Source organism: Artemia franciscana, chromosome 7 (genome assembly GCF_032884065.1).
Source record: "Artemia franciscana chromosome 7, ASM3288406v1, whole genome shotgun sequence".
Lineage (NCBI taxonomy): Eukaryota > Metazoa > Arthropoda > Branchiopoda > Anostraca > Artemiidae > Artemia > Artemia franciscana.
The window spans coordinates 57,376,429-57,520,607 of NC_088869.1; the positions used below are offsets into that span (position 1 = coordinate 57,376,429).

The following is a 144,179-nucleotide window of genomic DNA, read 5'->3' on the forward strand; positions in this document are numbered from 1 at the left end:
GTGCACTAAAATATAATCGAAAACTGTTTTAAGCCTTATTTAAAACTAATTTTTATATCTTACTGGTTTTTAACTATTTTTTGGACTTGAAAACATAGTCTAGATAATGTAATAAATTACCTTTTGGGACACCATTAAGGGCTCAAAATAGATTTTGCCGAAGAAGTTGTGATTTAATTTGAAAAGAGCATAAAAAGAGTATCAAGTGATGCAGTTCTTTTTTGCTAGATTATATGAATATGTATAGATTTACCAGGTTTTTTTTTAGCAGGGGAAGCTCTTTTTTTAAAACCAGGGGTGTTTTTTTTTAGAAGGGGAAGCTCTTTTTTAACCAGGGGTGTTTTTTAGCAGGGGAAGCTCTTTTTTTATTTAGTGCCATATTGAGAGTACATTAATCAACTATGATCCGTAGTTTTAAACATATTTACATACTTGAAATAGAAAACGTCTCTGTGAAAGTTTTCAAAGCCTTTTTTGTTCTTCGACAAATATACGGGACAAATTTACGTAGAGATGTGACAAGGAGTCGAAATGTAGCGTAAAGCGCGAGGCGTTGAGAAGGGGACAGTCCCTTTCAAGTACGGAATAATTTCTGTTCATTTTAAGTTTTATTGTTGCTCCTTACTTTTGGTTAGAAAAAAAACTTGTGTTTTTTCGTTTAATAACATTTTGAATCGACATTTTCGATTTTCGATTTGAATCGGCTTTAACATAACGACAAATCTGCAAATGGTCTTCCACAATACCTGCTATCATTTAAGGGCTTTATCTTTAAGACTGATAAATAAAAAAACAAGTTTTTTTTAACAGAAAGTAAGGAGTGACATTTAAACTTAAAACGAACAGAAATTAATTCGAATGAGAAAGAGGCTGCATCCTCATCAACACCTCACTCTTTACGCTAAAGTTTTTTACAGTTTTAAAAAGTAGAGTTAAGAGATTAGACTCTGTCCGTTTTAAGTTCTAATGTCGCTCCTTACTTTCCGTTAAAAAAACTTGTTTTTTTTATATTTCATTTCTGGACGATTTTGAATCAATACATGTTTGATTTTGGCTCTTCGCAGATGAATAATTAAAACGAAATTTGCACATTTATATTTTTTTTTTGGCTAAATGGCTTTCTCATAGATTTCGAAATCATGATCGAAAGATTTTGAGAAAAAAAGGAGCGGGGGAGGAGGCCTAGCCGCCCTCCAATTTTTTGGTTACTTAGAAAGGCAACAAGAACTTTTGATTTTTCACAAATGTTTTTATTATTAAAAGATATACATACTTATAAATTAGCTTACGTAACGAACTTATGTATTCTCATGTTTTATTATGTATATGAGGTGGTTCACCCCCTCGTCAGTACCTCGCTCTTTACACTAAAGCTTAAATTGTGTCCCAATTTCTTAAGAATGACCTCTGAATCACAAAAGCCGCAGAATAAATAGTTGAAATTACTAAAAATACTTTAGCGTAAAGAGCGACGTATTATGAGGAGGTGAGCCCATCATATGCGTAATAATTTCTGTTCGTTTAAAGTTTTAATTCTACTCCTTACTTTCAGTTGAAAAAACATGTTCATATTTCTTTTTTCATTATTTTTTTTAATAATGCTAGAAAATCCTGCGCTCCCTTCATGGAAATTTTCTTCCCCCCATGATAAATTCCTCCAAGGAATTTCCCCCAGACTTTCCTCTCTTCTCATCCCCCCCATAACCAAAAAATACCCCTGAAAACGTCTGTACACTTCCAAATAACCATTACTATATGTAAGCACTGGTCAAAGTTTGTAACTTATAGCCCCTCCCACGGGGACTGTGGGGGAGTAAGTCGTCCCCAAAGACATAGTTAGAGAATTTGTCGACAACGCTGAATAAAATGGCTATCTCAGAATTTTGGTTCGGTTACTTTGGGAATAGTTAGCGTGGGAGGGGGCCTAGGTGCCCTCCAATTTTTTTGGTCAATTAAAAAGGGCACTAGAACTTTTCATTTCCGTTAGAATAAGTCCTCTTGCAAGATTCTAGGACCACGGGTCGATACGATCACCCCTGGAAAAAAAAAAAAAAATAAACGCGCATCCGTGATTTGCCTTCTGGCAAAAAATAAAAAAATTCCACAATTTCGTAGATAGGAGCTTGAAACTTCAGCATTAGGGTTCTCTGATACGCTAAATCTGATTCCATGATTCTGATACGCTTTTCCTTAAGATCCTATGACTTTTAGGGGTTGTTTTCCACTATTTTCTAAAATAAGGCAAATTTTCTGAGGCTCGTAACTTTTGCTGGGTAAGACTAAACTTGATGAAAATTATATATTTAAAATCAGCATTAAAATGCGATTCTTTTGATGTAGCTATTGGTATCAAAATTTCATTTGTTAGAGTTTTGGTTACTATTGAGCCGGGTCGCATCTTAATATAGTTCGTTACCACGAACTGTTTGATAAAAACAATAAAAATAAAAAACTCTCCAAAAAAGCGATGAATTGTCTGTAATCTACTCCGTTAATGTGTTTAGTTTTTATTTTTACATCACTTTCAAGTAAGTAATGAAATAACTTGTCAATGACATTGACAATCACAAAATTGACAATCTGATCTTTGCAAAATCACAAATAATTGGGGAAATATTAGGGATCTTTATCTGATATGACTTTCCATATCAGAGTCATATAATAACAAAGTCATATAATAATTCAAACTTTAAAGACTACAAATTTAGATAATAATCACACAAAAAGCTTATTAGGTACTGATATAGATGAATTAATAAATCCTAAAACGAGAAAAAATTTAAAATCAATGCTCAAGTGAAACTTGAAACGAACAAAAACTAAAACAAACAAACAAGAGTTTGGCTGCTGCCCTTCCCCCTCCCCTAACCATAAGCTTTCTAGATCATATTACATAATTTGTGCGCAAAAAGGTGAATGATATTTACGTTTAAACTTAGCTTTCTAAAGTTGTTTCTTTTTTTAGAGATTCACCAATTCCATTATTTTCAGCTGCCGGCTTCTTTGGGTTAATTAAATAAAAAAACAAGTTTTTTTTAAATGAAAGTAAGGAACAACATTAAAACTTAAAACGAACAGAAATTACTCCGTATATGAAAGGGGCTTTTTCTCCTCAACGCCCCGCTCTTTACTCTAAAGTTTGACTTTCTCTTAACTCTATTTTTAAAACAGTAAGAAACTTTAGCGTAAAGAGCTGGGCGTTGAGGAGGAAAAGCCCCTCTCATATAAGGAGTAATTTCTGTTCGTTTTAAGTTTTAATGTTGCTCCTTACTTTCATTTAAAAAAAAACTTTTTTTTTTATTTAATTACTGGACGTTTTTGAATTAAAACATGTTTTGATCTTGGCTCTCCGCACATAAATAATTAAAACGCAATTTGCATATTAATTAATTCCAATTAATCGGAAGATTTTGAGAAAAAATGAGCGAGGGAGGAGGCCTAGTTGCCCTCCAATTTTTTGATTACTTAAAAAAGCAACTAGAAATTTTAATTTTTTACAAACGTTTTCATTGATAAAAAATATACATAACTTACGAATTAACTTACGTAACGAGCTTCTATATTCGTATGCTTTTATTGCATATATGATGGGGCTCAATCCTCGTCGATACCTCGCCCTTTACATTAAAGCTTAAATTTTGTCCCAATTCCTTATGAATGACCTCTGAATCACAGAGGCCGTAGAATAAATAGTTGAAATTACTAAAAATACTTTAGCGTAAAGAGTGAGGTATAGCGAGGAGGTAATCCCCTCATATGCGAAATAATTTTTGTTCGTTTTATGTTTTAATGCTGCTCCTCACTTTCAGTAGAAAAAACTTTTCATATTGTTTTTCATTGTTTTTTCCAATAATACTCGAAAATCCTGCGCCCCTTTCATTGAAATTCTCTTCCCCCGTGAGAAATTTCTCCATGGAAATATCCTCCCACGCACCCCCCCTCAGCTCTCCCCCCTAAACCAAAAAAAATCCCCCTGAAAACGTCTGTACACTTCCCAGTACCCATTACTATATGTAAACACAGGCTGAAGTTTGTAACTTGCAGCCCCTCCCACGGAGACTGCGGGGGAGTAAATCATCCCTAAAGACATAGTTATTAGGTTTTTCGACTATGGTAAATAAAATGGCTATCTCAGAATTTTGATCCGGCCTAAGGGCCCTCCAATTTTTTTGGTCACTTAAAAATGGCACTAGAACTTTTAATTTCCGTTAGAATGAGCCCTCTCACGTCATTCTAGGACCATTGAGTCGATACGATTATGGGGGAAAAAAGCAAAAAAACAAACAAAAAAAAAACATACGCAACAGATACGCATCCGTGATCTGTCTTCTGGCAAAAAATGCGATATTCCACATTTTCGTAGATAGGAGCTTGAAACTTCTACAATACGGTTCTCTGATACGCTGAATCTGATGGTGGTGATTTTCTTTAAGATTCTATAACTTTTGTGGGGTGTTTCCGTCTATTTTCTAAAATGAGGCAAATTTGCTCAGGCTCGTAACTTTTGATGGGTATAACTGATCTTGATGAAACTTATATATTTAAAATCAGCATTAAAGTGGGATTCTTTTGATGTAACTATTGGTATGAAAATTCCATTTTTTAGAGTTTCGGTTACTATTGAGCCGGGTCGCTCCTTACTACAGTTCGTTACACGAACTGTTTGATGTCTTGTAATTTGGGTTATAGATTAGTAGTTAAAAGTTTCCTCTTTTTTGCTTATACTTCTGTTTTTCCATTTTTCCCTTCCAGCTGAAACAGTTTGCTTCCGGGCGGCTTTCAATGGTTTGCCAAGAGGTGTACCAAACTGAGGCTTGGTTTCAACTATTAGGCAGATCATGCTGGCTTCACAAAAAGGAGAACCAGCTACATGCATTTTTATACACCTTTACAAACACAATTGTTTTGTTCAATAATATTGTTCTTTTAAATCAAGATTTTTTGCTTCAAAAATAAATTAATTGTATTTTTTATTTATTGCTTTTGATTAATTATTTTAGAATTAGTTTTATAAAGATTAGGATTCAGAGTTTGATCCAGATTGATTGAACACTTAGATCTCAGGAATTTCAAAAATAAGATTCGTTTTACTGTGGGCCCATGCGTTCTCTAGTCCAATGGTTTTAAGTAACATAAAATTTTGTCAAGGACTACATGTTTTTCTTCGGAGGTAGAAAACCATAGTTACAACCACACACAATATTATGCAAGCGAATAACATTGCTGCAATTACTTATGGAAATGAGTTATTAGCTGGTTTATGGATCATTTTGAAGGACTTTGTCCAATCAGGACACATCAAAGGCCCTGGAAAGTAACATTCTTCCAGACTTATACTATCCTGGTGCTTTAAGAATCCTAGATGAAAGTGCTACCAAAATGAATGAATTTATAGAGGTCGTACGAGTTGAGGGGGTGCAAGAATAGGTTTGGAAATTAATGTTAAGAAAGCTAAATCTTTAGTATATTTTAAATATTTTAGCAGCGACGCCATAGGCAATTTACCGAGGACCATAGTCGCTACTCTTTTCTTCCTTTAATTATTAAAGATGACGAAGAAGTTTAACGGTGACCTACTTAGGGCAAGACACAGGAGCAAGTTGCATAATAGGGAAAGTTTTCTAAGAGATACAGGTGTCTTTTACGTAATTGGGAGGGTTTTCTAAACGATGTTTGTGTTAATTACTTAAAATCTTCCAGGGGCCTAAATCAGGATCTCTTAGCTTGTTATGTATTAGGGTTTGTTTAGTTACACACATACTAAATAATAGAGAGTGTTTGTTTCTTAAAAACCTGCGAGGGCCAAGAAAAAACCATCTGGGGTCCCACCAAACTAGGATTTCTTTGGTTGTTAAGTAATAGGGTTTGTATGTCACTTTACAGAGAGAGTTTTCTTAAAAACCTGAGAAGGGCCAGGAAAAACCTTCAAGTCCCGCTAGTGGGGAACCTTAAAGACGCCGAATCCTAGTGAGCAATTCCACAAGCAAAAAACAAGCGAAGAAATTCTGATTTTGGTGGGCCCCTGAAGGTTTTTAAGTAATTAACACATGTGTCGTTTAGAAAGCACTCCTAATTACATAACAGATACCTGCATCTCTTAGAAAACATTCCCTATTACGTAATATGCACCTGAGTCTTTCCCTTTGGGGGTCGTCGTGAAACTTCCTCATCATCTTTAATCATTAAATTAAGAAAAGAGTAGCGACCATGGGCCCATTTAAATGCCTATGGCGTCACCGCTTATTTTAATTAAATATTTTAAGTATTTTGAATTTTGGTTAGCCTACGTTAGCTTAGGCTAGGTATTTAATATACCTAACCTGGGCGGCCTGCTTTCCATAAATATTTGTCGTAATTTACATAATTTTGTTAATAAAGTATCAGATTTTCATCATATTCTGGTATATTTCATTAGGATTAACATCACTTTTTGAGTGGGGTCGGTATAATACATAAGTAGCGCTGAATCTACTGTAGTGATTTTTATTCTGATAACTTGCCTATTTTGAGGTGTTTCCTTCCTTTATCGAAAATCAGACAAATTTTCCCAGGCTCGTAGATTTTTATAGGTAACAACAAGGTTATTGAATTTCAAGTCTTCGGAATTAGGATGAAAAGCCGATTTTTTTACGAGTTAATTCTCATGTTTTTTCTTTTTTTTAAAGTTTCGGTTGGTATTGGCCCGAGTTACTATTCGCTGCCACTAACTGCTTTATCCAAACTTTCGTAAAATTAAAAAGACCATTATATTTTCACCTGTCTTCACAACCTTTTCAATCTAATATTAATCTAAAGAAAAATCAATTTTTACACAGATGAAAAAACCTGAATTGCAGATACCGAATGATACTAAAATTGATTCTTGGCATTTACCCCCACTCCCCGAAAAAATATCCCCCAGAAAATACCTCCCCGCGGAAAATACCCTCTGGAAAATACCCCCCCCCCAAAAAAAAATACATTCTGTTTGAAATAAAATTATTCTCAAAATTTATTCCCCCAGGCAACCCCCCCTCGGCAAAAAGCTCATTCGCGAAAAATTACCTATATTTCCTGATAACAAAATACTATCTGTAAGCAATGGACCTATTATAAAACTTAAAAAGCCACTTAAAACTTCTACAATGGGATTCTCTGATTGTTTTTTTTTTTTTTAGTATGAGAGGGAGGGAAATACGACAAAGGGTGCAGATTAATTCCAAGACATCGGAACTCTCATTGAACCATCAGGCAAATAAAAAGGGAGAGAAAAGAAGGGAGGGGGAGGTAGAAATTGATATACATATTACACACACACATATATATATATATATATATATATATATATATATATATATATATATATATATATATATATATATATATATATATATATATATATATATATATATATATATATATATATATATATATATATATATATATATATATATATATATATATACCTTAGGACCTTAACCAGAATTTTTATTGGGGGTGGGGGGGGGGGTAGAAAAGAAACTTTAAAAACGCATCAAAAATATGAAATTGATGTCTACTTTCTTATAATTTCTGGGAACATTTCTGGTCTGGGCTGCTGTTGTGAAAGTAAAGGGTAACATTCAACCCCAAAATGAACAGAATTTGTTTCGTATTTGAGGGGTACTGTCCCTTTCTCATCCACACCTCCATCTTATGGTCGCAGAAACTTCGGAAGGTGCTCATTAGATCGGAAATTAAGACTTGAAGTCCTGTTTTATAAGTCAGAATTGGTTGGAGACCAACCAGCCACAGGGGGAGGGGAGTATTTTTCTGGGAGGTATTTGTCAAGGGAGAATTTTCCGTTTAAGGGAGGGGGGGATAAACGCCGGCCACAAACAAATTTGTCGTCTTACATTGAATGCCGCATAGCATTACTTCTTCAAGTATATCAGTCTCATCAAAATTCATTTAAATTAGGCGGTAGTATTGTCATAGCAACGAATTCGTACTACTTCCTGCATACCTTTAAATATTACACAGTGACTTTCCATTATTTATCTAACGTGACAGAGGAAAGAAGGCAAAATGAACTGATAACAAATTCAGTTTTCCTGTATCCAATTGAGTGAAACAATGAACAATTTGAAAAGGATTCTGAAAACCTTCTTCTCTGGATATATTATTGGTTTTATTGTCTGCATTGTGATTTTCTCATATTCTTTTGAGAATTTAGAAAAAGAAGAGCTTTTAAAAGAATACAACGACAAATTGGGCGAAATAAATCTAAAGAAAATTTTACTGTTTAATCCCTTTTTCTCTGATCGGTATTATGAATTCGGTCATGGCAGCATGCCATTTAAAAAGCATAATTGTAAGATTAGCAATTGCTTTTTAACTGATGATCACCATTTGTTCAAGTGGGAAGAGTACGATGCAGTGATATTCCACTGGCCTAAGTTACGCGGTGATCCATCCGTATGGAGCAACAAAATAACAAAGGAACGACAGGAACATCAACGATATGTGTTCTTCTCCTTAGAATCGCCACCTAACTACAGAAACGATTATAGCCATTTTAAGAACTTTTTTAACTGGACAATGTCATATAGAGAGGACTCTGACGTTTATACACGACATGGCGCGGTGCAGCCTGTGAATTCCAGTTCTAAAACTTCACCTATAAATTTTGTGAAGAAAACAAAATTAATATCATGGTTTGTTTCACGTTGCCGGTCTGTCTCAAAGAGAGAGAAATATGTCAAAAAACTTCAAAAGTACATTTCTGTTGATATATATGGCTACTGTGGCCCATTCAAATGTGGCAGATTTGGTCTCAGACTTAAGCATATGAACTGTGATGAAATCTTAAGAGGTTATAAATTTTATCTATCGCTTGAAAATTCAATATGTAAAGATTATGTGACAGAAAAGTTTTATACGGCCTTACAACATGATACAGTGCCAATAGTGATTGGAGATAGTGAATTTTATAAGCGGAATGCCCCAGCAGGGTCATATATTGATGCTCAGGATTATGACCCAGAAAGCCTTGCTAATTATATTTACTACTTGAACTCGAACGAAACCGCATATCAAGAGTTTTTTTCTTGGCGAAAAACGCATGTTTCTTATATGTATTCCAGTTTGCCACCATTATTGTTATGCAACCTTTGTGAAAGGTTGAATATTGATAATAGAACTAAAATAATATCGGATATTGGCTCATATTGGGCAGATGGTAAATGCAAATCTCCTACCTACTTTTCGCAGCTAAGTTTCCTGGACTATTTATGATTTAATTTGCCAAGAGTGCTTGCAGCTTCATTTGATAATGTTTCAAATGAGTCAAATTTTCTACAATTTTGGAGGTAAGAAAACGTTTTTAAAATCTTGAAGTAACTTGGCCTTCTTAATAAAAACCTATTTTAGCACCCTGAGTTTTCAAAACCTATAAAAAATCAGTTGTCTGATATTAAGCAAAACTCTTTTTTCATATTGATGAAAGACTGTGCGCTACAGGGAATGTGCCACGCGTGGCAGAACTGTACGGCACACAAGTCACTCCTAGATGTTCGTCCCCAAAGACATAGTTTTTAGGTTTTCGACTAAGCTAAACAGAATGGCTATTTCAAAATTTTGATCCGGTGACTCTGGGAAAAAAGTGCTCGTTGGAGGGGGCCTAGGTGCCCTCCAATTTTTTCGGTCACTTAAAAAGGGCACTAGAACTTTTGATCTCCGTTAGAATGAGCCCTCTTGCGACATTCTAGGACCAGTGGGTCGATACGATCACCCCTGGGAAAAAATGAGAAAACACAAATAAACACATCCGTGATCTGATTTCTGGCAAAAAATACAAAATTCCACATTTTTGTAGATAGGAGCTTGAAACTTCTAGAGTAGGGTTCTCTAATATGCTGAATCTGATGGTGTGATTTTCGTTAAGAATCTTCGTTAAGATTCTTTTAGGGGATGTTTTTCCCTATTTTCTAAAACAAGGCAAATTTTCTCAGGTTTGTAACTTTTGATGGGTAAGACTAAACTTGATGAAAATTATATATTTAAAATGAGCACTAAAATGCAATTCTTTTGATGTAACTATTGGTATCAAAAATTCGTTTTTTAGAGTTTCGGTTAATATTGAGCCGGGTCGCTCCTTACTACAGTTCGTTACCACGAACTGTTTGAAATGTTTCTTTATGGCGGCTCAGCTGAAACGTGGGAATACACCCGTTGAATCATTATGACGCATTTAGTTGTAACATAAAGTGAATGCTCAACCGGGAAACGCTAAAACGAGCGTTTTTGGGTAAATACAGTTCTCCTAGAAGTTGGGATTGCTCATGCTTCTTTTCTTGAGCCTATTATTTGACACTGACTGTTTGTGAGATTTGTTCAACAATGACTATTATACAGATATTTTTTTTTTGTCAGGAGGGTGGGGTGGACTCAAATGTTGTGAGACACACATTTTATAAGAGATTACAGAAATTGGTAAATTATTTTTGAATAGTTTAATAATAATTGTCAGTTGCTTCAAGAATGCGATTTCGAAATCTTCAGAAGTGGTCAGAACGAGACAATGTCTGACAACGCCTGAACTTCAAAGTGCACCCTATATACATGTCATGTATATAGGGTGCACTTTGAAGTTCAGGTGTTTGCAGGGTGAACATGTATGCAAGGTTACTGCTATGAATCGTTGCTTAAACTAACAAGAGCTAAGAGCTCATATGACACTTGTGGCGACGTCGGAAGAGCCAAGAGCTCATATGGTATGAGCTCTAGCAAATTCTAAGAATCAATACATTAATTTAGAAGGAAAATCAGAGGCTTAATGCCGGTCGGGATTTAAAATAAGAGCTGTGAGTCGTGAGGTCCTTCTAAATATCAAAATTCATTTAGATCCAATCACCCACTCGTAAATTAAAATTACCTCAATTTTTCTAATTTTACCACTCCCTTGAGCCCCCCAGATGGTCGAATACGGAAAAACGACTGAAGTCCAATTTGTGAAGCTCCCTGACACGCCTACCAATTTTCATCGTCCTAGCACGTCCAGAAGCACCAAACTCGCCAAAGCACTGAACCCCACCCTCTAACTCCCCCAAAGAGAGTGGATCCAGTCCGGTTACGTCAATCAAGTATCAACGACACTTGCTTATTCTACCCACCAAGTTTCATCTCGATCTCTCCACTCTAAGCGTTTTCCAAGGTTTTCGGTTCCACCCTCCAACTCCCCCCAATGTCAACACATCTGGTCGGGATTTTAAATAAGAGCTCTGAGACATGAGTTCCTTCTAAATATCAAATTTCATTAAGATCCGGTCACCCGTTCTTAATTTAAAAATACCTCAGTTTTTCTAATTTTTCTAAATCAACAACCCCCAGCTCCCCTAAAGTGAGTGGATTCAGTCCAGTTATGTCAGTCACGTATCGTAGTCACGTAGACATAAAATCTTTCTATATGTCAAGTTTCATTAAGATCCGATCAGCCTTTCGTAAGATAAAGATACCTCAATTTTCACGTTTTCCAAGATTTCACGTATCTTGGACTTGGGCTTATTCTTCCCAGCAAGTTTCATCCTGATCTCTCCGCTGTAAGCGTTTTCCAAGATTTCCGGTCCCCTCCACTCCCAATGAAACTGGATCCAGTCGGGATTTAAAATAAGATATCTGAGTTACGAGGTCCTTCTAAATATGAGATTTCATTAAGATCCGATCACTCCTTCGTAAGTTATAAATACCTCATTTTTTTCTAATTTTTCAGAATTAACCCCCCCCTAACTCCCCCAAAGAGAGCGGATCCGTTCCGGTTATGTCAATCATGTATCTAGGAATTGTGCTTATTTTTCCCACCAAGTTTCAGCCCAATCCCTCCACTCTAAGCGTTTTCCAAGATTTTAGGCCCCCCAACTTCCCCAATGTCACCGGATCCAGTTGGGATTTAAAATAAGAGCTCTGAGATACGATATACTTCCAAATATCAAATTTTATTAAGATCCGATCACTCCTTCGTAAGTTAAAAACAACTCATTTTTTCTTATCTTTCAGAATTAACCCTCCCCCATCCCCAACTCCCCCAAAGAGAGCGGATCCGTTCAGGTTATGTCAATAACGTATCTGGGACTTGTCCTTATTTTCCCACCAAGTTTCATCTCGATCCCTTCACCCTAAGCGTTTTCCAAGATTTTAGGTCCCCCCAACTCCCCCCAATGTGGAATTTAAAATAAGAGCTCTGGGACATGATATCCTTCCTAACATAAAATTTCATTAAGATCGGCTCACCCGTTCTAAAGTTAAAAATACCTCATTTTTTCTATTTTTTCCGATTTTATAGATACCAAGTGCCATAAAAACTAAAAGCTAGTTTTATGATTAAATTGCCTTACAATTTGAAATACTGATAAAGATTCAGGATTAAATATGGAAGGGATAGGCACCTCGCAATATCGAGATTTTTAAAATGCCACGTCATTTCTTTTAGAACACTGAAGTCGATCAGCTTCATGAATTGCTGCTTAAAAGAGCAATTAAATGTTAGGTTATGAGTTCAATTAGCCTAGATTTTTTACTTATTATACCTGTGAAGGATTTTATACGAAATTGGAAGTTGTGAGTCTATAAAATAAGCCGGAAATATGGCAATTGTTTGAAAATGCAAAAAATTCAGTAAAGGGATGAAATGGACTTTATTTCAACTAGCTAGGACGGGGGAGGAGATTCCTTGTAAGCACTTTTCTGTGAGGTTGTTGCTATGAACTATCCAAAACCATTGAATTTTCTCCCCTGGAAGTACTTAAGAAATATGAAATGATTTATAATTTTTCCTTTGTTCCAGGAAACTGGCCCAGGGAAAGACTAAGAGAAGCTTCAGACAACTTGACGTGTACCACCACGGATCAATTTAGTTCTATATTATTGTTGGTAAGCAGATAGTTAAGATAATGTCTTTCATAAATCTTCTATTACATTTACATATATTTATCTGTTCTTTTACTCATGAATTCACAAAAGACTTCGAACTTATTTAAGTTTTCGAACATTCATACAATTGTTTAGAACAAGCTTGAAGCTCTCCTTTCGAAGCAATTTTAGAATGACGTCCGTGGTGGTTTTAACCTTTCGAAACTAACGAGATTATCTAATTAGCTGATTTTGTTAAATTTTTGCTTGATGATTTTCTAAAATATCGAATCATAGGCAGCGCTGTAAGACTGCGTGAAGTGAAGAGCCATATCTCTACAGCGTATTATTTTTCTATTTTTTCACCCGGTCATTGTAAGGAAGGGGCGGTTGTTGAATTCTGAAACTGATGGTTCTAGTGTCTTTGTAGGAAGTGGTGAGATGTGAACCAATGTTTGAAAATCAAAGTATTTGAAAAAGGGTCAAAACACGTGTTTTCCTGATCAGCGCGAAATCTAGATCCTGAAGTCCACCGACTAAGGGGATCCAATAAAGGAAAACATATTGGTTCCTACCAAAACGGGCCCAACAAAGGATAAGACCAATGGACGGAGTGTTTTGATGTTTATCTTTAGCTGCCTGTAAATCCACAGTCAGCATCGTGTGGAAATTTCACATTTCACTATTTATAAATTTCATATTTCACTATTTTATAATTTTTTAAGCTATTCTTCGAATTTTGTAGTGCTTTCTTCTGTTGAGTAGAAATGCAGCTGTAATATTCACTCTACTAACTAGGCTCTTGCTTTACATCTTGGAGAAACTTTCTGTTAGATCTAATTTTATTTTCAAGGTTCCATTTAAATCCATATTTTTCCAAGTATTGTATATAACCTAGGGCTATATAAGGCTCGAATTAGTGAAGGCTTACACAGTCGTCACTGCAGAGAAAGTTATGTTTGGAAAGAGCGTTGAATAGGGAATGGAGTGGTGCAGAATTACCCTTTATAAAATGGTAGAGAATAGACAAGGTCCCATGGTTCGAATTCTTTTGTACAAGTCCGAGTAAATTCAAGTTAAGTTTTAATCTATTCTTGAGTTAGAACTCTGAATATATATCCAGAATCCAAAGGCACTGGCTGCTTTCTAGGCATAGCGATAATGCTACTGGTATCAAAAGAAGTCACATAAGATGGATTAGAAAATCACACTAAGAATTTGAAATTTTGTCTCCTAATTTTATTCAGCCAAGAAGTTCTAGTCAAGCTGTAATTTCTTTTTCTATCCATTAATGGCCTTAACTGGTTATTTTAGTAGCTACTTGCTTTTTTTCCTGCTATGGAAAGTACTTCTTATAAGCTAGATGCTGTATATTTAAAGAGAATAGACAGACTGGGTTGATTTATATAAGTTTTAATGGTTAAGAGGTGGGTTCTGACCAACCTTCAAAGCCCATTTCATACACATGTTTACACCTTTTTTGCCAATTTCCTAGCTAGCACATTTTGCCACACATTGATCTATTAAGGATCCCTTTTTATCTTGCAATGGTATTATACAGATGAACGTGGAATGTGTTTTTTGAAGTTATGGGAGATTTCTTGAAAATAGGAAAATGCTTGCAAATCTTGTTCAGATTACTCAAAACATCAAGAAATATGTAATGGTCTTTAAGCATTACAGTTTAACCAGGGTCCCCCACCCCTCCTCTCCTTTTGGAGCTCTATGAGTCTCTTTTAAAAGTAACTACAAACATTATTATGGTGACATTATATCCTGGGAAATATGTCATAGTACAGAATTTTGGGACCCTGTCCTAATTTTTCAAAGTTCTCAGAAATTGTTTTCGCGACTACTGCTAACCGTTAAGATAATCGAGATATATGTTGTCAAATTCTTAGTTGATTTGTTGATTTTCCATTTCTTGTCTCTTGTTAGATTACTACCTATTACTGTTGTTTCTGTTCTGAATGCTTTTTGTTTTGTTTTTGATTTTTGTTCATTTATACTACGTACTTTCCAAGTTGTACTTGTTCAAATGCTCTCAGTTCAATTTGAATACTTATAATCGAAAATTGAGTGTCTAGAATTAATTTTAATGAAATATCGTTTTGACTGGACATTTTTTTTCAGAATACAGTTTTTTTATGCTTTCTATAGGAGATAGCAGGGACTTTTCGAAGGGGAGAAGTTGAAAATCTCTAGTTAAGAATTTTTGATATTGAGATTATACTGGTGCCCTTCACATGGTTTCTTGCCTTTTTCAATTGTAAATCTCTAGTTAAGGATTTTTGATAATAAAGGTTATAGTGGTACCCTTCACATGGTTTCTTGCCTTTTTCACTCGAGACAGGAAACCAAAAAGTGCCATTTTTGGTGCCTATTGGCACTTGATTGTCGTGTTATCAAGACATACTTATGAAAGATACGTATAAGTAATTATTATCTTTCAAATGCAACCCTAAGCAACTCCACGATCTTCCAATCTCCCATTAGAGCTGGAGAAAAAGAAGCACATCAATGAGATAGAAGCTAAAATATTTGAAACGCCAAATAACTTTTGGTATTATTATGTTTATTATGGGGTATTATTTATCTTTCATAAACAGAATGCAACATAAATAATACCGAACTCGACAGTTTTTTTAGATATGTTTAAAAATTTTGTTACCGTGGGCTGTGAAGCATTGTTTCTCGCCAAATCTACAAATAAGGATAATTATGTGCTCGTTGTCATGGATGAGAACAATATCCTGTTGTTTTCTCAACGCTCAAAATTATGTTCAATTCTCAAAACTATGTTTGTTTCAAGTTAAAGATTTCGTTTATCTATCAATATGTTTGAGATATTCGACTAAATTTTCAAATTGCTCACAGCTGTATTTGTGTTTGATCCTATTTTTTTTTGCGCGCATTCAGGTACAATCAAGCATAAAAAAAGAACTAATTCTCGCAAGTGTTCTTGATCAGAAATGTTTGGTTGAAAAAAACAGAACAAACAAACATAAGAAAAAATATCGGTGATTAAAATTGCCTTTTGGAGCTGATCCGGGGATGATAATTATTAACTATTACTATTTTACTTTAAAAACAAAGTTATGGAAATATTAAACAAGCAACCTCAGAGATCCCCTAGGATCAAAATTGTAACATTAGTGACAGTAGTACCTGTAGTAGGCTTGACTACAGGTAGATTACATTCTGCCATCTTGATCAATAGGGAAGGTCACAATAGCATAGATAGTGCTGGCGTTTCTGCTTTCTGTTCTTTCGTTAACATTGATGATTAGAACAAAATATCAACTGTAATTTGTCGGGAAAGCGTCAATTTGAAAGAAAATCAGAACTTGTGCCTTTTTAAAGGAACATAAGAAGTTATTCCACAGCAGAGTAACGTTTTCTCCTATTTTATGCCGAAAACATTAAATTGTGTGCGAAGGGACTCTAAACGCTGAAAATTAGAAATTATAAGATTTTCCATCAGTTTTGCAGAGTCTAAAATCCTCAACTGGATACTTCAAGCTCTCTATAGGAAAAACAAAGAAAATCGCTTTTCTCGCATGGCTAATACGCCTATCCTTGTTCATTTCTCTTATCTCCCAGGGTTATAAGGATATAACAACATCGCAGAGATGTTTAATGAATGGTTCAAGAGCTTTTGTGTCGAACCAGGCGGCGCTTCGAAAATTGTTCTTATTAACTCCATTGGTTTATGGATCCGATTTTGGTTTAGAGGTCCCTGTCTTGTGTGCTCCCCTTTCAGTCCTATTTGGCAGTGAAAACTCAAAACACGCTTTTAATAACAAAAAATGTCTAAAAATTCATTCATCTATGTTCATTCTCGTGAAAAAGATTGAACTTGTTTTCAGAATTTTCAAATATCCCGGGGACAACATATGCTTCGGACTCTCTTTTTTATATAAAATGTTAAAAAGAAATTTCAAAAAAATTAAGGAACCATATTACACGCTAAGATAGGAGGAAATAAAAAAGTCCCATAATACATCAGACCAGGCGCGTACGCAGGAATTTTTTTTCGGGGGAGGGGGCCCAAAACCTTCGAAACAGCAAATATAAAGTAGCACTTTTTTTATTTAGTAATGCAAAAAGCACGTATATCGGAAAATACAGATTAACTTTAAGCTGTAGTATTGTAGCGGATGGGGGGAAGAAGACTGAAGCCTCAAAAGTACGTTTTAGGCTCAGGTTATGTTCATAGCGATTTAGAACCAGTGATTAGTCTATTATATCCCACTGAAAGGGAAATTTTAGGGTTAACAGTGCAATATGGGTGCTGTGGGGGTAGTTCTTCTATTGCAAAAACGTAGATTTTAATGAAAAATTATAGTTTCCAAAATTGATCCATTAAACACTGTACTTTATCCTGAAAAGGGGGGGGGGATAAACGCCCTAATATCAAGGATAATTCTATTTTGCTGTGGAAAGCAAACTCTCTTTACAAAAACAAAATAACAGTACAATTTCTAATTACTTCAAAGAGGGTAAAAAGTTAGACAGAAAATGGGTTAATAATTGGGCAGTGACTTAACTGGATAATTGCATGCTGTAAAATCCCCCGAAAAAGGCTTCACACATGTATCTAGATTCTTAATAAATGTCCTACTTTTGCCAGAAACCCCAAGAAACCATGGGGAAATTAAACGTTTCACAAAATTTTGGGGGAGGGCCCGAAGGACCCCCCTCCCCTGCGTACGTGCCAGCATCAGACGTAAAACGAATAGATATAACAATCAACTAATGAATGAAACCCGGCATGTCTTTTAGTGGCAACGTCGTTTTGACCTTAGCTTGGTAATAAGGGACCCAGGGAACGAACCTAGCTGTAGCAGCACATTGCAGGGCGCGGAGTCTGATTCTGGTGGTGATATGCAAAAGCGTCTCCATATTAATCCAAATAATATGAAGAAGAAGATCAAACACTGCGAAATGCAGTTTCCAATATATGCTAGCTTACTAAAAAGTAATTTCAGAAGGGGTATGGAAAGGAATGAATTACTTGAACCAGCCAATTTAAGTTTCAACTCTCTTTAGCTTTACTGAGTTACCATATGAATGTGCTGAAAAAACTAATGAGCTATCTATGTAATGAAGACTTGGAAAATTTGATAAACAACTTTTAGGCATCATTGCATCAGTTAGGGAGGAGTGGCTGAATTCAGAACTTGAGCATAAGCTTTTTGATTTAGCGATTGAACAAGTATTTTAAGAGTTTAGTAGTAATTTTTGAAAGAGTTATAAGCTTTAAGTTAAGGGAGGAAGAACATGTACAATGCATTCAGTTTTAAAGATCGGCAATGTTAAATAAACCATTGACAGTGCATTTGGAGTTGGAAATAAAAAAAAATCATTCATTAAAAGAGAAAAAGGATATGCAACTATAAAAGCAAAATGTACTACTAATTAATACAGTTGAAAAATTTCCCTCAATAGTCCAGATTATCATTTTCTATCTCACAAATGAAAATTGTAGTAAATTTGAATACTTCTGCTATTTTTTTTATAGTAAATATTATTTGTGACAACCGAAGTAAAAAGAAAAGAAATTGAGAAAATAACAATTGGAACAAACCATCAACGAACAGTAAGTTCTTAATGTTCAACACTAACAAGTTTAGTATTTAATAATTGACCCTTACAAAGCTGCCACAAAGCTGTCTTTACATCAAATAAGAAATATAAATAAGAGAATTAAAGCGGCTTTTCTTTTTTCTTTTTTTTTTTGTAACACGTAATAGACTTGCAATATACTCACACAAAGTTTAAATGCTAAACAGTACTTGTGTCTGCTTTGCTGTATTTTCAGGGCTTGACCCATCAAGATTGGAATTTTTTTTTAAATACACCATTATGAGTCGCTGATTTATGTAGTGTGATTATTTGTCAGAATAAAAGTGTTTTGCCACATTAGTTCTTCCTTGCTTCAGTGGTCAATATTGCCAGTTCTGCTAACCTCCTGCTTAGAAAAATTAATCTAGTCATGTAAACCCAATTTGATCACTTATTTGGTATGTTTGTATTCGTTATTATTTGTATATTGGGAATTGATCTGAGTTTTCCTGTGTTCAGATATTATTTTTAACATCAGTCATCAAAGTACAGCTTTAGCCACCTATCTCATGCATTAACTCTGCTGTAAAGAAACCCAAAATATCGCTTACTATCAATAATATTTAGATTATATAACACAAGTTTTAAAGACGGTTTTCTTTTGATGGTTTCAATGGTCCTTATATTAGCCCTTATATTAGCCTACATTTGATAATGTAGCTTTTCAACTAAGATTGGTCCAATGTTTTAACGCTAATTAGTAATCCTTGAAGAGGTGATAAAAGCATATAACATCATTTTTATGTAAAAATTCGGTCTCATTTAGAACTTTTGAGCAGCTGACAAAATAGCAAATGTGATGGCAACAAATTCTGATAGTGACTCTGTGTAAAAAGGAGCTAAGATGTAATTCTGCAAAAACAAGCCATTCAAAACATTGAAGCAAGATAACAAGGTCCTGATTCCGTGATGAACAAAAAAAAAAACTAGGGATATCCGTGAATCCATGAACCTTCCACCTCTCCCCGTCGACTTTTCAAGAGAAAGATAGGCATATTACATCTCGTTTAAACCGGAATCACTCGAAAGGCTTTAATCTATGTGATTGGAGGACTGAAGTGGGATTATTTCGTCTCCCTCAACATCAAGTGTTAGTAGATGGGTGGGCATGTTACACCTTGTTCGAACCGTTATCATACAAGGCTATTTCATCATTGTTATTCAAGGCTATGTTATTGGAGGCATAGAGCAGGTCCTCAGTCTCTTCAACGTTCTTCCACTCCGTCTAGCACCTAGTTTGAAATCAAATCACCCAAAGATAGGCGTGTTGTGTCTTTATTGAAGCGGAATCATAATACAATTTTCATTCTTTATGATTGGAAGCACACAATAGGCTCTTCGCCCATCCATCTTCTTCTACCCTCCCTTTCTTTGCCAACTTTTTAACTGAAAGTTAGGCATGCTATTCCTTGTTTGAAGAAAAATCACAATAATACTTTCAATCTGTCCTATTGAAGGCATATTTTAGTATCATCATTATTTTCATGAGGTGTCAGAGAAAATTACAGGACCTTCATTTAAATCGCTGAATTTTAATGCAAAAGGAGGGAATAATTTCCAGGCTGGTCTAAGAGTAGATACCCTTTCCCCTTAGTTAGTTTGACGCGCGGCTCATCACTTAGAAAGCACAGTGAACTTTCCAACGGCTTAAGTTTTATAGCAGTTTTCTTTTAGAGGTTTTACTCAGCTCTCAGAACCTTTCGTCACAAATTTCGAAAACAGTATGAACTGAAAGGTGTAATGTGAGAGTTCAGTGGAGTTTTGTATCTCCGCTTTGTATGTCTGGCCTATCACTAAACTGTCCAGTGCTCACTCGTTTCACTCGTTTCAACCTTATGTAAATTCTGTTTTCTTTTAGAGTTTAACTGAGAGCTCGACAGCTTCCATAACAAATTCAAACAGAATATGAACAGACAGGTATATTGGGAGTGTTAAGCGGAGTTTTGTATCTTTTCCTGCCTACTGTTATTAAGCTGCAGAAGCAACAGCTTCTCCAGCAACACCAACTGTTTTAAATGGCTTCCAAGGGCAACTTCGACCCGAATTAAGACGGGAGGAAAGAAACAAATGGACATTGATTGAACGATGGAATAAGAGGCTGTCATGTGCTCTGATTTTCTTTGCTTGTTCTTTATTGAACGTAATTTGTTGTGCTGGGATACGAAAACATGCGATATGATACAGATTTTTATAAACGAAAACCGTGTTTTCATTAAATTTTTAGTGGCATTCTTTCTAATATTAGTTTTTCTTCTTTTTAAATCAGAATTCACGACGCTAAGTCATATCATAGTTGTAGGTTTAGATTTAGTCCTTACATTTAACTATCGTTAGTTGTGAAGAATAAACTTTAGATAGGACCAGTATTTAAAAATCTATTTTTTAATTTTACTGCAAACAACAGTAACGAATTTTTAACCTGCATTTGAAGAAAGGCCGCTATTTAAAGTTTTATCCATTAAAATTTATTTTTAATCCATATTAACCTATAATAGAAGTTATATAGCCAGGATATGACGAGGAGACGGGGACTAGTGAAAATGAATTCCCAAAGAGGCGACGAACAGTTTACTACTACTACTAACAACTCACCGCAGCACCAAGCCGCCTGAGGCCAACACAGCTACGAACGCTCCTCCTCCATCCCATTGTATTCAAAGCCTCCCTCTTTACACCCTCCCAGGAAGCTTCCATTTCCTTTAAATCTTTCTTTATGACACCTTCCCACCACAGCCATGCACGGCCTGCTTTCCGTTTAGCTCTAGATGTTTGGCTAGAAAGGACAATCTGTCATTCTTCATCCGCAAAACGTGCCCTAGCCATATCAATCTTTGAAATACGCTTTTCGTACAGCATTCTCTTTGAAATACGGTCAATCAGCCGGGTACCCAGAACAATCCGTACACAATTTCTCTAGAAAACATCTAGCAAATCTTCATCCGCTTTTCGGACTGCCCATGCTCCAGAGCCATCTTTGACCACTGTCATCACTGTAGCTTCCAAAATTCTAATTTTGGCTTGCAGACTTATCTTCCTATTTTTCCAAACTTTTTTTTAACTGTTAAAAAACCTCCTGAGCCTTGGCTATTCTACTTTTAACATCTTTACTGCCCCGCCGTCTTTACTAATAAAACTACCAAGGTAAGTGAAACTGTCCACCTGATCAATCTTTTCGTGACCCAACGAAAGATTCACCTATTCCTAGGCTTAGTCATTTCTTAACATTAATTTTTAAACCAATCCTAGCACCCTGAACTCACAAAACGTCTAAAAGTTCATTCATTTTGCTCAGACTTTCATCTAGGATGCTTAAACCATCAGCCAGGGTTCAAAACCAGAGGGATAACGGAGATAAATTCGTGAAATTTGTCCTATGAGGTTGACATTCTTATTGATCTTGACTAATGCGAAAGGATAATGTACGCCCTAAATCTTATTGTGACGAGCATAAGAAAAATGAATGATAAAATAGAATTTAAAAAGAAACTGTCTTAGAATGCAAACAAAATTCATTATAGGTCTTAATCCATTTGATATAGAGTAATGTAAGCACAACAAGTATGTAATGTGTGACTATCTCCACACGAGAACTTTCGTTTTATGAAAATACAGTTAGGAACAATGCCAGGCTGTCACCAGGTAAGCCATGTGCTGTTGTAATCTGAGGTTCCTAAGATCGTTGAACTTCATTGTCTGCTTTTTCAGTGTTTATATAGAAGTTTACGCCCCTGTTTGTTAATTAGTCGTCCATCTTTTCAAAACGGAAATCAAAAATTATAGACCTTTTCAAAAAGAAACAGTTGGTTGATAGCAGACCTTAGTTGGTTGATATAAATCTTGGTTGAAATGGGAAGCAATTTAAAATAATTAAGGGAGCAAGGTTATATTATGGAGCTTCATCTATGAGCGGCCAGTTTCAAGGTTGTGCTGCTAAAGTCCGTGAAATTTTTCCCAGTGCAGTCTATATTAACTGTGCAGGTCACTCCTTAAACTTAGACCTGTGTCATTCGTACAACATACCTGTTATGAGAAGTTGTCTAGGAACTTAAGTAATTAGTTTCTTTGGAGTTTCACCTAAATGCTCTGTAATTTTCAAACAAATTGTTCAAGAAAATAATCCTATCACAGGGACAAAAAGAATAAGATTGAACAAACTTCGCGAGACTAGATGGATAGAGCACTTAAAAGCAATTATTTTGTCTAAAGAGATGTTCATTATTATCTGTAAGGCTATGAGGGAAATTCAGGAACAACCTGATTCAGATTCTGAATGTTCAAGCGAAACTCGTTCTTCGCTATCTGCCATTAAGAGACGCAGTTTTACTACAGCTATGGTTACTGTCAGTAAAGTTTTTAGTCCGTCACACAATTTGTCGACATCTTTGCAATCAGAAACAATAGATATCGTACGCTTTCTCAAACAAGCTGAGGATCTTAAGAACGAAGTTAGAGACACCAGAGAGAGGAGTAAAGCTACGTTTCATATACTTTTTACTGAAGGGACTGAACTGTGTCAAGATTACGAAATTCACCTATAGAATGCCCAGATGAGCTCCAAAACCAACGTATAGGGATAATTACGCAACAGTGTCAGAGGATTCTGAAATGTATTACCATCTTTCTGTTTGTATCCCATTTATTGACTGCTTTGGGCAGCAGTTGAATCAGCGACTCCTTGGTATCAGAAAGTTTCTGGAATCACTGTGATACCTGCTTCCTCAATACTGTATTTTTGATCTACGAAGAAAAAAAACAAAGGATATATCAGATACTCTGACTAATTTTTGATATGTTGATAAAGACAGCTATGTGAGCAGCTTGCAATCTGAGCAATCTGGAGGAGAATGTGGATAAAGTCGGGAAACGTGGCACCAAAATATTTCATAATGTGCTTAAAAGAATGTGATAAGAACATATTCCCCACTCTTCATAAATTTTTGAAAATTGGTGCAACGATTCCTACCACTACGGCTGCGTTGTTTTTTTTTCACCCTGAGAAGAGTGAAATCTTATACCAGGAGTGCCTCAGGTCAGGAACGGCTTAGTGGATTGGCCTCATTATCCATACACAGGGATATTCCAGTCAATGCAGAAGACGCTTTGGATAAACAAGCCCATAATATAAAAGGCAGCAAAATTTTATTTTCTAGTTACATATTTACAGCGTTGTCTCAATAAAGAATGTGCCTTATATTCTAAAAACATTATTTTCCTTTTTAACCAGTACTTCCATTCCTTAGTCAATTTATCCATCCCGCTCCGAAATTTATCGCTAGGTTCGCCCCTGTCATCAGCAAAATCTAAGTCCAGGAGAATTCTTCCTCCCAATTTGATTCCCTGGTCTCCCATTACCTTTCCTCTGCTCCTTAAGACAAAATCCATCAAATTGATCAATATAAAGGGGGATAGAACGCAACCCTGCTTAACTCCTGATTTAATACGGCGTTTTCGTTTACTGTGCTCCTAATTTTGTGACGGCCTTTCCCCGACAAGTCATTCCGTGTTAAAACAAAACAGTCTAACACCCTGATCACCTAAGAAGTGGCGTTACTTGGATGGCTGACAAGAATCCGATGGCAATTTAGTGCTTAAATGACATTTAATGGCGGTTCAGTTATTTAAGGCACTTGGAACGGATAGACATTGAAAATTAAGCATTTGCAAATTAAACATTTAAGTCACTTCAAATTGAAATTTAAGGCAATTCAGTTAGAATACTCATATCTCATCAAAGCGAAGAACGCTTGAGACTAGATTTTAGGAGTGGCCAAAGAAATACTAGATCTAAATCCAAGTTTAACTGAGGTTGGAATTATCTTACGCAGTTTTTTTTAGCTATAGATTAAGTTGATTCCCTTATTACGCCTGATTTCTTCCTTCTCTTTTTTATTAAGAGTTGCGAAATTTGGTTTTGTCAGCCCATTTGCGTTCCGAATTAAATATGCCGCAGTCCCTCAACAACATTCTGACACTGATATTCTACAAACGATCGTCAGAATCAAGTTTGGTAAATATAATTGGGAAAAAACTTTTTCTAAGCTATGATTCCTATTAAAAAAAAAAAAAAAAGAAAAAAAAAAAAAAAACTGCAGCGCGAACATGCAAGTTTGTCAAGGAATTTTGGAAGTGAAATAGTGAACAAAAATTTTCTTCGTCAAATAGGATGCAGGTTGCTACAATATAACTTTTCATCTGATCTCTACAGTTCAAATCTCGTTTTTATTTCACAAGTTTATGGACAAACGAATTGGTCTTTGACCTCAGAAAAAATCTTTTGCGGTGACACTGATACCATGTTTGTACTTGCGGTGACACTGATACTTGTACTTGCTGTCGGATCAGACGTGGACGCGTAATTTGCCATCAAGAAGACTTCGTATAGTTGACTCCCATTTGTTGCGATCTTGTGCCAGCTCTTCAGCAAACTGAAGCCAGCAGCTCTCCCACTTTCTGCCAAACTTTCAAAATCCACCTTAGGTCTTCTTACGACATGACCAAGCCAACACATTCATCTCTTGTTGTTGTTATCTCTCTTTAAAAGTAGAAGGCATCACAATAATACTAGTACACAGGGAAGAAACCTCTAATGCTGAAAAATGCTTAGTTTTCAGATGCGAATCAGTTTTCTTCAGCGTCAGACTTAAAAACCTAAGGCCAAAAATCTAAAAACGACATACCGAGCTCCATTAGGGACTGGTATGTATAATACAACTCTGATCGCAATATAATGGAAATAATCTGAATAATGTGTTTGTAGTTCATGTCTCTTGAACTTCCATTGCCTGACCTCTTCGTTTGTGTAAAACTAACACAGGAACCATTGAAAACCAGAATTTAATCAGGCACTATAAACATAAAATGGCTACAATTCAAGTATTTCTTGAATCTTGAATAGCATTACTGTCAAGATATTTCTTTACTTTCGATAGTCTGGAAACAGTTTCTTTGATACCAAGAACCTCAATCATCTCTCCAACAGAAGGCCCTTCCTACATAAAAAGAAATAAATGTTTTCTTTTTTTTTTTTTAGGAAAGACACCAACGTCACAATTCCTCATAAAATATAATTTAGAATCTGAAAATCTAATTCATAAAATTTCAAAAATGCAGTAAATTATGCTTCACGCTCTATAAAAGTTGTATTTATATTCCAAAGATTCAGTCCTATGCTTCATTCAGTTTTACAAGTAAAAAAGAATGAGAAAAAAACGGGAAAGGTAGAAAAAATTATAAAGCAGCGTTTATAGTACTGAGTCTTGGAACTAAACAACAAGGGGTGAAGCTTCGAACTCAATCTTGTCATGAATCAAAAGAAAATATTCGAACGTCAGCCACTGTATTGTATCAGATTAACGACGCTTCTTGACTACTAAGGTTCCTGCGTCGGCCCTGCAGTGCATTCCTGCAGTATGATTCGATCTCTGGGTCCCGTATTACCAAGCTAAGGTCAAACCCACTGTGCCACCACAGGACAACGTCAGCCACTGCAATCATCAAAAGCGCATATGGCGAATCGAGTATCAACCGATGAGAAAAAAGGACAATTACTAATTAAAATAATAAAAATTTGTTTTTGGAACTCAGAACCACGGGGTATTAATTTAAGAGTATATCACTTACACAGAGAAAAGAAAATAGAACATATCGTCTATATAGGTCCCAACGATGGGGAGGATTGATTGTGTATTTGCCAATTGTCACGAAGAGGGGGAGGGGGAGGGGAGGATTTTTTAATCTATATAATCTACGTCCACTTTAATGGTTCCAAATTTACTCAATAAAAATGCCACGCTCTAGCTTGAGCTGACCTTATTTTTCGGTGTGTGCACATCGTGGTTGCAGCAGAAGCTGCAACCTGGTAAGGAATGAGACACAGTCCATTATACCCAAAAGTTAAAAACGCGTTTAGAAACTAGCAAGTGAGGAAATTCTAGAAATTGCCATTTCTAGCTAATTCGGGAATGGTAATTATTATTTAAGCTAGTACTAATGGTAAAATGTTGTTTTGAAAACAAATTTAAAAGAACTTTGACAAATAGCCTGAAACTCCTTAATGGGGTCAGATCGGAACAAAAACACCTTTTTACATGGTAGTACTGATGTGTCTTCTTATTGTATTTTTTCTCTACGTTTCTAGCAGGGTACTGGAACATCAGAGAGAACTACTTAAGGGTTCTTTCTAAAGGGTATTCCTACATCTACTCGTTTTATAACTAACAAAATACACAATTTAAAATAAAATAAGGTTTTTGACAAAAAAAAACTGCATCTTCATATATAAGACGATGAACGACGTCATAATCATAGGTTACAACTCAAAATGGCGTTATAGTTGTGCGTGATAAGTAGCCATGGTTGCAGCAGTAGTTTTTATCTGGATTAAATATATATAAAACAACATCTCAACAACAAATATTCTTTTACTATACTTAGAAAGGCCTAAAATTGTTAACAAATTAAAGCACATCTTAACAAAGTATGGCAAATGACTTCATTAAAATGGCTATTATCGGAACGTTGGCTTTTTATCATTCATTCAGGTGAATACCGTCGGTACATTTAACGTTATCCGTTTGGCTGTTGAAGTAATTGGCCAAAATGAACCAAATGATTACTTTAAAAAGCGTCTTGGGTAAAACTGATGACAGCGTGGTTCATTCAATATACACACGCAGGCTTGTACAGCCGACTCTTTGGCGACCCTTTGATGAGTCTTAAGAGAAAAATTAGTCGTTTAGGTCAAATTTGATACCCCTGAAAAAAAAAACCACATAAATTTAACAATACCTTAAGGTTACTCAATGAGCCCCTCAGGAACTTCATAACGACAGGAAACGGGACATTCTCTTTCTTGGCAAAGGCTTTCAGCTGCTTCGTTAGTTCTGATCTGTCAAAACCTTCATTGCTAGAACCAATTATACTGATTAAATCATCAAGACTTCTACCTAAAAACAAAGAAGAGAAAAGCCTAAAGACATATCGTTATTATCTCCTGCCCAACACGCAACCACTGCTGCCATCACCTTCTGGTCAGCTTACGGAGTTGTTGGCAACTCTGTCTACCTTCGAAACAAGCTAATACAAAATGTGGTACTAGCAGTGGATTCTTTTTTTTTTTATATATGAAGCTCTAGGGCGAAATGGTTCAATATCAAATAAACGAGAAAAAATATGTGATGCTCTTCACTGACATTTCGCTACTATTCCTACAAATGTTTTCCCCCTTTTAGTAATTTCTGTTGATGAAATCCTTTTGTGTCTTTTACGTGGAATCAAAACGATATTTCAGTGTATTTGAAACGCGTCAATAAGAATCAAGTAATTCATTCACAATGAAAATTGTTTTGAGATGAAACGCACGTCAGATTTTAAAGATTAATTTAATTTTCTAGTGTAGAAAACAACATTTTTGTGTAGGAAACAGTTTTTATTCACCTTCCGGATGTTCTCCTTCTCTTATTAATGCATGCTTATGCAGGGATTCGGGTCTTTGAAAAGTTTGTTAGAATAAGTTTATTCATTTATTTTCTTATTTGAAAATCCAGCATACAAAACATGAAGATGGAGAAATAGCAATAACAAAACAACAACAAGAGAACAAAATATTAAAAACATGAGCTAGGCACATCAAAATACATCGCAAATTCAACAGATTGTTGTACCAGTACTGATGTCTAAAGATGGGTCAGTTTTGACAAACAGGAATTATACGCAGAATCTTGCCTTTTCACGGCAATAATGGGGTCAACAATACTAAATTTTCTTACAAGATAAGAATTGCGGGTCCATTTGGGGCAACTTAAACTATATTTCATGAAATAAAAGACAACTGAACGAAGCTTTGACTTGTTTGAATTTGTAAATAATCTCCAAAAACGTCCAATGTACAGATAGTGCAGTAAGGCAACCGAATTGAAAAGTTTCGAAATAAGACGGCAGTTGAAGCGTATTTTATTCGTGATAAAAGTGCATGCGGTACCCGATTCAACATTCAACGTGAGCTATTAGGATCTGTCCTGTAAGCTTTATCGACGAGCCTATTGGGAGACTAAGCTAAGTAATGTGATCAGCTGGCTTGATTCTGCCATTCCCGAGAGGGATGTCCTCTAGTGACTCTTGCTTCCAGTATAAGAAAACACCTTCTGAGTTTTAGGCATTGAAATCGAGGCTGAGCTCCGGATCCTCAGATTATAGCGATGAAAAAAAACCTCGCTAATGCGCTGCATAGTACGACTCAAATTCAGAATACCGTAAATATAGTAGATCAGCGACAAACTAAGAACAGCCAGGATGAAAGACGAAGGAGCAGCTGACTACTAAGCAAGAACTCCATTAATCAAGAGTGAAGGGGGATAATATTTTTAAGGATAAGATCTAAAAGGGCAGTAATAAGAATGACTTTGGGAATTAACAACCTATTTCGGCTTACTCGTCATGTCACGTATTCTAGAGAAAAGGGTACGGCTTTACGATCATCTTGAACAGCATAAATTCTGGCATTAAAGTCAATCTGGTCTCAGAAAGGATGGAATAACAAAAAGGATGAAACGCAAAATTTTATACAACTTCGATAAAAAGAAGTTGTTGACGAGGATCTTAGAGTAGTTAGTTAATTTTTAGATCTGGATAAAGCATGTGACACCGTAGAATCTGTAGCTCACAAAATATATGCAACAATGCAAATTTTGTGGATTAAACCTTTTCTTAGTTCCCATATGCTACGTTTTGTGGAAAACAGCAATTTTGTGGATTGTGGACGATGTTTCGCCATCACTTGCAGACCAGCACAAATCTGCATGCATTGGAGAATTTCAAGAAAGCGTGTTTAGGAATCAAGTCGTCACAAGTAATCGTTAAAAAATGGACTGCGCTGAAAACCGATTCTTTGACATCTAAACAAGTTTTACAAAACAATAAACATAAATTAATAAAACAAAACTGAGTTACCAAAAGCTTGAGAAGTGTTATATTTGGAAACTGCAGTAACAGGTAACCATTTACTGGCTTCTTGTTTTGGTGTAATTTTCCCATATCCTTGCCTAAGATTTTTCATTATTTTTTATGCGTTTTTTTCTTCTACAAATTAAATACGTCGTTCGACTTGAAATTTCTCACAAATCACAGTGCGTGGTTATTAAGGGCTACTTTGATTTTTCCTTCAGAGTTATCTTCAGAACAGAGGCAGTAAGTATAACCAAAGATATTTTCTTCAAAGAAAACTTTGTCACTTGTTGTGTCCCCCTAAATAACGCAATCTAAACCATTATCCTTGAATTACAGAAATACCAACTAAGAAAGAAATTAATAAACTTTCAAGGTCTGCCGAAAACACTGGAAAGGAAAGCCTCCATTCAACTGAAGGTCTCAGGGACTTTTTGCCGTCCGGTTCTAAGTTGACTTAAGCGCTTCATGTAGACTTCAGAAGATGTTTTAGTCCCCAACCTGCGATGGTTCTGGGACCATTGCTTTTCCTGAGACCAAAATAATTTCAATGATTTAAAGAATACGAAAATCGCAACTTGGAACGTTACAACGTTAAAAAATAATTATCGAATCGGTGTTTTGACTGATGAATTTAGACGCTTCGATTTGAACTTTCAAAGACTTATATCCCAAGTGTAGGAAGCATGAAATTAGATGATATATAATTACTTTATTCAGGAATGAAGGATGGGATACATACACAGGGAGTAGGGCTCACGATGAATAAGGAAGCTGCTAAGTCTTGTATAGGTTGGGAAGGTTTTAATAATACAATACTAGTTGATCATTTTATGAGGTGCTAATAGTGTAGTAAATGAGTTTTTTAACTATGGTGATTATGAGGTTACTGAAGATTACGAAGATGATTTTAAAACAAGGTGAAGTACCTAGCGATTTTAGGAAAACTCCTGTATTTGGTATAATAACCAAACCCCTGTATAAGAAAGGTGATAAGAGGAAGTGCGTAATTATAAAGGCGTAAGCATGGTTTCCGTGGGTAGCAAATTACTTAGTATGATGATAATTTTTAGACTTAGAGATACTGTAGACAAAGTTTCAAGAGATAAATAGTGCAGCTTTATGAAGGGTAGAGGATGTGTCGACCAAATTTCGACTCTTATATTAATTCATGAGAAGTACCAGAGTCATTAAACACCTTTACTACTGCTACTACTACTAACAACTCACCGCAGCACCAAGCCGCCTGAGGACACCATAGCTACGCACGCTCCTCCTCCATCCCAATCTATTCAAAGCCTCCCTTTTTACACCCTTCCGAAGTTCCTATTTGCTTTAAATCTCTCTTTATGACGTCCACCTACCCCAGAGGAGGACGACCTGATTTCTGTTTAATCCTAGACGGTTGGCCTAAAAGGACAATCTTCGGCAATCTGTCATCCTTCATCCGCACAACATGCTCTAGCCATCTCAACCTTTCTTTCATTATAGCCCTAGAAAGCGGGATTGAACCACACTTTTCGTACAGCCTACTGTTTGAAATACGGTCAGTCAGCCGGTTACTCAAAACAATCCGCAAGCAATTTTTATGGAAAACATCTAGCAAATCTTCATGCACTTTTTGGAGCGCCCTTGCTTCAGAGCCATATTTGACCACTGTCATAACTGTAACTTCTGATATCCTACTCATGATTTGCCGACTTATCGTCCTATTCTTCCAAACTTTTTAACTGTCAAACACCTTTAGTTCTCAGTTTTCTAGATTATAAACAAGCTTTTGATTCATCTGATATAAGAGCTTTAGCGAAAGTCTTATCTTTGTATGGTACACCATAAAAATACACTAAAGTGATTATTTCTACGTACAAGAAAAACACCTCTGCGGTTAATGCATGAAATGAGGTTAGTAGCTGGTTTCATATTAAATCAGAAGTTAAGCAGGGTTGTGTTCTATCCCCCTTTATATGGATCATTTTGATGGATTTTGTCTTAAGGAGCACAGGAAAGGCAATGGGAGACCACGCAATCAAATGGGGAGGAAAAATTCTCCTGGACTTAGATTTTGCTCATGATTTAAGTATCCTACATGAAAACGTGAGCAAATGATCTTCTAGAGTTATTGCGAGTTCAGGGTGCAAGAATAGGTTTGAAAATTAATGTTGAGAAGACTAAGTCGCAAAGGCTAGGAACAAATGGAGATGAAAAGATGACGCTGAGTAACGAAAAGTTCGATCATGTGGACGGCTTCACTTACCCACGTAGTATTATTAGTAAAGACGGCTGGTGCAGTGGAGATGTTAAAAGTAGAATAGCTTAGGCCTGGGGTGTTTTTTTAACGGTTGAAAAAACTTTGGAAGAATAGCAAGATAAGCCTACGAGCCAGGAATAGAATATTGGATGCTACAGTGATGACAGCGGTTAACTACGGTTCTGAAGCATGGACACTCCAAAAAACCGAGGAAGATTTGCTAGATGTTTTCCAGAGAAATTACCTATGGACTGTTCTTCGTACCCGGCTGACTGACCTAATTTCAAACAGTAGGCTGTACGAAAAGTGGGGTTCAATCCCACTTTCTAGGGCTATAATGAGAGAATGGTTGAGATGATTAAGGCATGCTCTCTGGAAGAAAGAAGACAGACTGCCAAAGATTGTCCTTTTCAGCCATCCACCTAGTGCAAAACGAAAAGCAGGTCATCCTTAGTTGGGTTGGGAGGATCTCGTAAGGAAAGTTTAACCCCAGAGAAAATTTTCTCAAGACAGTGGAAGTCAATTCAGTGGATATTTTGACCCGATGTCCAAGGGCCGTCCAACGCAAAACAATAAATATCTTCATTTTAAATCAAATCCCACCCCCCCCCCCACAAGTTAAAAGAGCAGTTGTAAGTCATTGATCGTGTGCAGTTGATCCCTGACCATTTGCTCCGATTCGCAAATAAATTTTATCAGGGATATTCTTTTTGGTAACGGATACCCTATTCTTTTATCAATAATACAATTAACCATCTACTAAAAAGACATTCCCGTAAAATCAATGATATTTCACAATGTGAGGCTCTCGATAAGCCCTCAAATATAATCTATCTTCCGTACATCCGAAAAATCAAAACAAAATTAAAAAACGTTTGCACAAAAAATTATCTGTATGTAGTTTCCACTAATAAAAACCCCAGTTACTCGCCCAAGAGGGGTTTATCAAACACCTTGTGACTGTGGCAATTACTATGTTGGCAGAAAACATCAGAATCTAGAAAAACGCCTACACCATCAGAAAGAAGACACAGACAAAGCATTAATTTCTAATAATTCTAATAACTCCATTGATTCTGCTTTAGGTAGCCATAATTTTGACAACCCCAATCACAAAATACTTTTTGAAAAACCTTCTCTCATTAGTAATGATTTAGGCATCAAACAGGTGGCTCGGGAATCAATTGAAACTAGATTAAAAATAAATCATAATATTTCTTTAAATAGGAACTTAGGAAAATATTCATTCAATTCTTTATACACAAACTTAATTAAAAATGATCTAACAAAATATTTTACTAAACCAATAGACAATAGTAATGAACCTGTAACAAAAAAGCCTTTAAGACTTGCTGCCAAAAAAGCAAGACTAGCTTTGGAAGCTTGTATTTAATTATTTTTTTTTCGTTTAAACGAATTTTATCATCTCACATCACTCTATTTATCAGTCCTGATTGAACTTCGCTAAATTAATGATGTTAGGGCTGTTTTAAAAGTTTTTAAAAACATTTTTAGTTTTAAACTTCGCATTGTGCTGAGGACAGCCCTAGGACATAGGGTCGAAATATCCGCTGAATTAAATTCCACTGTCTCGAAAAATTTTCCCTATTGTTTCTAAGTGTGTTTGTTTGCTATGGAAAGGCAGTGTGGTCTTCGTCGATATCTAAGGAAAGATTTATAAGAAAATGGGAACTTCTTGGGAGGCTGTAAAGATAGATATCTATACTAATACTATCTAAAAATATTGCCATTATATCATTTTATGGGATAGGTGATCAGGGGTCTACAGAATCAGTATAGAAGTATATATATATATATATATATATATATATATATATATATATATATATATATATATATATATTTATATATAGGATGTAATGAGATAAGCATCCATAGAATACAAGATCAGTTGAATAAAGATCAATATATTTAGAATGTGACGCTAGCTTTTCATTCCAGTTTGTGTTAAGCCTTAGCAGAGGAATAACATTCACGATTCTCGAACAGAAAATGGCATCGAGGATCATCGCCTCTGGGATTTACTTTCTAAATTGTATACAGAGTGTCTTAGCTTTCAAATAAGTTTTATCCAAGCATCAAAAATTCGATAATTTTCTAGATTAAAATCTAAGTTTTTTACAAAGCAGGTTGGATAAGTATACATGAAAATGATTGAATGACACTTGCGTAACATAAATACATTTTCTTTTCCTCTTCACTTCTTTAACATTATTTTCCTAACTTTCTAAGACAGTTCTCCCCGACAAAGGTCAAGGCCATCCCTACAAAAAAAGCCAACGGGCCCATCTCTAAGATTGAAAACTTTGTATAATATGTCAAAATGTGGGGATATTTTCCATTCAAATGGGGTAATAATAGTCATTTTCTGCAACCTTCTCACTCTTTTTCGAACTAAAAACTTAAGCAACATCCCTAGCTGAAATAGAAAAAAGAAAAAACAAATTATACCTTTTATGTTGAAGCCATGAAGACTGTTGAAACTTGTTTCAGTTGGTGGTTCCCATAAATAGCTAAAATCACTGCTAGCCAAATCTTTCAACGTAACAATTCGGGATTCGGAGCTAGCCCAGTGAATGACACGTCGAATATACTCCTCTGATAGTACCCTTTTATCTATTTTGTTATCCAGTAGCCTAAAAAGAACCATACCTATAGTAACATATACATACATAACATACAACACAATACATAACATATCCGGACCTATAGTAACAATATTATAACCAATATTAAATCTCAATATGCTCCAATATTGCCCCAGTCTAAGCTTCAATATACAGGTGGGAAACACCACGCACCAAAGCTTTTGAGGCTTAACTTATCTACTCGTGAGTTTGTTTAGAGGCTTCTATTTGCTACATCTCCCTCCCCCCTTCTTTAGAATAGAGTTTAATTACTGCTAAACGGAAAGTTATTTTAGACTAAAAAAATATGAAACCTTGATACGTGAAGTTTACTTTGAACTGTAAAAATTCTGCTGAAGTCAATTTACCTACAAACCCATATGACTAACTACACTGGCTTAATGCTAAGTACCAAAGACCCCTATAAAGGCATGTAGTGTTTGGTTTGACAACGAACCCAAGCTTAATTTTCATGTACCTAAAACGGTTAAATCTACAATCTCTTAGCTAAAATCCTTCTATAAACTTAAAAGATTTGGCATCCCAATGACTAGTTCAGGAACTATTTGTTGTTATTATTTTTTACCCTCACTTGAACATGATGGTTAATCATCTTAGACAAGATATTCAAAAAAGCGCTCAAAAAATTATTTATGATTTTTCCTTTATGACTTATAAAGACGGTCTAAATCATTGGAAATAAGGCGACATAAATTATTCAAGGACTTTGGATTGAAAGGCCTACAGTACAACTTTCACTATCAAATTCTTACTCCCTATTAAGAACATTGTCATACTCAAGTTAGCTTAAAGCTACAGTAGTGAACAAACACGTTCTATTCCAAATACAAATAAATGAGCCGTTGCATTCTCGAGGCATGTGAAAAAAATATTGACTAATTTTGATCTTTCTTGTGTTATAGCACTCATTCTTGAAATATTAGGAAATAAAAGTCAAACCTCAGCGCAAAGAATTATGGGGTTCAAGGGTAAGACATGTAAAACAGCCTCTCTCATATAGAGGGTTATTTCCGTACTTTTTTTTGTTATTTAATTTTTAGTTAAACATAATTTAATTTTGAGTCTCATGCTCTTTACTTTCAGCAGTATTTTATTGCTCAGGAATTATTGTTTGTTTAGAACCAATTTTCGTTTGATTTGGCTCAAAAGAAAAGCTACTAATCAAAGTTTTGAAATTGGTGTAAAAAGTGCTAAAACAAAAGTTCTGAGGTCCAGGGTTCTTGGAGCCCCCCCCCTCTCATATACAGTATAATTCGGTTTTGTTTCAAGTTTCAATGATGCTCATTATTTTCGTTTGAAAAAACATATTTCTTTTTTTTTCTAATTATAAAAGGATCCAGATTTTGCAAAATAAAATCATTCGATTGATTGAGGACATAAAAGAGCAGATTGAATCCAAAACTATTGCTAGCTTCTCTCGGTGTAAAGTTTTAATGGTTGGTCAGATTCGTGACTACCAGGCATCAATTTTTGTGTTCCAGGTCATGAAACATATATGCCCTGAGTATTTTCATGATTATTTTTCCATGAATCGGGAGTACCATAAATATGATACAAGAAATTCACAACTTTTAAGCCATGAAAAAAGAAAAACAGTCAGATCATCATATGTGGTTCATAATCTGGGGCATTCATCATAATCTGCCGGCTAGCATCAGGGAGTCTATCACTTTTCGTTTTTGATGTCTTTTTTCGCAGATGGGGTGGAGTGGGGGCTGAAACCGGTAAAGAACATTTAATAGGATTATTTTGTTACATTGTGTTCATGTGTATGTGTTGTTGTTTCTTATATATAAGATAGGCTAGGTGGATAATTGTGAGATGTCATGTTTACATATTTATTTATAAGATATAAATCATAATATGAATTTGCAACACAAGTCCTTAGGACTGTTTTTTTACTGCAATAATTTATTAGTTTTGTCATTTTAATTTTTTTTTATATTGTGGATAAAAATAGAACCTACCTGCCTACCTACCTACCTTTGATTTCGTTTTTGCTCGCTTTTAATATCATATTCGATTTGGCTCCAAAGAAAACTTACTAATCAAAGTTTTGAAATTGGTGTAAAAAGTACTTAAACAAAAGTTCCGAGGTCCAGGGTTATGGCAGCCCCCCCCCCCTCATATACAGTACAATTCGGTTTTGTTTCGAGTTTCAATGATGTTCATTACTTCGGTTTGAAAAAAAAAACATATTTCTTTAATATAATTTTTGCTCACTTTTAACATCTTATTCAGGGACTCATCTCCACAAAGTTTTGTATATTTCAATCTTTTTCATTCGAATAGCCATTTGGACTTTCAACCTCATATCATTTTCTGTAACAATGAGACCTTTAGCCAAGAAATTAAGGGGACTTGGTTAACCACTAGTCACTTCAAACGCATAAAACAGAACTCAAATAAGTATTTAAGGATTTTCTTTAAGAATTTAAGGATTTTTAAGTATTTAAGAGCTCAAATAAGAAATAAGGATTTTCTTTTGAACGAGCCCTCTTCCAGTGTTATACCGTTTATGTCCGAGCCAACCTTGATCATATAATTTTTTCTTTAGGGGGCAGGGGAGGGGGGGGGGGGGTAAAGGGACCAGGAGAACATAAAGTCTTTCATTCATGTAAGACTATCTGCTTTCAGTGTTTGATACAAGGCATCTTTACATCGATACTATGGCTCACCTTTCTCCTAAAGTTCATCAATTAACCCTTGGGTCTTGAATATAGCATTTGCATAATCTATTCATTCGCATAAAATAGAGAAAAACCTTGGCCTTAAAATGATTCAGATGTAATTTGTATTTCAACAAGGTATAACATCCTCACCTTTCCATGCAATTCACTGATAAACTTCATAATTCATTTGAAATTGGTCATTTGAAAAAACCAGCGTCGTATCCAAAAAGATATTTTGAAGAACCTGAAATTCTTCGAGCAAAAAATCAGAAAGATCCAGAGTTCAACTGTGCATAAAAAGTCTACCCCTTTGTTGAATTGCTTTTTACTCCTCCTATATATAAAATCAAGACTTTGAGCCCTTGCCCGAGGCTGCAATAGTTACGCTAGCTTTTGAGATGCATTTTTTTTTTATATTTCGACCGTTCTGACGAGAATTTCTGACTTTCTGGTCTACGTAGGAATTTTAAATAACACGTAAAGTTTGGTTACAGTATGTCCCAACGTTATACCACTTCTATTATATCTTTATACCAATAATACCACTTCCGAAATTCTACAATAACTAATTGGGTAAGAAGACCAAAGCTGTAAGAAAGCAAGGTTAATAACAGTTTCAATTACGATTAGCACAGGTTGCTCTTTAGTTACAGTACGTCACCACGAACTGTTTGAAGAATACAGAACTTCACGTCTTTGTAATTAATAGCTTGAGACCTCTACTCCAATGATCTCAGATATTAAATTCATAGTATAATTTCCATCAATATTGCGCCTTTTTTATATACTAAAACTCTTTCTATGAAAAAAAGGTGAGCTACCCTTAGCATCAAATTTATATTTTTAGCCCCAGCTATATACTTCCAAATAAAGCGATATGAGGGTAAGGTCCGTCTCCCTATTAATATGAAGGATCTTTCACACTGGAATCTGTAGCCATGAAAAATGCGCTTTTCAGGCTTCAGGCATTCCCTTCCCCAATAAAAAGATCCACTACCACCCCCTTCTCCAGTCGTTGATGTGCAACTATCACCGTTAGTAACGCTGTTTATATGTTTTAAATAGTAACAGCTCATCTTGGGTGGACTGTTTACATGTTTGGAGACGAATTTATAAACCAGCGGTAGAACAACCTCAGAAGCTAAGATGCTCTATGTGGAGCATAGCAGCAGTTCCAAACCGATTAGATAACTCAGAAAACTTTGCAGTAGCACTTGGACCCTGTTCAGGCCAAAAATTTTGTTTTGCGACACAGAATGAAAGAAATGTGCACTTCCGTAAGCCACGATTATGTATGTAACTTTTTATAAATCCTCAACATACAGGCTATCTTAGATTTGCATTCGTTAACATTATTATAAGATTTGCATTCGTGATCTTTGAATTTCTGTTCGTATGAGCCCTATCTTTGTATTCCACGATCACTGGTTCAAAAACATCCACCCTTGGGAAAAAAAGAACTCGGAAATGCGAACATTTTGAGTAGTTTAGAATTTCATGACAAATACTGAATTTCGTGGCATAATTTTCATAAAGCCCCCCCCCCCTGTTTTGGGGCGCTTTCACTCTTTTCCGAATCTATTCATATTTTCGTTTGCAGGATAACTTGAAACTTACTACAATTTTTGCTTTTTAATTCACCATAAAAATCAAATTTTCATTATATACATATTGCTACAAATATTCCTTTTAGTTTTAGAGTATAGCTACTAACAGTTTGTAACCACAAAGTGTTTGATTGAGATATTCATTAATGATTAAATTTACCTTGCTTCTGAGTAAAAAAGAATGTCCAAAGTATTGGACATTTCACCAGCCATCACTCAATGTCCCCCCTTCAGCGATCATTCACATACTTGAGGCAAAACACTGGTTCTTCAGCTTTCTAAAGAATTCAACACTTAACCAGCAATTGTCAATATTCGTCGCTCAGCAATAGTTCAGATGCTTAAGGCAATAAGGATGGCTCCCCAACTTTCCAACGACTTCCATATTTTACCGATGATCGATCAATACTCATCATTCAGCGATCTTCCAGATGGTTGAGACAAAAACATTGGCTCTTCAGATTTCCAATGAATTCTACTCCTCACCAGCAATCGTCGATATTCGTCGCTCAGAAGCTTGAGAACAAAACAGCTGGCTCCTCAGCTGTCAAAAGAATTCTGCACTTCACCAGCAATCATCAATATTCATTGTTCTGTAATCAATCAGAAGCATGGGACAAAAAAGATGGCTCACCGGGTTTCCAATGAATTCCACATTCCACTAGCGATTTATCGCTATTCATCGTTCAGCAACCGTTCAGAAACTTAAAAAAACTGGCTTTTAGAATTCCAAGGAATTTTGAATTTAAATTTCACCTGCTATCGTCCACATTCATCGCTCATAAGCTTGAGAACAAAACAGCCGACTCCTCAGCTTTCAAAAGAATTCTGCACTTCACCATTAATCATCAATATTAACCGTTCTGTGATCGATCAGAAGCATGGGACACAACGATGGCTCCCCGGGTTTCCAATAAATTCCATATTCCACCAGTGATCGATCACTATTCATCGTTCAGACACCGTTCAGAAGCTTGAAAAAAACAAAAAAAACTGGCTCTTCAGGATCCCAAAGAATTTTATACATGACCAGCTATCGTCGACGTTCATCGTTCAGAAGCTTGAGAACAAAAAAGCTGGCTCCTCAGCTGTCAAAAAAATTCTGCACTTCACCAGCAATCATCAATATTCGTCGTTCTGTAATCGACCAGAAGCATGGGACAAAAAAGGTGGCTCCCCAGGTTTCCAATGAATACCAGATTCCACCAGTAATCGATCAATATTCATCGCTCAGCAAGCGTTCAGAAGCTTAAGAAAAAAAAAACAAAAAAAAACTAGCCCTTCAGAATTCCAAAGAATTTTATACTTCACCAGGTATTTTGAGAAATATCGTGGCTTGTAAATACTGCTTTAACAAAACTGTCATATGAAGCCTTTTTTATACGCACAGTCGCCAAGAGCTTGACCTGCTTAAAGGCTCAGTGAAGACATTTCGGGTCTATATTCACTTAGAGCTTACAATTATTGAAAGTTGAAAGCTAGCTTTCCAAACCTTTTCTATGTTCCTATTCTCGACTTTCCCAAGAATAAACCTTTTAGCTTCTCAAAGTTAATTGACTCACTAGGACTACTTTTAATTGATATACAATGCAATTTATATATAATACAACTACTTATATTTCACCCGATAGATTTATTGCTATTCTTTTGAAGAGGGGTTACTTATTGTTTAGAGTTTAAAAACTTTTACCTTTTCAATACAATGTCCTTTAATTCATCAATAAGCATTTTCTCCTCCAGAGGATATTTTGCTCGTCGTTTGATTTCCAACTGGTTGATCAAATCAAGTCTATTCATGTCCAAACGACATGAGCTTGAATTCAACGACGTCAAATTAAACTGGAAGACAAAAATAGCTAAGCGAATCAGTCTAAAAAAGCTTTAGAGCTTTAATGAACAAAATACGTTACCTGTGGATCTTTTGTATTGAAAAACATATTCATGCAAGTTTCAAACCCCATAGCAAAATAATTTCGGAAAATATGTTCTTACCGGAGTAGTCCGTCTGAATATCTTGGGTTCTTATATTTTCCTCGGGTATATTTTCCTATACTTGTGATACAATTTAACAGTTTTATTTTTTATTCGTGGACCCCACGCACCGCCTCTTTCAAAACGTCTCCCTCCTGGAAAAAGATATCGGTGGATAAGTAAAGGTTTTTTTTACCATGGAAGTGTCTTTGAATATTACACGCAAGTTATATACTGAATTTTAATGTCCAATCATATGCCTGGAAGTTTGATTTCTAAACCTCTTGCAATGTTGTGATTGTCCAGGGATATGTTCATCCCTCTATAGCTTTTTCAGCTAAATCTTTAAAAAAGGAGAAGTCTGGAAGTCAAGAGCAACGAAAAAGAGGTATTTTAAGCTGGCAAATTTGGAAAGATTTCAAGAGGCTAATTAGTTGTTATTGCAAGATGAAGTTTTTAGAAGAAAAGGAACGAATGAGAAAAGTTTCAGTTGCTTTTGACAAATTTTAAATATCTTTTCACCAGTTTCAGACTCTTATTGCTCGATAAAAACTGTGAAGAAAAGGAAAAAGGGGCCAAGAAAACAATGAATTAATACGACAATAATAGAAAGATTTGACGAAAAAAATAAGCTTTATCGTTTATGTCTGGAATCTAACAGGCAAGAAAGCCTGGAAAAGTTGAAGCGAGAGAGGAACACGGAGAATTCTCTGCAGAGATCCTCTGCCCGAAATTACTATTCTGAAAAGTTTAATGAAAACACTGGTGAATGAATGGCACCAGAAAAATTATTAATGAAGGATGAACAAAAACTTGCAAAGCTAATAAAATTTTCGTGAATGGGAGGCGAGTGGCTGAATCTCATTGCTTATGAGTTAAGTAAATATTTTTCAAATATTGGGACTGCTATTAAAGATAGTATTGCTCAGTCTAGTGATGTGACGAGAATGGAGGCTTCATTGATAAACAAGGCCTGGAAACGCAATGGTTATTAAGCCATGTAAAATGCTGATGATTGACAAAGTTATTAAAACAATTAAGTCGATCTCTTCCGGGATGGATGGCCTCGATCTTAAAGCTTTCAAAGCTGTAGCATGCCGTTTATAGCCGTATATTTTATTTTTGATTAATCTCTCAATGGAGAAAGGCCAAATTCCAGATGCTCTAAAGCAGGCAACATTTACATCACTGTATAAGAGCGGTAATATGTAAGAAATGACTATTTACAGACCAATGTCAATCCTACCGTTATTTTCAAAAATCCTTGAGAAAGGCATCCATGGGCGACTGGATATAGATACGAAAAGCCTCTGGGTCTATGGATACGTTGAGTCCATAAGACAATGTATCATTTAGTAGACAATGTCAAAAATGCATTTGAAAGTGGAAAGATTTCGTCAGCAATTTTTATCAATTTTAAAAAGGCTTTCAACATGGTTCATTTTGAAATATTGATTCGTAGAATTATTGATTGAGGTATCAGGGATAACTGTTTCCAGTAGTTTTCATCCCATTTGCATGGAAGAACAATAAGAATTATATTTAATGACGCTACAAGTGCTGCACCAAGTAAACTGTGAAGACACACAAGGATCTGTCTTTGGGCCACTTTTAAGTTTAATTTACATTGATACGTTACGATTTTATTTTCCTGTTGCAAGTCTTGTAACCCTTTTGTAGCCGATATATCAAGAGCGCAATTACAACTTGAAAATAATCAGAATTGTTCCGTTTATGGCAGGGGCTATCCCTCTTCTTAAAAACCACTATTTGCCTTAGATTTGACTTACTTGACTTACTTGAGGGTTGTTGCAAGGGTTTCATTTACTCACTACCTTTCAAAAGCTTGTCATTTTCAAGCTTACTGAAATTGATAGTAGAAAGGGTGGAGCGTAGGGCCTCAGACGATTTTCCCTGGGGAACAAGGGTGTGCCAAAATGTGCATTTTTAAGCAACAGTATTCTAAGAGGGAAACTCTTAGAATGATAGTTCCAGCTAAAAAATTTTTTAGCTGGAATAAAAGGAAAGATCAGCAGAACAACAAATCAAAGTGAGATCGAATGTACATTGCCCTGCTAGTCCTTCCTGTGAGAACAACTAGGCAAACAGTTTTTTGGCAATTATCTTAGAAGTTTTAAAATGTCAGATATGAGCTTTAGCCGTGATGGTAAAAAAATGCCACTTTCTAGAAAAGGTGTATTTCTAATTCTTATTTCAGAAAATAAGTTTAAAAATTCACTTGTTTATATTTATTCAATTCTATTTATTATCATGTTTCTAATTCTATTGTCATTACCCTCGCGAACTGAGCTTCGGTATGCTACTAATTAAGTTTTGGATTTTCGTTTATAATAAATTATTGTAGCCTACTACAGTAAAATATTAACCTTTTTTTTACTGTGTTTTACCACCAGAGTTAGATGCATAGGTGCGAGTTTTCATTTTTACAATTGGACAAATCACTGATACATATACTACACCATCGCTATTTATTCGTTATTCGTTGGTAAAAGAGGCATGTTACTTTTAACTTTCACTTTAGTTTTCATACCTTTTCTCTTATGTGAATGTATGGGAGGGAAACATTTTGTTTCTTGAGGTAATTTTTTTTTTTTTTTTTTTTTTTTTTTTTTTTTTTTTTTTTTTTTTTTTTTTTTTTTTTTAGAAATACCAGCATGATTATTTAGACAAATCTCTTTTTTTTTGGTTCATATTAATATTTTGTTTTTTTTTACGTTTTTTATGCTAGGTAAACCTACCAAACCTGTAATACTCATCTTTTTTTCTCTTGAGAGGTGTAATTAAGCTTACAAGAATCCTCTCAATTCCGTCTTCTACAAAATTCGACTTTTTTTCTGTTACTAGTGTTCTCTGCTTGCTAAACATTATGATAACTTTATACCAATCAAAATTATCAACGTATTGAGTCTTTGGATCCAATGCAGTGGGTTCTTTTAGGGAACCTATGAGCTCTCACTTCTAGGACTGGGTTGTAGATTTCAGTCCTCTACTCAGAGTTCTGACTCTTGATTGTTCAGTTGGAAATTCAAGAAAACTTTGGGAAGACAAGACGAAACTTAGGTGAAAAAATCCGGGATGAATTATATGACTACCCCACAAACAGCCTTCCAATATTTCAAACTGTAGCTTCAATTGTACAATGCAGATTCAAACTTACTATGGCCAAATTTTCAACACTTGAACGGCCTCAGATCAATCTGCTTCGGGTCATATTTTTCAGTTTTTACTGATAAAAATTTAATTTTCTGGTGATTTTGGTCAGTAACTGAAGAAGAATTAAGCTAAATAGAAAAAGTAAATTCGTTTCACTCGAAGTTCCAAAAATTATCTTAATCTTAAAAATTTAAATGATTAAAAATTCAATAGTAATAGAACAAATTTCAATTTCAATTTCAGATTTAATTTCGAGATAATAATTCATCAGAATTCTAAAATCAAAAAAGTCCATAAGGTACCTTGCCTTACTGAACTTTCGTAACTGTATTTTCGTACTATATATAACTGTATTTTCATAAGGTTCTTAGGCACAAAATGAGATCTTAGGCAACAAAATAAAATATATGGGTAGTTCAAGCATTCTGACATTATTTACTGATAAAAACCTGATGTTCTGGTAAACTGTATTAGTATATGAAAATACGTGGAGCTATAACAAATAAATAAATTTGTTTTTACACAAGATTATATATTAACCACGCATCTCCCCGCTGCAGATTTTTTTTTACCACTTACTTATGCTTATAACTAGTAAATTCAAAAACTTTAAATACCAATTTTGACGGAAATTTACCAGCTTTTATGAAATACATGCTCACCATGTTTTGATTCCGTAAGAAATAATACTCACTATCGAGATTTGAAATTTTTTATTTACTAACTTAATGCTTTATTGATAATTTTCGATTCACTCGAAGTTGGCATGATGTTTAGCAGACAAAGAGCAACAAGACACTACATTAACAACAACAAAAAAAGATAAAATTTTGTAGAAGACAAAATATAGAAGATTTTATAAGCACAATTACACCACTCAAGGAGAGAAAAATGGGTATTACAGATTTGGTAGGTCAACCCAGCACAAAAAGTACAAAAAAAAACTTATATGAAAAGAAAAAGAAAAAAGTCTTTTTTTACATAGAAACACAAACATGTTGACTATTTCTTGTTCAAAAACCAGGAAGCATCATTGCAGGAAACAAAATATGATCCTCCAAACCCTGATTAACACACGAAAAAACATATTAGTGGAATTTATTTAGGAATATGTCTGTTAACTTTTATTTTGTCAATATAATAATAATAATAATAAAAACTTTCCGTATATATACGTTTATTTTTCCATTCTAAATTCCTTTTCTTATTTCCTTGCAAAAACACTTTATAGACAATCTTTAAGAACAAAAGTAAGCATAATATTTAGAAAGCGGAGACTAATATAACTGTATACAACAGCTTTTTGTGCAAGATTTTTTTTTTTTTTTTATAAAACATGAATTACACAGTGGAATCGTCAAAATTTGAGGGAGAGAAATTTCGGTTTCGGGGCGAAACAATGTATTTAAACAAATTTCCAGGATTTTTTTTTTTAAATAGTAAATAAGGGTTTTGCTTACGAAAAAAAACCATCAACCGTCATAAGCAAACTTTTTTAGGCTGAACTTTCTTTAAAAAAAAGTATAATAACCAAGTAAAAACTGCAATTTTCTATTCTGGGAGATCGGCGAATTTCGAGAATAAAACAGAAATACTCGCATCCTGAATTTTTAACTTAGATAATACTGTGTACCTTGTGATTATGTCGCAATTAACGAAACTTTTTCCAAAGATGAATTTTCGTCCACACTCGAATCAAATTCCTGACTAAGACTCTGTGAGAAAGTCCCCTTGAAATTAGCTGTTGAGTCCAGGTCTTCATGGAGCGCAAATTGCCAGATCCTCCATTAGAATATATATATATATATATATATATATATAGTAATCATTCAAGTGCTAGTACAGTACTCATTCAAGTTATGATCTATTTTAATTATTAAAGTAGGAAAGCAGTCTTCCTTTCTCCTTCTGTCTTTCTTTTTTTTCTTTTTTTTATGATGTATGTTTATTTCTGTGTTTGTGCTGTTGTATTGGTGATTTCTTTTTTCATTATATCTTGATCTTTCTACATACATAACTAAAGAAATTAAAATTGAAATAGCAAATATAGGATAAAAACAGGGGAAAAAATGCCATTTGTGTTATATTTTCCGTTTTTGTTGAAACATTCACATCTTAGAGACATTGATAAGTTTAAAATCTAGATATTAAGACTACGGTTTGCTATATTTATTTTGAACAATAAAACAGGCCATCACGTTTCAAAATACTAATCAACTTCTGAAAAACTAACCTTGTCAACAAGTTCATCTAAGCTGACTAGATCATCAAGCTTTTCGTCAAAACCTCCACCAATTTTTGTAACAAAATTCAAAATTGTTAGCGGATAAAATCCCTTACTAAAAAGCGATTCCACACGTAAATCATCTTGTCGTTTTGATAATTTGCTACCATCTTTATTGAGAATCAATGGTAAGTGGGCATACCGAGGGGGTGTCCAACCAAAGGCCCTGAAACAAAAATTTATATATAAAGTTAACGTCACATCGGGCAAAAGAAATTTATTTTTCCGTAAGTAGACAATGCCTGACTAATTTATGTGATTTCTGGCTTTTGCTACCACAAACAGATAGAAAGTAACACATTTCTGGCCATCCCTTTCAACTAAGAGCTGTATTCTAACTTTCTGATTACTGATCAGATTCATATTGAAAAAAAAGAAGAAAAGTAACAGATTGAATGTAACCGCAGCTAAAATTTCTCATTGATTGAATTGACAAAGACTACCCAGTGCAGCAACTTTTTTTTGTGTCAGACAAGGGATAAATTGTTAAAGTCTTCCATTTACAAAATTGTTCACTAGATTAATGGCTTTATGCAGTAAATAAACTACTCTTGATATTGAACATTTTACTTTAAAGGTTATGTTTTCCCCAAATTCAATAAAGTCATGGCTTCGAATAACACGACACAAATGCCTTATGACTGGTGATTTGAAAATTTTAGGCCGCCAGCATTTAAGAACCATCGTAGCACACATATTGAACACAGGAAAAGTCACAGAGAACTCCCAGGGAAAAGTCACACCTACTCCAGGCATCTAAGAGTTAATCTAGAGAGGGTGGGAAAGTGGTGAGAGAAAAATCAAATTTTTGTTTCTGGAAAATGTGGCCAACGTCATCTACCGTTATCGATCGGAATCACAAGGAGATTTGTAAAACCCAAATTTATTAATTGGCTGCTTTTATTTTTATTTTTTACTTTTGCATTAGAGTATGCCATATGTAAGATAAAAGAAGTAATTTAGTCAAAAAGGTAGAACTGGGACATTAGCGTAAATATTTTAAACTAGCCTACGCTCTGTATAGTAGCCAAACCCTACGACATAATTAACAAAAACATTTCCAAAATAAAAGAGCAAGCCAATTTTCAGGACCCACTTCACCCTAAAACTCAATTCCAGATTTCTGTAAATTTAAATTAACGTAGCCTTTGAATGTTTCTAGTTCAACTGGGTAGTGTTGCACTGTCAGTGGTGGTAGAAGCCTTTAATTCAATAATCCATGCCCAACCACCAAAGCTTCCTTTCTCATTAATTTTTCATAGACATTAATCAACTATGCTCCCGAATGTCGGCAAATACCGGCAGTAAACTGTCTTATACCTTTGACAATAATCTATAAAACGCTTGTTCAGCAACGAATCACCACCAAAGGAAAATAAGTAGTATTTAAGCTCAGGAAGGGTTCGGAGTATTTATTAATAAGGAGAGGGGGAGCTGTAAAATAGGTTTTATGGATAATGGAAAAATTTTGCGGCAAAGTGTTTTCCCAGAAGTTTCCCTGGCGAAGGCCTTGAACCCATATGTAGGTATTTTTAACCACTATAGTGTTTGTTGCCCTTCCATTCCAAAAATATAAGACATCCCAGAAACACAATTAACTTGTAGTTTTAGAATCAAAATCGTTGTAAACTTGTTAAAAAATAGCTTCAAGAGTACTAACTAGTGAATCAAGCAGGTCTTGCTTGTGGTAGGCTACAGGGATCAGAAACTAATAGCCTTTTTTATTTGAATAACTATTATTACAGTACTTTGTTTATAGCAATGGTAAAAAAATAACTGATTACATTTTAGAATTTTTTTCAGGGAAGTTTCAGAATACATTAAAAAAAATCTATTTTGGTCAAAAGACAAGTTGAAAAGGGGAATTTGCCCAGAGTATGAGACCACAACTAGTATATTATAAAACGCCCTCACTTCAGGGACCTAGTCTTTTTTTCCCCTTTGAATCCACGAGTCAGTTAGCACTTCTGTGACAAAATTAAACATGGATATTGCTTCTTCAAATCACTGCAGCAACAAGCTACCTGAGGTCAACACAGCTACGCACGCTCCTCCTCCATCCTAATCTAATCAAAGCCTCCCTTTAACAGCTTTAGCCAGAAGCATGTGTTGCTTTAGTCAGAACTATTGCCCATTTCCTTTGGACCTCGGTGCGATACTTTTATTAATTTTAGTTATTTATTTTATTTTATGAGATTTTTTGCTAGATGTATGACTGGGTGGTGTTCGAGGAGGATGGCTGATGGAGGAACTTTCCTATGATTTTTCTATCCTTTCTTTTCTTACTGGTTGTAGCGTCATGAATGACCAGTGTTTATTCGCTATATTTATTCAAGGTTGTTTTTTCCCACCATGCTCCATAAAATCGTTTCCTTCCCAGGGCCTGGAGTTTTTTTTTCAAATACTGGGGAATAAACTTACACGAACTTCGAGCAATTCCGATTTTTTTTTTTTTTTTTTTTATTTCACAATTCAAGTTTTGTCACTATTTCAAGAAGAATGTGGTACTGGCCTAACATTGCAAAACCGAAGCCGTAAATCTTGAATAGGAAGGATATACGACTGGTAAGAAGAAAAAGAATAAGAACAAACAAACGAACATTTCGCCTGTGCCACAACATGGTGTCATCAGCATCGAAACTAGAGAAAATAAAACCAAAACAAATTAAAAAAGCGAAAAAAAATCTAAAAGAACTCAATCAAAAGAGAATAAATAGAAGACTCGAGCCAACACGTACAGCGGCTACTCCAAGTAAAAACCAAAGAAGTAAATCTAATATATTCATATTGGCGGCTTAGATAAAAACCCAGCTTATCGACTTATTTTCTATAAACCACTAGATCTTTTAGCCACCGAATCCACGAGAATGTATTTTTTTTTCTATTCCTATGGCTTTTTCCTTTCAAATAGCTGGGCACTTCTTCAAAGTGTAAGAAATGGTGAATGAAAATATGCTCTACCAAAGGAAAAAATTCAAAAGGATTTCTAAATTTGAGAGGATTAAGGTTCTCAAAGACCGTTCCATAAATTGCTGGTGAATTCAGCCAATGTGGAACTTTCCACAAGACCAAGAATACACTACACTCTACTCCGAAGGTTATAGTACCTTTTGTCTTACCCAGAAATTTTAGAAAGCCACCCGCAGGTCCGACTGATTTGAGACAAGTTTTAATACTATATTTAAACAAAGGCTGTACAAGTTTTTCACCTAAGAATCGCACACAAGGTAATGAGATGTAGCCATTTGAACTTTTAGAATCCAAAAATTGAGGCTCTTTATTTTTTTTATGCTGGCTTTGTCTCTTCGTTATTACTTCATTCCTCAATATAATTGTGTATGCTTTGCAAAAAAACAATATGTCCCCAAAGTGCAACAGTTTTAAATCAAGATACTTCGGAGAACAAATTTTAAGAACTATACCAGCCAATGAAATAACTAGTTCTTTTTCTACAGATGCCAGGTGGCATGAGTGGACGTTAAGATACAAAGCATTACAAGTTGGTTTTCTACGTACAGAGAAATGAAAAAGATTTTCTCTTTATTAATAACAGAACACATGGATGAACTAATCAATCCATCACGTAGTTGGTTCGAACCAACCACATCATGACCAGTGGCGTAATTTCGTCAAAATCCTGAGGGATGGGGAGTTGGAGCCAATTTTCTTAAATCAAGTGAAAATGGCAGTGAAAACTGAAAAGTGAGTCATATATTACCCTAAAGGCAAAGATATACTAAATAAAACTGACCTATTTCTCCGGATACTTGAATTGTGCAGGCTTATCTCAATTTTCACACGAATTTCTGTAGAAACTAAATTTCAGCTGGGGAGGGCAAACTGAGGTCTGGGGGAGGCAAACTTAGGTCCGGAGGGGGCAGTTGCCCACCCTGTCCCATAGCAAATTAGATCCCTGATCATGACCCTACCTATTGAGCTTCACGAGGGAAGTATTGCAAGATAATAGCCCCTGCTCTTTGTGAGAGTTTTAACTACCTTTACCTTAGGTAAATATAAACACACTGGTCATTCCTTATCTTAGGATTAAATAAAAGAGAAAAGTTTTTTTAACGGAAAGTAAGGAGCGACATTAAAACTTAAAACGAAAAAAATTACTTCGTATATGAAAAAGACTGCTTCCTCATCAACACCCCGCTCTTTGCGCTAAGTTTGACTCTTTCTCTTAACTCTACTTTTTAAAATAGTAAAAAACTTTAGCGTAAAGAGTGGGGTGTTGATGAGGAAGCAACCCCTTTCATATACGAAGTAGTTTTTGTTCGTTTTAAGTTTTAATGTCGCTCCTTACTTTCCGTTAAAAAAACTTGTTTTTTTATTTAATTTTTGAACGTTTTTGAACCAATGCATGTTTTGATTTTGGCTCTCCGCATATGAATAATTAAAACGAAATTTGCATATTTATTTTTTTGGCTAATTGGCTTTCTCATAGTTTTGATCGAATGATTTTGAGAAAAAACGCAGCGGAGGAGGAGGCCTAGTTGCCCTCCGATTTTTTGATTACTTAAAAATGCAACTAGAACTTTTAATTTTTACGAATCTTTTTATTGGTAAAAGATATACGTAACTTACAAATTAGCTTACGTAACGAACTTCTGTATTCTCATTTTTTTATTACGTATATGAAGGGGTTCACCCCCTCGTCAGTACCTCACTCTTTACACTAAAGCTTAAATTTTGTCCCAATTTCTTAAGAATGACCCCTGAATCACAAAAGCCGTAGAAAAAATAGTTGAAATTACTAAAAATGCTTTAGCGTGAAGAGCGAGGTATTAGGAGGAGGTGAGCCCATCACATGCGTAATAATTTCTCTTTGTTTTAAGTTTTAATGCTTCTCCTTACTTTCAGTTGAAAAAACTTTTTCTTATTTATTTTTCATTGTTTTTTTTTTAATAATGCTAGAGAATCCTGCGCTCCCTTCATGAAACTTTTCTTCCCCCATGACAAATTGCTCCAAGGAAAGCTCCCCCAACATATCCCCCTCTTCTCGACTCTCCCTCAACCTAAAAATCCCCCAGAAAACGTCTGTACACTTCCCAATAACCATTACTATATGTAAGCACTGGTCAAAGTTTGTAACTTGTGGCCCCTCCCACGGGGACTGTGGGGGAGTAACTCGTCCCCAAAGACACAGTTATAAGATTTTTTGACTACGTTGAATAAAATGGCGATCTCATAATTTTGATCCGGTGACTTTGGGAAAATAATTAGCGTGGGAGCGGGCCTAGGTGCTCTCCAATTTTTTTGGTCACTTAAAAAGGGCACTAGAACTTTTCATTTCCGTTAGAATGAGCCCTCTCGCAAGATTATAGGACCACTGGGTCGATACGATCATCCCTGAAAAAAAAACAACAAAAAAACAAACAAATAAACACGCATCCGTGATCTGCCTTCTGGCAAAAAATACAAAATTCCACATTTTTTTAGATAGGAGCTTGAAAGTTCTACAATCGGGTTCTCTGATACGCTGAATCTGATGGTGTGATTTTCGTTAAGATTCTATGACTTTTAGGGGTTGTTCCCCCTATTTTCTAAAATAAGGCAAATTTCTCAGGCTCGTAACTTTTGATGGGTAGGATTAAAATTGATGAAACTTTTATATTTAAAATCAGCATTGAAATGCGATTCTTTTGATGTAGCTATTGGTATCAAAATTCTATTTTTAGAGTTTTGGTTACTATTGAGCCGGGTCGCTCCTTACTACAGTTCGTTACCACGAACTGTTTGAAACAATGTTGTCTAATGAGAAGTATCGTCTGTTCACAGTGCTAATCACCCATTCTACTGGTAGCTATCAAGTTGCTCCAATTAGAACATCCTCCAGTAACTAACAATGTGACTTAAAAAGTTTTTGCTTAACCTATGGAAAATAAGATCCAAAGTCCAGATTCATATTGAGAAAACCTCTCACCTACTTGTACATAAGAATGTGTTTGGGAGTTGAAATTAGCCACTCTTCTCCACGAAGAACGTGCGAAATATCCATTAAATGATCATCAACAACATTAGCAAAATGATAAGTGGGGTACCCATCTTCTTTCATAATCACCGGGTCTCCTTCATGTGCAGCAGGATTATAGTCATAGGGTCCATATACTAGGTCTCTGAAGTTCGATTCTTCTGACCTAAGCTGAAAATTAGCATTTACTTTATACAAATACTTAATAAAGGAATAGAGAGAAACAGTGGGAGGAGGAGAGAGACAGAAAGAGGGTGAGAGAAAAAACAGAGGAAAGTGGATTTTTTCACAAAATTTCCAACGACGTCTTATCTTCCTAGGAATATTTTTCTTCCTCCTTACTTTGTGTCAATATAATTGTGCATTATAGACAGGAATAATGCGTATTTTCTGTAGGTTATGTTTAAACAAATTACCTTCCATCAAAAGACTTTACATGAACAATACGAATAAGGTTACCCGAGATTTTACGATATCTGGCTATACAGAAGCAGTAGTCAATTAGAGCACCGTATTACAGTCGAAATACTTGTTTTACAATCTAAAAAATCAAATACTCAACAACAGCAACTAACAGGATATTTTTAACATAACGAAAATAAGGATAATATGCCATCTACAGGGATCCATAAAGTCTCTTACGCTTCGAAGAATTGTTACAAACGCAGTTGAGGATATATTTCAGTTTTTTATTTTAATTATTTGATATTTTGTTATTTGTTTTTAGTTTTTTGTCTTACAAGATATAAGATTTGTTTCATAGTAATAACTGTTTATTATGGTTTGTATTAGCATACAAGGTCCTCTATTGAGGTGGATTCAGGTTTAGGAATAAGCCCCAAAAAGGTCAAAATTTCTATAAATTACAGGGGAAGCCACTACCAATTGGGGGGTCCCAAGCTTCGTTGTGCCCCCCCCCCAAAAAAAAAAAATCTTTAGCAAGAAACAATTAATGCGGATTTTTAAGTCGACTTTCTGACCAAATATGTGGTACTAAGTGTAATGGGAGTATGGAATCAAATGGGAAAGTAAAACTCTTCTAGACTTAGATTATGCTACTGAATTGAGTATCCTAGATAATTATATTAGCAAAATGAATGGATTTTTGGAGGTTTTGAGGAATCAGGGCTGGAAGAATAGGGTGGATGATTAAAATTAAGAAGACTAAGTCATTTAAACTGGGAATAAATGAAGGCGGAGAGGTTATGTTGGGATAACGGAAAAGATAGATCAAGTGGATGGCTTCATCTACCTGGGTAGAATTATTAAAGAAGGTAGATACAGTGTAGGTGTTAAAAGTAGAATAACCAAGGCCCAAGGTGTTTTTTTCAAAACTGAAAAAAGTTTGGAAGAATAGGAAAATAAGTCTGCGAACCAAGATTAGAATAATGGTTGCTATAGTGATGAGAGCGGTCTAGTATAATTCTGAAACGTGGGCAGTTCAAAAAACGGGGGAGGATTTGTTAGATATTTTCAAGAGGAATTGTCAACAGATTCTTCTGGTTACCCGTCTGACTGACCGTATTTAAACAGTAAGCTGTACAAAAAATGTGGTTCTATCCCGTTCTCTGGGGCTAGAATGAGAGAAAGGTTGAGATGGCTAGGACATATTTCTGCGGATAAAGGATGACAGATTGCCAAAGTCCATCCTTTCGAACTAACCATCTAGGATCAAACAAAAAGCAGGTCCTCCCTGGATGGGGTGGGGGAGGTCATAAGAAAGGATTTAAAGGAAAAGGGGCTCCTTAGGAGGGTCTTAAGAAGGAAGCTTTGAATATATTGGGATGGAGGAGGAGCGTGCATAGCTGTGTTGATCTCAGGTGGGTTGGTACTTCAGTGACCTGCTAGTAATAGTAGTAGTATAATTTTTCAGTAATGGGATGCACCACCACATAGGGATATACATGTTTGTCAGTTCCTCAATCATACATTTCCAGACCTGGATTGGACGAAATGGGATGAGTGTAAAGAATAAAAATATTGAAAAAAAATTAAAAAGATACAGTGAAATTAACATATTTATTTAGAATTTGATAATCAGCTTTGTAGCTTTCCTGGGTAATGCTGGACAGTATCGGATTTTTTCTTAGAGACGAACGTGAATTTTCTCGGTGATAAGTTTCACTTTGAATTTCAACTAACAAGTGACTGGGTAAAGATTTCCTGTCATCTGCAATAAATTATATATGGACAAGGTAAGATCCATCTCATTACCTACGTTTGGCCAACTGAAATAAAATCCTACTTCTGCGCATAAAGCGAATGGTTTTCTGCCTTAAAATGGGCTAAAACATAAACCTATAAGCAACACATCTAAACAAAACTTATAAGCAATAAAACGTCGTTAATTTCACATACAAAATTGAAAATCATCTTACAACAAATCGATAACAATGTGACAGTCCTTGTCGAATCTTTTCTTCCACCTGTTTGCGACTCAAATTCCGACATTTGTTGTCATACTTAGGAACTTCTCGTCTCCTGATGGCATCTTTCCTGATTAAATCCAACCGAGTTGGAGAGCAAAAACAGGCATACGCATTACCATTTTTTAATAAGGTATCTAAATTACTGCGGTATAAATCCAGTCTTTGGGATTGAAAGTAAGGACCATAATCACCTCCATTGCCTAAAAAGAGATATGTAAACATTAGATACGGCCAAAGTTGCACAGTTAGAGGGGGTAGGCACTTCCAAGGCGACGCTGTAACGTTGCCTATAATAAAGAGGCATGTTACTCCTAGATATTTTTTCCAGTGACTTCGTCACGAAAGGGATGATCGTAAACGATCGGAAATTGAAACTAATAGTGCTCTTCTTAAGGTTTGAAAGTTAGCAGAGGACAATTAGCCTTCCTCCCACATCCTTATCTGCTACCCGACCCCCGTCTGATATCGCATCAAAATTTTGAGAAAGATATTGTTTCAAAATTTTCGAAATGTCCAGTGAATATGGCTCTGGGAAACATTAACTACACCCCTTGATCCGGGAGCAAGGAGAACAACTTAAAAAATAGCTAATTATTCATACACAGATTTCATGGAAGGAAAAGGGGCATATCGGATCTTGGCTATCCAATGGGTTAGAACTTTCAGGGGTCGCTCCCTGGGCCAAGAGAAACACCTATTTTGTTGAGAGTGAGAGCGTATTATGGAGACTGGATGTGGGTCATATATTGTTTGCTCCTATTATACAATATGAGCAAATTGATTACTATGGAATCCAAACACAAGCTATAGTTCAATTAGTAATGTATTCAGTCCACAGTAGCATTTTATTTCCATATTTAAACCACAAGCACATACAGAATCATAGCATGTGTAGCATCTGTAGAGTAGCATACAGCATCCCAGCCCAACTATCCATGAAAAGCTAGAGACTTGATGCTTCTCTTGAACAAAATAAAGGAAGGGAAGATATGTCCAAATTTATCATGATTATTATGATGATCTCTGTTAAATGAAGGGTCCGAAACAAATAGCGGTACGTTTTAAGGCCACAATTTTTAGAGAAAGGGTTTCAGTAGAGTAGCTTTAGACTCACTCCCCCATTCTTTTTGTGGCGGTACGTCTTCAAAGAAAGTTTCCGAATGGAGCAGTTTACAACTTACACCACTGAGTTTCCGATTGAGATACTTTTGCTAGCCAAAAAGAAGCTGAGCAATATCAGGAATATGCGCGGAGGTGGGGGGCTCACCTCCTTCTCTATACCCGAATGCTAAACCTTCCCAAAGTTCTGGGCACTTCCTATTCAAATTATAAAATTAGATTTGGATCCCCCCTACCCAAAAGAAAAACCACATCCTAATATATGTACCAGCACACTATGTAATTTTAGATTTTGATTTCTAATTATAAGACCGGTTTTAGTCACCATAAGGCCAGGAAATGGGTCATAAACGTCATCACAAACTATGCCATCACTGTCATGCCTAAACGTAGTGTCTATCACTTTCACCATTCTGAGATAACAGCCAAAAGCATTAGCTAGAAAATCTGAAGGGTAATGAGGATCAAGAGAATCAAAGAACGGCTAAGGATACTTTCCCACTGAAAACGACTTGGCAAACAGTTTTTGATAACTATCTCAGAAGAGTGAAAATGCCAGATACTACCTTTAGACGCGACACCGACAATGCATCCACGAATTATATGCATAAATGGGTAATATTGCAAATTGACATATCTAATTTTGCACTCGAACATATTTAGCTAGCTAAAAAGTATTTCAGAAGCATGTTTTTAAGATAATTTTTTTAATAGATGGCATTGATATGTTCCACAGCACCATCCTAGGCACCAAATATGTGACTTACGAATCTGCCCTCTCAGCTCCACAAATCCTGACTGAACCATCTGATATACCAAGAACACAGGTACCATCTGACATGTAACTTTGGACGCTCTGTGCTTTAGTCATAAACACCGTTCCCTACTACCCTCACCTCAGCAGTCAACTTAAATACATGCCACAATAACAAGCTTCGACCAGCACAATGCAGAACAAAATCAGTAATTTATTAGCATTTTTTCTTTTACTGGCCTATTCAGCTTACTGCTCATTAAAGAACTAAAAATAAATCAGCTAATCTTGGCAACGCATTAAAATCTAAATTTTTTTCTTGTTTTTCTTGTCTTTATAATTATTCAAGCAGTCCCAAGAAATAGAGGATGAAAGAACAGTCTGCAAACCAAGATTAGAATATTGCAAGCTACAGCGATGGCAGTTGTCAAGTATGGTCCTGAAGCAAGAGGGCTGTGAAAAACGGAGGAAGATTTGCTAGATGTTTTCTAGAGAAACTGCCTACGGATTAATTCGGGTGCCCAACTGACTCACCGTATTTCAAACAGTAGGCTGTACAAAAAGTATGATTTAGTCCTGCTTTCTAGGGCTATATTGAGATGAAGTTTGAGATGGCTGTATGGGAACTTCTGTCTCTAACTTTTAAAAATTTTTTACTACACTGCGTGCATCGCTCAGTATTGGATACAGTATTTTCTAATATGCTATGGAAGGGGATGTTTTCAGAATAGTATTATCGTATTATAGTATTGATACATAATGATATATATCTAATATATAATACATAAGATCAGAATATATCTGATTATAGTATAATACATAAATAGTATTATAGAATAGAATTATCAGAATAGTTTTCACGAGGAGGGGTTAGAAAACATTTGTTTTAACCAAAATCATGATAATTCTCTTAAGGAGGAAGATAGTTTTTTACTTCAGGGAAGATAGTTTTTTATTGTTCCTTCTTATGTAGATGCGTCAATAAAAAATTTTCAACCAAACTGAGCTGTTCCCATACATGTATTTGATGAGACAGTGTGAGTCATAACATGCCTCCTTGATGCTAAAGCAGATGACATTTAAGTTCAGCGTGTTCCGCCTGTCAGATCTGTTTTTCCTTGCCACTACTCCTACAACTTTCATAATTGATCTATATGACAAAAAAAAAGGAATTCTGGAATCAAAACATAGGCGATCAATGAATCCATCGATGGTAAAATTATTTTCTCCCTATTAATTTCTAGGAAGTGTAATGTTTTAACTTTGACTTTATTGAATAAGAAGCACACAAATAAGATCACAACTCCAGGGTCTAATCCATATTTCAAAAAACATTTTATTGTCAATTTTTCGCTTTACAACTTCTTTAAAATGGCAAGGTGGCTTGTAAGGGTACAAAAATGACAAAATGGCAAGGATGCTTGTCAACACTAATCTGATAATAGCACTATAGGCCTACTCATATAGGTGGAATAAAATCAAAAGTTTTTTTTAATATTTAGAAACAAAAAAGAATGATCACAATAAATTTGAGTCGAAATTAGTTTTGTCGCAATAGGTCACTGTTACAAATAAGTTTGTCTAATTTAAAACTTTCAGGTATTGATTTCTAGGGTTATAATGAGAGAAAGGTTGAGATGGCTAGGGCACGTTCTGCACATGTGGGATTACACATTGCCAAGATTGTAATTTTCGTCAACTGTCTAGGGCTACACGAAAAGCAGGCCGTCCTCGGTTAGGATGGGAGAATGTTGTAAGAGAAGATTTAAGGAAAATGGGAACTTCCAGGGAGGGTGTAAAAAGGGAGACTTTGAATAGATTGGAATGGAGGAGGACTTGTTGCTGCGGTGAGTCGTTAGTATTAGCAGTATTATGTCTCCTGCTTGAACAAAGGCTGAGCAGATCTCAGCTCTTTGGTTGTGCAAAGTCACAATGCACATACTTTTTTTTAAATTGGACTGTGACTGTACAACCGAAGTTCAGCCTAATTAGTTTTGAAAGCATAAACTAAAATGTTTTCTTCTTGTTTGACTATTTGGAAATGTTAATGTATGACTCTCCATGCAATTCCAGAGCCTGTGGTAGCTGGGATCGAACCCGGGCTCTGTAGTGCCAAACAGAGATCAATCCAATGTACTACCACAAGGTTAAACAGAAAATTTTTTAATCAATAATTTTCATCTGATTAATTCAACGTTTTCTACTTAACCCTCAAATTTATGGTTTTCCTGACAAAAACGTTTTTTTTTCTTTGTATCCTACCATAATTGTCTGACAAGCCTTCAAGCCTTACCAACTTTAAGTGTAAGTAAAAATTTAAGCATAGTATCAATAAAATAAACCTACCTAACTAATTAAACTTCTGTTATCAAAATAGAAATATTTAAATTAAGCAGAATAAAAAACAGATCGGATCCATCATATATCAAAAATATACCTGACGTAAGGTGTTTAATGATGTCAAAGAAGTTATAGTTATAATCTGCCTGGAGAAGGGTATGACCAACCCAAACGACTAAAGAGTCATAATACAACTTGTGAAAACCCTGGTCAGCCCATTTAACTTTTGGCTGCTAATTCATTTTTAGATCAGAAGGGTAACTTTGCTGTATGATAGATGAATAAAAAGATTACTTGAGAATTACCAGGACTTTCCTTGGGTATAAGCTGTAATTTTGTCAACACTCTCTCAATGGCTTCTACAGCACCAGGAACTATCCTCTTCCTATCTGTGTCTTCAATCCTCAGTATAAAGCTTCCCTTATTTTGTTGCGCAAATAAAAAATTATACAGAGCTGTGCGGAGTCCACCAAGATGTAAGAAACCTGTAAATAAAGAAAGAATGGGTCAGATGACAAAAACTTGGTCCTGATGGTTGAAAAAATGAGTAAGCAATAAAAAACTTATAAGAAATTGTTTCTGCAAGGAAAAATGTCTTTTTCCATAAAAAAAAGAAAAAGGAAAAAAAATCGTTTTGAAAAAACGATTTTTCAAAAGGGAAGAGTGGGTAAATTTGCTACAACATCAAGAAACAGGGCAATTATACGACAATTATGAAAAAACAACCACATCCATCACACAGTAAGTTGTATTTAGGCTTCCTATTCTATGTGTCTCTCATTGTAGGATAGACCGTGAGGTATGTTTGAGAAAATTTTGATGCTGCATTTGTTTTTCTACATAAAAAAAGAATTGATACAAGCCAAACTGTTCCCTGTACTTCTTGCATGTTAAGTGAATGTCTACAATCTGAGTTAATATTTCATTTTTCATTGCTGTAAGATAGCACTGACAAAGTATCCAGTCCTTGGTGCATGTGGACTACAAAGTCATAAGGCTACAGCTACTGCTACAACCATTAAGGGGTGCTATGTACCTTTGATTCACAGTTTATGAATATTGCCAAATCCATTGCTGTCCTACAATTTTTAATTATTGCTTAAATTGTTGCTACATATTAAATTATTGCTACAATTATTGCTTAAAAGTTGTACTCTGGTCTACCCTTTGAAAAAGACAAACACCCTCTTTTCATAGGCTACCCTTTGAAAAAGACAAAAATGACTGAACAGTACTACCCGTTCTAAAATACAACTTTCCTTGATTTTCGAGACAGGGGCTGGAATAGGGTTCTCTACAATGGCGATTAAAGGTTGTACTTTTTATTTTAATTCCATGTCATACTTGAAGAGTTTCAGGCTCTTTTTTGAAGCTCTGAAAAAATATTTTTGCAAATACAAACTGTCGCTTAGTTTAATCCAGATAAAAATTACCATTTCCAGATTGACGTCAATTGGAATTTTCTCTCACTGGATAATTTCGTTAATTTTTTCTTGTGTTTTGCTTGCTAAGGGTTGCACTTAGCTATGTTCCAGCTGCTGCAGAAAGCTTCATCCTGAGTTACCCTTTATTTGAGGACAACTGATAAACTAAAATCCTGCTCTTTATGGTAAAGTCTCTGTTTTATATAGCAGTGCTTTGAGCAGGAAAGACCTTGCTTTACACAATAAATTTGCTGTGTTATTAATACAGGGCAGAGGGAGGGCCTCCACTTGCCTCCCCTTAAAATGCAACTAAGACATAATATGTAACTATAAGCATTAAATGTTTAAAGGTTTATAATAACCTTTCATTTAGTATGGATTACATGCATATTTAGAGACAGATGTGTCACTCCGCATAAGTGTCACTCCCTCTGAAGATGTGTCACTCCCTCTGAAACTGTGATGTTATATAGATTCCTTTAATTGTTCTAAGCCTGTTTGCTTTGCCAGAATTTTTGCCTTATGTGGACAAGAATTGATGTTTTGAAACTGAAAGTGGTACTTTACCTAGTAATAAACTTTTTTTCGCTATATTTGAAATCACCATAAACAGAGGAATTTTCCTTGTCTCTCCCTTAAAACTAATTATGTATTTTTCTGAAGGCTCAATTAGAGTTGGGATGTTTTGGCATTAAAATACACCCTTTGAGGCATCTCTCTCCCATCCTAACTACAAAACTATCAAAGAACCTTATTGTAGAGTATTAAAGCCCTTATATGCAAATGTTTGGAATTGCAAAACAATAGGGAATTTACCTAAGACAGTGAAATTTTTTAGACCTTAAAAATATTCTAGCTAGTTAGGGAGGAAGGGAGATACCTCAAAGGGAGAATTTAGAGCCAAAACATCTCAACTCTCATTGAGTCTTCAGATAAATACAGAATTAGTTACGAGGGAGAGACAAGGGGATAGTGGAAGCAGAAATTGATGTATAATCTCAGGGCTATATCCAGAAATTTTACTTGGGGAGATATTTTTTTTGGATGTGTGTGGGGGCGGGGCTGGTACAAAAAAAAAACCTATAAAATACGCCAAAAAAATGTGAGATTGATATTCAATCTCTCTTGATTTTCAGGAATATTTCCCATCTAAGCTGTTATTGTGAAAATAAAAAATAACATTTAACCCGAGAATGAACCAGTATTTCCCAGGGGGTGTTTTCCATAGAGGAAGGGAGGTATTTCTGGAGGGTAAATCCCTAGCCCTGGTAACAGCACTTGGAAAAGATTTTTATAGGAAATTTGCATAAGAAAAACAAGGCAGACTTTTAGTTATTTTGTTCAATAATAGAGGATTCTACCATTTAGTTTTTCGTAATGGGAGGGTGGTGGTCATCCCCTTATTACCTTATTTATCATTAAAAGAATAGTTACAGATAGAACTAATTCCATTTCTTATACATATATACATGGTAAAGTTCACATCAGTTTTGAAAACTCTACTGACAGAATACCTCAAGGTGGCTTGATCTTGGAGAAGATTATTTATCTTGTAAGCTAAAAACAAGTCAAAAGACTAAAACATATTATTCATTAAGGAAAGTCAAAAATTGACTCTAAATAACTGTCTAAATTTGCCTTTTGAGAGTTTAATGCCAAAACTTGAAGCCTCCTTTGCTTAACCAGAGGGTAACTTGCAAGTAAGTAATGAACCCTCCAAATTGTATAACTTGTGATGTATTTCCAAAGGATGTCATGGAGACTAGAAATTGGACCAAATTTTCTCAGAATATATTCTTGACATATTTTAAGGCTAAGCAAGACAAGCTAAACCAATTTACAAAACATCATGGCATAGCTAGAGTACTGGGTTTAGATCAAAACTTAAAGAAAAATGTTAACATATGTCTATAAAAACAAAAAAGTCGTATGTAATGGCCCATTAAATTCTTCGCTATAATTGGTAAGCAGTATTCATTCTGCTATTTCAAGTGTAAAATGGATTTGGGAGTGTTCCTTCTTTGAGTAAAATTTAATTTCTGAGAGAGCCAGCAAAGTACTGTGTTGAAAAAAAAAGAGCCAAAAGGTACCACAGGAAAATAAAACATATCTCAAATAATATGTTAAAAACCTTGAAAATTTTCAAAACATTAGTAGAAACTCAAGTGCTGAGCTGCAAAATGAAGGCAGATCACCTTGGATAATTTATAAATTGCCAAATCTTTCAGTAGCCAGTTTACTTCTGTATTTATCCCTCCTGAGTATGCACCTATTTCCAAGCCTCCTAACTATTGGTTGGTAGCAACAGTGCTATATATAATCATTGACCATTTTGACCAATAAAATAACTGAGTAACATATATAAATATGCTGGACCACATCATTTTTATCCCTTCTTTTTCACAGAAGTGGGTTTTGAATTACTGAATAACAAAGTCTCTTTTCCATTTTGTTCCAGTGATTATACTTATTGCAATATATATTTCCTCCATTGAAAGTGTCAATACCAGAATGAAAGGGCTGGGAAGAATGAAAAGGGTGTTATCATAATCTACGTTGTTGTAAACCATAATCCAGATGTTTATAATCACCCCTCTTCTCTATTCTCCTGTCCCAGCCCCTTAATATTAATCATAAATTACCTACTGACTAATAGAACTAGAAGGCTGCTGCAACATCACAGAGATCTATTTAAGGGCTCATTAAAAATCTAATTTGTATATCTACTCATAGACACACCTTTAGAGTCAGAATTTAAACCAGAATCTAAATATAATATTGCTTGCATCAGAAATAAGGTTCATACCCACCCCTCTAAAGAGCAAAATACACCTTGAATTGCATATATGCAATGAATTTCTCACAAAACTTTATTTTCACAAACTGGGAAACTAAGTTGAAGAAAAGAGTGATTTATGAAAATTAAGAGCATATATACTACTTGGACCATATATTTAGACATAAGGGTGGTATTACTATTTTGCATAGGCTATAATTTACAGTACTGCATACCTAGATTGAATCTTTTATTATTGGTTATTTTTATCAGAAACACTAATCAATCAGCAGAAAGAAAGAGATATGCTACTGTAAAATATACACATAGGCCTAAATACCAGGGCACCAAGCTTTGCTTGGTAAAGTGGATTTTATACACAAACATGGTGTCCAGAATACCTTCTCTCCCAAAGAAGATACCCCTGTGGAAATGCATACCCTTTCATCCCCCTTATACTGATTCACACATGAAAAAAAATTGTTTGAGTAATTTTTCTAGATTTAATTTTTTAAGCAAAGATGCAAAGGAGAAGGAGAAACAAACTCTAGGTGTTAATTCTCCCTCTCTAATTGACATCCCTGGCAAGTGCAGAGGCTAGAAGATCTTATTTTAACCCTGGGCTGCTCATAATATATGTCATGAGTTTTTACACACAACAGAAATAAAACCAACTGCAAAATAAAAATTTCTACATCAGTAGAAAGACCTATATGAAAATAAAGAGTCCCAAGATACATTATAGAAAAGCTTATCTTGTATACAAAATCACAATTTTTGTAATCATTGTTTACTCTCTTCTTTGCCTGATTATGAGCAAAAAAAGGATTGACTCAATAATTATTATTCAAATGCCATTTTAAATTTGAATCCTTATAGGACTTGATCTCTGTTCATTTTGTCTTTTACTACCAGAAAGCCAAGCTTTTGCTTAGTATTGATTTTTGGGTAAATATTGAGCAGTTCATATAATTGACCTACAAATAAAGTGAACACACTATTGGCTGCCAGTTTTTGTTCTCTTGATAGATATAAAATTGCTTTTCTTGCAAAATCAGTTCTAAGCCTTTTTTGAACTATTGAAAACAATAATTTCTTTCAATGTTTTTGGTATAAAAAGGGTTAAAACATTGGTTTCAATCTTACTATTTTATTTGAAAATCCATTTTGAAGAAGTTATATAATCTGCAAGCATTGATTTGTCACAATTAGATTGGATAATATATTCAAAACATTTTCATTATTTTTCTATCCACCATGCTTCTTCTGTTTGCTTTAGTATTTGTTTACATATAGGTAAAACAACAGTTTTTAAGCAGCCAAACAGAAAAAGAAGAAAACAATTGTTTTGAATTTCTTTTTTCAAACTAAACTCAACCTATCAACGTTTGTGAATCATGCAACTTCTAAAAAACATATTTATAATGAAATAGTAAGTTTGAAACAAATGTTTTAACCCATGTTTATATCTAAAAAATACAGAAAGAAATTGTAGCCTAATTTTCAAGGGTCATAATAGGGCTTAAAATTGAATATGCAAAAGAAGCAATTATTATATTCAGAAGGAGTATAAAAAAGGCATCAAGGGGTATTATCACTTTATTTGTAGCCTAGTTTAATTAAATGAACTGATCAATATTTACCAATTTTTGAATTAAAATTCTTAGCAACTTTGTGAAAGTGAATAAATTGTCAAACAGTGGTCTAGGATTTATGACTATCCATCTAGGATATAGCCTATCTAGGGTGGAAAGGTAAAGGGTAACCATTACTGCAAAACTGACAGGCTAGAGACAAAGGGGAAAACATTACGCCTAACAAATTAATTTTTGTGTTTCTCTATTTATGCCCTTCTTCTATCAATCATTCACATGATTGATCTCTAAATTAGATTTTGGTTCAACTGCATAGGCTGGCCTAGGTTACTTACCAGTCGGACTTGGAGCAAATCTAACTCGCACTGTCATTTCAGACCTTCCAATATTCTTCTGATTTGTTTCATTAACGGGTGTATTTCTTGGGTGCTCTGTTACTGATCAAAGAAGACAGTCAACTTTAGATTAGTTTTTCTGAAAATTCAACCATATCTTGCTATTTTCAATTTTGCTGCGCGTAATAATTAGCGCCACCTATTAATGTTAAAGAAAAGATTGCGATGAGACTCTTTGGCAAAAAAAGTACAATATTTTGTAGTGTACTCTTAGGTCAAATTATGTAATTTATTGTCGTCTAAAAACATATAAGGAATAATTATTTATTCTTCATACGGAAATAGAAAAAACACTACAGCAACAAACAAGAAATAAAAATTGGATGATACCCTGGGTTAGCATAAATTAGTTTTTTTTCTGCGAAAATCTGAAATCGAAAAATTGAACTGTAAAATCACAAGTAAACGTGATAAAAATTATAGGGCTTATAGTCGACATTTATTAGCATTCAATTATAAGTGAAAAAATTTCAAAACAGCAAAAGTTCTTCAAAAGGAAACATAAATTGTAAATCAAACCCCTAGGAATGGATTCTGAATCTAAATTAAATGACAAAAAAGTTTCAACTGAAACTAAGGAGCCACATTAAAAATTAAAATAAACAGAAATTATTGTATTTTGAGGGTTATTTCCCATCCTAATTTATCGCTCTCAACGCTAAAAATTTAAAGTTCTTTAGAAATATTTCCCATTTAAGTTTAACGGCCTTTGTGTTTCAGGTAAGACCATTAAGCCGGTACAGTCAGTCCTAAAAATAATGAATTAACATGCATCCATGATGTTTCTTCTGGCAAAAAAATATTAAATTCCACATTTTGTAGATTAAGCTTGAAACACCTACAATAGGATTGTATGATGCACTGAACCTAATGGTGTTATTTTTTTAAGATCACTTGACTTTTGGGTTGTGTTTCTCCCCTTTTCTAAAAATCAGTCGAATATTCTCAGGTCCCTAGCTTTTAATGGGTAACAATAAACTTGTGGAATTTTATATATTTGAAATCAGCATTTATAAGAACAATTCTTTGATGTGATAATTGCTATCGGAAATCTATTTTTACGGTTCCAGTTACTATCGAGCCGAGTCATTCTTTACTTACATTTTGTTATCATGAACAGTTTGGTTAGGGTCAAACCATTTTTCCTCAACGGGGCACAGAACTTTGATGAGCATGGATTAAAATTTTTCTATAAAAGAAAAACTTCCACAAATAGATGTGCAGCGCAAATGATGTCTTACGAAATCTTTCGAGTATCCTGATTTATAAACTTCAAACATTTGTAAATAATTTATTTAATAAAAAAGACTTTAAACCTAGTTCAAACCATCAACATCTCATTTTTAAATTAATATCAAAATGTGGTTTTATCAAGGTGAGGTAGTCAAATTGGGGCACTAAGAGAGAGGAAGCATAGCCTGCCATTCTAGTTTTTAAATGAGTTTGGAGTTCCTGTCGTAAATGAATCGAGTTCGTGTCCAATTAGAGTTCGTGAAAAGTTTGATGTCCGCATCGGGGCCAGCTCACAAAATGTAGAGAGGGCAAAACGCATGCTCGAAATCTAGGGGAACAGAGACAATTTTTTGTTTTTAATGGTATTAAAAAGAAAAAAGACACTTTTAAATAAACATACCATTCCTAAAAACAAGGGACCAAAATCAGGCAAGAGAGAATAACAGCCACAAATCTTTAACTCTTAAAAATCACCATTTAAGACTTACGCAACAATGGAGGCTTTTTCGTTAACTAGAGAGGCTATGGCCATATTTCTGCCTCTTATGATGCAAAGTGACTGTTTTCTTCATTTCAGACTTCAGACAAAGTGCAATATTTCTGCTAAAAAAGGCAAGAAGTTTGGTGGGGTATGTTGAAGGGACTATGGATCTTTTTTCCTCAAATTGTATATTTTGAAATCATGGCGCGGTCTTTAGTTATACAAAGGGTAACATTTTCACTGTCTGCTCAAGAGCAGGGAATGAAAGGGGCGGAAGTATTTAGGGGGCCTTAGGTCCACTTTGGTCCTTTAATCGCAGATATTAAAAATATTGCAAGATTCCAATTCAAACTTTTTGCTTAAAACAGAGTTAGGGGTAGGAGTGATGATAAGACAATGGAGGCCTTAGTCCCTGTGGCTCCCTTATATACCATTCAAAAATCCTTGTGTAATTCAGGTTAGCAGAAACGCAGACAAGTCTAATTTTCTGTTGAGAAATCGATAGTGGGAGGTATATGGACGTTCCAAAAAGAGCTAAGTCCAAAACACGGACTAACCCTGCACAAAATCAAATAATGTCTTGGCACAGAGTAAAGATAAATAGAACCATGTCCTGAATCGGTAAAAAAAAACGAAGTTGGTCGCACTATAAAATTTCGGCAACACAATTCGACAACATAACAAGTTCTGATTCAATACAATAACAACAGAAGCTGAATGTAAAGAGTGACTCATAGCAAAAACAGGCTAAGTACAGAGTCTTTGATTGTATGAGTCAACCTAAAGCTACGAAACATTCGGTACAGAAAACATGCTTGTATTCAGCAATCAAAGGGCTTGACTACAAACTTTGGGGTCTGGTGGTAATTTGGCTAAAAGAGGGGAAGCACCTGACTAAATATTTGCGTTCCAATCAGCTTTAGACCTACAGGACAGGAATCTAACAGCCCAGGACAAGATGCTACCAGGTTCGAAATGCTTTCGATCAACCCCGACTAAGAAGCAGCACCGATCTTGTAAAACTTCGGATCAGACAAAACCAAAAAGACCTCCTCAATTAGCGTAATATGAAAGGAGTTATCAAATATTAAAAGTGTGCTTGGTCAGCCCAGAACGTTTTTGTTCAGAACAGCTGTCCAAGTCAAAAAGAGTTACTTCACGGGGCATATTTTCAATCAACCTAAACCTAAAGTAGTTACCGAGCTTGTAATACTTTTGATCAGTCAAGACTATAAGGACTCACCAAAATTGGAATGCTTTTCATCAGCCCAAACTAAAAGGAGCTGCTAGTCCTGGAGCAACTTCCAACAAACAAGACCAAAAGGGGTTACCAGACTCAGAATATTTTCAATCAGTCAGATCAAGATTGAAAGCTAATGGAACCTGCTCCAGGTTTGTCAACCCAGACCAAAAGCTGTTATGAGAAAAATTGTGGATAATTTTGATGTTGGAACTAAAAAAAAATCCAATCAACTTGACACTTCTAGAAAATGCTTCCTGTCACAAAAGGCACTCCATGCAGAGGTAGTTTTTTCCAAAATATATTAATGCACAGAATAATTTCCTTATGTTTGAGCAGCTCACGGGTTGAGGGGTCTTCAGCTTAGACCTGGGAATTCCTTTTACAGTAAGTTAGGCCAAAAGTGAAAATGTAACTCTTGGTTTTAAAAGGGTGGAGGGGTGTTAGCCATGCTCATGTATACTATTTTTTATCAACTATTAGTTTGACTTCGCTATAAGTTTTAATTTCTGCTTATTATAGGTTTTATTTGATCATTCAAAGTATCTATTTCTCTTTTAGGTTTTGCTAATTTTATTGATTTATTTCTACTTGTTTCAGCTTTTACTTTCGGTCTTTAATTTTCTTTTCAAAACATTTTTAAGAAGCATTTTGTTTCGTCAATCAGTACAAAGGTTTATAGTTAGTGCATTATGACTTAAGTTCAGTAACATACTCCTGGGTTTTGATTGGAATTGTAAACAACTTCTTAGAAACTGTCATGACATAACGTTACTATGTCTAATTTTTTGAAATGCACATGTTGCAATTCTACCATTCCTTCTCCTCTAATTATTTCTTTCTTATCCACTGTTTGTACAGAAAGTATGAAGCATTTACCCTTCTCTATCTTATATTTTAAGCAATAGAACTTATTTCTAGCAGATAAATGCAGCAAAAAAATATTTGATATAAGGTTCAGAATACCCTTGCAAGATTTATAAATTTTCTTCTTGACATGAGATTCAACAATAATCGCGGAATAGAAATTTCAATTATTTAAACTTAGGAGCATTCATTCTTTTAGAATCTAACCACGAAATATGGCACCCTGAACTAAACTCTAGTATGTGTGCCAATTGCTACTCAACTTTTTAATTTAGCTCACTGCAGTGTGTGCATTGCTCAGTATTGGTTACAGAATTTTCAAATATGCTAAGGAATGGGATCAGAACAGTTTCCACGAGGAGGTGGTAGAAATTTTCTTTTTTAACCAAAATCATCCTAATTGTCTTAAGGAGCAAGGGGGAGTCTTTCTAATAGTCTTTCTCTTTCGATTTTTTTTTTACTTCAGGGAAGATAGTTTTTTATTGTTCTACTTATGTAGGTGCGTTAATAAGAAATTTCCAACCAAAATGATTTGCTCCCATACATGTATTTGACAAGACAATGTGAGTCATAGCGTGACTCATTGATGCCAAAGTAGATCATATTTAAGTTTAGTGTGTTGCCCGTGTCAGTCTTGTTTTTCCTTGTCACTGCTCTTGCAACGTTCACATTTAATTTATATGAAAAAAATCTGGATCAAAAGCGGTGGTGATCTATGGATCCATCGAAAATAAAATCATTCCCCCTCCCACAACTTTCTAGGAAGTGTAATATTTTGACTTTGACTTTATTGAATAAGAAGTGCCCAAATAAGAAGACAACTCCAGGGGCTGATCAATATTTCAAAGCATGTGAGCAAGTCAAAAAATGATAATGAAGACCATCCTGGGCAACGAGAATCGAAATTCCAAGATAATTAAAATGGCGAACACGTTTAAGTTCAACATTATTCAAAAAAGTAGAAAAAGAACTGCTTTGAACTGTGCTTATACGTGAACACAACACATGTTGACATTTTTTTCATTAAGAACTAGAAGATTCATACTATACCGATCAGATGCAGCTGAAAGTGTCACATTAAGGTTTAAAATTAGTCTATAAAGATAAGAATGGAATCCGAAAAGTACTAAGTCATCAGCAAACATAATAATTTTGGATAGCGTTAAAACTTCAGGAAAACCATTTGTAAGAAAAAGGAAGGAAGTAGGTCCCAAGAGAGAGCTTTGAGGAACACCACATGATATCGGAAAACAATTAGACCAAATAGCACTTCGATGATAAAAGCATTCTAGTTTCCTACAAGACAAATACGATTAGAAAACTTCGAGAACTTGATGAAAATTCATTTTTTTTTATTTAATAAGAAGCAGACGATGATTGACAGCATCAAATGCCTTGGCAATATCAAGAAGAATCGCCAAGGCACTCTGACCATCATCAAGGGTGCCTTGCACTGCCAAATCAGTTGAACTGCCCTTAAAAATCCATATTAAGATGTATGCAAGATTTTATCATGCAAAAGAAAGTATGAAGTTGCCTATTTGCAATTTCTTCAAAAATTTTGCTAAAAATAGAAAGGAGAGATATCCCTTTATAATTTAAAGGGCTAGTGGGGCTCCCGCTTTTATATAAGCAATATCATTTGTTTTTTTAAGCAAATCAGGGAATATTGCATTGACTAAAGATAAATAAAAATATGCGCAAGGAGAGACGAAATATTTAGATAAATAAATCCAAAATAATCTGTAACAGAACTAATTTTAAGTTTCAAAATAGTTTTCTTCACATCCTGATGAGTAATTTCGAAGAAAGAAAATAATGTCTCAAAAGGGACAAAATCATCAGGATCGGGGCACTAACTTGACTTTACACTGGATACCAGCTTAGATCCTGTAGTGGTAAAATAATTATTAAAAGCATTGATAATTATTTTACGGTCTGAAATATTCCCCCCCCCCTAACTTCAAGACAATCAAAACTATTACTTGAAAATGTTTTGGGTCGAATCTTTGGATTAATAAGGTTCCATGTTTTTATCTTATCATATTTATATTGATCGAACTTTATAGTATTTACGCTTAACAGACCTTATAATAGATTTCAATTTATTTCTATATGAACGATGATCTTGAAACGAATCCTCTGTTTTCACTAATAAATATGTTTTATACTTTTTATTTTTAACTCTAATTGATGAAACAATCCCATCAGAAATCCAATCAATGGGTCATATTTCTGTAAATAATTCTTGTATGCGATTCGACACGAAGTAAACAAGTTTGTCAAGTGTCATTTGACTAAAAAAACAAAAGTCTTCAGTCACATTATCTGATCTAAAAACAGAACACTAATCATGATTATCAATGAGTTACGTAAAGAACGAAAATTAATCACTTTTATCTGTCTATCTTTGTTCTTTCCTGAAGGGTTTTGCAGATCAGGAGAATTTTGGGCAAAATCAAAAATAGCACTAATTTGGTAGTGGTCGGATATGTCAGACAATATCACAGACGATTTTACTGCCCTGAGTAAATTGATAGAGAAAAATATATTTTCCAACAGGGTAGCAGTGGTTGTTGTAACTCTAGTAGGCAGAGAAATGCAAGGTAGAAAAACAGATGAAAGAATATTTTGAAGAATTTCTCTGTTATTATTAGCATCCGGTCGAAATTGAAACCACCCAACATAAGAACTGTTTTTTTTTCGCTGTGTCAACTTAAGAAGGAGGTCTGTAAAAAAAAAAAAAAATATAAGCATTCAGAGTAACCTCAAAGAACAAGGTCTCGTATATACTTTCTCCCCAGACAGACATATCACTCATCACGATAGAAGACCAACTATTTCGAACCTAAATTGCTAAGCCACCTTTCTCACTGACTTTCCTACTACGGAAAAAACGCTTCAGTTGGGGATATCCAGCATGGAAGCAGAAATATTATCCGATACAAAGGTTTTACAAAAAGCAACAACGTCACGTTGACTCGAAGCTACTAAGAACTTGAGTTTGCTATTAGTACTTTGTAAACCTTGGCCATTTAAGTGTAGTACACTTGAAGGAAGATTTAACTGGCCAATAGAATTGGGCAGCTGGTTTCTTTTCGTTGACAAATCACAATCCGGCAAATCTTTTACACATGCTAGGCAACCATCATTGTCAATCGTGGTATTTAAAATGGTATCTAGTTTCAATTTACAATGTAAAAATCCTTGATAATCGTTCACAATAATATTTATTCAGAAAATACAAATGACAATGTTTTATATACCCAACAAAGCAAAACTGATGCGCCGGATTTTGGTGACAAAAATGTCAAATATAAAATGGCATACACTTCAAAAGAACTTGGTGCTTTCCTGAATGGTGTTGGATGTGGAAAAGTATTATTTTTTGATTATTTTTAATTGAATGTGAATTTTACGATACGATAATAATACTTTTGTGAAGCGCTTTATCGGATAATAAACTAAATATAAAAAAAGATATTAACTAATGCACTCTTTTACGAAATAACACATGAGCGTGAACAAACGAATCAAAGATAGAGCTCGAGTTTGGGGCAGAACAACAGACTGAAGATAAATAATATGCCTTTTCTGTGGGGAAAATATTATATGCTAATTCTGGCGTATTCTTTAAAGGATATCTCTTAATTTGACGTCATCAAGAAACGCAAGAAAATTCAAAACAATTTTGCATGATATATTAGAGTAAAAGATGTCCATCTTAATTTAGAATTTAGGCTTTGTATTTTCGATTAAAGAAATAATAACATAAGTATAAAAAGATGAGGTAAAATTTACAGCCTTGCAGCTTTCGAGAAATAGACATGCTATAACAAAAAGGAGGCATTAGCCTATTAGATTGCCAATTTTATGATCTAATTTTGGTAAATATTTTCATTCCCCTAACTCAACTACTTTCCAAGATAGCAAAAACAGTAAAGACTGGTTTAGTGACTTCTTGCTATCTTGGAAAGGGGTTAGGCTAGGAAAATGAAACACAGGGATGAGTCTACAAGTTAAAGTATGTCCCGGGAAGGTATCTTAAAAAACCTACCTCTAACCTTTCCCCCTCTTGAGGGTCCTGACCTTTGATAACCTTTAAAATATGTGTGTTTTAAAATTGAAACCTTGCAAAATAGATCTTCTGCTTGAGTAAAGTAGGCTACAACATAATTGTTTTCAGCTTCACAACTTTGCTCAATCCCAATTGATAAGGTTTTAAAGGTATACAAAAAGGCCAATATTTCCTACATTTTGAAAAATATTGACATGGCTCAGAATTCTACTCAAATAACAGGTATTGCATTTTCAGAACTAAAGGCAAAGAAAAAGCAACAGGTAACTGAAAATTAAGGTAAAATGCTGTTTTGTTAAAATTTCAATAGGTATAGTACCTGTCATGTAGGCAAATTTCAGGGCCCTCTAGAGAGAGAAGGAGTGGGGGTGAATACTTTAAAATACCTCCCTAGGATATACTTTAGCCTCTAGACCCATCCCCAAAAGTTTCATTTTCCTAACCTAACCCCTTTCCAAGATAGGAAGAAGTCACTAAACTAGAATTTTACTGCCAAAACCCCTGGATTTGAATTTTAACTATCATTTTCTGGTAAATTTATAGCAAACAGTATTACTAGCTTTTGTATAAAGTGGATTTACCACTTGATGCCTTTTTTTATGCTCTTTACAAATATAATAATTGCTTCTACCAGAAATTGAGATTTAGGCACTTTTTGACCTCTTAAAAATGACCTAAATATGGGGTATAAAAAAGGCTAAGAAAATTGGCCTCAAACCTTAAATACCTATAACTTACTGTTTCATTATAAATCCATTTTTTTAATGTTATATAATCCACAAGCACTGATTTTCCAATATTAATTTGGATAAATTAATTTTTCCAATGTTATGATGTTTTCTTCTTCATTGACATCAGATTTTAAATAAAGGCATATGTTTTTGGTCAAAAATATGAAAGCCGGCTATTACAAACACCTGTTATACTGTTTGCAATAAATTTACCTATATTAAATACAGCAATGGTTTGTTTACATATTTAATATATGCTATGCTTTACCACCACCACCCCCCCCCTGATGTGCGAATATATAACCCAAGCTTGTTTCTAAACTATTAAAGATTTGCAATTTCAAATATCCTATTATTTTGTAAAAAATGACTGAAAATGCATGCTTTAATTGAAATTTTGGCAACAAGGAAGAAGAAAATGCCATAACATTGATAAAATTTATTTAGCCAATTTAAATGTGGATAATGTAACATTAGAGAAATGGCTTTATAATGAAATTGTAAGTTTAAGACCAATGTTTTAAGCCTTTTTTATACCCCATAGTTAGGTCATTTTTAAGAGGTCAAAAAGTGCTTAAATCTGAATTTCCAGTAGAAGCAATTATTATACTTGTAAAGAGCATAAAAAAAGGCATTGAGTGGTATATTCACTTTATAAAAAAGCAAGTAATATTGTTTGCTATAAATTTACCCATTTTCTTGCTCTTTCCAAATATACTAATTGCTTCTATTGCAACTTCTATGTTGATCCCTTAAAGGGTGACTTATTTTGGTCACCACTGTTTCAAATATCTTCCCATGAGGTCATTAAGACTATAGATTCATTCTTGAGAGTTTCATACATATAACTTACTACTTTTTAAGATAGCAAAAAGCCTCTAAACTAGAATTTACCCATTTTATCCTCTTCCCAAATATTTTAATTGCTTCTATTGCAGACTCAATTTTGATCCCTTAAAGAGTGACTTTTTTTTATCATCAAACAGAAATATAATTAATAATATAAGTATGCCAAAAAATAGTTAAATACATAGCATTTCTTTTGTTGTTGTTGTTGTTTGAGGTTTGAAATGTTTGACCAATAGGTCATATGTGTTTGTATCACTCAGTTGTTCTGTGCCTTCTATAGTCACTAGCTTGCTTCCTTTTGTTTATAGGCTAAATCAGTTATTCAAAAGCAATATTTTCCAAAGGCATTGCTTTATAACAGTATCATCCTTTAAATTTGTGAATTTGTAAATATCATTTTGAAGCTGAAATAGTATTTTATATCTGTATACATTTGTCATCTGTTTGACATTTATCTTGATTCCTGAGCAATAGAACCATTAGAGTAGCAAACAGAGAAAGTAAGCTAAGAATTACAGATTACTTTCTAAAATTAAAATGCTGTTCCACCTATTATCCTCAAATAGAAAAGGTAATAACTTTGATCTAGATTTTTAACTAGCAGATATCATGCATTTGCTGAAAGTTTCTTCTGCTTCTGCAGTGCTTTGTACAATCATTCATGCTGGGACCCAAAAGAAAGGATAGAGTCAAGATGATGAGTTGCAAAAAGCTAAACACCACCATAAGCTTTGGTTAAGAATTCGGGTTGACTGTGATCCCCCCAGGACTGGATATATTTTTTGTATTGTTAAGTCTACTAAGGTTGAATATAGGAAGGCTATCCACCAATGGAAGCAGAGGCAAGTTTCTAGCTTATCAAATGATATCCATAATAATCCCCAACAGCTTTGGAAATATGTATCTAAATTTATTTCTTTGCCTTCTTCACAACCTAATCCAATTAATATATTGTCATGGGAAAAATATGTTTCTTCTTTACTTTTACTTTCTTCTTCTTTTACTTTCTGATGACCCCCACCATTGGATATTAGGTTTCAAGAAATCCTAGAAAACTATCTTTCGAAACTTGACCACACTTGTAATCTGGTTACAATCACTCCATCACGAATTGAGGCTCTGATTCAGTTTTTGAAGAGTAGAAAAGCACCAAGGTCTGATGGTCTTCAGCCCAAACATTTGATTCATGGAACCCCTAAACTATTTGAACACCTTGCAATATTGTTTCAGGCATTGGTTGCTCAACAGTATGTACTGGATGCATTGTGTGAAGGTATAGTAACGTGTGTTCCAAAGAAAAATAAAGATCCAAAATCTTGTGATTCATATAGACCAATTACAGTATGCTCAGTTTTAGGAAAACTATTTGAAAAGGTATTATATAGAGAAATTAGTCATAAGTGTGACCACAGGGACCAACAGTTTGGGTTTCCTGAAGGTCTTGGCATCCAAAATGCCCATGCAGCTTTTCTTGCAATTTTTGAATGTCATAAGCATTCAAAAAGGAATCTTTACGTTTGTGCTATTGACATATCTAAAGCCTTTGAAAAGATTCTACATTCCCAAGGGATTTTATCTCTACTAAGAAGTGGTGTGGATCCTTTCATTTGTGCATGTCTGTGGAAATGGTATTGAAAAGCTTCAATTCGAGTGCGAGTAGGAGGCCATGTGAGTAACCATATTAATTTTTGTCATGGAGTAAAACAAGGTTCAGTGCTAAGACCTGTGATTTTTAATAATGCTATTCGTTTGGCTACTCGCCATTTACCGCCATATCTAATTGAGCCATATGTAGATGCTAGTCATTTGTCATATGTGGATGATATTCTTCTTCTGTCTGATGACCTCCAAGGATTACAGAAGGCTGTAGATAGTGTTTGCACTGCCTTGAACAGAATCGGACTTTCAGTTGCTACTTCTAAAACAGAATTTCTTGTTTTCAGTTTGGGTTCCCAACAATCCCCAGATGCGGCTATTTCAAGTTAGCCCTATGGCTTTATTTGCATCTTCTTCACTCAAGTATCTTGGTCTCCCATTTGGGAGCTCTATTAAAGCTACTAGAACACTTATTATAAATTTGCTGAAGGAGAAACTGAGAAAATCCAATTAGTTGCTTGCTAGGGTGAAAGGCCAATTTGATAAATGAACACTGGGTTGGCTATATAATTCATTCTTTGCTCTGCATGTATTTTTCCTAATACCAGTGTGGCGATTATTTTCTCAATGTGAGCGTAAACAGATCTGTTCAGAATTTTTTTCGGTTTTGCAAATATTTCCTATGTATACCCATTTGGATACGAAACAGTTACATTTCTAGGCGCTATGGAGTGTTTGAAATATGTGAAAAAATGGATATCCTTGCCACCAAATTCCGAGAGCGTTGCAACAGAATTGTTGATTTTCCTCTTGCGTGCATTCTGAACTAAATACATATAAGTAGTGTTCAACCTATAGTTCATGTTTATCTCTTTTTGTGTTGTTACATGAGTGTTTTTTTTTCTGTTCTTTTTTCTTTTTTCTCATTAACTCCTCTATGATACACAAGGGTGTCAATAAATTATTATTATTATTGCTTTTATTCTACAAAAATGACAGGAAAACAGACCTTTGTGTACAGATATCCAGAGAACACCTGTAATTTTAGAATTAGATTTATAAGGTGTTAAGTTTATTAGATTAGGTTATATAAAATATGTAATGAAAACAATTATATGGAAATTAGATAAAAATATGTATTAAGTAGCATAGTGTTTACTGGTGCTCTTTCTATTACTATTACTATTAACAACTCAATGCAGCAACAAGCTGCCAGAGGCCAACAAAGCTATACATGCCCCTCCTCTATCCCAATCTATTCATAGACATATACTCTACTTACTTTGCAATACAAGTATGTGAACTTAACAGTGCCATTCTTGTTTCTGGAAACCATTTTATGGGTTTTCTGTTTTTAAAGAAGTTTAAGTGCTCTGCACCTCCTCAATATCACTATTTTGAGCCCACAGTTGCACCTGAAGAAGATATTTACAAAGAAATTAGAGTGAAGCCCTGATTTCTTTTTTCTAATTTGAGCAAAAGGTGCCTTCTTTTTTTGCATAAATGACTAAAATGATTGTTTTTCCAGCGACTTCATAAAAGATATTCATCTTTAATGGGAGTTTATAAAGCAGCTGATCAAGAGAGAAGGAATGATCTTAAAGTAATAACTGCAGGAGCTGCAAGTGGATTTATAACAAGATTTATTTGCCAGCCTTTAGATGTCTTGAAGATCAGGTTCCAAGTATTCAGTTAACATTCCTTGCCACCCAATGCATGAACACTGCTGGTTTGGTAGTCAGTAATTCAGCTCTCAGACAAACCACAGCTATGCTAATGGATATAGAATTTAGTTATGGTAAAACTGTCTCCCTCCCCCTCCCAAATTTTGCTCTTAAGAACCAATTCCAAAAAACGATTGAAAGAAACTTGCCTAAAAATTCATTATGTTTGTCTTTTTATTTACAAACTCCCCCCTCCCACAACCTGGAAGTCTTCTGATGTGCAAATAACAGTTTAATAGGGAATCCTTGTATTAGTTAGTGAAAGCAATGACAAAACTCTGGATATTTCGGTCACATATCATAGGCAGCACAATAGAGCTGCCTAAGTAAAGACTCGTGTGGGCACAATTTATTAATTTTTTTTTTTAATTTATTTATTCATTTTTTTTAGACCACGGTACTTCATATTGAAGGAAATGTCATAGAAACTTCAAAGAGAGCTCATTTGATAGGACACTGAAAGGGCTAGTGCCCTTTTTAATATTTGAAACTGATCAGGCAACTAACCACCCTCCTACATCCATGATTTCTTCAAACATATCCAATAAAAATTTTTAGATAGCCATTTTGTTCAGCATAGTTAAAATGTCTGTAAATTATGTCTTTCAGGATGACCCCCCCCAAAGCTCTCAGGGCAAGGAATGTAACCTATATCCTGGGGCACATAAGGTTTTTACAGAAAGGGTGGTTGTAGGAAATTAGGAGGGGGCTAATTGGATTGGTAATCAGAATTTTTAGTGTCTCTTTTAAGATTTGAAGTGATCAGAGTATGAATCAACCCCCCTTACCCCACATACCTTGTATTTCCCCCAATGCATCTGATAGAAATTTTGAGATGGTCATTTGTTGTCATAGAAACTTTGAAAAGGGTTCATTCAATTGGAAATTGAAAGGGCTAGTGCCCTTTTTAATAGTCAAAAGTGTTTTTAGGGCAACTACCACCCCACCCTTTCCCCAAACACATCCAGTCAAAATTGTGAGATAGCCATTTTGTTCAACATTGTTGAAAGGTCTAGAAATTATATCTTTGAGAATGAAAATCCCCCCACAGCCCTCAGAGCAAGGGTTTTAAGTTATGCCCTGGGGGCATATAAGATTTATATAGGAAGGGTGATCATATAAACTTCAGAGAAGGCTCATTGGATTGGTAATAAGAATTTCTAAAGCCCGTATTAACATTCAGGGGGATTGGAGTATGGATACCCCTTCCTCCCCTACACCTTGTATTTTCCTGAAATGCATCTGATAGAAATTTTGGAATGGTCATTTGTTGTTGTAGAAACTTCAAAAAAGGCTCATTTGACTGGAAATTGAAAGGGCTAGTGCCCTTTTTATTAGTTAAAAGTGATCGGAGAGCAACAAGCCCCCTCACACCCATAAACTCTCAAAACACATCTAATCAAAATTTTGAGATAGTCATTTTGTTCTGCATAGTTGAAAGTTCTGGAAATTATGTCTTTGAGGATGACAGACCCCTCCCTCCCCACAACCCTCAGTGTAAGGGTTGTAAGTTATGCCCCAAGGGCTTACAAGGTTTTAATGGAAAGGGTAATCATAAAAACTCTGGAATGGACTCATTTGATTGGAAATCAGATGTTCTAGTGCCATTTTTATGAGTCAAAGTGATTGAAGGGCAGCCATCCCCCCACGTCATTTTCCACAAATGCATCCAATAGAAATTTGAGATTGCCATTTGTCCAAAAATAGTCCAAAGATCATATAATAAGGCCTTTGGGGTTAACAGAATCCCCCAGAGCAGGGGCAAGGGTTGTAAGTTATGCCCCAGGGCATATAATTTTTTTTTTATGAAAGGGGTGGTCATTTGAACTTTAGAAGGGGCTCATTTGATTGGAAATGTATATTTCTAGTTCCCTTTTAAGAGTCAAACATGACAGAGAGCAACTAGCCCCCCCTCCCTGACATCCTCTTTTCCCGACATTCAGTTCGAGTTGTGAGGTAGAGATTTTGTTACTAATAGTCCAAAAATCATATAACAATGTCTTTAGGGTCGACAGAATCCTTCAGAGCCCATTTACAAGGGTTGTATGTTATGCCCCAGGACTTTTAATGTTTTATGGAACAAGTGGTCATATAAACTTTGCATTGGATAGAGCTCATGAGTCAAAACTGAATGGAAGGTAATCAGCCCCCCCTCAAGCCTATCATTCCCCAAAACCTATCTGATCAAAATTTTAAGGGATCTATTATGTTCATCCTTTTTGAGAGGTCCAGTAATTATGTCTTTGGAGATAACAATTTCCCCACAGTCCTCAGGACAAGGGTTGTAAGCTAGGCAAATAGTATATTTTATTGAGAAAGTTATGCACATTTGAAATTTACTTTCCAAGAACATGAAGGGCATTCAGGTGAGCCTTTCAGACAATGTTGAGGGAAATGTTGAACTAAATCAAACCACGTTATGTATATGCAGATTGTCAAAAGGGTATAACACAGGAATAGCTGAGTATATTAATTTGGAAAATTCAGGAAACAATAGGGGATATGATCAGAAAGACAATATTTGTATGCTACCAATACTACTACAACTACTACCACACTATTCCATTTACAATATTGACGGGAAATTCAAACTAAATCAAAAGACACTATGTGCATGTGCACTGTCAAAATAGAGTATCCCAAGAGTTGATTTGGGCAGTAGGTTGGAACTTTCAGAGAATGCTTAAAGGGGAAGATTGTGTCTCATAAAAAGGAAATATGTGCACACTACTGCTAATACTACTGTTACTCATACATTTTCTTTTACTACTACTATTACTTCTAGAGCAACTACTTGTAAGGTTAAGAGCATTGAGAAGAAAATTTCAAGAAGTATATGAAGATACAGGCTATCAATGGGACATACCAGCAATGGCTAATTGTATAAGTTGAAATTTCCAGGACTGAATGAGAGGGATGTTCTATTGACCAAAAACAATATATTGATGCTACTAATGCTAGTAGTACTACCGCTATTCAGTACTTTAACTATTAATATCAATAAAACTACTGTGACTACTATTACAACTATGCCTAAGGGTATGAAGGTAAAATTTTCAAGGAATTTTGGGGAGGGAATGTAAAATGAATCACAACATATCGTCTGCATAAACGTTGTCAAAAGGGTGTAACAGCCATATCTTAGGAACCGTTTGGTGTGTGAAGTTGAAAATAACAAGGCTTGTTGTGAGAGATATTGAACTAACCAAAAGAAAATATTTGCATTCTAATGATACTGCTTCTATTCATACTGCTACTACTGTTACTATTATTACTAATTCTATTGCTAGTACTGCCACTAAAGCTTAGGCTACTACAATTAATTCTACTTTTACTGCTACTACTGCTATTAAAACTAAGGAAGCTATGGTAGAAGCTTTTAAGGAATATTTAGGCTAATGTTGAAATAAATCAAAACAAACTACGAGCATGTGGACTTTCAAAAGGTGACAAAGCAATATTTGAAAAAACAACCTATATTATTAAGTTAGACCTTTAAGCGTATATTGTGGGGAATTTTGAACTAGCCAGAAGGCACTATGTATTTATTTTTAATGCTACCAATACAGTTACTGTAACTAATGACGCTAAGGGTATTACGTTGAAGCTTTAAGGGAACGTTTAGAAGAAGTTTCAATTAAACGGAAAAACTATATGCATAACCGTTTTCAAAAGGGCATATAAGCAATATCATAGGTAACTCCACTCTAATTATTAGAAATATCATTGCAACTTGTAAAGGAGCTAATTTGAATCAAAATTAAAAGGTCTAGTGCTCTTTTTAAGAGAAAAAAAAGATCGGAGGGTAAGCAGCCTTTCTCTCAAGTCCATTCATTTTCCAAACACATTCAGTCAAAATTTTGAGACAAACATTTGTTCAGCATAGTAGAATAGTCCAGAAACTATGTCTTTCGGGGTATTGGGCATGTCAACCCCCAAAAGTATGCAATTGGCCCGTTATGCTTTAAAACTAAATATTGCTTTAAACTAAATGAAAAGGCATTGCCAATAAGATACTTCAGCAATATATTGAGAACATTGTAAAATACGCTTGTCCTGTTTGGCATCCTGGCATCTCCAGTGAATTGTCGGACAGAATAGAGACAGTTCAAAAAAGGTGCCTAAGAATTATCTTCAATGAGGGTAAAGTGCCTTACATTTCTCTTCTTCGGAGAGCAAATCTATGTCTCCCTTAAGGAAAGGAGAGCACGAATTTCCTTACGTTTTGCTGAGAATGCCGTGCATGACCTCGTACTACTTTTCCCTGGCGAACATCCTCCCCCCCAAACTCACTCCACGTTCTGTTTCAAGAAAGAAACCTTCTTGCCCCAACAAGAGTTTCCACTGAAAGATATAGAAGAACATTCATCCCTCACATAGTTGAAACTTTAAATCAATACCCCCCCCCCCCTTCTCACTCTACTTTTATCTTATAGTTTTTGTGTCTATTTTGCACTTGCAAACCTTGTAATTCTTGCTAGCTAGACTTCTGTTGAAATTGCTTTCCTTGTTTCAATTTTACGAGTTTTTATTGTTTGTCACAGACAACCTGTGACAGGTTGTCACAGAGCATTGATAGAATCTTTTGGAAATGATATTAAGTTTTATTTGTATTAAAATCTTTAGAAAGAGTTTCTCCAACAAACAAATATCAGCCAAGACTATGAATTCTTATAAAAAAAACTGAAAAATATTAAATATTATTTTTTTCCTTGAGAAAGACTACGTCAGTAAAAAAACGAATAGAAATTAATTCAAAAAACTTTTTCCACAAACAAGTTTTTCAAAGAAAAGTAAGGAGCTCTATTTAGCCAAAAATCATCAGAATTAAAGTAAAATAATCTTCCAAGCGTAAAACTACCACAAGCCACTATCAATAAATAAATGAAACTAAAAAAAAACAGAAATTACAATAAATAGCCAAGTCAAGCTCGAAAGGAGCATAAATTAACACAAGTAGGGCTTTAAACCCCATGCCTTCTCAAGACCAGAACATAATTTGCGCTTTACTGAAAACAAAATATATTTTAAATGTTTTAAAATTTTTACTTTCATAAATAAAAAATTATAAAAAACTTTAAGGAATAAGTATAAGTATATATCAGTTAAGCTGACAGTCCACGGTTATTTATTTTTTTTAATTAAATTAATTTAAAATTAATAAATATATAAACACCTATAAGAGACACATAAACATCAATTGCTGATGGATGGTAACTGTGTATATTTTTACCTTTTTGTTTATAGTAATTTGTGTTTCTTTTAGGTCTGACTTACAACATGGCTTTCTTATTAGGTTTTAATATTACTCTTTACTTCTCTTTGAAATATTTGTTCTTTTATTGTTTTGTATTTTATGTCCTTGCGTTGTTGAGTGTGTATCCTTTTATTCCTCAGACAATATAATAGATCTCTTATGAGAGGATCTGTGTTTTTTTTTTATCTTTCTTAGCATTTCTTTCTTAGTCAAAAAATCATTCACTTTCTTTTTTTTGCAAATACCTGAATTTCACCAGGATTAAATTAGCCCAATATTTAACATGGACAGGGAGGAGGGTTTATTCAGTGGGGCTAATGCTCGGAAATTGTTTTCACCAATAATTGTCCAAAGACCATGGGTATTTTTTTAAAGAAGAGACCCATCCCCATCTATGCACATGTTCCTTTATCCTCTTCTGTGAAAAGGTGTTTGCTAAGTATTTTAAAAATAGTGTATCTCTTAGATATTTTTTCTAAGACCACACAGCCATTCTATAATGAACAAATAAAAGTTCAAATAGAGATAAGTTCTTTTTTAGATGGTGTAAAACAGATACACAAATATCTGCCGATAATGATCACAGATGTATGTGGTCAAAATATCCAGAATTTTTTTACCTGTTTTTCATTGTCACCTGCTTCTTAATGTTATTAAGACACCTTGGAAGGATGACTGGAAATGTTTCGACTGGAAATAGTTTGTGAGAAAACTGTAGTGGTTAAATATTTATCAAAAAGAAGTTAAATGCCAAAAATATATTTGTAACCAATGTTTTAAAAATGGGTTTTAACAGAAAACAGGTCACTATATTACTTTTTTTGTGGATTAATTGAAACATCACTGAGGAAGGGAAACTACGCTCGTAGACAGGATCTTCTCTGTGATTCCTTTCTTCCTTTTCTTCTAACAACTCACTGCAGCACCAACCCGCCTGAGGCCAACACAGCTGCGCACGCTGCTCCTCCGTCCCAATCTATTCAGAGCCTCCCTCTTTACACCCTCCCAGGAAGTTCCCATTTCACTTGGATGTTTCTTTATGATTTCCTCCCACCTTAACCGTGGACAACATGCTTTCAGTTTAGCCCTAAAGGGTTGGCTGAAAAGGAGAATCTTCGGTAATCTGTCATCCTTCATCTGCAGAACGTGCCCTAGCCATCTCATCCTTTCTCTCATTATAGCCCTAGAAAGTGGGATTCAACCACACTTTTTGCACAGACTACTGTTTGAAATACACTCAGTCAGCCAGTTACCCAGAACAAACTGTCGACAATTTCTCTGGAAAACATCTGGTAAATCTTCATCCGCATTTCAGAGAGCTCAAGCTTCAGAACCATATTTGACCACTGTCATCACTGTAGGTTATAATATTCTAATCTTGGTTTGCAAACTTATCTTCCTATTCTTCCAAACTTTTTTAACTATGAGAAAGCACCAATGAGCCTTGGCTATTCTACTTTTAACATTATCACTGCTACAGCCGTCTTTATTAATAATGCTGCCAAGGTAAGCGAAGCTGTCGACCTGACCAATCTTTTTGTTACCAACTTCACCTTTTCATCTTCTCTTATTCCTAGCCTTAGTGATGTAATCTTCTTAAAATTAATTTTCAAACATATTCTAATATCCTGAACTCGGAAAACCTTTAAATTTTCATTCGTTTTGCTCATCTAGGATGCTTAAATCATCAGCAAAATCTAAGTCCAGGAGCGTTTTTCCTCCCCATTTGATTCCGTGGTTTCCAATCGCCTTTCCTGAGCTCCTTAAGACGAAGTCCATCAAAATGATCCATATAAAGGGGGATAGAACACAATCCTGCTTAACTCCTGATTGAATACAAAACCAGTTGCTAACCTCATTTCCTACCTTAACCGCAGCAGTATTATTCTCGTACATAGCACAAATCACTTTAATGTATTTTTCTGGTATACTATACAAGGGTTAGACCTTTGCTAACGCTTTTCTATCAACAGAATCGAAAGCTTGCTCATAATCAATGAAACTGAGGACCAAAGGTGTTTGACAACGAAGGGACTTGTTTTCCTCTCCATTTGATTCCATGTTCTCCCATTGCCTTTCCTATGCTCCTTAGGACAAAGTCCATCAAAATGATCTATATCAAGGGAGATAGAACACAACCCTACTCAACTCCTGATTTAATACAGAACCAGCTGCTAACCTCATTTACTACCTTAACCGCAGCAGTGTTATTCGCGTACATAGCACTTTAAAGTTTTTGTCTGGTATACCATAGAAGGATAAGACCCTTCGCTAAAGCTCTTCTATCAACAGAATCGAACGCTTGATGATGTGTATTATCCTTCAATTGACAGGGGTGTTATAAGATTCCTGATCTAGGGGTGGGGGTTTTGTTTTATAATTCCACTGGGATTTTAATGAAATTCTCCAATGTTTTATAGGAATTGAGGATTTGCTGGAAACTCACTAAAGACCATGATTTCAGACTCTCTATTTATGGTTATGTTCTAAGTTTGGTTATGTGCTAATTGCTAGAGTAAGCCAAAATTGGTTCAGAAATTATGTCACGTAAAACTGCAAACCTTTGGCCTTTAACTAGCACATTTATTTTTTATATATAGTGCGTTTTCAATTTGTCCGCAACACATCCAACTTCATATTTTGTAACTAGATTTGTTTTTTACGCTACTGGCATAAGACTTTGGAGACACCAGCCAGACGTAGTGGAATGCAAGGTGGTTTTAACCAGTTTTATTTTGCTAAAAATTGTCGTTCCTTTTGCCAAGGTATTCCAATTATCAAAGCCAAATTCAACCTGAACTTTTTCTTTATCCTGAGGCTCTCCTGAGAACTTTGGAATCATATTGCAATTAGGCTAACTTGATTTTGAATTTTTTCACCCTAATAACTGAAATTAGTAGAGAAAGCTATCAGGATTAGATATATGGGTTTCAACAATACGCTTATTCATAGGCATTTTTTCATTCATTGACCAGAAGACAAGATGATTTTCCCCATTTCGAAGAAATAGAGGTCCTAAAACTAACTCATAAAGCCTCGACAATTTGCTAATAAAATCTACTTATATTAACTATTAATCAGGATAAATGTTTAACAGAGGAAAACGCTATAATCAGCCGAAGGTTGGATTGGTTGATTTCCCCTAATCCACCAATCAATGCTCTTGCAGTACCCCGTGTCTTTGGTAACATCAGTATTATTCCTCTATGCCATTTTTCGCTCATCATCTACCAGTCTCTCCATTCTTGTAAGATCTGCCGAAGCCTTTGTCTGCCTATCAATCTTAGCTTCTGCTGCATTGCTTAGTACTTTATGTGTTATGTCCATCATTTTGCACGTCAGAACTATATCCGAGTTTTCTGTTCGGAGTGCAGCAGTGAACGCATAAGTTTGACCACGAAATAGATGCTTATATCTGAGATCCATTTGAAATCAAACTAAAAGATAGATCGAAATTGTAAAAGTACTGGAGGTTACTGGGACTGCCCAACAAACGCTCGAGTAATCTCTATTGTCTATTTGCACAAATCATACTAGCAGGCTTTGTGTAGAGATATTCCTAGTAAATTTTGACTCTATATGTTCCAAGGATACTTTATAATCTCGGTAAACTCCCTTAATCATTTTGAGCCAATTCAATTAGACCTTCTGCTCTTGCTTCTAGTAAATTTCCCGAGAATAGGTTTGATAGATTCCCGGAGCCAAATTCCAGTAGATTCTTTGAACAAGAGTTTGGCAGATTTCCTCAGGGAATTTTTTTAGGTTACCATAGTCAAATGTTGGTACTACCTGAGCTGCTTACTGACATGTACCTTTATCAAGTTCTGGCAGATTCTTTGCGTCAAATTTTGCCAAATTCTGATAAATTCACTGACCCGAAATCCGGTATACTGCCAGAGCTGAATTTCGGTTCATTCCCTCTTTCAACCTCTTATAGATTCACTAAGCTGAATTGTGGTAGGACGATATTTTGGCCGACTCCCTGAATAATAATTGGGTAGATCACTAAGTTCAGATACATTTATAGTTTTTTATCATGCTAGTTTTGTCACGCAAGTCAAAACATACGTGTCTCCAACGAGTCTTCTGGAAGAGGAGGGTAAATAGTCTCTCAAACCTCCTTCAGGGCGACCCTGTTACAAGCTCCTTTAAGCTGGTGGCACTATCTATTTATGCAATAAATTCTTTGAATCGTTATAAAGAAAGACAATTATTTTGAACTATGTCTTTCAGCTTCAAATAGAACCTATTCGTCGCCATAGCCAGACATCTAGGTACAGGGGATTGATGCAAGCATGCGGTGACATTTGGAGAAGAGAAGGGATTGCTGGGTTTTGGAAAGGGCACGTTCCAGCTCAGTTACTTTCAGTTATATACGGCTCAGTCCAGGTACATTTTTTTTATGGTTTATATCATTTTTGTGTCCAACTATGTTTTTCCCTCTGGAATGCTAACACCATAAATCAATTATAGAATGTAATCTCAATAAAGCAAAAAAATAAGTAGCGACATCAAAAAAAGATCAAAAATCTTTACAATATAATGTGAGCTAAGAGTAAAAGAAAATATTTGCTTTCTTGGATGCAATGGCCATGTACGGCTTCTACTATCAAAAAACATTTCTCTTGATTGGGACAACTAACTAATTTCTATTTGTGTTTTTAATCAAACAGTTCCTGTACAAAACGTAATTTTGATGTCAATAAGTATATCAAATGAATTGAGTTATTATGCTGATTCTAAATACATAAGATCCATCGAGCTTAGTGTTACCCATAAAAGGGTACGAGCTGGAGAAAATTTGCCTGATTTTCGAAAAAGGGGGAAAACTTCCCAGAAGTCAAAGAATCTTAATTAAAATCACACCATCAAATTCAGTGTATCAGAGAACAATACTGTAGAGGTTCCAAGCTCCTATCTGCAAATATGTGGAATCTTGTATTTTTTGTCAGAAGAAAGATCACAGATGTGTTGTTTTTTTTTTGTTTTTTTTTAATGGGTGATCGTATCCAACCAATGGTCCCAAAAGATTAAGAGAGGGCTAATTGTAACAGAAATTAAAAGTCCTTGTGCTCTTTTTAAGTGACCAAAAGATAGGAGAGACAACTAGCCCCCTTCCTATGCCCTTTTCCCCGAAAATCGCCCAATCAAAATTTTGAGATGGCCATTGTGCTCAGCATAGTTGAAAAGTTCGTAACTATGTCTTTGGAGATAACATGGCCCCCTCCTCCCATCCCCTGGGGATAGGTCTTTAAGTCATAAAATTTGCCTATTGTGTTTGTATAGTATTTGTTATTGGGAGGTATACAGGCATTTTTCGTGGTTAGAGTTTTGTGCTTAGGGTGAGTTTCTATTGGGATAATTTTCCGTGTGGATTGAAATTTCAGGGGTGAACATTCGAGGGGAAATTTTACGCTGAGGGATTTGACAGAATTCCTACACTGAATTCCTTTTATTTGTCTTACTTTCTCTTTGTTTACTCAATTTTGTATGTGGGAAATTTTCAGCTTGTTCGGATTTCCGGTAAATAATTTCCACGGAAGGGGGGATTTCCGGAGTGATCGAAAAAGAAACATTGGAACTTAATCTTTTTCAAATGAAACTATACTAAGGATAATTTTTTAGGCTGAACCTTCTGCAAGAAATTTTACGGAGGGGGAGGGGGAGAATTTTCAGTGAGGATAGAATTGTCTGTAAGGGATTTTAAGGGGGAGGCGGTGTATTTTATACGTGGGAGGATCCACACAGGAGATTCCCGTGAAGGGAGGGAATTTTCCATGGAGGATGAGCTAGATTTTACTGGTATTATTTTGAAAAATGATCAGAAATATTAAAAGAAAGTTTTTAAACGAAAGTAAGGACCAACATAAAAACTCAAAACGAACAGAAAATTATTCCGTATATGAAGGGGTTGCTCCCCCCTCACTAATACCTTGCTCTTTACGCCAAAGTTTGACTGTTTGCCACAGTTTTCAAGAACGACTCCTGAAACACAAGGGCCGTTTGATTAGAATAACTTCCTTACTTTCAGCTGAAAAAACGTTTTTGATGATAGTTCACATGCGAACAATGAGATTTGGTCTGGGGGAACGGAGGTGAGGTTTCTTTAAATTATTATTTAATAGTCATTTCAGTTTTGTCCATTTTTACACTTATTTGCTGTGCGAGAAAAGAAATAAAAAATAAAGTCATAAAATTCATAAAACTGCGGTTTTAAGTAGCAAGTTTGTTATCTTCGTGCATTTCTTGTGTACATGCCCAAATATTTGGATCATTGTTTTTTTTTTTCTTTTTAGTTCTATTTGAACTTTTTGAATCAAGTTCCTGAACCAAAAAGTAATATTATAATTTAGGACACTTTTTGAAAACGCCCAAGTCCTTTCAGAGGAAAAGTTCAGCTTTCAAGACCCTTCTCTTAACCCAGCTTTACGACCATAAAGCTTTATTGAGCTTTACAAGTGTACAGCCACTTCTCCACATAAGGAGGATTTGCTCCTCCATGTGGCATTTGTCAGAAGGACCCCTCTCCGCGAAAACCGAAAGAATAATTACCTAAAAATGCAATTTGCTGTTTTTTGCCCTCTCCCCTAAGAGCTGGACATGTTTTTACCTATATTGTACCATCAACCATTAGCCAAGAAATCCAATTTTTCTTAGTAGACTGCTAAAGACTATTGCTAATGTAAAACTGAGTTTTTTCTAGTTTGTATCGTATGATAGACTTTATTCAAACCTAAAGCTGTTATCAAATGAAACAAATGAAGTGCTAATTAGAGGGGTTGCTGGTGGCTGTGGTGGATGTCTTGCAACCCTGGTTTCATATCCAACAGATGTACTACGAACACGCTTTTCTTCTCAGGGCGAATTTAAGGTATCACTTTCTTGGTATTAATCCGCTCAATTTCATTTTACACTTCTGAATGCTTTTTTGAAAAATTATGCTTTGCATTCAGCTTCTGAAAGTTCATGCTGTGTACTCTGGAGTCACCAGTAAAGTAGTGATGGAAAGATGGCAAATAGTTCTGGCAGTTCTGATTCTAATCCATCTTCCACGTCGATGTCTCGATTCCGATGCGATTTCAGACTCTGAGAGTCCTTACCATTTTTTTTCTTCGTGGCATCAATAACACTGGGAAGATTTTAGGTAGCCGAATTACGCTAAAAAAAATTGGTATTAAATATTTTTTCTGATGCAAAAAAATTGCCTAGCAATCATTTGCTGTTTTTTGAATTTTAGGCTTAATAAAAAAAAATATCAAAAGTTAACTGCGTGTCAAGAAGTTAAGGTTCGTTTTTATCAGCGATATAGGTAGGAAGACCACAAAAAGAGGAATGTGCACTCTTGAAAGACCTGTATTTTTTAATTTTTTAGTAAATCTATTTGCTTCTTATGCTGAAATAGGCAGTGCCTCCTGGCTATGTTTTTTTTTTTTATTTAATGGCTGCGATTCGTATAATTCTCCGCGAATTCTCGAAAAATCCGAGAGCCTGCATGTTAAACTTTAAAACTTTAAAGACCTATATTTTTAAATTTTTAGTGAATTTGTTTGCTTCTAATGCTGAAATAGGCTATGTTTTTTTGGCTATGTTTTTTTTCTTTTTTCTTGTATTTAATGGCTGCGGTTCGTATAATTCTCCGCAAATTCTCGAAAAATCCGACAGCCTGCATACCAAACTTTAAAACAAGATTAAAATCGGCGGAAGCTAAATTAGTTTCTCCCTTTTTCGTCATTTTCCCTGCTTAATATTTTTGTTTGTGTTTTTTTTTCAATTACAAAAAAATGTGTTTTAGACTTATTTAAAGTTTCTGTTTACAAAAAATTGGTTAGTTTACCCATTTCAATTGGTAAGTAGCGAGAAGCCTTGCAAAGTACGACAGTTCAGCGATCTCTGGCTTAAATTTATCAAACCTTGTCTATTTTTTCCATTTCTGTTTTGTTTATTTTCTTCGCAAAGTGATGCTTTGAGTATGTTGTCCAGAGATAAAATGAAAGTAAGCTAATAGATCTAGGCCACACATAGTTGATTTAAGCCTGACACTGTAGATTTACACTTGAAACATTATATTTCAGGCGTGACATATCAGATTTAGACTTAGCATAGTAGATTTAGGCTTGACATAATAGGTTTTGGCCTGACATAGTAGATTCATGCCTTACAGAGTAGATTCAGGCTTGATATAGTAGAATTAGGTTTGACATAGTATATTTAGGACTGACAAAGTAGACTTAGGTTTGATATTGTAGATTTAGGCTCGACATATTATATCTCAGACGTGACATATCAGATTTAGACTTGGCATTGTAGATTTAAACTTGAAACAGTAGATTTTAGCCTGACATAGTAGATTTAGGCATAACAGAGTAGATTCAGGCTTGACGTAGTAGACCTAGGTTTGACATAGTATATTTAGGCCTGACAGAGTATACTTAGGCTTGGCATAGTAGATTCAGGCTCGAAATAATAGGATTGATAGAAGGTTTAGGCTTGACATATTAAATTTAGGCTTGTCATAGTAGATTTATGAGTCTAGTGCTCAATAGGGGCCTGCCCTAGGCTGCTTAGCGCGTCTCCTGGTGGCGGTGGGGGAACGCCCTACAGATTTGTAGGGTACCTCCATAGGAAGCACGGAACAAAGAGAGACCTTGTCCCTGGTAGTCCATAATAGGAACTGGGGCACCCTCGCCCGGGGCCGTAAATACAGGCAGAGGAGAAAGAAGGCTCGTGAAATGTACACTCAGCTGGGCCCTACCGGTGTGTCCAAACGTCCCGTGAGTTACAAACCTACTAACAGCAATGGGTTAAATTGCATGGTGACGCAGAACACTATCATGGGAGGATCCTCTATTGGAGGACAATTGCGGCAGGGCGTAATATCCAGGTCTGTGAACAACGGCTTCTGCAAAGGGCTGCCTTGACCCTTTTGCGGTACCTGCCAGATTGGGGACCTTGCGGTCAACTCTATTCCCACTTGAGGAGTGGCGTCCCTCTAGGGAATTATAGGCCTAGTAGACGACAAGTGTGGTTCAATCTCGGTTTTAGCGCTGTAATGAGAGAAAGGTTGAGACGACCAGGGCACGTTCTGCGGATGAAGTATGACATATTGTCGAAGATTGTCCTTTTCGGCCAACCGCCTAGGGCTAAATTGAAAGCAGGTTGTCCTTGTTTGGCCCGGGAGGATGTCAGAAAGAAAGATTTAAGGGAAACGGGAATTCCTGGGAGGGTGTAAAGAAGGAGGCCTTGGATACATTGGGATGGAGGAGGAACGTGCGTAGCTGGGTTGGCCTCAGGTGGCTTGGGGCTGTGGTGATTATATTAAGAGCCTTCTCAAGCAAGGAGCAATAAAACAAGACTCGCTATTAGAAGCAGGGGAATATAAAAACATACCTCTTTTGTCAATTTATTTCCAATACTTTCAGGCTCCCTTTTGAAAAGTCTATATATATTTCAAATTGAGTGATTTGCATAGTAGATCATTCAAACATTTTGTTGTGGCTAACTGCGTGTAAAGAACAACCAATGACAATAGTAAGTGAAAGAGCCTCTGAGGTGAGGCCTCATGTACTAACTGCAGCAGCAGCCTCAATACTAAAGCCTCAAAAATTGTGCTTTTAGGTCCAAATTTTATAACTTTCAGTAAATTATTGAAACATAACTAGAAACTATGGGATAATTTGCTCCCGAAAGCCCCTTCGTTCTGGGCAATAATCGAGCTCCCTAAGTACTAATTTTAAGGAGCGCCCCTCTTCAGGGATTATTAGCATTCTTGATGCATTGTTGTGCAAGAATTTGAATTGTAATGTAGATAGTTGAGAGTCCCTTCGTTCTGGGCAATAATCGAGCTCCCTAAGTACTAATTTTAAGGAGCGCCCCTCTTCAGGGATTATTAGCATTCTTGATGCATTGTTGTGCAAGAATTTGAATTGTAATGTAGATAGTTGAGAGTCCCTTCGTTCTGGGCAATAATCGAGCTCCCTAAGTACTAATTTTAAGGAGCGCCCCTCTTCAGGGATTATTAGCATTCTTGATGCATTGTTGTGCAAGAATTTGAATTGTAATGTAGATAGTTGAGAGCCCCTTCGTTCTGGGCAATAATCGAGCTCCCTAAGTACTAATTTTAAGGAGCGCCCCTCTTCAGGGATTATTAGCATTCTTGATGCATTGTTGTGCAAGAATTTGAATTGTAATGTAGATAGTTGAGAGTCCCTTCGTTCTGGGCAATAATCGAGCTCCCTAAGTACTAATTTTAAGGAGCGCCCCTCTTCAGGGATTATTAGCATTCTTGATGCATTGTTGTGCAAGAATTTGAATTGTAATGTAGATAGTTGAGAGAGGTCTGATGGAGAGGACATCCTTCCACACATTTAATAGAGCCCTGGATCAAACAAATCTGTGTTAAAATTCATAAAGAGTGGCCCCTGTAAATAGAAACCCAAATCCTAGAAACTCATTGATGGTGAATTTCATTACTGAAGTTGTCAGAATGACGGTTTGTGTATGATTTCAGAAAGAGGGTTCAGATACACCTAAAAGTAATGCCATGATTTTTACGAATATTCTACACCGAAAGTCATCGTGGCTGAGAATAATAAAGCTATAACAAAAAAGTAGGGAATTTCGTATTTTTCCCGAGAAGGATGGCAATGAAAACGTGATTATTTTCTAGTTTTTCTTTCAGAGGCAATGGGATCGAACCAGTGCTCGTCCATTTCCATTACAAGGCTTATTCAAATGGAAATTAGAAGCATTTATGTGCTTTTTAAGGCGAAAAAAAAAGAACACGCCACTGCAGAGTGCCAATTTCTGCAGGTTTTTTCCTACAAACAACAATTTTGGCCTGAACAGGAAACATGCAAACAAAATTTATGAGATAGCTAAGTGGCTTGGAATAGTTAAAAGGATATTTATATAGCCTTCCCAGTCTCAAAGGACATATTTGAAAAATAGATACAACTAAATTAGCCTTTTATTAAAAACTGTAAGAAATCGAATTTAAAAGATCTGTTTTTTTTTTTTTTTCAAATGAAACTGATGAGCAACATAAGGACTAAAAACCAGCATAACATATTTGGGGATTTTGGTTTAATAAGAGTAGGACTAACGTTCCTAAGCATTCTAAAGGCCAGAGTGTCATTTGTATTTTACTGAAAACGAAGTATGCTTTAAACATTTTCTCTTTTATAACGTTACTACGTGTGAAATTGCTGGAAGTTCCAGGAATGAGGATCATTATATATTAAACAATCAGTCTAATTTAATTAGTTCTTTTCGGTAATATTAATTATTATTGTAATTTCCTTGTGTTTTTGTTGTTGTTGTTGATATTTTTCCAATTAAAACCACACTGCTCGAAATGAAAACTGTATTTAGTAAACTGCAAATGACATTCTGGCCTTTAGAATGATTCGGGGTGTTAGCCCTCATCCTGTTTGTTATAATTTCTGTTCATTTTAGTTTTAACTTGATTATCCATTATAATTTATTTTCGTTTTCGGCCTTTTTTTTTTATTGTTTATGAATCCAGTTAAAACATGCATAACTGTTAAAAAAAATTGTTTCCAGATTAAATATGAGCAGATTCAGAGCCAACACTAGTGAGACCTAAACGTTCTCAAAATTCTAAACGTTAATTCTAAACGTTAAAATTCTAAACGTTAGAAACAACCCAGTGGAAAACGTTGTAAATAACGGAGAAAACCTTTGGAATATTAAAATTTCCATGAAACACAGGTTTAAAGGGCGCCCAAACATGCAGTGATCGCACAGATGGAAGGGGTGGATCGCACCATCCTTGTCGTGTTTGCCTTTTTACTAATTACATGCGTTTTTGTCTGTTAGCAGACAATGTTATAAAAGATATAATTATTATATAGTTATAATTTATAATTGTTGTATAGTTATAGTTATTATTATATATTGCAGAGTTATAATCATTTTTACATTCACTGTTTGAAGCTGCAAGTCTCAGTTCTACATTCTAGTCAAGCCCAGTTTATCCCTTTTTGTACCCAAGTGAAGAATACTGACAATTAAACTTATAAAAACATTTTTTTAACTTAGGCAAAGAAATTAATGAAGATAATGTGAGTTTTTGCTAAAATAGGGCATCAGATATAGGTTTAACTTCGCATCTCCCTTTAACTTTGCCTAAAAAATCCAGGATTTGTCACAAAAAGGGTCTATGGAGTATTTATCCTTGGCATCTTTGGGGAGTTTCAAATAAAAATTCAATTACCTAAGGAATTATTAAATTATTTAAGATGTGTGGTTAATCTAATTTACAAAAATGTAGTTTCCATTATTTTTTGCTTCTTTGACGATGAATCGGAAATCTTTGGAAATGAATCGGTGCTTGAAAGAGAATACGCATTAAAAAAAACATGTTATGTCCCAAATTAGAACTTATGTTATCATTGCCTCAAGGCAGAACCGTTTCCACTAGACTAAGGCATCTTGTCAATAACATTCTTCTTTATAACATATGCTTTTACAATGCTAGAAATTTAAGACGATTAGGTAAACGAGACCTCAAAGGCTTATCAGCGCTCGATGCGGCATTGTAATGCTCTTTTCAACTACAAATCTACAAAAGGACACTGAAATGATCAATAGCTTTGAATTTAGTTTTATATATTCCTCTATAATTTTGTCTGCGTACTAGTTTTGTTGGTGGTAATTGAGACAGGTTGCGGGGTGATACCCCTCTAGTTTTTGTCTATGTCTAGATTTAAAAACAAATCCTATTGGAGTCTTCTCATTGGAAAACTCCTTTTTTGGTATTTACATTAAAAAAAAGAGAATAAATAGAAAAGCGACCCAAAGGCAATTTTGGGTGGCATGTGGCACTTTATGATGGTGCTGCGAAGTCGACTTTATAATATGGAGTAGATATAAAAATGAACTTTTAAATTAGCTTGTGAACCTCAGGATTAAGGTTTTCAACCATTCAGTTATGATAGTACCCACACTTTTCATTCCATTTCATTCGTTACAACACTTCCATTCTGGTATTGGCACTCCAAATACGCTTTTTGGTTCCACATGGCACTTTATGATGGTGTTATCAAGTCTAATTTATAAAAAGCGATTAGATATAAATATTATTTTTTAAATTTGCCCTTAAATAACTCTCTATGTTGTTCCAGCGCCGGAATGTTTTCCTGGTTTTTATGGCACTTGGTATCTACCAAGTGACAAATAGCGATTGCAAATTCTGTCGGTCTGTCCCGGTTTTGCTACTTTAGGCACTTCTAGATAAGCTAAGACGGTGAAATTTGGTAGGCGTATCAGAAAACAGACCATATTAAACTAAAAATTGTCGTTTCTTCAATTTGACTATTGGGGGGGGGGGGGAGACGGTTTAATCGGAACAATTAGAAAAAATGAGGTATTTTTAACTTACGAACGAGTGATCGGATCTTAATGAAATTTGATGTTTGGAAAGATATCGTGTCTCAGAGCTCTTATTTTAAATCCCGACCGGATCTGGTGGCATTGGGGGAGTTGGGGGGGACCTAAAATCTTGGAAAACGCTTAGAGTGGAGAAATCGGGGTGAAACTTGGTGGAAAAAATAAGCACAAACCCTGGATATATGATTGGTATAACTGGAATGGATCCGCTCTCTATGGGAGAGTTGGGGGGGGGGTTAATTCTGAAAGATTAGAAAAAATGTGTTATTTTTAACTTACGAAGGAGTGATCGTATCTTAATGAAATTTGATTTTTGGAAGGATATTGTGTCTCAGAGCTCTTATTTGAAATCCTGACCGGATCCGGTGACATTGGGGGGAGTTGGGGGGAAAACCTAAAATCTTGGAAAACGCTTAGAGTGGAGGGATCGGGATGAAACTTGGTGGGGAAAATAATCACAAGTCTTAGATACATGATTGACATAACCGGAACGGATCCGCTCTCTTTGGGGGAGTTGGGGGGGGGGAGGGTTAATTAAAAAAATTAGGTATTTTTAGCTTACGAAGGAGTGATCGGATCTTAATAAATTTCATATTTAAAAGGACCTCGTTATTCAAATCTCTTATTTTAAATCCCGACCGGATCCAGTGTCATTGGGGGGGGGGGGGAATTTTGGAAAACGCTTAAATCGGAGAGATCAGGATGAAACTTGGTGGGAAGAATAAGCACAAGTCCAAGATACGTGAATGACATAAACGGACCGGATCCGCTCTCTTTGGTGGAGTTGGGGGGGGGGTAATTTGAAAAAATTAGAAAAAACGAGGTATTTGTAACTTACGAACAGGTGATCAGATCTTAGTGAAATTTGATATTTAGAAGGATTTTGTGTTTTAGAACTCCCTACCAGATCCTGTGTTTTACATCCCTACCAGATCCTGTGACATTGGGGGGAGTTGGAGGAGGAAACCGGAATACGTGAAAATTTAGGTATCTTACGAATGGGTGATTGGATCTTAATGAAACTTGATATATAGAAGAATCTTATGTCTCAGATACTCCATTTCAATTCGAATCGGATCTGGTGACATAGAGGGTTAGGGGGGGGGACCAAGAATCTTGGAAACCGGAAATCTTGGAAAACGCTAAGAGTGGAGAGATCGGGATGAAACTTGATAGGAAGAATAAGCACAAGTTATAGATACGAAATAGACATAATTGAAACGGAACCGTTCTCTTTGGGGGTGGGCTGGGGGTTGTTAATTTGGAAAAATTAGGAAAATTGAGGTTTTTTTTAACTTAAGAACGGGTGACCGAATCTTAATGAAATTTGATATTTAGAAAGAACTCATGTGTCAGAGCTCTTTTTTCAAATCTCGACCAGATCTGTTGACATTTGGGAGAGCTGGAGGGGGAAGCCGGAAATCTTTGAAAACGCTTACAAATGTCGTAGATACGTGATTGACATAACTGGACTGGATCCGCTCTCTTTGAAGGAGTTAGGGGGTGGGGTTTAGTGCTTTGGCGAGTTTGGTGCTTCTGGACGTGCTAGAACGATGGAAATAGGTAGGCATTTCAGGGAGCTGCAGAAATTGACTTGATAAAGTCGTTTTCCCCGATTCGACCGTCTGAGAGGCTGAAGGGAGAGAAAAATTAGAAATACTGAGGTATTTTAACTTACGAGTGGGCGATCGGACCTTAATGAATCTTGATATTTAGAAGGACCTAGTGACTCAGAGCTCTTACTTTAAATCCCGACTGGCATTAAGCCTCTGATTTTCCTTTTAAAGCAATCTATTGATTCTTAGAATTTTGCTAGAGCTCATACCATATGAGCTCTTGGCTCCTCCGACCTCTTCACAAGCGCCATATGAGCTCTTTGCTCTTGTTGAGCTAGCAACGAAGAAAACAAAGAAGGAGAGGAAAAAAAAGGAAAGAACAAACGAACCTTAAAAACTAATTATAAACGAAATATGTCGTACATTAAATGGTCAATATAACAATTTAAATTAATTTAGTAAAACATAGACTACAGAAGTAGAATGCCAACAATTGACGCAATGAGTGGTAAAAAAAGAGGGGACGAAAGAGAAAGGAATTCACTTATTTAACATGTCAATTAATTAGGGAAACATTCTTCTGTCTATCTGGGGACAATTTTACTGGCGGAAAAATAGGATTTTTGTTAAAGAGGAGCAAGGAGGATGAGGTTTAATTGTGAAAAATAGCTAAGGAAAATTGGAGTTGTAGTAGGCGGTCATGGAGAGAACTATTGGCGAAAGTAGAGAAATTGTCATGTTTATAAAATATAGGGGGAGGGGCAAAGTGTATTTTTCAAAATCTATGTTGAGTCAGTTTCGTTGTTTTATCTTTTTTTTTTTAACGAAAATACCAAAAATAATTTTTTTTAATGAACATACTAATAATCGGTATTTTTCAAAATTCAGGGGGGGGGATCTAGGAACAATCGGCATCCTTTTCGTGCAGATAATCTTCTGTCCTGCAAGCAATGTGAATGTAATAAATCCGTAACAGTATCTTCATTTGATAATGGCTAGATTCCAAACAATATTAAAGGACCTTACCTGGACTATTGAATTTCATTCGCTTGGAGCAGTGGTTCTCAACCTGGGTCCACATGGACCCTAGGGGTCCATGTAATATTTCTGGGGGTCCACAGGCAAAATCACAACAAATTGGGGGTCCATAAAGAAAACCAACTCAGAACGCTCTTTATTTTTAAGAATTCAGTTTCTACTGTAATTTACATTATTTTGAATCGGTTTAGTGACCTACTCGGAATGGATATACTGATTTGGGTTTCAATTCCTTTTGAAGTTAATGTTGCCGAAATAGAATTATCTTTGCAAGAGCCCCTCATCGAATTACAAAGTGATGAAATAATGCGTGAAAAATTCAAAGATGGAAAGTACAATATATGGAAAACAAATGATGCTGCTACAAAGTACCCTTTGCCCTGGGATAAAGTGCAGTTCTACGTTATAGCTTTTTCTACATCTTATCTTGCTGAAGCGGGATTTGGTTGTGTTTCTCAAATTTTATCAAAAGCTCGCAATAGACTTGACATTGTGAAAAGGGGTGATAAACTATCATTAACATCAATAGAACCAAATATAAAGAAACTTGTCTAGAAGCATCAGCCACAGGGATCTCATTGAATAGACATGCATATTCCTTTTTTTTTAATCACACACTTAATTTCAACTGTTTTTTTTACCCAGTTTACATAAATAATGTTGGAGTGAATTAAACTTCCTGAGGAGCTCTACTCTCCATGAGCTTTAGTTGCTTGCCAATTGAAGAAACTTGTAGAAACTTGTAATATTGTAGTTATTATCACAATAATAGTAATAATTATTATTATTATTAAATTAGAATGTTTTATTTGTATTAAATTAGTTTCCATTTAAAAATAAAGCTTAATCGTATACTATTTGTTTGATAATTAAAACCTTAAAATTTATATTAGTGAAGAATAAAAAATTGTTCTTATGTCCAATAGCTATGAAGGGTTCCACCAAGATAAAAAGAGGGGAAAAGGGCCCATGGGGAAAAAAAGGTTGAGAACCACCGGCTTAGAGGATTGTTTTTATTCATCTACTAATATTTACCATTAATCAACTACAACGGGGACACCGGGGGGCACAGGGGGATATATAAATGACGACGGGGACACAGGGAATGTTCGATTAGCAATCATCATCAACAAAGCTCAAGGGCAATCATTAGCATAATGAGGTATAGATCTGAATACGGATTGTTTTTCCCATGGACAATTATATATTGCATGTTCAAGAGTCGGTAAACCTGATAATCTATTTATATGCACATACAATGGGACAGCGAAGAATGTTGTATATTCGCAAGTTATACGTAGTTAAAAACATATATATATATATATATATATATATATATATATATATATATATATATATATATATATATATATATATATATATTTATATATATATATATATATATATATATATATATATATATATATATATATATATATATATATATATATATATATATATATATATATATAAATATATATATATATATATATATATATATATATATAAATATATATATATATATATATATATATATATATATATATATATATATATATATATATATATATATATATATATAATATATATATATATATATATATATATATATATATTTATATATATATATATATATATATATATATATATATATATATATATATATATATATATATATATATATATATATATATATATATATATATATATATATATATATTCACTGGTGGGACACAGGGACACAACTACAATAGCGCGTAACGACTCACGCGCGCGGGGGGGCTTGGGGAGGGGGGGGCGCAAAGCGCCCCCACCAACTAGGTGTTGGGGTGGCGCGAAACACCACCCCAACAGCTAGTATATATATATATATATATATATATATATATATATATATTATATATATATATATATATATATATATATATATGTGTATATATATATATATATATATATATATATATATATATATATATATATATATATATATATATATATATATATATATATATATATATATATATATATATATATATATATATATATATATATATATATATATATATAGGTTTACACTAGCTTGAATCAAGCCATGGCAAGCATATTGAAAGAAGATGGATATAGAGGATTTTTCAGAGGACTTCAACCAAGCCTTTTGCAGATCTTTCCATACGTAGCCATTCAGTTTGGCCTTTATAAACCTTGTGGGGATCTAGTCAAACATATTTTAGGCTCAAGTGAGTGTTTTTGGGTTTTATTTGCATTTGTGCTTTATAAAACTTGTCGGGCTCTAGTCAAATATTTGTTTACCTCAAGTATGTTTTTATGGGGTTTACAAGCTTCTTAGAGCTATCCGTGTCAGATATTTTCTAGGTGAAATATGTGTTTTTATGCTTCGTTTAAATTTGGCCCTCGTAAGCCTTGTCAAGATTTAGTCAATTCGAGATGGATTAAATAAAAAACAAGTTTTTTTGTAACTGAAAGTAAGAAGCGACACTAAACTTAAAACGAATAGAAATTACTCCGTATATGAAAGGGGCTGTTTCCTCCTCAAAGCCCCGCTCTTTGCGCTAAAGTTTGACTCTTTCTCTCAAATCTACTTTTCAAAACAGTGAAAAACTTCGGTTTTTCGACTATGCTGAACAAAATGGCTATATCAGAATTTTGACCCGTTGACTTTGTGAAAAATGAGCGTTGGAGGGGGTCTAGATGCCCTCCAATATTTTGGTCACTTAAAAGGGGCACTAGAACTCTTAATTTCCGTTAGAATGAGCCCTTTCGCAACATTCTAGGACCACTGGGCCGAAAAGATCACCCCTGGAAAAAAAAAAAAAAAAAAAAAACAAAAAAACATTAGAGTTCTCTGATACGCTGAATCTGATGGTGTGATTTTCGTTATAGTTTTATGACTTTTAGGGGGTATTCCGCCCTATTTTCCAAAATAAGGCAAATTTTCTCAGATTCGTAACTTTTGATAAGTTAGACTAAATTTGATGAAACTTATACATTTCAAATCAGCATAAAAATCCGATTCTTTTGATGTATCTATTAGTATCAAAATCCCATTTTTTAAAGTTTCGTTTACTATTGAGCCGGATTGCTCCTTACTACAGTTCGTTCCCACGAACTGTTTGATAAACCTCTCGAAGATCTAGTCAGATATCTTTTAGTCTAAAATGTGGACTTTTGGCTTTACAAATATTGTGGGGACCTAATCAAATATTTTTTTTTTGAATATGTACTTGTAGGCTTGATATTTCTAAGCCTTATGAAGGGCTAGTCAAACCTGTTTTCACCTCGTGTCTATACTTTTGGGATTGATCTCAATTTGGATTTTACAAAAGAAGATCTAGTCATATACCTTTTGGGCCTAAGTTTGTATTTTGGGGCTTGATAAACCTTGTGGAGATCCAGTCGATATTTCTGTGGCTCAAGTAAGTACTTTTCTTTCAAGTTTGCTCGCTTCAAGTTTTCTTTAAATATTCCCCTGTTTTACGAAAGAAGGAACAGATCTTGTAGTATTTTTAGTTAGTCCAAATATTAAGTTAAAAAAAAAAAACTCAAATAATGCTTATAATTTTTAATCCTTGTCTACCCTCTGAATGTACGTAACCTTGTCCGTATCTGCGCAACGAGGGCCTCTCTCTCCCCTATTGTTAAAGCCCGGGGATTGTTAGAAATTAATTTCACGAAAATGTAGAGAAGCCTGCTGAATATGTTTTAATAATAAACACATTTCCATTTAATTTTGAATGTTTTATTCAGAGAGACGGAGAGCAGGCTTAACCAATGACTATTTAGCTGTTTGAAGGGAAACTTGCTAGGGGAAAACATATCGATTCGTTCTATCTTGAAAAATATTTAATATGTTCCTTTGAAATTTGCAGCGATGTCAAATGATGTCGTCGATTGCAATTTTGATTTTTTATTCATATTGAGAAATAAAACCACAAGTTAATCCTGGCCTGAAAAAAGGGCAGGTTCAATTTTGGACTAACCCGCATTAGGTGTTATTTTCATCGATATTATCACATATATCCAATTTTGTCCAATTTGTATTTTCAATAGGGTATCAAGAATGACATTACAGAAGAACCTTGTAGAGATAAGAATAGCAGATTGTTGAGACAGTATATTGTATTCTTATTTTTTCAATAGAAAACAAGTATTTCCAAAAGAAAACCTCTTATTTGTTTTATGACGAAAATGTAAAATGTTTTGGCAAATTTTTCTGTCATTTAAAACCTATTTAGCAAAAGAAACCTGTTTTTAGGAACTGTTTTCATATTATTTTTGATAATGTATGATATAATTTTTGACTGTATGTACTGATAGTGTAATATTCTCAAATAATCTATGAAAATGTACGCTGATAAAATTCTAATTTTTAACTTAGGCAAAAGTAGATGCGTTTTTTTCTTCAGACAAATATGTTCTGATAAACAGTTATCTTTTAAATTCGTAAATAAAAAAGAACACTTCTCCTTGAACAAGCAATATATATATATATATATATATATATATATATATATATATATATATATATATATATATATATATATATATATATATATAATTAGCTATAAATCGTGTATGCCAAGTAGTATTGTATAACTATATTTTCTCGAATTTCACTTTGTTTTATTTTCAATTGCTTTTTATTCTTCTTTTCTTCCATACCTCCGATCGAACTGAAACTATTTCAGCGTAAAAACTTCGCATTTTTTAGTAAAAAAAGAATAGAAAAATAAAACAGCCGCTCCCCCCCACCTCCGTCAAAAAAATCTGCATGCGGGCCTCGATCCCTTAAATCTTGGACTGCATATTTAAAAATAAAGTATATTGATCTTCAATAAAATATTAAAGTACTTAAAAACAACCAAGTTTGATATATTAAAATGTTTTCTAAAATACTACTAAAGGCATGTAAAAGAGAAATTCCTCCATAATTGTTGGCATATTTATCACTTTTCTTTAATGATATAACATAAGTTTACTTTGGGAAATCGGGGAAAACCGATGTAAGGAAATCAGGAAAAAGACATTTGGAGAAAACTGCTCAAAATGGAAATAAAAGATAAAGTGAAAATTACCTTCAATTTGAAAAGAACAGTTTTCCAGGGAATATTGTGCACCGATTTTCTTTTCCTTTTTTTTCTTTTAAATTTATGATATTTTTTCAAAATATAGTATAGTATTAAACAAAAGAAAACTTATGTCGCTCTTTCTCAAAGGAAAAAGTATTATACTGACGGGTTCCAAAGAATATTGGTTTTCTTCCGTCAATAAAGCAGAGGGAAAACTCCTCTAAACATAAATTGAAAATACATGTCAACAGATCATGAACTAAGAATGGAATTCGTTTTAAATGATTCGAAGGAAAACCAAAAACATCTACCTCTTATTATTATTTTAGAGAATCAATAATAGCCATTATTTCAGTCATCGATGCCTTGTACAATTCAAAGATCTAATTATTCTTAATTAAGCGGAGGGATAGTTGTAGATTGGCTTTATTAGACTTAGGATCATATCCTTTTCGGCTGTTCAGTGATTATTGCATTGGTTTTTCTTCCTTGGTATTGGACAGTCATGGTAGGATATATGCGTATTCAAGGGCATGTTTGAGAGCAGTTCTTTGCCTTTTTGGTTATATTTTAATGAAAATACTATTCCTCTGTTTTAATTTTAAATTCTCTTCTGTCCTAGTTTATTTTTAACTCTCTTTTTTCTTTGTCAAATCCTGATAATTATTTTCGAATATTTTCGCCGGTCTGAAAAATTACTATCCATCATATTTGTAATTACAAAGGATCTCTAAGGATCACTAAAGAATCAATAGTACTTCAATTTTGTTTATTGAGATCGCATTAAGTCATTGATTAGAAATTAAAGCGTCCCTAAATAATTGTTATAGCGGCTAAAAAAAAAAAAAAAAAAAAAAAAAAAAAAAAAAAAAAAAAAAAAAAAAAAAAAAAAAAAAAAAAAAAAAAAAAGCTTAAGCGGTAGATAAAGAGATCATTTCTTTTATTCTTGGTTATTTTACCGATGTTTTTGAGTTATTTAGATTTTCATCGGTTTCTTTATTTTTCTTTTTGGCTATTAGTCATATAGCCAAAACGTTCGCTTAGATTTTACTTTAATCGTTGTCTTAACATGCCAAGGACACCAAAATAAAAACATTTTTTGCCCTTGGATTCATCTTGGTCAGTATTGGGGGGTTTCGGATCCTGTGAGTGCCCGGATACCTGCAGCCATCCTGTGACTGCCTTCCCTAAGGGTTCTCTTCAAGACTCAGGTGCTACTGTTTACATTTTACGCTTCACATACATTTGGTTGTTACGTCATAGTTTAGCAAGTGTTATTGTTTACTTATGCAAATTTAAATGTAGATGACGTAGCTCTTTGCTAGACATAAGACATTTTTCTTCAAGACATTTTTAATACGTTTTTCAAGACATTTTTCTTCAAGACGTTTATAGACGTTTTGCAGGATTTTTTTTTCTTCAAGATGTTTTTCAAGACATTTCAGATTGGTAATAAGATATCTTGATAACTTTAAGAATGCTGCAATCACAGTAAAAGCCAGAACAAACACACAGAAATGACAAAAGATTATCTCTGACTCACCAAATTTTGTCTCGTATAATATCAGATTCTTCTGTGTGAAGCGTAAAATGTAAACAATAGCACCTGACAAACTATTTGCAGTGAAACGTATCAGGCACCTGTGTGCAAAGCATGAAGCGTTAACAATAGCACCAGCATCTTAAAGAATGCCCTGAGGGTGATTCCTAGTGCGGGGGCTTCCCACTTGACTAGCATCTTGGAAAATGCCTTAATGAAACAAATCTTGGGAAAAGGTGTTGAAAAGCATCCAGAAAGTCTTCAAAAATGTCTTGAAAAATGTCTTGAAAAAAAAGAATCTCGTAAAATGTCTTGAAACGTATTCTGAAACATCTTGAAGAGAAAGGTCTTGAAGAAAAAATCTTAAAAAACGTCTTAAAACGTCTTGAAAACATCTTGAAGGAAAATTTCTTAAAGAAAAAACATACTGAAAAACGTCTTGAATAATATCTTTAAGAGAAACGTCTTGAAGAAAAATGTCTCATGTCTAGCAAAAACCTGCATCATATACATTTAAATTTACATAAATTTAAAACACTTGCTAAATTATGACGTAACAACCACCTGCGTTTGAAGCGTAAAATGTAAACAATAGCACCTGTGTCTTGGAGAATACCCTTAGGGAAGGCAGTCACAAGATGGCTGCAGGTATCCGGGCACTCACAGGATCAGGAACGCCCCCACTACTTTAGTCTATTTATACCTGATAGCAGATATCTTTGAAGACTTCCTTTTTGGCTTGTTTCAAAATCAAAGTCTTTAGGGCGGTATCACATTTTTGTCAGTGTTGCCACATTGCACCGTGAAAATACATAAACAAAATTGATTAGCTAGATTTGACAACTTTTTTCATCTGCAAAAATTCGAACATAAACAATTCGTAAATTCCCAAAGACAAGCTGTTTGGTGCCATGTGTTGTGAGTATTTTGTTTTGCTAATTTTTCACAAGTTTCTTTTTTGTTTACTTTGGCGCCCGCTGCTAACTAAAAATGAATAACTGCACATTTTGTTTTTTTTTAAATAAAAATTTCATTCCCGAGTTTCCTAATTTCTTAAGAAATAAATGATTACGTGTGTTTCCACAGAACCCTCTTTAAACAGATTTTGTTTTCACTGTGCTTGGAACTTTTGTTGGTTGTTCGTTGCTTGACCACTGTCATTCGTCCCCTAGACCCCCCCCCCCCCCCCCATTAGACTTTGAATTTGTATTTAGAAAAAATACAATTTTTTTCTCGTCTTCATGATACTCTACTTCTTCATATCTTTCTTACGCCTCTCATCTGACAGGCCCCCCTCCAACTATTGAAAGTTTGGAACCTGATCAATTTCTTGTTTTTTGTACAACAGCAGATGCAGTAAGAAAATCGACCTACATTTTGAAAGTACAGCCGCATCATTGTTTTTCCCGTCTCTCTTTCATTCCTTTTATCTATCCACGAAAAAAAGGGGTATTTTCTTACAGGTACAATGAATGAGAATATTACCACCATTGAATCCATGATTGCTGGCGGCATCTGTGGCGGAACTGCTAAAATGGTTGTATATCCTTTTGACCTTGTAAAACGGCGTCTTCAGGTTCAAGGTTTTGAGAAGGCTAGAATGGGCTTTGGAAAGTTGGAGACTTACATTGGCTCAGTAGAATGTTTCAGAAAGACTTTATCTTCAGAGGGAATCGTAGGTCTTTTTAAAGGAATCTCGCCCAGTTTAGTGAAAGCAGTTACTGTATCAGCCTTAAGCTTTAGCCTTTATGAATTCTTTTATAATATTTCAAGTCTGTGATAATTTGTCAATGGATCTAGTAATAAAAGTACCTTGATTGATATTTCTTCTTTATTTTTATATCGATAGTTTTAATAGTTTATAGAAATTATGTGTCTGGTTCTTTTCATGGAAGCTTCTAATAGGATTCACCATATTCAGCAATTTTTGGAGAGGGATTCACTTTTAAATGTTTCTTAGCTGGGATCTGCTGTATAAAATCACCTTCTGTAACACCGGGAACCGGTTAAATTTGAACCCTCTCGTCTCCTGTTAGACGTGCAAGTGTGCCTTCTTGATGCGTGGGGGTAGCTTAGCCACTGGAGACCAGAGCTTCAACTCCCATCTCTAAAAAAAGAGGAGTCATTACTCCCTCTCCCTGTTCGTTGGTTAATGAAATCCTGACGCTTTTACAGAATGGCCAAAAAAACAGACTTTGATTGAATGTAAATTTGAGGCTATTTGGACTTTCGTTTTTCATGCCAGAGCAGATGTTTGAAACGAATCGAATATAACTTCATGTATTTCTTTAGGCATGGGACAGGACTGTCCGTGACTTTCTTTTAAAACGATTGAGGAATAGCTCTGATCTTCTTGATGGCTTTTTTGGATTTAATAGCTCTCAGATTCCTGCTGAGAATCTACCCTTGAGGTAGCCCAAACAAAGCTTCTAGTAGTGCGCGGTCGGGATTACTCAAATTGACACACAAATAATATTTTAATTTAGTTGGGTTTAATGCAATGTTGACCCAAATCCGGCAGTGATGAGACTTGCATATTGCAAGAAAAGTACTGAAGAGCAATCTTTGAGAAGAACGAACTGTGTTTAATCTTTTGATGATTAATTTACTTTGTTTGGAAATTTTTTAGAGATAGGAATTTTAACTTTTAAGTTTTAATGTTTTGAAGCTGTCAAATTATCCTGTCGTTTGTGCAGCATTGTAAGTTTCTAGCTTTGATACACCAGGGTATTTTCTGTTTTCGAGAACAAAACAAAAAAAGATCTGCGGGCTTATCACAACCCGAGACCCGAATCTTATAAGAAACTTATAAGACCAGAAAATTTACCATTTTATTTACCAGAAACATTTATTTACCATTTATTACCCAGAAACATTTTAATTACCATATTACCATTTACCAGAAACTTATAAGATAAAACTTAGAACTAAGTTTCTTAGACTTGGATTAGAACTAAGTAAAACCTAGAAATTTATTTCATGTAAAGAAACTTACAACCTAGAATCTTCAGATGAAACCTTAAACCTTTGAATAAAATCTAGATAGCCCAATTAAGATTCACACAAGCAAAGCAATATCGCATACGGACTCGTAAGGTTCTCCTAACGCAAGTCCTCATCTCCAGATACTCTGCCTCGGCAGGGAGTGACTCAGTAGGGAGTGTTATGAACGGTTGGGGGAGATTTCATAGAAAGGAAGCTTAAAAGCGAAGATGAAACCGTATGAAGACTAAAATAAAACATAGAAAAGTTAAAATTTCCTGCAAAGAACCTAGAAACCAGGAGAATCAATTCACGAAAGTATAGGAGGTAGCAGAATATATTTTTTGAAAACTGTGGCGAATGATTTTTTTTTTTTTTTAATCAAAACACAAAAAGAAAAAGCTATTTTTCGAAGAAAATGCCAAAAAAAAGTATTTTCCAAAATCTACACAGGTAATTACCTCTCCCACTTGACGTGCGTGCTAAAAATCCTTGAATTTAGGCTAAAAACCAGACACACAAATTAAGACAGAAAAAACTTGGAATGAGAAAGAGGACAAATTGCTTTCATCTAGAAAATAGCGACTGAAAAAGGACTGCTCGAAAGTCAATCTGGAGTCAAGTTACGGTTTTGACTTTCGAAGAAATGGGCTTAACGTTTGAAATACCTGGCAGTAAGAACGTCATTATTTACATTATGGCTGAATGCCCGAGCTACCTTCTGGGCAAAATATGAGGCTTCAACCAAGCAAATCAATCGCAAATGTAGGAATAAACAACCCGGTTGGTGGATGTGAGGGTCAAAGGGACTGGCGCTATCGTCTAAGTGACGGGAAGGAGATAAATGCCACCCGGAAGATTCGCCATATTCGAAAGACCTGAGGAAACGAGAGAGAAAGCAGTATACACATTAGGGTCGGCTAATTGCTACTACATGGGAAATGAGGACCAGGATATATTCATAGATGTCGGTAAGAGGGGATGGTTCGTTAAAATTGGAAAACCATTGTTCTAGTAGCTTTAATTGAGTAAGTTGAAGGTGCGAAAAACTTAGATCTTTCCGCTGTTACAGCTAATTGTGTAGGGTCGAACCCTATTTAAAAAAGTATCTAAAATGTCAAAGGTTTCTATTTCTACCAAAACTATAGAACAATTTCACAAAATTCGTTGAGCAATAAGTGATTGAGAGTACAGGGAATTGCTTACACTTCTCTTGTACCAATACTGTTTTTATCTGCCGACTTTCTGATGGTCATAGCATCTTTAAATTGCATTAGCTCTTTTTCCTTTTCGGCCCACTTCATTCGACAGTTAAACCTGTGGGTAAAAAAAAATACCTTATTAGTTTAGAAATACGTGTATTCAGCAAACTGTATTCAATAGAAGAAGGACATTACAAGAATATTATTTAGCATAATCTTGCTAATCTGGTTATGGGCCTACTATGCAAATTTTCAATTTCTCAGAAAGGGTTTTATTGATCACCTTAAATTTTATTTAATTTAGATTTTCCTCTTCGATGCTGAAGACTATTTGAGCTGATTTAGCCAAATTTCCTGCACACAATTTGCGTGGCAGACAGATATATGACACTAGTCAAATTATAATGAAAAAAACAACATTTTCTACATAAAAAGTAAAACTATAGTAACACACCATGGTTTATTACTAATAGAATCCATACCTATAAATAAGGACTCACATTTGTTTTAATAAAGAGATCAAAGAAAACAGAAGCGTTATCAATCATTTAAGGTCAGCAATCGTAAGCAAAGAGACATTGTTAAAGTTTAGAGCTCAAAATATATTTGAGTATGAACCGTTATGCTACCTTGTCTCGGGTTCATTATATATCTGAACATTACCCTACTAATAACTTTCGATTATATTTTATCTTGACTCTTACTTTTATTTCTATACTTGCTGGTAGCCTAACGTTAGCCCTCCCACTTATCAACCTAAAATAGTTCTTTCAATTTTCAAGTTCTTTTGGAAACATTTTAAGTTGGGACAGCTTTGCTTTTTTTTCATAATTCCGCTATTTCGTTTGGTGTAAACATATTTTTATCTATTCTTCGATAATTTCTGAACGGCAGCCTTTCCGTTTTCAAAACGCTTTTTGGAAACTATAGTTTCGAGCTTAGAATGTACATACTGATGGGTATCGTAGTTGCAGCAGTAGACTAATGACACTCGAATGAAGAACGAATCTCGTCCATTATAACCAAAACTAAAACCCGCGTCTTAAAATAAATTTTCAAATGGAAAACGATCGCCAATTGACACTGATTCAGAAATGATCACATTTGTCCATGCTAAATCTAACAGTAATGACGAAATTAATTTGTGTGAATTTCGAAAAAGATCTTGAAAACTTTCAAAACGTTGGTGGATTGAAATAAAAATGTTACCTATTAGAATTACCGTGGTAAAAATTAGTAGTCGGAGGTTTTCTGCCCTAAAGCAGAAAAAAAAAATCACATTTTCACTTGGGAAGCACTGATGTGTCCATCTTATTTTTATTCCTTTTTGTATCAGGGCTACTAGGTGACTGAAAAATAATAAAGACATATTTAAGGTCTTGTTTGAAAGCTAATGCTTTCAATGTTGTCAGTAACCCGCTTTTTTAAATTCGTTTTGATAGCACTACAGTAAAATACAATTATAAAATGCAATCTTTAGGTGTCATTTCTGTATTTCCTCTACAAAAAGTACACCATTATGTTCACAATGGTTATAAAGTCTTCATTGGACAGTTCGATTTTCCCGTTTTGAAAAAGAACGATTTTTTTTTTAAGTCATTTTCGTGTCCACAACCATGATATAAAATGAGACTTTGAGGAAGGGACGCCAATCGGGATGCAGGGGACCCTTCTCCCTGTGGTGCGAGGGGATCCTCCTCCCCTAATGTACGCTTTTTCTGGTATTTTCTATGTTTTTTTTTCTGTATTTTCATTGGAAAAATCGAAAAAGCAACCAAATCCCACCCCTCTAGGTTTTGAAAAATACATTTTTTCCCCTCTACATTTTCGTTACTTGCCAACCCTGCTTTGACGTCATCCTAATAGCAAGCCAAAAATTCTTCCTATTGAAAAGCAATAGATTCCAGCGAAGTAAAAGACAAAAGCTTTCCCCTGCGTTTGATGTACATGTATATAACCGAATATAATCAATAAAACCGTGAACAGCACCAGAAATTTCCCCAGATTTTATTATAGAGTCCACCCGTTTGCCATAAAATGGCTAGTTTAGTCGGGATGTGGGGCTTTACTCTCTTTCATATTTTTTTTTAGGTCCGTACGGATAGCCATACGAGTTAAGGTTAAGCCATAAACCGTTTAACCGTACGGTTAAACATCGTACATGGTGCAATTTCGTAGTACCCTTTTTGTTAGAAATAAAAGTCAAAATTGACTTTTTTGAAGGGATATGTTCATTAAACTTACCAGCTAGCTAGAGTGATGACAGCGTAAGATCCCATTGCTAGACGACTGCTTTTGTAGCCATTACTGGTATACAAAAAATAACCCATGCCGATCGTGAGACCTCCAATGATTCCATCTAGGAGTGACCTCTTCAGGCAAGGCACAGAACCTATTTCTCGTCCAAGTATTGTTGGCTATAAATAACAGAATCTTAACTCATACAAGAAGTAAATCTGTTTATCTGTGCAAACATTTTTGAACCTGTGCATGAAGAATAAAATAGGGGAAAGGGCGTTGAAAGATTCATAAGGTCAGCCAGAAGAACCTCAGAAAATGTATTGTATTGTTTTTCTCCTCAGAAAAATTTCTTGATATTTTAGACTGAAGCATCGACCGTACAAACAGAATCCATACATTAAATAATTGATTGAAGTAATTGGACCATTTTCAGACTTCTTAAAACTCTAGACTGAAGGTTAAAAGCGCACCATAGGGAATCAAGGGAAGAAATGAGGCATAATCGAAATTTACCCAGCCCCAATTTTTGGTTGTGTTTCAGGACCATCAAGCTGAACCTCGTGTACTTTATTTATACAAGTCTACTTACATGTTTTTAACTAACAATTAACCAAAAAATTGGTTAAACTGACCATTGGAGGCTTAATTGCTCCAGCAATCAATTTTTTTTTATTAACATTTCCCGAGTTTGGGCCTCCTGTCTTTGCATGCTTTTGTTTCCTCTGCATCCTCGTTTACCCTTTTTCAGCCTTTTATTTTCTCATCAGTTTGTTGCCTTCTTTTTTCTTCTGGCTCTTTATTTCTTTTTTTGGGCTTTTCTTTTAGACAGTACAACAAAATCAGTTTCTTTTGACGATATTACATGCAGAATGCTATGTATTGTAAAGCTTTATACATACATCCATTGTATATATGTGTACTTAATTTATTTTTCTTAAAACAACTCCACTATTGTATTTCCTTAAAATTTCCAGATAAGCTATTAAAGCAAGACACACGAACATTTACAAGTAGTAGCTTCCGACTGATGAGAATACAAATGAACTAAAAACATTGAAAAAAAAACTAAAACATAGTTTTACTAAAACTAAAGCAGACTCAGGAATTTGATATTATGGTATGAATCATGTGGGGCTGATCCCTAATCTGCGGCCATAGAGGGTTAAAACAGCTTAGGTCAAACCATATTTGCAAGGGTCGAAGGCCCGATCAAGCGAGTGGAGATGACCAAAACCCAGCTATTCTGACAGTTTCTCGATGAAAAGGGACAAGGAGACATTTAATTTAGAAAATAAAATTTAGCCGGGGAAAAATTAATTCATATGACATCTATATATATAAAAATAAAAAAAAAGTTGTATGTTTGTTTGTTTGTACACATAGGACGTCATTATAAGTATATAAGGCTTTGTATATGACGTCATTATAAGTATATAAGGGGGCGATTCAAAGAGAAATTTCAGTATAAATCCTACTATGGCAGAAGAAACAGCCGAGGAAGCGGCTCAAAGAGAAAGTAACAAAAGAAAGCGTGCCGAGGAATCACAAGAACAACGTGAAAATAGGCTTGCAGCTCAAAGAGAAATTACCAAAAGAAAGCGTATCGAGGAATCACAAGAGCAACATGAAAACAGGCTTGCGGCTCAAAGAGATAATGCCAAAAGAAAACGTACCGAGGAATCAGGTACAGCCCAGTCGATGATTATAGCTTGAGTAGATGTGTTGCGCCTCAGGAAAAGTTAAACTTCTTCAACTAGCTGCACCACCAGAGCCATTGAAGACTTTGCTTACTGGAACTACGTCAGAATCCAAGCGTTTTATTTATTAAACATCAGAAAATCTAACTCATTTTTCCAAATGACGTCGTTTGGTACCCAAATCGAAAATCAAGATCAATACACCGGGACACAGGGAATATGAATGACGACCGGGACACACAAAGAGAAATTACAGACTGGGACAAGAATGACGACCGGGACACCAGGACACAGGGAATATAAATGACGACCGGGACAAAGGGAAACAACTACAACGGGGACGCCAGGGGGAGGAACAGGGGGGATATATAAATGACGACGGGGACAGAGGGAATATTCGACTAGCAATCACCATCAACAAAGCTCAAGGGCAATCATTAGAAAAATGCGGTATAGATCTGAATACGGATTGTTTTTCCCATGGACAATTATATGTTGCATGTTCAAGAGTCGGTAAACCTGACATTCTATTTATATGCACAGACAATGCAAACGGACAGCAAAGAATGTTGTATATTCGCAAGTTTTACGTAGTTAACAAAATATATATATATATATATATATATATATATATATATATATATATATATATATATATATATATATATATATATATATATATATATATATATATATATATATCTATACTCACAGGTGGGACACAGGGACACAACTACAATGGCGCGTAACTAATATGGCGCGTAACGACTTACGTGCGCAGGGGGGACGCGAAGCGCCCCCACCAACAGCTAGTGCTTAATACTCCATTTATTAATGAGCAAAGTAATTAATTCAAACTAAAAACGGAGGTGAAACTAAAAACGTCGCCACCCAAAAATGAGACGATCAAGTAGACAAAACACAAAACGAGCAGATATTACACCAAGCAATGAATTTAAAACGAACAAAACTAAATAGAAATAAGGAAGTATTTTTCAAAGTCTATGGGGGGTAAATACCCCCCTCCCTAAATGGCGCACCTGCAAGTGCATCATTTTCTTTTTTCAGAGTCCTTGAGTCACAAAGTCACACAAAATAGCATAAAATCTTATATTAATATTTTGGATCTTTGAATGAAATAAAATTTAGAAATCGTGGGACATCTGTATTTTTCAAAAATTGAAACTACAGCGTCACCTGTTCTTTTTATATTAAAATAAGTGAATTTCTCAAATAGTACTTACTGCGACAGTTTTCTAAATACCTACGATTTCTTTACAAAACTAAAGTTTTATATAAAAATAAAACATAAATAAAGTTTTTTTACCTTCGTAATGGAAGAAATTTCAGCATCGGTTGACATTTTATCAATTAAAATTACGAAAGAACTAGGTAAATTGTAATAGATGGCGTTTGAAGCATCATTTAATTTAACGCTGGTATTTTAAATTTTTGGGAAATGGCTATCAATTTTAAGAGAGACTAGACAGAATTTTGGTGGGAAAATCTACGGATGAAAAGGTGAATTAATTCTTATCCATTCAATGTAAAAGTAATTTTTAATTAAAAAGAGCAATTTTGAACTAAAGTTTCTGAAAAAAAATGCCAAATACTGTGATAACCATAATTAATTGCCAGGGAAATGCCAGCGCACAGGGAAGAAGACGATTTTTCTCTAAAAAAAAAATTAGTAAAGTTGTCGTGAAAAAATTCCTTTATTCCCATAAAAACTTAGTGCTCATCTTAAACAATCCTCTTTTTTGCATATTATGCTCAGCCAGTACTTCGGGATTATGGAATTCAGGACAAAAAATTAAAATACAAGTATCCTGCTGGTTTGTTAACAAGCGAAATAAGTCTTCAACAGTTTTTGTCAAATTTTGAGATTTCAAATTTTGGGATGCGAGACACAAATCTAATTGGAGTTGAAAACTGGATTTTGCAATCACCGCTCATGAATAACTAGTGATCATAAGTTTTGCCATGGAAACATTATACCATGATTGAATTCATTTCGCTGTAACAGAAACCGCTCTAGTTCTCTATGTTGACTTGGCCGTTCTTAAGGATCCTAAAAATTTTGTTGAGCTTTTGAAAATATATTAATAGTTGTTTATTAGAATGTCCCAAGAGATCAAGAAAATCAACTTCTGCCAAACGTCTACTTTACCAAAGATCTTTTTACAAGCTTTCAAAAAATTAGGTTTAAAAAAAGGTCTGTCAGTATCTACTAATCTTTACCTTACACATGAAAAAGGCAATAAAAAGTATTTAATACATCTGAGAAACCTCAACTGCAATTCCATTTCTTCGGCTTGTCAAATCTTCCTTGTATTTTTTTTTTTGGACAATAACACGATTTTTCTCAAGATTGAAGTTAAAGCCAACATAAGTAATGCTACTACTACTACTAAAATCTCACTGAAGCACCAAGTCGCCTAAGGCAAATTCAGCTGCACACGCTCCTCATTCATCCTAACTTACTCAAAGCTTCCCTCTTTACCTCTCCCACTAAGTATAAATTTCCTTTAAATCTTCCTTTACGACCTCTTCCCATCCTCATGTAGGGACAACCTGCTCTCCCTTGTCCCTAGACGGATGGTTGAAAAGGAATATCTTTGGCAATCTGTTATCCTCCTCAGCAAAACGCGTCTTAGCAATTTCTTATTTTTTGTGATTATAGCTCTAGCAAGTAGGGTAGAATCACATTTTTATACATTTGTTGTTTGACATTCAGTACCCAAAACCACAGTAAAATTACAGTAAAAATAAAGTACCCAACGGGTACCCAAAACTACTCGCAGACAATTTCTCTGGAAAACATCCATTAACTACTCCCCCGTCTTTCGGAGTGCCCACGTTTCAGAACCATACTTGACCACTGTAGCTTCCAATATTTCAATCCTGGTTTGCAGACTTACCTTCCTACTCTTCCAAACTTTATTAAACTGTGAAAAAACACCCTGTAGGGATCCAATTAAAGTTTTCCTAAAATTACTATGTGCTTTCACTTGTCAAAAATCATACAGTATTCATTAATTTATCTCTAAGTTGCCAACTACTATATTGCAAAAATCATTTACTACACTATCAAAGCCTGAGGCCTTATTATTTATTAATCCTTTTATTACTGTCTGTAATTTTTCTCAACAAAATAGATCTTCTTTCACTTCCAAATTGTGTCAAACTTTTTCGTTATTTTCTAAATCATTTCCTGTAACTGTAACACGGTTGAACACATCCTTTAAATATTCGATCCATTTCTCTCTAATACTTTTCTTTTCATTAATTGAGGCTCTGTTTCCATTATTAACTGGGATAAGTCCAAAAGGACCACTTCCTCTCAATTTTCTTAACTTGTCAATGCATCATTTTACAACTGTGCTGTCTGACTGGATCTTACAGATCATCCGCAATTTGGTTCATGGCCTCCACTTCACACCTCCTTAGTTCATACTCTGATCCATCCCTACTTCCTTTACTTTTCTCTTATTCTCAATTGATTTATCACTTAAATCCTTCTTGTATATACCCCTACTATTTTCTACCAGCCCTTAAGCGTTTTCGCTAATATTCCTAGCTATGTTTCTAACTTTCCTCCCTAAGAAACCATCTGCCTCTTTACAAACTATTTTCCGGAAATTGTCCTATCCATCTTCTACATTGTCAAATTTTTTCTCTCCAGTTTAGAATTCAACTGTTACTGGAAATTTTTCTCAAATCCTCATCCTGGAGTCGACCAATATCATAAGTTCCCGTGAGGTAATAACCCTTCCTAAATTTCAGCTTTAAATTAACCCTAGACATCATTGATCTTTACTTTTAACACCAATAACAGCACTCCTGTATACCTTAGCATCTTATCAATCCTGTCAGTCTTCGATTTACAATAACATAATCAAGTAGATTAGCCGTTTTACCATCATGTGTGTACCATGTTAAGTTATGGGCCAGTCTATGACCAAAATAGTATTGATTATAACTATCTTGTTATGCCTCCACAACTATAGCCGCTGCTATTGTCCTCCCTTACATCAAATTTACTTAGGCTAGGGTACGATAAAGCACTTTTCCAACCAGCTAGGGCGTTAAAATTCTCTAATAAAATGACCAAATTCCCAACTGAAATCCTGTAACTATGAATAAAATTCATCAGAGTCACTGCTATCTGTTTCAGTCGGCTCTACACAAGTATATACTACTATGACTAATACCTAATAGTTTTTATTTGTAAAATGAGTAACTAGAATTCTATTATTAATACTTTCCCAACCTAAGCAAGGCTTAGAAGCTTCCTTATTCATCATGAGCTCTACTACCCGCCTATGTGCCCCATCCTTCCCACCTGAATAAATATATTCTATATCACCTAACTTCATGTTTACTACCCCTGGGAGATGAGTTTTTATAACTCCAGACAAGTCCAGTGGAAACATTTTAATTCTCCAGTCAAAGTGTCAATACGACAGTTTTTTTTTTTTAACATTCTAATGTTCCAAGTCATACTATGCGATGTCATAATTACAGCGATGACTAAAGCTCACAAAAATGAAGAGAATTAGATAATAGCTGAGGCTTGATTCCAGATACTGAATGATCTATTGATTTTTCCGAATTCTCTACTAATTTAATAAGTTAATCATTTATTTTTCCTTCATCGCCAATCCTGGAAAACAACTAGTCCTACCATAATACACATATATGAAATATATACAGTTTAAATTATAAAAAAAAACTTTAACAGAAGCAGGTTAGTTGGTAACAACAAACCAGTAGGCTTTTAATGGTTTATTGGAGGTTGACAACAACAAAAAATGTCAATACATACAAGTTTCTTTATCTCTCCCTTTCCGTCTCTCCCCCTCTCTCTCTTTCCCTCTTTATACCTCATCTTTCTCCCTTTATGTTTATACCAAGATACCTCAAACTATTTAAATCACTGAAGTTGTTATGAACTCAGGAAAAACAATGGGTCCATCAATGGAGATCGGGGACTAACAGATCTTCTCAAGTCCACACAAAGTGCTAAAGCTGGCTTAGAACCAGACAGCAAGAAGTTTCAGGGACCTCTAGCTGATTGATGGCTCTGTTGAATCCTGGGTCCATCTTGTTAAATACATGATTTTCCACACTTGGCAAAGTTCTTCTATCAACAAGTGTCAACATAATGTGCAAGTAATATCAAGCATATCACCTCTGACTCATTATATACTCATGCCTGCAAATATTATACTACAATGGAGAGGCCACCCATAATAGACAACGTAGCAAGGAAGAGGTTATCAGCCCAAAAAGGCTAAAGCCAGAAGAAGTATCCATCCGTCGGAGTCCAGTACAATGCTATTTCGTTTACAAGATACGCCCAACTCAAGGTCACCCTGAAGTTCCGTTTGACATCATAGTTCTGGTTAGGCAAACTCGTAAAAAGTCTACCCTTATACCGTTATGAGGTCACCCAAGCAGGAATAGGGACGTCCCTATTCCTTTCGGGAATAGGGACGGAGGAAATATCAATAGACTTAATATTAAGCTGCCAGCAAAGTAAGAAAGAAGATAATTTTGTAAGGATACCCAACTGTTGAAGTATATCGATACAGTTCTGCGATGTACTCTGCCTGGCAAGAAGAAGATGAAAAGTAAAGAATGTTTCCAAAAAAATCCTTGGAACTGAGAGAAATCTAACCTCGACTGCAGGCGCTGGTTTTTAAAAGAAGAAAAGAAGTCTTTCCCCTGAACCAGAGAGTAATGAACTTAGAGAAACAGTATTCAAATCTTCACCTATATTTTGCTTTAAGGTATCCGCTGATCTTATCCAACCTTGGGACGTTGGTTCAAGGGCTGGTTTGTGAATGGTTTTCAATCTAATCTTAGAAATACGAAAAGAACCCTAAGATGAACACGTGTAAACTATTGTCACATTTTTAGTACAGAATTGCACAGCCAATTGTCAAAAGTATGGTAACAAACTCAATTTTTTGTGACTTATGCAAAATTTTTTCGGCGAAGGTTTGTGGTAAGTCCTTGATTTTTGGAACTTTGATTTGAAAAAAATCTTTTTCAAGGACAGTTGGAGAAATCCCCGTAAATCTAGGGATGGTGGAAACACTGACTTTATATTCCACCGAAATTTTGTTAATTTCAATCATTTCAATAACTAATGAGCCACTTAGATGGATCTATACTAGTGAGCCCTCTCTTACGAAGAAGCGTTTTTTAAATCTGGTCCTTTAGAAAAAACAAAATAGAAAGGAAAATCTAACCAACATATAAAATAACTGTTCCATTAAATACTATGGAAGTAGAATATAACAACCAATAACCGACACCTCTAAAATAACAAAAAACCAACTCAGGGGCTCAAACCAACTCAGGGATTATCTTTGTTTTACAGCTCTGCTTGTTCTTCTGTCTGGCGATAGACTCCTTGTTTACAAGACACACTTCATTGGTTTTGTCATGATGGGGCAGTTAGGCTTTCTAATGGATATGTATGGGACAGTTAGGCTTTGAGTATTTTATTCGTGTGCTAAACCTCTAAAGTACAATAAATGCCACCAATGAATATGTAGCAGAACTTGCAGAACTGGAGAAGGCAATAGCTCTTTGAGCAATGGTTGATCAAAACACTGAATTCTAGCATTAAAATTACCAAAGCTTTACCACAATGACCTAAAAATTTTTGGAAACAACTAGGTGACTCTTTAATAGGCCAATACTTAGTGCTTTTTACCAGTTTTTTATATGTCTTAGGACTGCGAGGAACATCAATAAATGGGTTCCATCAGTTTTCTTACCTGCCTTATACCCCATTAATAAAAAAGGTGAGAAAAAGAATAGGATCCAGTTTGAATATTCAAGCCGTTGTTTGTACACAAACACGTTTTCTAAGATTGAATGCCAAGTGTTACTGATAATTGCCTAGTTAATTACTTAGTAAAATGCTTCATTCCGAAGCATGATCTTATGCATAAAAACTATATCAGTTTGAAGAATAACAATCACAATATAAATTAGTCACAACAACAATAAAGTAAACATGCAATATTTTTCAATTTTAGCATTAACAGGAAATCCTTACGGTTAATCAAAAATTGTGTATTGGATACCTTTCATTAGCTTTTTAGGAGGTTTCTCGGTGATCTTGTTGAATCACTCCTTTTTTAAACTAGCTATAAAAACGACAAATTTTAGTTTGTTCTTAGCAGAGAAACTCATTAAATTGATTTTTATACCCCCTTTCAGTTCAATTGCCTATTCAGTTCAATTCACTTCAGTTACATCGAATAACAATAAGAAACATTAGCAATAACAATCATTAGAATACTAAACAAAATGTCCCGTCTTTCAAGTTCTTACAGTTGTCACATTAAAACAAATCCTTACGAATGCTTTACCGTCAGTTAATTTACTTTATTCAGGAATTTTACAAACCACAAAAGCCCCCGAACGGCCTTATTTCCTGATAAAACAACAGGGAAAAAAAAGCGTGAACGAAAAGGTTGAATAGCATGTCCAAATAATATCAATAACAATAAACAGAAGAAATAAATAAAAAGAAGAAATAATGAAAATAGATAAAAATAACAATAAAATTAAAAATAAATAAAATAGAAGAAATTGTGTCGTCACACGGCTTTAATTCCTGGTAAAACAAGAAGAAAAGAGAAAACCACACACGTTTGATTTTTATAGCAAACGTGTAAATGTGTATAGCAAACGTGACTACAAAGTAAATACTATAGCCTACAAAGCTTGTTGTGACGTTTACCGACCAGTTGTTGGGTTTACATTCGGCCTCGTTTTCTCACCACTGTCAATGGCTGCATCACTTTCGTAAATAGCTCATTAGCCCAGAGAGAAGCTGTATGCATAAGACTTAAAATATAGGTCTTTCTTTGACTAAAAATGAGTTTCAAAGATTATCATAATTGCGAGGAAACAGGAGGACTTATTTGAGCTGATCCAAAAACGGCACATGTCTTGGCAAGAGTCAATTTATCAAAAGCAATGCCAGTAAAATCTCAGGACTAAATTACAGACCTTGAGCCATTAGTCCTGGCATAAAAAAGGAGAAAATAAATGGAAGTCAAGGGCATAAATAAATAATTTAAAAATTAAACAAAACCACGGTTTTTAATCTCCAAAAAAATCTACACTATTTCGCATATATTCGTATTCCAATGCAATGAAATAACGATCAATAAAATTAAGAAAGCAAATAAAATAATAGCACACAACGGCCCCTTTAGTCTACTCTTCAATCAATCTCCATTTGTCACTAGCCTCCCTTCTTGCTTCTGGTCGAAGTTGGCTCTGGAGGCCATCTAAAACGGTTGCTGTCGCTTCTGTAGCTAAAATAAATGGCTTAACAACAGTGGGCGGGATTTGGCGCAAAACCCCACCCACAGCTCCCGTGATGCCTTTTTGGTCATATTCTCTGTTCGAGTTTGTGACAAAAGCTCTTGCAGTCTCAGTCAAACCCTGTAAGAGGAAAATAACTAGAAATTATTAAACCAGATAAAAGGCTCATTGTGTACTTTAATTGAATAAATCAAACTACCCCATGGAGGGTGTGTTGGAGATAATTATCTCTTAAGATCATCTGGAAGCGTCCCCTGGTCCAGAAAAATTGGGTATAAAACATTAATTTTCAGAATTTTATGACTGTGGATAAAAATAAGTAAAGTGTGACGTCTCCTTTAAAGTATTTGCTGGGAGATGTTTACCGCAGGAAATTAACAAATTATTTGTCAAACGATTATTCGACCAATTTTGATATTAATTATATAAAAAAAAAAACGCGAACACTCCACCACCTTATTCTGGAATGATTTGCCCACTTAAACAAAAAAAAACGAATATTTTAACCCCGTAGCTATATTATATATATATATATATATATATATATATATATATATATATATATATATATATATATATATATATATATATATATATATATATATATATATATATATATATATATGTATATATATATGTATATATATATATATATATATATATATATATATATACACAGTTTTACTTGTAGAAACTCATTCATTGCGTAGTTTAATCAATTTGTGATAGATAATTACAACAAGAACTTCAGGGGAGAAAGGAGATTTGAATCCCACATACATGCAATTGTAAAGACCCATTTTTAGTCGCAAGTCCTTTACAACGGGGTTTAAAGGGGAGTCCCGACCACAGTTATGGGAACAGACTTATAAAAAGAACTGTTGGCAAGAGGACACGACCTCAAGGCTACGAATAATAAACTCTACTGAAAGCATTAAATGTATCTGTCTATCTGCCTATTTGGAATGCCAGATGTGATAAATTTTACCTATAATATCTCAAGTTTCCACGCTATTCACCTAATTTTGGGTTACTTCGAAGTCCTATGTTTTTAAACAAGTCTCTTATTACGTACCTGAATTTGAAGTTTGATTCAAGGGTTAACACTTTTGGCTAGGCTACCTAAGTGGAAGCCCTAATTAACGCCTGCTATTTCAGCATTTTAAGAAAAAAATGACGAAGCCATTTCACCTTAAACTTTGAATTAAGCGGAATTTAGTATTTTTGATTGGATGAGTCACTTGAGAACGGGGTTACAAAAGTCAATGCCGGCATTAATGCTGCGCAAAGCGCAAAATATATAGCTCAACTTTTCGTGTTTAGCTGAAACCTATTTTCCAAAATTTACCTGCTTTCCAAAAACCCAATTAACAGAACATTTTCACCCTAAAATTGCAAAAAATGAATAAATCTACCCAGCGAAGTTTTATTCTGACCCAGAGAATAGATAGTCTGGTTTTTTTTTGCTCCTTATATTTTAACTACTCTTACTATTATTTTTTTACTGCTTTTTTTTACTACTTATTTTTTACTACTGGTTTATTTTTTTTACTACTCATGGTTTATTTTTACTACTCATAGTCAACAAGAAAAAAAAAACTTTTTGACCTGAGACCAAACGATTCTCTCATACAGCTCTTTAAGGAAGGTGACGTAATACCAATTGCTAGAACATGCCCACTGATCTATCTTGCAGTGGATCTTTTTTTTAAGGTAGAGCCGCATTAAAAAAATAAAAATAAATTACCTCTTTGACAGAAATATAAGCAGTTGACATTCCCTCTCTTAGATCTGCAGGATGTTTTGCCCTGTTACTTTTTCTCTTCCCTGATTTGCGTGAGCGGCCCTGTCGAACGGATGGCCCAGGCGACAACACATCAAAGGTCATCTCAGCAGCAGACTAGAATACAATAACCATCAATGGTACGGCATAAAACAATCCAACACCGTTAAAAATGGACATAAGATGCGACCCAGAATAGATACACACAGGTTGTAGCCTAGAACGACCCTCCCAGGGATGTGGGATATTAATAAAGATCTTATTCACTTGTCTACTATTATTTATTTATTTCTAACCCGCCATACAATATAATAGTATACAGAGACAGAGTACACAGAGAAAATGCCAAAAAATGGAATAAGAATAAAAAAGATTAGAGAAATCACATCTATCAGAACAATTAATAAAGAATATCTATAAAACACTGAGCAACTTTTAAATACATACAACAGTAAATATAACTGTATAAAAAGAGGATACCATGGATAAAACTGATGTTGCGATTGTGTTTTGAAACACGATTTGATAGAGCTATTGCTGGGTCGCCTATTTTATGATCGTGAATTAATGCTAAATTTCGAGTCCACGGGGTAAATGAAGTAAATATTTTGCAATTTTGAAATATACTGAATTTCATTTTGAAAAACTTTTCTCTAATTATCTCTCTCTATTTCTCCTTTCTTTATTAGTGCTGCACCGTTTCTTCCTACATTTTTTTTAATTATTTCAAGCAGATAAGTAAATCCGTAAATACCTTGAACAGACCTATAAGTACAACCAAGAATAATAATTGTATAACTAAGTTTCATCTGGATTTTGCTCTACTTAGGATTTTGTTCAAAGGGGAGGGGAGGATTTTCCAAATAATTCACTTATTTTTGGCACTTTTTTGGAATTTTACCCACAGCCACATCCCCCCCCCCCACATAAAAAAAGAAAACACTATATAACTCGCTACATTGTTTGTTGCCTAGCTACCTTGAAAACTGATTAACTTAATTTCTTCAATCTTTACTTGTCATCAACATGTTTTTTTTTTTTTTTTTTTCGAACGTTTCTTCAGTTTGACAACTGAATGAAAAGTCAAGAGAATGATGCGAATATTATCAATAAGTAAAAGTTCCCTGCTGTTACTAATTAGATTAATTGGCAGTAGAGTTAATTTGCGATCAAGTCATTCTAAGACTGTTATCCATTTAATAGAAACCAAACTAAATCTACGTTGCATGGGCAACGTGAAGTGTTGCGGCAACGTTTTTTCGGCTTCGCCGAGTAAAGTGTTAAGAGAGCAACACTTTGGTTTTGTTCCCTCGCTTCGATTAAACGCTGAAGTTGCTAATCTGTAAGGATCTTAAAATAAATACTACGTGCACCAACTCGCAAAGTTGCAAACCCCTCATCGATGTGGATGATTGTACCCTAACAGCCGATTACTACTTACAAGTCCCCTACATGTCTTACTGCTGGAACAAAATTGGTCTGACCATCAAATACACTGGGAACAAATAATAGGTAAACCAACTAGCAAAAGTTGCGAACCCCTCATTGCCAAAGATGATTATGAACTAACAGCCGACTGTTGCTTAAAACTCCACTATATATCTCACAATTGATATCGGCCTATTTTTGGTTTCAGTGTGTACCTTACTACTGAAGTTGTAAACCCCTTAAACTTTCAAACTGGTATATCTCATGAAGAAATTTTTCTACCAAAAAGTGGATGACATATACTTAGATCAGCTCATCAAAAGCTATCGACTGCCGTCGCAAAAAAGAATCTATCGGTCTTAGTTCAAAAGTTGACTTTTTTGCCGTAGGCTAAGTTTCTAAAGCAATGAGAGAACTTTTAAGCACATCTGATACCATTTCTGTATCGGCCTATTTTTGGTTTCAGTGTGTATCTTACTACTGAAGTTGTCAACCCCTTTCAACTTTCAAACTGGTATATTTCATGAAGGAATTTTTCCACCAAATAATGGATGACATATACTTTGATCAGCTCATAAAGAGGTATTGACTGCATGCGGAAAAAATTATCTGTCTTAGTTCAAAAGTTGACTTTTTTGCCGTAGGCCAAGTTTCTAACGTCATCACTTAGAAAGGAGCAAAGGATAAACTCTAATTTCTTTAGCAATGAGAGAACTTTTAAAGTTAAAGAGGCAGACCTGATACCATTTTTCTACCGCAATCCCAAGTGCGAAAAACTGAATGATAAACTCAGCTGAAATCACGAACAGAAATGGGTAGAAACAGTAGATGGCAGCATTTTCGATCCCCACTTTTTTGATTCTGTAAATTTTTCTATTTATCACTCAAAGAAGATATATTGGCTGTGGGGCTGGGAAACTGCCGCATATATTTAACACTTATAGATTTTAGTCCATCTTCAATTTGAAACTGGTGCCTGCCTGCTAGAACGGAGCTTTCCACTCGAAAGCAGAAATATGGTTCGATGAAACGAAAGCTTGACTGCATAACTTCAGATAGTTTTCTCTGATATGGCTATAAAACTCCAAGTCACTTCACACACTATAAGCTCTGGCTCAAGGACAAGCAAAAACCATCTTTTTTGGCCCCAGGCAAGAGTTCTGCTTTCCAAAATGCAAGGTCATATTCATCAATCCGGCCTAAGGTCTACAGTTTCCGTAAAAACCGCAGAGGTTAGACCCTTACCACTTTCTAAAAATAAGCTGAAATCGGGGTGCTAGGATAGGAAAAAAAAAACACGACAAAACCAAATTGTTGCTCTCGCAACACAATGAACGTTATTATTCAAACGAAGAAGTTGGGGGTTTAAAAGATCCCCCCACCTCTCATGTCTACACATGACTGAAATATAATCTCGTTTTTATCTCAGTGATGCACTCTGAAAGTTTAAGCTATGCAGCAAACTCAAACTTTACCTTAAGAGGGGACTTCACCCTCCCTGATGGAAGAGGGTGAAAATCACCTTTTGCGCCTTTCTTGGGCTTCCTTAAAAAGGCTTAAAATTTGAAGCATATAAACTTGTTTTGAGTGAAAGTTGACTATAAGAGTTAAAATAAGCGTGGAAAAAAGGACAGTTTTTAGACTAGTTTTTGTTTGTTTGTTAATTTCTAGAGAATATTAGACTGGAGTTACGTTTAATATGCTCAAACTGCATGTAATAGCTTGATGTAACGACACAGGCGTAGGCCATCTTCTAAGTATGGCCACCCCCTCTCAGACACGTGGGCAAAGTCCCACGTGTCCAAGAGAGGCCTTTTAGAAAGTAGGTATGTATTATTATAAATTATTTATATATACCACTCTGTATAGTACATTCCCCACTGCCCACGTGTCTGAGAGAGGCCTTTTAGAAAGTAGGTATGTATTATTATAAATTATTTATATATACCACTCTGTATAGTACATTCCCCACTCTTTTATTAAAATAATAAAAGGGCGGTAAATATTTTTTCCCCAATCATTTTTTACCTGATTTACGCAACTATTTGTTCACATTTTAGAGTAGACCCCATAGCGTCTAACTTGAAAAAAACAAAAACAAAAAAAAAACAACGAAACAATTTAATGAGATACTTTGTGATGATTCTGTTAGCATAAAACTGAAATTTTTGAGAAAATTCACATTTATTAATTACCGTAGCTTTTTTTAGCCTTCTGGAAATATCTAGCAACTCAATCTTTTTCATATAAAAATGTAGAACAATCCCATTTTTCACATCTTATCATTAAAATTAATTTGTAAGTAAGGATAATATTCATCATTTCCCAAGAACCACAGCTAAAGTATTTTTTTTTTCATGATACATATAAAAAGAAAGTGTTTACAACCACGAAAGGAACAAACCTACCATAGTTAGACACGATCCACGAAAATATCTGTTGGTACTTTTGTACCAATTCTTTACTTACCAAAAAGAACTTTAGATTCTTGGAGTAAACCACCGACATTAAGAGCCTTTTGGAAAACCAGTGTTATGGAAAATATTCAAGTTTTATAAAAAATTTCGGATAATTTCTGAAGAAAAATTTCAAAACTGTAGTAATGTCTCGATATAAGAATGTACCAGTTACCGAACTGCTATCTTCTCACCAGGACTATCGTATGAACATACCACCTACGACACAGGCAACTAGGCTCTACACTTGACTTTTTTTAGGGGGGAGGGGTCCAAGTAATCAAAAACCATTAGGGAAGGGACAATAACAAATATTTGACCATTGAATGAGAGGTGCCCGTAAATTCGAGAAAATTTTATAATTTCAGGAGAGGAGGGCAGGCCTCAGATATCCTTCGACCCCGCATACATCCCTTTTGCTGCAAGGACGGATTTTCTTTGCGGAACACAATAATTTCAGCAGTTTAACACCTTCTAGCCTTCTGGTACCCCGGCAGGGTGCCAGAAGGTGGTTTCCAAAAGACATCTATGTTAGATAAAATTAAATCTTATGAATTTTCAGAATCAGTGTCTGGATTCGTCTATGCAATGAATATTTCTTGAATCTTAAGAGACTACACGTGTAACAATCTTTACCTACAGTCGAGACCAAGTTTTTATCTGCAAATTTTTATCTTATCTATTTAGTAAAAATAAAATAAAAAAGATTGCATAACCTTTTTCTTCATTTCCAATTGTTACCAACTATGACTAATTTTTGGCGAGGAATACTCCTAGTTTCATCATTAGGCATCAGATCGACTAAAGGGAATGAAATAAAAAACGGAACACCGTACCTGAATTACATGGACAAAGCGGGAGGTCAGCTCCAAAACAGCCAAGACAGCAGAAGTACCAAAGGCAGATGCACCTCGCTGAATTCCCCTCACGAGCCGACCGTCTTTTCTATACTGTTCTAGTGGCATCATAAAGAGGTCTCTGAAACCTTGTCCAAGCTGAACAATTGAGTGCATTGGTCCAACTCCACCAAGAATAGCAGGCAATTGCCATTTCTTTATATCCTGTAGCCATTCATTTAAAGCATAAATCACCACTCGATCGGGCCCCAAAAGCCTGTATTAAAGGTCAACTGTTAATTTTGGGTGCACAACCCAGACTTTTAAAATTGTTTTTACGCTATGGAATTAAAAAGTTCTTCTAATTTGGAGAAGAGGACTAGATATTGACTACCCTTACCGATAACCCTAACCTTATTGACTGTGAGTACTTAAACAAGTATAAAGAAGAGAAGAAAAGAAAAACTGAAAAAAACTCACTATACTACCACAATTAAAAGAGTAGCATCGACACATTTTGTCGATAATCCCAACAGTACATTCAGAAGTTCTCAAAAGAGGGTAAACACTCGCAATTTTTGTCCAGTGGTGGTAAGGGTTGGAAAAGGGTTTTTTCTTCGCCAAAAAATGTCAAATATTTTTGTCTTCTAGAGGGAGAGGAGAGGGACCTCTAACCAGCCCTACTTTCTTCCTTGAGTCAAAGCTAACAAAGCGTTAATAGAAAACCGAAAGATTTGCCATTTTTCTAGGTAATTTCCAATCCTTATTATCTTTATTGCGTCCTAAGAAATTCGGGAGAGATCACAGCTGAACTTGGTTGGTAAATTTCAGAGACTTATATTATTAAAGTGGTTTGGACGTTCTAATCCAAATTACTTGATTTTAGAGCGCATTAAAATGTTAAAAAGATTAAAAAGATGAAACGATTAATCAGGATGAAGAGTTGACGTTTGGCAACGAGAAAATTACCCCGGGGAAGTTTCACTAACCCAGGTAGTATCATATTGAAAGGCTGGTGCATGCTGTGATGACATGAAAAGAAAAATAGCCAAGGCGCATTGTGTTTTCTCCACAGTAGAAAAGGGCTTGGAAGAGTTAGAAAACGATTCTTAGAACAAAACTTAGGGTACTAGAAACCACTGTAATGACAACGATCAAGCATAGCTCAACGTGGAAAGGTAGACGTGTTCCAGAAGAATTGTCAAACCTGGTATTAGAAAGTGGTTCAACTCCACTGTCTAGGGCTACAATCAATATAAGATTAAGATGGTTAGGTCACAGTTTACACATGAAAAACGGTGGGTTGCGAAACATATTGGAATTTTTACCCAGCTGGTACCAAACGTATGACATGCCAAAAAGCACAAATTCCTCAAATGGGATGTATTGAGGTAGAATTTCTCGCTCTTTTCGCTAAAGTCCTTAAAGTTCTTTAAAAATACTTCTCATTCAAATTTAAGGGCCCTTGTGTTTGAGCTGTCTTTCTTCAAAGATTGTGACAAAAAGTTAAACTTTAGCGTAAAGGGCGAGGATTGAGGAAGAGGTAGCCTTCTTCATATACAGAATAATTTCTGTTCATTTTAATTTTTGATATTACTCCTTACTTTCAGTTGAGAAAAACTTTTTATTTTTTAAGTTTAATTTGCAATCGTTTTTGAATCATACCTTTTCTCCGTGTAAAATTTTCTCTTGAAAACTCCCCCAGAAACTTTCCTCCACAAGGAAAGTTCTTCCAGTGGAAAATCCCCTCTCCAAAACTATTTCCGTATATTTCCCAATAAAAAGTACGACGTGGGAACAATAAATAAGTTACGTAACTTACAGCGCTTTCCCCAGGGACTTTGAGCAGATACTGTCAACTCCAAAGCCATAGGTATTGGAACTTTCAACTATGCTGAATAAAATGGCTATCTCAAACTTTCGATCGAACTTCTTTGGGGTAAAAGAGGGGCCTAAGATGTGGCCCAATCTTATTGGTAACTTAAAAAGGGCACTAGAACTTTCGATTTCCTTTCGAATGAGCCTCCCCGAAGTTTTGTGCTGAAGCTGATGGTTAGCTTTTCGTTAATATTTCTGGAATTTTTGGGGGCGTTTCCCGCTTTTTTGAATGATGGGTAACATTACACTTAATGAAATTTATATATTTGGAATCAGTGCAAAAGAATAGTACTTTTGATGGATCTAATGTTATCAAAACTCCTTTTTTGAGGGTTTCTGTTACTAATGGAACGAGACACTCCTTACTTACAGTTCGTTAACACGAACTGTTTGACTGTGCCTAGAAGATTGCTTTTGGATTCTTGCTTCCCACCCTCCTCTATAATTATTCACTTATAAGGAAATGAAAGGTTTTGAATAAGGTGATCCAAGGGCCCTAGTAAAGTCTCCCTCAGGGAACGGATGAGCTTTGGCGACAGTATTCTGAAAACAGGTTAAAGCTTCATTTCATCAATAATGATGCAAACTTGACCAAGAGGGACAAAAGCCCATCTAGACATTTGTAAACTTTGACCTCTTCGTCATTTTTCACTACCGCAGAACGGAGTAATTTGAACAAAAGCAGTCACGACTAGAACTAGGTAAAGGGTGACATCCCAGTCCTCTGGGATGTCACGGCAGGAAATGTGTGCTCATACATGAGTTTGGTCATCTGATCCATCATGAGCTTGACTTTTCTTTACCCTTTTATTTTAGAAACATTAATGTGTTCCTCCCAATAAATAGCTTTTTTCAACTGCAAATCATACGCCATAAGAGCTCAAACTACTCTAAATTGCTGTTCAAAGTTGCCCATCAAAGTTTTTTTGGTGCTTAAAGTTAAACGCCCCCCGCGGTAACTTTAAACACCATTTTAGGATTGGTATAGATCTCATGAAATAAACATCAGCAGTTTGACACACTTGCCACTCGACACAGAATAACGTATTCCTCAAACGACAAAAATGGTGTCTACTAAAATATTAGATTTTGTACGGTTTTTAGTTCAAGTGCAATTTGCATCTGTAAATATATGTTATATACATTTGCTTGTATGTGTTTATTATTTTTGTATATTTAAGTAGGGAGACTGGCCACTACTGGCCCTATTCCAATTTGATTTTACCGACACCCTGGTGCAGAACACCTACATTATGCTTCGCCAAAAAACTGTCGCAAAACTAGAATTGCTTCTATTTATGGATCACCATTTTAGATGGAACGCAACGTCATTCACAATTATGAGGATTGCAAAAAGAGTAAGCACCGCTAAACAAGGAGATAAAGAAAATATTAGCAGCACCGAATGGAACAGGACTCGTTGCCACTGTTTTTTCTTTGTTGCAAGAAATGATGAAGAGCTTGGCACCAGAATGACTACAAGAACAAACTAAATGTCTCAACAATCGTGAAACAAGAGCTAAGAGCTCATATGGCACTTGTGACGAGGCGAGAAGAGCTAAGAGCCAAGAGATCATATGGTATGAGCTCTAACAAAATTCTATGAATCAATAGATTGATTTAAAAAGGAAAATAAGAGGCTTAATGCCGGTCAAGATTTAAAATAAGAGCTCTGAGTCACAAAGTCCTTCTAAATATCAAAATTCATTAAGATTCGATCACCCACTCGTAAGTTACAAATACCTAATTTTTTCTAATTTTTCCTCTCCCTTTAGCCCCCCAGATGGTCGAATCTGGGAAAACGACTTTATCAAGTCAAATTGTGCAGCTCCCTGACACGCCTACCAATTTTCATCGCCCTAACACGTCCAGAAGCACCGAACTCGCCAAATCACTGAACCCCTCCCCCCAACTCCCCCAAAGAGAGCGAATCCAGTACGATTCTGTCAATCACGTATCAAGGACATTTGTTTATTCTATCCACCAAGCTTCATCCCGATTCCTACACTCCAAGTGTTTTTCCAAGATTTCCCCTCCAAATCCCCACAATGTCAAAAGATCTGGTCGGGATTTGAAATAAGAGCTCTGAGACATGAATTCCTTCTAAAAATCAAATTTCATTACGATCCGATCATCTATTGGTAAGATATAAATACTCCAATTTTCATGTTTTCCCAGAATTCCGGTTCCCCCCTCCAACTCCCCCAAATGTCACAGGATCTGGTCGGAATTTGAAATTAGAACTTTAAAGCACAAGATCCTTCTAAATATCAAATTTCATTAAGATCTGGTCACCCTTTCGTAAGTTACAAATACCTCAATTTTCAAAATTAGCCCCCTCTCCAAATCCACCAAAGAGAGCAGATCCGGTCCAGTTATGTCAGTCAGGTATCTTAGACAGGTTTCTATTCTTCCCATCCAGTTTCATCCTGATCTCACCGCTTTAAGTATTTTCTAAGATTTCTGGTCCCCTCAACTGCCCCCCCCCCAATTACGCTTGATCCGGTTGAGATTTAAAATAAGATATCGGAGTTACGAGGTCCTTCTAAATATGAAGTTTCATGAAGATCCGATCACTCCTTCGTAAGTTAAAAATACGTCATTTTTCTTATTTTTCAGAATTACCCCCCCCCCGCAATTGAGCGGATCCGTTCCAATTATGTAAATCACGTATGCAAGACTTCTGCTTATTTTTCCAACCAAGTTTCATCCCAATCCCTCCGATCTAAGCGTTTCCCATCATTTTAGGTTTCCCCACCCCAAACTTCCCCCAATGTCACCAGATCCGGTCAGGATTTAAAATAAGAGCTTTGAGACACGATATCCTTCTAAAAATCAAATTTCATGGAGATCCAATCACCCGTTCGTAAGTTAAAAATACCTCATTTTTTCTAATTTTTCAGAATTAACCCCCCCCCCCCAACTACCCCAAAGAGAGCGGATCCGTTCTGGTTATGTCAATCATTTATCTAGGACTCGTGTTTTTTTCCACCAAGTTTCATCCCGATCCCTCCACTCTAAGTGTTTTCCAATTTTTAGGTTTCTCCCTCCCTACTCCCCCCTCCCCAATGTCACCAGATCCGGTCGGGTTCAAAATAAGAGCTCTGAGCCACGATATCCTTCTATATATCAAATTTCATTGAGATCCGATCACCCGTTCGTAAGTTAAAAATACCTCATTTTTTTTATTTTTCAGAAATACCCCCCCCCCCCCAACTACCCAAAAGAGAGCGGATCCGTTCCGTTTATGTCAATCATCTATCTAGGACTTGTGTTTATTTTTCCCACCATGTTTCATCCCGATCCCTCCACTCTAAGTGTTTTCCAAGTTTTAGGTTTCCCCCTCCCAACTCCCCGCCCCCATCACCAGATCCGGTCGGGATTTAAAATAAGAGCTCTAAGACACGATACCCTTCTAAACATCAAATTTCATTGAGATCCGATCACCCGTTCGTAAGTTGAAAATACCTCATTTTTCTAATTTTTAAGAATTACTCCCCCCCCCCACAACTACCCCAAAGAGAACAAATCAGTTCCGATTATGTCAATCATGTATCTGGGACTTGCGCTTATTTTTCCCATCAAGTTTCATCCCGATCCCACCACTCTAAGTGTTTTCCAACATTTTAGGTTTTCCCCCCTCCAACTCCCCCCAATGTCATCAGACCCAGTCGGGATTTAAAATAAGACCTCTGAGACACAATATCATTCCAAACATCAAATTTCATTAAGATCCAATCACCCGCTCATATGTTAAAAATACTTCATTTTTTCTATTTCTTCCGAATTAACCGGCCCCCACTCCCCCCCCCCCCCAGATGGTCAAATCGGGAAAACGACTATTTCTAATTTAATCTGGTCCGGTCCCTGATAAGCTTGCCAAATGTCATCGTCCTAGCTTACCTGAAAGTGCCTAAAGTAGCAAAACCGGGACTTTAGGTTTTCCCCCTCCAACTCCCCCCAATGTCATCAGATCCGGTCGGGATTTAAAATAAGAGCTCTGAGACACAATATCATTCCAAACATCAAATTTCATTAAGATCCAATCACCCGCTGATAAGTTAAAAATACTTCATTTTTTCTATTTTTTTGCGAATTAACCGGGCCCCTACTCCCCCCCAGATGGTCAAATCGGGAAAACGACTATTTCTAATTTAATCTGGTCCGGTCCCTGATACGCTTGCCAAATTTCATCGTCCTAGCTTACCTGGAAGTGCCTAAAGTAGCAAAACCGGGACCGACAGACAGACAGACAGACAGACCGACAGAATTGGCGACTGCTATATGTCACTTGGTTAATACCAAGTGCCATAAAAAAAATATTTAGCAGCAACGTCGTGACAAAACTAAAAAACACTTGACAAAATTATGTACTATACACAAAAATCAAGCCATTTTGTTTGACTTAAAACACCTCCAAGGGATTTGTTCATCTTTTAAAATTACAAAAGTACAAAACTATGGAATTATAGAATGCATCAAAATGATGGAGATCACAGAATCTTCCCTTGATTTTGGATATACCATGAAGTTGAATGTTAAAGGAAGAATTTTTAAATCAGCAGCAGAGGTTCCATAGGTAAGCTCAGACACTCTGAACTCCCCTCCACCCCTTAAACTATGAAACCTTTGGTAGTCCTTGGGGAACATTACTATTGACAATTTTCTTAAGTTCAATAAAAGTCTAGCTGACTTTTTTCCCGTCCTGTTTTTACATTTATGGTGACCACTCTACTAAAGGAGTCAGTCAGATTTCACATATTTCGCAGTTTAACTATGAGTTTTTTCATTACCATCTTTGCAGGCCGAAAGACCATATAATTTCTTTGTTTATTGCCAATATGTTATTATCTTTTCTTCGAGAACTAACAGATTAAAACTATGTAAACACTCTTTTAAAAAAGACTTGTTACATCTACAAATAAGGATAAGCCTCGGTAGGTTCACTACATTCTGCTTGTATTTATAATGACTATTTTATTATAGTTTTATTATTAAAGAAGCCAATGAGGTTTCCTATATTTCATACTTCTACTATGAGCTCTGTCATAACCATATTTGCAGGCCAGGAGACCGTTTTACCAGCGAGTTTGAACTTATTATAAAAGTTAATTTCTTTGTTTTTCGCTAAGGCTTTACTGTCTTATTTTCCCGAGATACTAACCAATTGGAACTTTATGCAAACGTATCTCGATTAAGTTTGCTGTACGAAAAATACGATTTGATCCAATTTTCTAATGTTTTACTAGAACAACGGTTAAGACGTGGGGCCAAATTTAACAGTTGACGTAAGAGTGGCAGCCAATAACCGTGGTTTTCGTTCATGGGCCAGACGTTAAGTGAGACAACGATAAACGGGGATGGGAAAAGGTTATAAGAAGGACTTAGAGGAAACTTGAATTTCATAGGAAGAAGTAAAACAAACAGAGTAATGCGGAGAAGGAGCAGGCGAAGCCGTGTTGGCCTAAGGTGGCTTAATGCTCCAATAAGCTTTAGTAACAGCAACAGAGGTTTTTTCTTAGTTATCAGCACTTGTAAAATCCGTATTAGAATAGCCATATCAGAATTAGGTATAATCTAGCTTGTTAAACTTTATTTGTGCTCCATTCTGACTTGACTTCAATTCTGACCCTTTAAGGGTAGCAAGTTCAGATAAGATGCCACCAAGAGGGCTTTTGCTAAATCCTAGACAACAGTTTTACCAGTCTGATTAAAGAAAACATGGAGGGGAATATCTCCACCTTGCTTAGTCCCTCTTTTTTCCAAAGACTAGCCGGTCAGAGTTTCTTGTACCACCGTAGACATAATAATACAAAAGATAGAACATTACCCGTGGCGACAATTTAGTCGTTTTAATTTGATTTCTGCTCCATTAAGGGTAGCAAGCCCAGACAAGATGCCAGCAAGAGGTCCTCTGCTGAATTCCAGACGCTTTCCTTCGTAGTCAATCCTTATACTAACTTCATTAGCAAATGAGAAACTCCTTAAATACAAGAACTTTATTAGATATAAGTATCAAAGAGGCAATTTCGCAAAAAGCGGGGTGGAAGGAGTCTCAAGCTACGGCCTTACATAAACCCTCTTTTCTTATTATTTTTCATTCACAAGTTTAATTTTTTCCAATTAAGAAAATTCTCTTTTTTAAATTTAAAGTTCTTTTAAATTAAAACCTAGCATATTTATAATTAAAAAACTAAAAAATTATTAATTATTTTTTTAGACAGGAAAAACAAGCTAGTAGAGTATGTCAATATTGATAGAAACCCTTCCTTTGTCCCCTTCTTCAGGATAATTTTGTAGCTTCTAACAAAAACAAATAAACCCACTTTATACTCCAAACTAGATGGTGATTACTTAACTTGTAATTTCGAGTTTTCTCTATTAAAATACATAATTTTTGTGGGTCGAAAATATAGAAAAATGTTACTCCAAGAATTCGTAGTTATTTGCTAGAAGACTAAATAGCTACTTCACCTTAGACCTTAGGTCCTCCTCTGCTACCAGGGGCACTCAGGAAGACCCACCAGTCATACCTCATATCAGCTGCTGCCCGGACACCTTCCCACTGGGGTTTCACTATCGTGTTGATGTGAATCAGGTCCTTCCGGTCCCCTCTTACCACTACTCCAGTGCTGTAACTGGTGAGTCTATTTTCTACCAGACAAATAGCATTCCCTAGCAGCATCAAACACAAACGTGGTTAATAGCTACTTGGTGAGTTTGACAGCAGTTGGTGAGTTAATACTTATAGCATAAACTCCTTGCAACACGCTAGTAACATCCGGCTACACGATATGTTAATGTTTGTGGCTCTAGTAACAAGGTCAGCAACACGTTAGGAACATCTATCAAAAAGGTGAATGAATACTTATGGCACAAACTGTTGAACATCTAGTAACGACCCAATTTTTTCCGTCGCCATGAAACAACACAACATAACAACAATTTCTAATTTTGTTCAGCTTGAGAGATAGACCCTAAGTCGTATATTAGCTTAGGTTTATACACATTTTTTTTTCAAAAATGTCTTCGTTGCCACTGTCAAGTTTTGTCCATATATACAAATACTTACAATAAATTAGAAGATAACAGGAAAGTTCAAAAATTTGTTTATATGCATTTTTTGTTATGATTTTTACGAGTCATAAAATCTTTTTAGGAGGGGGATCACACCCCTAACCCACCTCCTGAGTGTTCCCCTGAGATTTCATTTAAGTCAAGAATTTCAGGAACAAAATAAATTGAATTTGTGCTTCAAACGTGAAGGTGATTGCTCTGTTTCAGCAAACGACACGTATTTATTATCCACGTATTATCGTACGGATTGACACGTATTATCGACACGTATTGGAAAGATTAAAGCAGATATTCAATATTAATGAGAACGTGTTTCCTCTAAACCGCAGAAGCGTATTCAACGGATTTAAAAAAGAGTCAATATTTCTAAGCAAGACAAGTTAGTTCCCGTTAAAGCAAGAACAAACCGATATGGTAATTCTTTCGTCCCGGTTTTCGTCAAAATGTATAATAAGAGTTAATACTTATAGTTTGATTTATATTTACAAGTGTAGTTTGATTTTGTATATGTTGTAAAGAAACACAAATCAGCGATAGCGGTCAAGTTTTTGCTATTAAACCTGTCTACTACTACTACTACTAAACCACATATGCGTGATTTGTCTTTGATCTTAGCACTATCCCACTCCCAACGAAATCATTACGGACATCTAGAAATTTTACGTTTGGCTATTATGTCTAAAAAGACACCTGAACACTGGAAATTGGTGCAGAAAAATAATCATTGTGAAGCAACATATCTGATCATCTCATGCCTATTTTCTTTTAATACAATATTTTCTATTTTATTCAAGAAAACACAGGAACTTACTTGAAAAACATTTTATTAGAGCCTTGAAGTTCTGGCACAGAATTAATTGAGCTGCTAGAATCGGACCTATTCCGCGGGTAAACGGTTGCTTCCTCCTCATATGGTTCTGTTTCACAATTCTCTCTACAGTTATTCATACCACTAAAGAAGTCGGCCAAAAAGAAGAGGGCATCTTGATCAATATGAAGACGAAGAGGTAATATAGACGCTTTAAGGCAGTGTTCAACACTTGAGAGGCCAACTTCTGGCCGTACTTGAAGCAATTTAACACACAGCTAAAATAGAACAATGATTGAAGTCAGAAAATCATGATTATATTTAAAGCGGAAGTGGTTACTGCAACAGTTGTAACTTAGTAAGAGTAAACAACGGCCTATTGTAGCTGAAAAATAAAAACAGTCTTTTATAAGAACTGTCTAGTGAAAAATATTTCCCAGCTGACATTAATGAAAAACAACGAAAATTATATTTTTCCATGGCTAGCTCTGATGTTTCAACATTTTTCTTGACCAGAGGTAATTGTATTGAGCCAGTGGTCGTGAGATATTGGAAGGGGGTTCATTTGAACCGAAATTTAAACAACTAGGCTTATTTTTAGGCAACGAAATAAATTGCGCAACAACGAAGTTCGGTTTTCTGCCATTTCGTGCTGCAAAATATTAACTTCTGCCAAAACTCAGCCCAAAAAATAAAGAATAAAATTCTGAGATCCAATCAGTTTATTGCGGTCTAAAACCCTTAGCTGAAGTTTTGCAATCCCCTCTTGAAAGTCAAGAAAAATTGCGTTTCGAATTCTCCATTTTTCCTTATTTTTGATTATATGAGGTAACCAATCCGAACAATACTACTTCATTTTTACTGTCTTGGTGCCTCCATCGGGTATTTAGCAGAAACACTGGAGCCAAGGCCGTATCTAGGACTTTGTTCGTTTTTTTCGGGGGGGGGGGCAATTAAAGCCAATGAAAAACAGAAGAAAAAATTATACATATATTTCGGCTGAGACCTCCGCTCATCCGTCCCAAAAGCAGAATGTTAAAAAAAAGAAGGAAAAGCAGATAAAAGTCCAAAGGACCATATAAAAACCAAACCTTAAAATATACACTAAAACTAAAAAAAGACCCTTTCAAAGTAACGATGAAAGGGTAAGTCAGAGAAACGAAGACAATAACAGCCAGTGAAAAACAGAAGGAGAAGTTATGAAAATATGTCGGTTGAGACCTCCGCTCAACCGTAGTCAGTGCAGAATAATAGTAATAATAATATTAATAATAAAAAATGCAAATGAAAGTCCAAAGAAAAATATAAAAACAAAACTTCAAAATATACACTAAACTAAAATAAAAACCCTTTCGAAGTAACGATGAAAGGGTAACTCAGAGAAACAAGGACAATAACAGCCAGTGAAAAACAGAAAAAAGTTATGCAAATATTAAGGTTGAGACCTCTGCCCTGGTCGGGATTTAAAATAAGGGTTTTAAAGCACAAGATCCTTCTAAATATCAAATCTCATTAAAATCTGATCACCCATTCGTAAGTTACAGATACCTCATTTTTTCTAATTTTTCCGAATTACTCCCCCCCCCCAACTCCACCAAAGAGAGCGGATCCGTTACGGTTATGTTAATCCCTTATATTAGACTTGTGTTTATTCTTCCCACCAAGTTTCAGCCTGATCTCTCCGCTTTAAGCGTTTTCCAGGATTTCCGGTCCCCCCTCCAATGACACTGGATCCGGTTGGGACTTAAAATAAGAGATTTGAGTTACGAGGTCTTTCTAAATATGAAATTTCATTAAGATCCGATCACTTCTTCGCAAGTTAAAAATACCTCATTTTTTCTATTTTTTATGTTTACCCCCCCAACTCCCCCAGAGAGAGCGAATCCGTTCTGGTTATGTAAATCACGTATCTCGGACTTGTGTTTATTTTACCCACCAAGTTTCATCTCGATCCCTCCACTCTAAGCGTTTTCCAAGATTTTAGTCTCCCTCTCAACTCCCCCCAATGTCGCCGGATCCGGCCAGGATTTAAAGTAAGAGCTCTGAGACATGATATTCTTCCAAAATTCGTAAGTTAAAAATACCTTTTTTTCTAATTTTCCAGAATTAACCCTTCCCCCCCCCCCCAACTCCCCCAAAGAGAGCGAATCCGTTCCGGTTATGTCAATCACGCATCTAGGATTCGTGATTATTTTTTCCACCAAGTTTTATACCGATCCCTCCACTCTAAGCGTTTTTCAAGATTTTAGGTCCCCCCCAATATCACCGGATCCGGTCGGAATTTAAAATAAGAGCTCTGAGACACGATATTCTTCGAAACATCAAATTTCATTAAGATCCGATCACCTGTTAGTAAGTTAAAAATACCCCCTTTTTTCTATTTTTTCCGATTTAACCGTCAAAATAGAGGTTTGGTTACCCTCAAAGGTTACTCTTTCATCGTTATTTCGAAAGAGTCTTTGAGGTCTCAACAGAAATATTTGCATAGATTTTTTCTATGTTTTTCACTGGCTGTTATTGTCCTCGTTTCTCTCTCAGAAATTATTTACTTTCTGGGAAATTAGAAAATTTGGGCCTCAAGCACATTTTAGTAATCAGCCTTCCTCTCCCCCACAAATAAAACAACCTCTTAATGGTCATCCCAGTATAACATAACAACTGTAAGTAGCTTTAACATTAAGAGCAAGTTTGAGAAGGACGTTTAAACATAACACCTGTACAAAATCACCTTTTCTGTCCATTTTGTCTTCCAACCATGAAAAAAGTGCTACCTTTTGCTATGTATGCTAGCCTGAAGCTACTGTTTGTAGGAGGTGAGAGTCACTACTCAGAAATACAGCATTACCTTGCAAAAGCTTTCTAGGAAATTAGGTGGATATTCCCACCAACCAAAGGCCTGAACTGTTACCTGAGCGTGGCAAGAGCCTTTGGCCCATGAATTGTTCCTCTATTTGGCAAAGATCCAGAAAGACCAGCTATTTGGCTCGTTTATACTTTTCTGATAAGTAATACTAATCTGATATCGAGCCTACAAAAATCACAAAAATGAAATAAAAACAAAGTGTTCCGTATTCCATTTTATGAAACCTAAAATGATCAGAAACTATAAACTTAGAAGGAGAAAACTAGCCCTCACTGCCAACAAAGAATAACAAAAATAATTAAGAAATTATCCTATAAACTGGAAGACGATGGCACAGTAGATTAAATACGAAAGTTTTACAAAAATTAATTATTTTCCTATACAATTCATGGTGGCCGAAAGGTGTCATCCCCTCTCCCCTCATCGTGATTAGCATTATTTTATTAAGTTTAAATGTGAATTGCTATTTATTTGCAAGAGAGGAATTTTTTTCTGTCAGTTTGCTTAGAAACCAAAATATTACAGTCCTTATTTGCACCATATTTATAGAATGCCAGATGACTTAAAACACACCGACATTTTTCTTTTTAGAAACTTGACAGGCCACTTTGAGTTTGACCAGGAACCAACAAGCAGGTAAATTATACCCTGACTCTGATTTTCGAGTCGAGCAGTTTTAAGGTAACGATTTCTATCGTTTCTCGAACTACGATGTCTGACTGATATGTCTGCAACAAATATGAAAAGTTAGGAAATATATTGGTTGTAGTTGCAAAAACGGACTTCGTTTTAATAACATTTACGTGACTCCGATCCTAGATACTTATTTAGGGAAATTAGCTAAACAAACAAATTGCTAATGTTCTCAGAGCTAAGATTAGCAGAAAAGAAATAAAAAAATAAAAAAAGCTATCCAGCGATAACAAACTCGCAGATTACTTACTGCTTGCAAAGCATGAAGTCTATATTATTGTTTTATCTGACATTCTATTTCTTTTATGCAATTTCATCAGCACATGTTTTTGACATTTGGGGCGAGCCGGACATAGGAGTAGCAAAATCGGAGTCAGAAAACGACATTTCAGTTGTTAATTATGAAGTACAAGACCATTCCGAAGACCACACTATTTCAATCAGAGCCACGGAATCACCAACAGAAAATGGAAACATCCAAGAACCAGCCAAAACAAAAATTTCAGCTGTTCCACCACTTTTGCAACTAGCAAGCCTATTCATGTCAGGTAAGATGTATATTCTCTTATTTAATAAAATTTCCACATATTTTTATAAATAGGGTTTTCTCTTTTCAAAATCCTTTCTGGAAAGATATATCAAAATAAAATTTGTAGGCTTATATCTACCCAACATTCTGTGAGATGACTTGAAGGTTAAAACAAGGAAGGGGTTACCCCCTAGCTTTCCTTAATTTAGAGGACTGTATCTGAACTCATCGCATAATCTGGGCGTTGAGAGAGTAACAGATTACCTCTTATTGTGATAAAAATCGAGTAATATATTCAATAAAATAGATTAATATGTTTAAATACACTAAGATAGAAGGGATAGAGGTAATACCCTAGTAACAAGATCTTTTCGAAGATCCCCATCCAGGCACAAACATAGGATTTCACTTTTTTTTTAAGTTTTTTTTTTAAGAGCACAATGCGCAGTAGGGGGCAAATCATCCCGTGTTTTTCTCCAAGATATCTCCAGGTACCCATTTAGAGCTAGGTCGACTTTGGCTGAGCTTAGAGAGTCACACCATTGACCCCCTTTCCAAGCCAAATAACCAACGACAACAGGACTCGGAGGAGGTCAGGGAATCATTTACGAGAGGAGTCAAGAGTGGTCAACCGAATTAATATGAAGAATGCGGATAATTTACCCTAAAAACTTACTTTATTTGCAGGTTTACATTCAGACCAAGCATGCATTATGGGTGATAAGGGTGCGACAACTCGTTTTTTATAGAGGACATAGTTGTGTGTAAAACAGAAGATGGTATTTATATACTTATCTACACTAGGGTGGGAGAGGTGAGAACATCCTGGTATTCCAAAACCCAATCCCCCTCCCACCCCGTCTGAAAAATATTCACAGCTTGGCATAAAAAACGGGTGTCGAGGAGCAGTAGCCCTCCTCTAAATTAGGATGGTCCCATTTTATTGTGTCACGAAAATACACGTAAAGAGTCATTTCTTTTTTTTCTTTTTTGTTTAGAAGATAGAGAAGTTTATTAAAACCACAAAAACAGAAAACAACGGACAAAAAAAACTTAACATATACTACAGTTTTAGATTTACAACTCTGTCCCAAGAGACCTTGATGAGGTCTGTTTTAGGGTTAATTCTCATTATAGTTTTACTTCTAAGTTTTAAATATGAGTAGCTTCATAAACGAAAATAAGTAATGCTTAACAGATCAAATAAACATTGTAGAAACAAGTCTAAGATTTAGTGGAAAGAGCATGGGACTGAGGAGAAGCATCCCTCTCCTCTCGTATTTTGGCAACTTCGAATATGATACAAACAAAACATAAATTGAAGAAACAAAAACGGTTTTCTTCAATGAAACTAAGGAGTGACGCTAAACCTAAACAAATAGAAATTATTCTATACTAGCTGTTGGGGTGGCGCTTCGCGCCACCCCAACACCTAGTTGGTGGGGGCGCTTCGCGCCCCCCCCCAAGCCCCCCCGCGCGCGTAAGTCGTTACGCGCCATAATAGTTACGCGCCATTGTAGTTGTGTCCCTATGTCCCACCTGTGAATATAGATATATATATATATATATGGTTTTAACTACGTAAAACTTGCGAATATACAACATTCTTTGCTGTCCCATTGTCTTTGCATATAAATAGATTGTCAGGTTTACCGACTCTTGAACATGCAACATATAATGGTCCATGGGAAAACAATCTGTATTCAGATCTATACCTCATGATTCTAATGATTGCCCTTGAGCTTTGTTGATGGTGATTGCTAATCGACCATTCCCTGTCCCGGTGTCCCGATC

General features: G+C 35.3%; 6 protein-coding genes and 1 long non-coding RNA gene across 12 annotated transcripts in view; 4 read left to right on the plus strand and 3 right to left on the minus strand.

The window, feature by feature from the left end:
- The window catches only part of LOC136029516 (uncharacterized), a 16,034-nt gene extending 11,065 nt beyond the window's left edge, over nt 1–4,969 (plus strand). Inside the window, exon 2 of the long non-coding RNA XR_010618061.1 lies at nt 4,753–4,969. This is a non-coding gene — a long non-coding RNA (uncharacterized LOC136029516). The remainder of the gene's footprint in view (nt 1–4,752) is intronic.
- Nucleotides 4,970–8,058: 3,089 nt separating this feature from the next.
- On the plus strand, nt 8,059–20,722 carry LOC136029515 (alpha-(1,3)-fucosyltransferase C-like). The gene is made up of 3 exons (XM_065707963.1): nt 8,059–9,329; nt 12,800–12,885; nt 20,351–20,722. Exon 1 carries the CDS (start codon nt 8,095–8,097, stop codon nt 9,253–9,255), a length of 1,161 nt encoding a protein of 386 aa, XP_065564035.1. The 5' UTR covers nt 8,059–8,094; the 3' UTR covers nt 9,256–9,329; nt 12,800–12,885; nt 20,351–20,722.
- A 4,588-nt stretch (nt 20,723–25,310) lies between these two features.
- Nucleotides 25,311–64,979, minus strand: LOC136029517 (nondiscriminating glutamyl-tRNA synthetase EARS2, mitochondrial-like). The gene is made up of 9 exons (XM_065707965.1): nt 64,805–64,979; nt 58,980–59,159; nt 54,411–54,661; nt 51,989–52,203; nt 46,008–46,224; nt 40,320–40,468; nt 34,154–34,338; nt 27,280–27,437; nt 25,311–25,481 (listed from the first exon to the last, which is right to left on the minus strand). The coding sequence occupies exons 1-9, from the start codon at nt 64,839–64,841 to the stop codon at nt 25,362–25,364; spliced, it is 1,512 nt and encodes a 503-aa protein (XP_065564037.1). The 5' UTR covers nt 64,842–64,979; the 3' UTR covers nt 25,311–25,361.
- Nucleotides 64,980–72,269: 7,290 nt separating this feature from the next.
- On the plus strand, nt 72,270–107,374 carry LOC136029518 (mitochondrial thiamine pyrophosphate carrier-like). 6 transcript variants are annotated; one of them, XM_065707966.1, is made up of 6 exons: nt 72,270–72,393; nt 77,468–77,623; nt 87,154–87,309; nt 89,624–89,791; nt 100,993–101,161; nt 107,015–107,374. In XM_065707966.1, the coding sequence occupies exons 2-6, from the start codon at nt 77,495–77,497 to the stop codon at nt 107,329–107,331; spliced, it is 939 nt and encodes a 312-aa protein (XP_065564038.1). In that variant the 5' UTR covers nt 72,270–72,393; nt 77,468–77,494; the 3' UTR covers nt 107,332–107,374. The 6 variants fall into 6 exon arrangements, with proteins under 6 accessions (XP_065564038.1, XP_065564043.1, XP_065564040.1 ...); XM_065707968.1 differs by lacking the exon at nt 72,270–72,393 and adding an exon at nt 72,457–72,475; XM_065707967.1 differs by lacking the exon at nt 72,270–72,393 and adding an exon at nt 72,554–72,572.
- A 2,269-nt stretch (nt 107,375–109,643) lies between these two features.
- On the minus strand, nt 109,644–115,097 carry LOC136029519 (cytochrome c oxidase assembly protein COX20, mitochondrial-like). Its single transcript, XM_065707972.1, has 3 exons — nt 115,001–115,097; nt 111,980–112,152; nt 109,644–109,850 (listed from the first exon to the last, which is right to left on the minus strand). The coding sequence occupies exons 1-3, from the start codon at nt 115,034–115,036 to the stop codon at nt 109,736–109,738; spliced, it is 324 nt and encodes a 107-aa protein (XP_065564044.1). The 5' UTR covers nt 115,037–115,097; the 3' UTR covers nt 109,644–109,735.
- Nucleotides 115,098–121,787: 6,690 nt separating this feature from the next.
- The window catches only part of LOC136029521 (autophagy-related protein 2 homolog A-like), a 129,332-nt gene continuing 106,940 nt past the window's right edge, over nt 121,788–144,179 (minus strand). The window contains exons 16-20 of the mRNA XM_065707973.1: nt 138,304–138,578; nt 136,246–136,398; nt 128,538–128,814; nt 123,782–123,934; nt 121,788–122,154 (exon numbers count right to left, since the gene is read on the minus strand). Coding sequence (XP_065564045.1) covers nt 121,924–122,154; nt 123,782–123,934; nt 128,538–128,814; nt 136,246–136,398; nt 138,304–138,578 — 1,089 coding nt within the window. The 3' untranslated portion in view covers nt 121,788–121,923. The remainder of the gene's footprint in view (nt 122,155–123,781; nt 123,935–128,537; nt 128,815–136,245; nt 136,399–138,303; nt 138,579–144,179) is intronic.
- LOC136029522 (uncharacterized) overlaps nt 142,083–144,179 on the plus strand; it is a 9,284-nt gene continuing 7,187 nt past the window's right edge. Inside the window, exon 1 of the mRNA XM_065707974.1 lies at nt 142,083–142,404. Within this exon, the coding sequence (XP_065564046.1) occupies nt 142,119–142,404 (286 nt within the window). The 5' untranslated portion in view covers nt 142,083–142,118. The remainder of the gene's footprint in view (nt 142,405–144,179) is intronic.

Bases quoted from the DNA above. Each gene is read 5' to 3' on its own strand.
- LOC136029518 (XM_065707966.1), top strand. From the start codon at position 77,495: ATGGGAGTTTATAAAGCAGCTGATCAAGAGAGAAGGAATGATCTTAAA. The intron at 77,624-87,153 runs GTATTCAGTTAA...TATGTCTTTCAG, and splicing joins TCTTGAAGATCAGGTTCCAA to CTTCAAATAGAACCTATTCG. The intron at 87,310-89,623 runs GTACATTTTTTT...AGTTTTTTCTAG, and splicing joins TTATATACGGCTCAGTCCAG to TTTGTATCGTATGATAGACT.
- LOC136029517 (XM_065707965.1), bottom strand. From the start codon at position 64,841: ATGACAGTGCGAGTTAGATTTGCTCCAAGTCCGACTG. The intron at 52,204-54,410 runs GTAAGATGATTT...GCTAATTTTCAG, and splicing joins CACATTGTTATCGATTTGTT to CTTAGGTCAGAAGAATCGAA. The intron at 40,469-46,007 runs GTTAGTTTTTCA...TTTGTCTTCCAG, and splicing joins TAGATGAACTTGTTGACAAG to TTTAATTTGACGTCGTTGAA.
- LOC136029519 (XM_065707972.1), bottom strand. From the start codon at position 115,036: ATGTCAACCGATGCTGAAATTTCTTCCATTACGAAG. The intron at 112,153-115,000 runs GTAAAAAAACTT...TGTTATTTATAG, and splicing joins AAATTTCTTCCATTACGAAG to CCAACAATACTTGGACGAGA. The intron at 109,851-111,979 runs GTAAGTTTAATG...TTTTACCCACAG, and splicing joins GTCATCACTCTAGCTAGCTG to GTTTAACTGTCGAATGAAGT.
- LOC136029515 (XM_065707963.1), top strand. From the start codon at position 8,095: ATGAACAATTTGAAAAGGATTCTGAAAACCTTCTTCTCTGGATATATT.